Source organism: Manihot esculenta, chromosome 5 (assembly GCF_001659605.2).
Source record: "Manihot esculenta cultivar AM560-2 chromosome 5, M.esculenta_v8, whole genome shotgun sequence".
NCBI classification, from domain to species: Eukaryota; Viridiplantae; Streptophyta; class Magnoliopsida; order Malpighiales; family Euphorbiaceae; genus Manihot; species Manihot esculenta.
The window spans coordinates 3,120,441-3,244,172 of record NC_035165.2 but is presented as its reverse complement, the minus strand read 5'-3'; the positions used below and the strand labels follow the sequence as shown (position 1 = coordinate 3,244,172).

The 123,732-nt window shown below is 36.9% G+C and overlaps 18 protein-coding genes across 22 annotated transcripts; 11 read left to right on the top strand and 7 right to left on the bottom strand.

Annotated features, from left to right (window-relative positions):
* Window positions 1–3,424: 3,424 nt before the first annotated feature.
* Window positions 3,425–7,233, top strand: LOC110614644 (probable methyltransferase PMT15). The gene is made up of 6 exons (XM_021756250.2): window positions 3,425–4,400; window positions 4,857–5,067; window positions 5,247–5,544; window positions 6,132–6,524; window positions 6,616–6,693; window positions 6,782–7,233. Exons 1-6 carry the CDS (start codon window positions 3,759–3,761, stop codon window positions 6,996–6,998), a joined length of 1,839 nt encoding a protein of 612 aa, XP_021611942.1. The 5' UTR covers window positions 3,425–3,758; the 3' UTR covers window positions 6,999–7,233.
* Window positions 7,234–9,030: 1,797 nt separating this feature from the next.
* LOC122723643 (uncharacterized abhydrolase domain-containing protein DDB_G0269086-like) lies at window positions 9,031–13,793 on the top strand. The gene is made up of 6 exons (XM_043956481.1): window positions 9,031–9,347; window positions 10,810–10,925; window positions 11,525–12,252; window positions 12,492–12,986; window positions 13,242–13,455; window positions 13,504–13,793. Exons 1-6 carry the CDS (start codon window positions 9,031–9,033, stop codon window positions 13,791–13,793), a joined length of 2,160 nt encoding a protein of 719 aa, XP_043812416.1.
* Window positions 13,794–22,041: 8,248 nt separating this feature from the next.
* LOC110615861 (COP9 signalosome complex subunit 1) lies at window positions 22,042–25,937 on the top strand. Its single transcript, XM_021758039.2, has 6 exons — window positions 22,042–22,531; window positions 23,322–23,642; window positions 23,994–24,110; window positions 24,205–24,290; window positions 24,986–25,220; window positions 25,451–25,937. Exons 1-6 carry the CDS (start codon window positions 22,166–22,168, stop codon window positions 25,625–25,627), a joined length of 1,302 nt encoding a protein of 433 aa, XP_021613731.1. The 5' UTR covers window positions 22,042–22,165; the 3' UTR covers window positions 25,628–25,937.
* A 6,214-nt stretch (window positions 25,938–32,151) lies between these two features.
* LOC110615217 (homeobox-leucine zipper protein ANTHOCYANINLESS 2) lies at window positions 32,152–38,032 on the top strand. The gene is made up of 9 exons (XM_021756993.2): window positions 32,152–33,160; window positions 33,254–33,471; window positions 33,556–33,673; window positions 33,775–34,467; window positions 34,550–34,651; window positions 34,777–34,989; window positions 36,255–36,429; window positions 36,539–36,906; window positions 37,280–38,032. Exons 1-9 carry the CDS (start codon window positions 32,984–32,986, stop codon window positions 37,682–37,684), a joined length of 2,469 nt encoding a protein of 822 aa, XP_021612685.1. The 5' UTR covers window positions 32,152–32,983; the 3' UTR covers window positions 37,685–38,032.
* Window positions 38,033–42,126: 4,094 nt separating this feature from the next.
* Window positions 42,127–48,133, top strand: LOC110615733 (shaggy-related protein kinase epsilon). Of its 2 annotated transcripts, none has more exons than XM_021757786.2 (13): window positions 42,127–42,514; window positions 43,857–44,132; window positions 44,309–44,401; window positions 45,007–45,066; window positions 45,167–45,442; window positions 45,589–45,663; window positions 46,136–46,192; window positions 46,287–46,427; window positions 46,810–46,860; window positions 46,953–47,048; window positions 47,148–47,231; window positions 47,449–47,551; window positions 47,623–48,133. In XM_021757786.2, exons 1-13 carry the CDS (start codon window positions 42,452–42,454, stop codon window positions 47,691–47,693), a joined length of 1,446 nt encoding a protein of 481 aa, XP_021613478.1. In that variant the 5' UTR covers window positions 42,127–42,451; the 3' UTR covers window positions 47,694–48,133. The 2 variants fall into 2 exon arrangements, with proteins under 2 accessions (XP_021613478.1, XP_021613479.1); XM_021757787.2 differs by lacking the exon at window positions 42,127–42,514 and adding an exon at window positions 42,542–43,638.
* A 1,747-nt stretch (window positions 48,134–49,880) lies between these two features.
* Window positions 49,881–54,186, top strand: LOC110614662 (E3 ubiquitin-protein ligase At1g63170). The gene is made up of 5 exons (XM_043956866.1): window positions 49,881–50,505; window positions 50,959–51,078; window positions 51,166–51,298; window positions 53,325–53,489; window positions 53,796–54,186. The coding sequence occupies exons 1-5, from the start codon at window positions 49,970–49,972 to the stop codon at window positions 53,970–53,972; spliced, it is 1,131 nt and encodes a 376-aa protein (XP_043812801.1). The 5' UTR covers window positions 49,881–49,969; the 3' UTR covers window positions 53,973–54,186.
* A 3,426-nt stretch (window positions 54,187–57,612) lies between these two features.
* LOC110616170 (BON1-associated protein 2) lies at window positions 57,613–58,552 on the bottom strand. The gene has a single exon (XM_021758515.2). The coding sequence runs from the start codon at window positions 58,315–58,317 to the stop codon at window positions 57,772–57,774; it is 546 nt and encodes a 181-aa protein (XP_021614207.1). The 5' UTR covers window positions 58,318–58,552; the 3' UTR covers window positions 57,613–57,771.
* An 843-nt stretch (window positions 58,553–59,395) lies between these two features.
* On the top strand, window positions 59,396–63,206 carry LOC110616181 (cell division protein FtsY homolog, chloroplastic). The gene is made up of 12 exons (XM_021758527.2): window positions 59,396–59,733; window positions 59,826–59,930; window positions 60,010–60,083; window positions 60,207–60,265; window positions 60,549–60,586; window positions 60,907–61,027; window positions 61,137–61,205; window positions 61,295–61,377; window positions 61,772–61,840; window positions 62,335–62,397; window positions 62,473–62,623; window positions 62,836–63,206. Exons 1-11 carry the CDS (start codon window positions 59,440–59,442, stop codon window positions 62,584–62,586), a joined length of 1,089 nt encoding a protein of 362 aa, XP_021614219.1. The 5' UTR covers window positions 59,396–59,439; the 3' UTR covers window positions 62,587–62,623; window positions 62,836–63,206.
* Window positions 63,207–63,407: 201 nt separating this feature from the next.
* Window positions 63,408–64,397, bottom strand: LOC110615960. Its single transcript, XM_021758233.2, has 3 exons — window positions 64,071–64,397; window positions 63,801–63,947; window positions 63,408–63,704 (listed from the first exon to the last, which is right to left on the bottom strand). The coding sequence occupies exons 1-3, from the start codon at window positions 64,293–64,295 to the stop codon at window positions 63,561–63,563; spliced, it is 516 nt and encodes a 171-aa protein (XP_021613925.1). The 5' UTR covers window positions 64,296–64,397; the 3' UTR covers window positions 63,408–63,560.
* A 2,354-nt stretch (window positions 64,398–66,751) lies between these two features.
* LOC110615009 lies at window positions 66,752–68,060 on the bottom strand. The gene is made up of 3 exons (XM_021756713.2): window positions 67,559–68,060; window positions 67,300–67,446; window positions 66,752–67,142 (listed from the first exon to the last, which is right to left on the bottom strand). Exons 1-3 carry the CDS (start codon window positions 67,838–67,840, stop codon window positions 66,999–67,001), a joined length of 573 nt encoding a protein of 190 aa, XP_021612405.1. The 5' UTR covers window positions 67,841–68,060; the 3' UTR covers window positions 66,752–66,998.
* Window positions 68,061–68,194: 134 nt separating this feature from the next.
* LOC110615010 (acyl-coenzyme A thioesterase 13) lies at window positions 68,195–70,760 on the bottom strand. Its single transcript, XM_021756714.2, has 4 exons — window positions 70,291–70,760; window positions 68,879–70,204; window positions 68,580–68,726; window positions 68,195–68,500 (listed from the first exon to the last, which is right to left on the bottom strand). Exons 2-4 carry the CDS (start codon window positions 69,110–69,112, stop codon window positions 68,357–68,359), a joined length of 525 nt encoding a protein of 174 aa, XP_021612406.1. The 5' UTR covers window positions 69,113–70,204; window positions 70,291–70,760; the 3' UTR covers window positions 68,195–68,356.
* A 240-nt stretch (window positions 70,761–71,000) lies between these two features.
* Window positions 71,001–73,187, bottom strand: LOC110614892. The gene is made up of 4 exons (XM_021756580.2): window positions 72,830–73,187; window positions 72,583–72,729; window positions 72,293–72,455; window positions 71,001–71,277 (listed from the first exon to the last, which is right to left on the bottom strand). The coding sequence occupies exons 1-3, from the start codon at window positions 73,103–73,105 to the stop codon at window positions 72,312–72,314; spliced, it is 567 nt and encodes a 188-aa protein (XP_021612272.1). The 5' UTR covers window positions 73,106–73,187; the 3' UTR covers window positions 71,001–71,277; window positions 72,293–72,311.
* A 1,767-nt stretch (window positions 73,188–74,954) lies between these two features.
* On the bottom strand, window positions 74,955–78,451 carry LOC110615126 (transcription factor MYB3R-1). 2 transcript variants are annotated; one of them, XM_021756837.2, is made up of 8 exons: window positions 77,752–78,451; window positions 77,524–77,578; window positions 77,278–77,335; window positions 76,970–77,064; window positions 76,779–76,882; window positions 76,523–76,651; window positions 75,852–76,405; window positions 74,955–75,640 (listed from the first exon to the last, which is right to left on the bottom strand). In XM_021756837.2, the coding sequence occupies exons 1-8, from the start codon at window positions 77,865–77,867 to the stop codon at window positions 75,234–75,236; spliced, it is 1,518 nt and encodes a 505-aa protein (XP_021612529.1). In that variant the 5' UTR covers window positions 77,868–78,451; the 3' UTR covers window positions 74,955–75,233. The 2 variants fall into 2 exon arrangements, with proteins under 2 accessions (XP_021612529.1, XP_043812800.1); XM_043956865.1 differs by having other exon boundaries at window positions 77,524–77,567.
* A 990-nt stretch (window positions 78,452–79,441) lies between these two features.
* LOC110615686 (digalactosyldiacylglycerol synthase 2, chloroplastic) lies at window positions 79,442–83,603 on the bottom strand. Its single transcript, XM_021757698.2, has 5 exons — window positions 83,374–83,603; window positions 81,902–82,288; window positions 81,560–81,826; window positions 80,747–81,096; window positions 79,442–80,168 (listed from the first exon to the last, which is right to left on the bottom strand). The coding sequence occupies exons 2-5, from the start codon at window positions 82,181–82,183 to the stop codon at window positions 79,673–79,675; spliced, it is 1,395 nt and encodes a 464-aa protein (XP_021613390.1). The 5' UTR covers window positions 82,184–82,288; window positions 83,374–83,603; the 3' UTR covers window positions 79,442–79,672.
* A 565-nt stretch (window positions 83,604–84,168) lies between these two features.
* On the top strand, window positions 84,169–87,549 carry LOC110614616. Of its 3 annotated transcripts, none has more exons than XM_021756188.2 (3): window positions 84,169–84,290; window positions 84,451–84,706; window positions 87,197–87,549. In XM_021756188.2, exons 2-3 carry the CDS (start codon window positions 84,521–84,523, stop codon window positions 87,281–87,283), a joined length of 273 nt encoding a protein of 90 aa, XP_021611880.1. In that variant the 5' UTR covers window positions 84,169–84,290; window positions 84,451–84,520; the 3' UTR covers window positions 87,284–87,549. The 3 variants fall into 3 exon arrangements, with proteins under 3 accessions (XP_021611880.1, XP_021611883.1, XP_021611881.1); XM_021756191.2 differs by having other exon boundaries at window positions 84,251–84,267; XM_021756189.2 differs by lacking the exon at window positions 84,169–84,290 and having other exon boundaries at window positions 84,301–84,706.
* Window positions 87,550–90,273: 2,724 nt separating this feature from the next.
* LOC110614540 (NAD-dependent malic enzyme 59 kDa isoform, mitochondrial) lies at window positions 90,274–102,568 on the top strand. The gene is made up of 19 exons (XM_021756100.2): window positions 90,274–90,891; window positions 91,568–91,664; window positions 91,841–91,959; window positions 92,039–92,206; window positions 92,762–92,890; window positions 93,347–93,407; window positions 93,544–93,647; window positions 93,737–93,820; window positions 93,931–94,037; window positions 94,139–94,241; window positions 94,558–94,665; window positions 94,841–94,906; window positions 99,794–99,866; window positions 99,950–100,036; window positions 100,146–100,200; window positions 100,286–100,357; window positions 100,967–101,029; window positions 101,608–101,722; window positions 102,088–102,568. Exons 1-19 carry the CDS (start codon window positions 90,763–90,765, stop codon window positions 102,157–102,159), a joined length of 1,812 nt encoding a protein of 603 aa, XP_021611792.1. The 5' UTR covers window positions 90,274–90,762; the 3' UTR covers window positions 102,160–102,568.
* Window positions 102,569–110,200: 7,632 nt separating this feature from the next.
* LOC110615965 ((+)-neomenthol dehydrogenase) lies at window positions 110,201–111,843 on the top strand. Its single transcript, XM_021758239.2, has 5 exons — window positions 110,201–110,331; window positions 110,412–110,661; window positions 110,759–110,836; window positions 111,006–111,185; window positions 111,299–111,843. Exons 1-5 carry the CDS (start codon window positions 110,294–110,296, stop codon window positions 111,674–111,676), a joined length of 924 nt encoding a protein of 307 aa, XP_021613931.1. The 5' UTR covers window positions 110,201–110,293; the 3' UTR covers window positions 111,677–111,843.
* A 151-nt stretch (window positions 111,844–111,994) lies between these two features.
* LOC110615966 ((+)-neomenthol dehydrogenase) lies at window positions 111,995–113,765 on the top strand. The gene is made up of 5 exons (XM_021758241.2): window positions 111,995–112,491; window positions 112,569–112,815; window positions 112,882–112,959; window positions 113,034–113,210; window positions 113,289–113,765. Exons 1-5 carry the CDS (start codon window positions 112,472–112,474, stop codon window positions 113,664–113,666), a joined length of 900 nt encoding a protein of 299 aa, XP_021613933.1. The 5' UTR covers window positions 111,995–112,471; the 3' UTR covers window positions 113,667–113,765.
* The last annotated feature ends 9,967 nt before the right edge of the window (window positions 113,766–123,732 follow it).

The window sequence follows — 123,732 nt, the reverse complement described above, 5'->3', positions numbered from 1 at the left end:
ATAAATAAATTTTAAAATATATTAAATAAATTATTACTTTTAATTTAGATTTTTTTTTATATTCTGCTTTATTATTTTGTGTCTTTTATTATAAAAAGTGTTTTTGGAGTTCACGCAAAGTTGAAATTTTGAGATTTTGTTCGTAAATGTAAAAAGAAAAATTATATTAATAACAGAAAATGCATATAAATGGATGATTTTATAAAATTAGATAAAATTCAGCCATATATGAAAAACAAAAAGCTTCCATTAGATCATTATATTAATAACCTTCTCCTTTGATTATTGAAGGCATCGTTGAGGATATCAAGCTGAGGAAGCAGCGCATCACATTCGCATAGTACAGGTGTCTGACGGCCACTACTTTACGCTGTGCCACGTATCTCATCAAATCGTCATGGTATGGTACGCCTCCTACTCCACACTCCCATACCCAAATTTCTATCTTTTCTTTTTTCCTTTTTCTTTCCTCAAAACATCTATTTTAAGTAAAGTATATCGGACCTTTGTAGTTTTAAATTTAACTGGTAAGCAAACTACTCCTTCATAATTAACAACATTACAAAATTAAACTATATAACTATTGATGTAATTGAGATTTAAACTAATAATATGCTCATAATGAAATTATACTGCTATTAGTTAGAACCTATAAAGAAAATAAGTAAAGGTGATAATCAAAGGTGATAGTGGGTGTTTACGATAACTATTCCAACGCTCAAATCAGTATTTTTTCGAATGGAAAAAAATATAATAAATTACTTAAAACTTTTACATTTAATAATAGTATATCTTTATCTAAGCGGTTCTTCTCCCTTTATACTGTAGAAGATTATGATGAATATGATATTTTTCTGATGATTCGATGATAATTCGGTCGTCCGCATGATATGTGACATTCCTGACTATTTAGGTGAAAATCTCACTATCACAAATATAACAGAGATATATCAAACCGTATTTGATAACAATAACTTTGTGTCGATACCGATCTAATTGAGGGAGGAACGAGTTTTTTAGTGATAGCTCAGATACTAAAGTGTCCAAATCTTCCTTACTTAGAAATGGACTGTGTCTTCGACTCACCAAACTATTGTCACATGGACCTATATCGCAAAGGCATAGGCATACTACTGGAGATTGCATCTGGCTTAAATTTATTGGCATAAGCAAAAATTTATCGGTTCTTATCCCCTCATTAGTCTTTGATTTTTAAGATTCGAAAGTGACGTTTCGTCTTATTGATCCCGTAGTATAATTATCCCCTCATTAGTCTTTGATTTTTAAGATTCGAAAGTGACGTTTCGTCTTATTGATCCCGTAGTATAACTTGACTGTTTGTGTTGTTTTGTTTTTTCTTGGCCATAATGGCATACTCATCCATTTTAAAGACTTTTACCAACTACACCTTCGAATAAGAACTCATTTTCTCTTTTATACTTAACTGTTGTCATTTCTGGGAAAAACAGAGTGAAGAGTCTTTCTTCCCTTTTTTAAGGATAATTAGGTTTGCTTGAAAGATGTCATTGTCATTTATGAGGAGTAGCCTAAGATGAATTATAATATTTAATCCATTTCGTTCTCTATTATTTTTCAATTCAAAATATTTACCTCTTATCTTCAAAATTTCAATACTCCAAATAGTAAATTTTTAAAAGTTATTTACTCATTATTTAATTTAATTTTATACACCATCTTTATTATTAAAATTATATTTGATTTGAGGTTAAATAAAATTTATATACTATGAGATAATACTTAACTTTATTTAATTATGATTGGTTTTGATTAAAATTTATAATAAGTTAATACATCATGTTTTCATATTTATTGTACTAACTCCCCTATTACAACATTAACAATGAATTATATAATAAATAAGTTAAATTTTAACCTCTCAAACTTATTTTATTTTTCATTTTATTATATCAAATATAAATAATATTAATAGAGTAATAGTTAATTTTATCCTCAATATTGAACCAAACATCATGAGAACAAATTATTTTAAGAATTAATTATTATTCTATAAAAGAATAGACTATTAACTATTAAACTTATTTTATTAACATTATATCAAATATATCATAAGAATTGATTTTTTTTATTTATTTTATTTAGTTGAGAGTCTATTTATGTGATTAAAATTATATATTAAATTATTTAAATTTAGAGAAAATAAATTTTATTTTTTAGTAGTGAAAGTATTTTATGAATAATATTAGATTATTCAATATATTTCATGGACTATTTAAATTTCAAAAGTAAAATTTAAATTTAGAAAATATAAATTTAATTGGTAATATGTTTCATATTTAAATTTTAATTAATATAAACAATAAATAAAAATCATTATAATTTTATTATATTATTATTAACTTTTATAAAAAATTTTATTATATAATTATTTTATGTGTTTTATTTTGTTAAATCATTTATTTAAATTGGACTCCTAATTTTAATTTTTGTATTCACCACTAAACATTGCTCAAATATTCATATAAATATTTGATATAATTATTATTGTTATTAATTTTTTTTCATACTATTAGATATATCAAATTATAATAATTATTAAATTAAATATTTATTTCTTTAAACTATACTATCTAATATTGAAAATTTATTAAGGATAATTAATCTGAATTTGTGAATTTGTGTTAGACAGACAGATAAAATGTGCAAAATTAATTAATGTGTATGTATAGAGTATTAAAGGTAAGTTTCATGTTAATATGTTTTTTTACCTGTATATTAATATATTATATAATTGTTTAAAGCAAGCATTAAAATTCAAATATTAATTTTTTTTTTTATCAATAGATTAAATAAGCATTCACTAAGAGAAGAAGACGAGAAAGGATTCCAAGAATCTTAACATTTAAAAACATGTTGAAGTTCTTCAAATGGCTAGAGCAAATAAATACTGATGGATTGAAGCGCAACCGACGAAGTCGGTAAAGATTGATGGAGAAGATCAAGCATCTCAAAGGGGAGGCTCTCCATTCTCGCAAGACATGTATGGAAGATCGTCGAAAAAGAAACTAAAAAAACATCTGCATACAAAAAAACAACCACAAAAAACACACTAAAAATAAAACGAAAACCACAGATTTAAAGGAAAGTTCTCTCTAAATAAATTATTTAACAATGTAGCCTAAAGATGGAGAAGAACAACCCACATTTCTAAGTAGAGGAGAAGTAGTCCACCATCCTCTGTCCAAAAGAGTTAGACAATGACCGCACTAAGACGATAAAAAAAAGCTGTCTGAAATCGCAGATGAAAAGGGGAGAAAACGAAAGGTTTTTGTCTCTCTGGCAACCCTAAGGGAGAACTTATTTTCTCTGATGTTAAAGTTGATATCCTTTTGGGTGATTTTAGGATGCGGAATTTCTTATTATTATATCTTAACAACTCACACGATAGGTGTAAATTTATTCATACATACAGCAATCCCCAAGCCTGACATATCCGTTTTCTGTGGTAGTATTTTCCTCAACTTCGGACACGTATGAATATCCCCGCTGCTGACTTAACGTTCAACCAATTCAGGTTGGGAGGGCGTCGGCGCGTGCCCCAACACCAACAATCACCGTCCCAATATGCTTTCTTGACCTTGGAAACAACATACCATTAACGGTCCTTCAAAAGTTCACTCGTCATCGTTTCTCTTATATACATTCACACACATAGTACAGACAACACTCAACACCTCTCCCCTCTCCCCTTTCCTGCACAAGGTTTCTTTTCAGTTTCCATGGCAATTCCGACGTCGTTTCTCACTTCAACAACCAAGAAAACCAACCTCCACAAACTCACACTCACCACTATCCTCTGCTCTGTCTTTTACTTCATTGGTTTCTACCAAAACTTCCGTGGCAGTATCCCACCTTCCTCCGCCACCATAGATTCTTGTGCTCTATCAATTCGCAATACCACCCTCGACTTCTTACCTCACCACTCTGCCCCTCACACCCCAGTCACGGTGGCGCGTGTGCATCACCTCCATCCATGCGACCTTAAATTCTCTGAGTATACCCCATGCGAGGACGTTAAACGGTCCCTGAAATTCGACAGGGACAGAATGATATACAGAGAGAGACACTGCCCGGAAAAGAAGGAGCTTTTAAAGTGTCGTGTGCCGGCTCCATTTGGCTACAGGTTGCAGTTTAGATGGCCAGTGAGTAGAGAATTTGTGTGGTATGCTAATGTGCCTCATAAGGAATTGACGGTGGAGAAGAAAAATCAGAACTGGGTGCGGTTCGAGGGGGACCGGTTCAGGTTCCCTGGTGGTGGAACTATGTTTCCCCGCGGGGCTGATGCGTATATTGATGATATTGGCAAGTCAATCAATCTAACAGATGGGTCGATAAGGACCGCCATTGATACTGGTTGCGGGGTACGTAAGAGTTTTCCATTCTAACAAGTCTTAGTTTTACTTTTCATGGCTAAAACGGCTCGGTTCATTCGTTGAACCGGCTGGTTTATAGCCTGAAACCGGAGTTGTCTAGGAAGGCAACCGACGGGTACGTTGAATTTTGTCCGTTAAAATATGGAAAGTGGGCTGCTTCGAATTCCAAACGTTACTTTTTTTCCAGTTATAATATTTTACTACTTATATATATACACATATAACTTGGGTTGCCCAATTGGAATTAGTAGTAATCACATGTATTAATTCCAAAACCTGCAATGCAAGCAATATATTTTTATTTCTTTAAGTCAATTTTACTTTATAAAATATTTGAAAAATGTCATTATTGAAAATAGAATCAAATCAATTTACAAAAACCTCTGATGAGAAAAGTTGATAATTAATATATTAATGAACGAAATATTGGGTTAATTTTTGTAGGTTGCAAGCTTTGGAGCTTACCTTCTGTCAAGGAACATTGTGACAATGTCATTTGCACCGAGAGACACCCACGAAGGTCAGGTCCAATTTGCTCTGGAACGTGGAGTTCCTGCATTAATTGGAATCTTAGCTTCTATTAGACTGCCTTACCCTTCAAGAGCCTTTGACATGGCTCACTGCTCTCGCTGCCTCATTCCTTGGGGCCAATATGGTATTTCTCCAATCTTTAATGATATTGAATAACAGCATTTTTTCTCTCATGGGTTCTTCTAAGCTTTCTTTCATTTTTCCTGAGAAACAAACAATCTTTCCAGAATATATATGCAATACTTCAATTAAATGAATTAGTTTATATATAATGTATTTCACTTCTAACTTTTTCTTGAGCAGATGGGGAGTACTTAATTGAAGTTGATCGAGTTCTTCGTCCAGGTGGGTACTGGGTTCTGTCTGGGCCACCAGTTAATTGGGAAAAACATTGGAAAGGTTGGGGTAGATCACCGAAAGATCTTAAAGCAGAGGAGTCTACGATTGAGAAGATAGCCAAAAGCATATGCTGGAAAAAATTGGTGCAAAAGGGTGATCTCTCTATTTGGCAAAAACCCACTAATCACATCCATTGCATAGCCAAAAGGAAGGTGTACAAGCAGCCTCTCTTTTGCCGATCACAGGATCCTGACAAGGCATGGTAATGGTTTTTTTTTCTCCCCAATTTGAATTGTCACTTCCTGATTTTAGGTTTCTGTCATCACAAGCCTTTGAAATAAATGCTAGGGTACTCTGATTGAGTTAGGCATATGTCCTTTCCCATGAATGATTTTGGCACAATTTACAGTCGCATTGAGTATCTAGCTTTTAGTTGCTGACACTAGGGTTTAGTCAATACTTATCGGTGGAGGACTTCTTTTTAGCCCTCCACTTGAGCTCAATTGCTTAAGCAGATCAACTTTGCATTTCCAGGATTTTATTTTTCTGACGTATTAAATGACAGAAAAGCATTTTCTTATCACTGTTGAGTAATACTTTAGCTGTGATACCAGAACCAATTGAATACTAAAGGCAATGCCTGACTGGCCAATTGAATTTCTTCTTAGTTTGGTTAACCTGTCCAACAACTTAAACACTTGCTTGATTTTTTTTTTTTTTTTCTTACTTCCTTTTCCTTTTCTAATTCATACTTCACATGGTTGTTGAAATAAGGAAATAATAATAATATAAAAGAACTCTTGTGCTTTCCCTGGTTAGTTGAAAGCTGCTAACTTTTTCTTCTTTTAGGTACACCAAAATGGAGAACTGTTTAACTCCACTGCCAGAGGTATCAGACATCATAGAGATAGCAGGAGGGCAACTAGCAAAATGGCCTGAGAGATTGACTGCAATCCCTCCAAGGATAAGCAGAGGAAATTTGAATGGTATTACTGCAGAAATTTTCACTGAAAATACAAAGATATGGAAGAAAAGATTAGCATATTACAAGGAAGTCCACCATCAGTTAGGTGAGCATGGGCGGTATCGTAACTTGCTTGATATGAACGCTTATTTGGGAGGCTTTGCCGCCGCACTAGTGGATGATCCTGTATGGGTTATGAACGTTGTTCCTGTGGAAGCAGATATCAATACTTTGGGGGTCATCTATGAACGTGGGTTGATCGGAACTTATCAAAATTGGTATGCTTTTAATCTCCCTCATAGTAGGACACAATATGCAAGTGGGTCAATCAAGGGCACATGTCAAAAGCTCATCTCTCTTAATTTGTAGGTGTGAAGCCATGTCAACTTATCCAAGGACTTATGACTTGATTCATGCTGATTCAATTTTCAGCCTCTACCAGGGCAGGTAATGCTAATGGGAGTTTCTTGTTTGCTGCATATCTTAGTGACATTGCCATGTTATCTGCCTAAATGACTAAAACCTTGCATTGCAGATGTGAAATGGAAGACATTCTGTTAGAAATGGATAGGATTTTAAGGCCAGATGGTAGTGTAATAATTCGAGATGATGTAGACATCTTGCTAAAAGTCAAGAGCATTGTGGATGGGATGCAATGGAATGCCACAATTGCAGACCATGAAAGGAGTGCTCATGAGAGGGAGAAGGTTCTTTGTGCAGTGAAGCAGTATTGGACAGCGCCAGGCCCTTAACAAAATTAACCACAATCTAAAACAACTTCATAGCGATGGCCTTTCTCAGTTGCATTGCCTTTCAATGCTTATAATTCCTCGTCAGACATTTTTCAGTGGTTCTTGAATCCGCTTTCAGATCAGATGATTGTATCAAAATGCCACAGATGATGAAATTGCCCTGTTCGACTATTGTTGATTCTCAATTTCTTTTGTAAAAATCATTTTATTAAAGAAAATATTAATTATAACAGAATATTATCCATATTAGAATATTATTTAAAATTCAATACTTTATTATTAAATTAATTTAGATGTGGGATTTAATTCCTTTGAAAGAGGCTATATCTAGTAGAAATATTACAGCTTGATGAAAATAAATACTTTTCCATCCATTGGCTTGATTTTAATACAATAACTTTGAATAAATACTATTTATTACTGGATTTGGTTAAATTTTACATTATGTTTGTTGTGCATTTTATTTTACAATGTTAAAAAAAGTAAAATACATTGTTTTTTTTACCTCATATTTTGAAGAGTAAATCACTATTTAGTTAATAAATTATTTTAAAATTAATATATGTCTTTATTTTTTCAAAGTAAATATTAATTCAAAATATTTTGATTTTAACAAATTTTAGTTTCTCTATCTAATCCAAATATTCTGATTTTAACAAATTTTAGTTACTCTTAAGTTCTCATTAGCTGCATGAGAATTACCAAATTACCCTTGAAAAAAAATAGATTGAGGGATTTCATAATTTAAAATTGAGGGAGTAAATCACTATTGTGCCACCTAATTGCTTAAAAGTGGGGATGTCACAAATACTAAGAGTTAATTTAAATTTTTTTAAAAATAAATAATTAATAATAAATTGTATTCAAAATAAAAAAATATTGAATAGAATTGTAATAGTATAAATTTTTATGGTAATAGTTGATAATCTGAGATCTAATAGGATAGGGTTTTACAAGGGTTTTTGTATTGAAAAATAAACTTAAAACTTTCTGGGGAGGGGGTTCCCCCTTTTATCCATTTCGCTATGCTTGTTGGTGACGTGTAAAGGCCTTTTCATGATTGGGACACGCGTCTCTGACATACAGATTCGGGCGTACGAGGGTATCAGCCGCCTGCTCCATGCGTAACAACCTCTGATTCTCCTCGTGCGTACGCTTGAACGGATCTGCTAGGTTGTCTGGATATGGCTCTGGAAACTGGGCTGGGCCGAGAGTCGGGCCGGACGCTGGACCTGAGTGGAGAGGGCCTATTAGTCGCGGACTGGGCTGATTCTGAGTGAAGAAGCTGGGTTGAGCCCGGCCTTGAAGGTTAAAAAACCTGGGCTTGTTGTACATATCAGGTGTGTGGGCCTCCACGTTATGGGCCTTCGGCTGTGGTCAAGCCCCCGATCTGGGGTAGAGAAATCCAGCGGTCATCAATTGCCCCTTCACCTTCTCGGTAGTTATTGCTTCCACTGCCGAGGGGGTGAATATCGAGAACCATTATGACCGCGCCTGTTCGTGTTCAGATGCCTTAATAACATCCTTTCATCTTTCCGTCGTCGTGCAGTTTTCGAATCCTAAATTGATGATCTGCTCTTTCCCCTTTCTGGTTTTTCTTCATTCTTCGTGTCCTTTTCTGTCTTTGCTTTCTTGTCATCATTATCTGGGCATGTCCTTTCTTTCCTTTTCCAAGACTATCTCTTTAAAATCCTGACACTGTTAGCTCAGAGTCTAGCATAACTCTGCCCCGTGCCGAGGTCTCAGACTCTGGTATATATCAACGCTGATTTTTCTTCATTCTCAAATCCTTTGTTGGAACAAGAGGTTCTTCCTTTCTGCTTCTTTGTCTGCTTCTTTCCTCTAGCGAGATTGTTTTGTTTTATCTGCAAAGGATTCATTTGATGCTTTCGTCAAACGGAATGAGGTGAGCTTGAGTTTTTATTGCTTTGTTGCCCCAGGGGTTTGTTTCAGTCTTGCTTTTATCATCTTGATGGAGAATTGTTTCTGACCTGTCTTCGTTTTGAAATTTTTTGCAGTACCTGAGATAAGAATGGGTCAGTTCGAGATTCTTGGGAATTTGATGTTACCTCTAAGGAGTCTGGACAGTGCTTTGGAGATCCTTCTGGTAGGGCGGCCGATGGGTGGGACTATTCGGCAAGCTGCTGAGACTGCTTTACCCAGGTCGTCTGGCCGGCCTCCTCCTCAGTTTGCTGTCCGAGCTCCAAAGAGGTTCTGGGCTGGTGAGAGGTCTGCTCCTTCTTCCGAGAAGAGAAAAGAAATTTCCTTAATGCCCCCGTCGTCTTCTTTTGATATAAATGGAAGTGGAGAGAATGATCAACTCATTGTTCCCTTTAATGTGAAGTACCAGTATTATGCAAGACTTTGGTGTGAAGTACCAGTATTATGCGAGACTGAGATCTGCTGCACTCAGTCAAGCTTCTGGCGATGCCTTTGAATGTATGCTCTGCGATCCCCTTAGAGCCGTCACTAGAAAGCCCGTGTTTTCATGGTACATTCGGACAAGCTCGGATATTATATCCTGTCCGTATGTATCGTGAATCACGTCTGGGCAATCAGGGTGTCGACCTATTATAGGGGAACAGTGAGAAATACTTATGGGAATCAACTTGTTCAGTTCCCCTATAATAGCGAGACAGATCTTGGCCTTTTCTGAAAAACTCACATTCCGAGCTGCGAGAAGTCCTCCGAACTGAAGACTAGAATAATAGGGTAGGTGATAATCGTAGATGATGAAGTATCCGGATATGTAAATCCTTTAAGGGTGGTCTTCCATTCTGTAATGTAGGCCTTTGTAACGTGCTGTAATGTACTTTTCCTTTAATGAAATGCTTGTTTTTCACACTTGAGCTTGTTCTTTTCTTTGTCATGGATGAAGTATTGATACTGTTTTCTTCATAGCCTTAGCCGATCAAACTTTATTTTTTCCGATCTGACCGTATTTCGTGAACTCTTGCTTTTGATCGATGGGCCGAGCTCCGGGCCTACTTAACCAACTGGGCGGTTGGTTTGCTTTTCCGAGCTTGACTAACCGACCTGTGAGCTCGGTCTGTACTTGATGGATTGAGCTTTGAGCCTCCTTTAGTCGACCGAGCTCTAAAGCTATGTTTTCCAAGCTGGACTAATCCGACCTGTGAGCTCGGCCTTTTAATCCTCGAGTTAATTTCTGAGTTTTCAGTTCTGTATGACCCCGAGGTGCTCTTGTCTTTTTCCGACCTCACAGCCTCTGTTCGATAAATCAAATCTTATAACTTTTTAAGTGATAAGCAAGTCTGACCTTTATCATGTTCCCATTATCATGCTCCCTTTTGCTTGTACTTTTTGAGTCTTTTCTTGACTTGCCCCTCTGTTTCCCTGGTATTTACCATGGAGGTGGTGAATTTTTGCAGGTTGAGTTACTGTGACTGACGAGTTGGGCTTGTAGATGGCAAATGGGCTTATGTAGATGAGCTGTCACTGTGGACTTAGCCCTTGTGGAGAAGCCCAGCGATCATCCTTTTGCCCCTTTACCTTCTCACTGGTTATTATATAACCGTTGAGAGGGTAAACTTTGAGAGTAATTAATGATCGCGCCGCTTCCAAGACAAAACTGTTCAGATCAACGTTTCATCTCATTACTGCCTTTCATTTCTAATTCCTTCTGTCTTCTGAAGAAACTAGCTCTTTTCTGCTTTCTGTCTCCCTGCAACTCCTTCTGCTTTTCTCACCTTATTGCATTTTCAGGTACGCTTCCTTGTTCTTCCATGGCCCTTTCAGAGCTTCCTGATGTTGTTGACATTGAGTCGCATATTACTCCTTCCAACATAACTAGGTACATTTCCCGGAGGCTCTTAGATACTCCTCTGTATCTGATTCGAGCACCTTTTCCAAATGAAAGGATAGTTCTTCCTTACCCACCCCCTTCGGGTTTGGTGGATCCCCAAGAGGGTTGTCGTATAGTGTTTTTCTTGAAGCAGAGAGAATTCGGTCTACCGTTTCCTTTCACCCCTTTCTTTATTGAGGTTTTTGAACATTTCGGGGTGACTCCTCGGATGTTATCCCCAAATTCCATTTTGTTCATGTCCTGTTTTGAGTCTATCTGCCTGGGTTGGGGTTTTACACCCACGGCCTGTCTGTTCGTTACTTTTTTCCGCCTGGTTAAGGCGGTTCAAAACTTCTATTACTTTTCTCCCCGTAGGGGGTTATCTGTTCTCACAGGCTACAAGGATTCTATAAAGGGATGGGTAGAGAATTTCCTTGTGGCGGAGCTGAAATTAGAGTCCGCCAGAACGTGGGAGGTGGATCTAAGTTGGGGGGAGATCTTTCCGGGGTGCAACGAGTTGCCCCAATTGAGTCTTATTGAGCAGGTGGGGCTGCTTCGACTGACTTCTGTTGAGAAGAAGTATGACGTCGAGAAGTGTATGTTCGTGTCCAATCTTAGGGATATCCGGGACACGGGTATAGTGCCTTGTCCAATTATTCTATTTCTTCTTTGCCCGTAATAGCAGGAGATATGCTGACTCTTTGTACTTTCGTGTTTTTTGTAGCTTCTGAAGTAAAAATGGATGATATCAAGTTTCCCAAGAACTTTGTCCTGTCTCGGGACAATATGCATGCGATTTTTGACGCTTTTGGGGATGGGCGTTCAGTGACTGAAATTGCTGCGGAGATGGTTCAATCTGCTTCCTCCAAGAAGGTTAGCCGACCTCCTGTCAAAGCTTCTTCTAGAGCTTTGAAGCCGAGCTCCCGCAGCACCAAGCCGTCTAGCCGCGGTGGGTCGAGCTCAACTCTTAGGCCTGCTGAAGGGTCTAGGTCTGCCCCAGCTTCCTCGGAGGGCGTGGGAGGAACCTCTCTTCCTATTGTGGAGCAGACCCCTACCGTTGAACAAGTAGAGCAGGGTATTGCCCATTCTCCTGGAGGGGTGTCAGGGGAAAAATCTGAGTTCCCTGTTACTAAAGACAAGGAGGCCTCTGGGACAGGAATGGAGATCATCCTCCTAGATGACCAAGTCTCAGATGTTTCTGCTCAAAATGCCCCTGCCTCTGTGAGGATTGGATCTGAGGGCGCTCTACCGAAGACCGGGGATAAACGCCCAGCCCTATCCGAAACATCTGCTCCATCTCCAGCTCGGAAGAAATCCAAGGCTGCCACAGGACCTTCTCCAGCTCTTCCTCCCCTTGGGAAAAAGAAAGGTGTTCCTGCTGTGCCTTCATTGTCTCCTTCCGGCAACGTTCTAAGTGCGTCGGACATTACCTCCGAGTCTCCGGCCAGTGCTGTCGCCGAACTGCTCAGGGAGCGGATGTTCGACGGAATTACAGAGGCTTCGGATCCTCGTCTTCTTGCCCTGACTGGTCTTTTAGCCAGTTCTACCAAGGAGCAAGTGTCCTTCCGATCTCGCTCTCGTGAGGAGCTTGGATCTTCAATTAGAGAAATGCTTCTAATGGTAAGTTGTTTTTTCACCTCGATTTAGGTTTTGCTTCTTTTCTTTTTCTGACAGTTGTTCCTCCATTTTAGGCGACGGGCCTCTTTATGGAGGTGGATGCTCGTGATGGCTCCCTCCAGGAGTCTGTAGACCGCCGAATTGAGGAGGCGCGTCTGGAAGAGAACTTTTCTGCAACCAGTGACGCAAGGGGTAATCTGGTAGCTGCTCGAGAGCAAATCCAGTCCCTCCAGGTGGAGCTGCGTTCGGCGCTAGAGGCCCTTAAAAAGGCTGATGAGAAGACGGCTGAGACAGCAGGGTATACCAAGTCTTTAGAAGCAGAGCTGTCTCAGACTCGTGAGGTTCTCAGAGTGTCTGATGAGAGGGCAGCTGCTTTGGAGGTTCGCTGCGAAGGGGTTTTAAAGCAGCTGTCTTCTATGACAGAGGCCCTTAGCGAAAGGGATGAGGCCGTGAGGCAAAAAGCTGAGGTCCAGCAACAATATGGGGTCTTAAAGGCTGATTTTGAAGAGCTTCAAGCTCAACTGGAGGAAGCGAAGGCTCAGAAGGAAGCAGCCCTAGCTCGGGTGGAGGTCCTTGAGCAGGAGTTGAGCACGAGCTCTGATCGTATCAGAGATCTGGCTTCATCGGCTGAGGAGTTCAACCTTCGCCATCAGCAGCTCAACCATGAAGTCAGGACCTTGGAGCATAAGTGTTCAGCCCTGCTTAAGGTAGTAAAGCATTTTGAAGACAGATCTCAGATGGTGCGTGAGCAGTGCATAGCGGAATATCAGGAGTCGGATGAGCTGAAAAGGAAGATCGAGTAGGCCTGTGAGGCTCACCTCCAGGACTACAAGGACTCTTCCGAGCTTAAGGAATTTGTGGCTGAGGCCTGTGAAGCACATCTTAATGAGTATAAAGCTTCTGGTGAAATGGGAGCGGCTGTTCTTAAGAAAGCCTTCCGCATGTATGTGACCGGCTATAATCGTGATTTAAGAGAAGCCAGACACGCTCCTGATACTCCTTTGGCCGAGCTTCGCAAGTACGAAGCGAACTCAGATGGCGAGCCAGTGTTGTATGGGGAGGATGATTTCCCTATGCCCTGAGGAGATTGCCGGAGGAATATACGCCGGCCAGCTGAGTCTTCTTCGGAAGAGTCCGAGCTAGAGGGGGAGGACGTGGAAGTCCTTGAGTCAGGGAAGGATGACCCTAACTCTGAGAAGGAGGATCTCCACCTTGAGTCAGAGATAGCTCCTGTTGTAAACGTTGAGGGCTCTGATCCAAGGGGTTCCGAGCTTCCTTCAGATGTGACTGCAAGTGTAAATAATGTAGGCGAGGGTGTGCTTACTGATGTAAGTCCTTTAAGGACTATTTATCCCCCCACCTTGTCAGAAGGATAATTTGTAATAGCTATTTGTAATAAAATATCAGTTTTCTTTTTCCTCAAAATACTCTAATATCTTTTTTCTCATATTTGTACACTATGTATTTTCATTCATAAGCTCTGAATTGCTCTTGGGTTGTAAGTTTAGCTAATAGTCTGAGAAATCAAATCTCATACCTTTTAATAGTGACTAGCAGGTCTGCTTTTTGCTTTTAGCCCCTTCTTCTTGGTTGTAAATTTGGATGCTTGTTCCGGATAAACTGATCTGGGCTTTGCGTATAGCCCCCTTTTATTTATGCTTCTGAAGATTTCTTCATTTATAAGCCCTTTTAGAGAGGGAGCTCGGCCTTTTTCTTTTGGCCTTCATATCTTTGAGCTTTTGAGGATATAAGGCTGTCCGAGCTGGGAAGCCGGCCTTTTGTTTTATAGCCATACTTTTATCGTTAGCATCTGTTTTGAGGTCGGCGCTTCTTTAGCAATCGTGCTCCTTTTTTGGTAGCTCTGGGCTCCTTTCTTTTTTGAGGTCGGAACTGTGTTTTTATGAGTGTGCCTGCATGGAAAGTTTTCATTTTAGGAGGCTTTTAAGCCCGACCATTTTTGTTTTCAGGAGATCTTACGAGATCCTGGCTATTTTTGTTCCGGGGTGACCTCAGGGCCCTTCCGGCAGTTTTTTATTTTCCCGGGAGTTCTGGGGGATCCCGGTCTTCTTTGTTTACCTGGGAGTTCTAGGGGATCCCGGTCTTCATGCTCCGGGAGGCATTTTTATGATCCTCACCGGCCGTTCCGGGGTGACCTTGGGGCCCCGCCGGCTGTTTTTTGTTTTGTTTTGTTTCCCCGGGAGTTCTAGGGGATCCCAGTCTTCTTTGTTTACCCGGGAGTTCTAGGGGATCCCGGTCTTCATGCTCCGGGAGGCATCTTTATGATCCTCACCGGTCGTTCCGGGGTGACCTCGGGGCCCCGCCGGCTGTTTTTTGTTTTGTTTTGTTTTCCCGGGAGTTCTAGGGGATCCCGGTCTTCTTTGTTTACCCGGGAGTTCTAGGGGATCCCGGTCTTCATGCTCCGGGAGGCATCCTTATGATCCTCACCGGCCGTTCCGGGGTGACCTCGGGGCCCCGCCGGCTGTTTTTTGTTTTGTTTTATTTTCCCGGGAGTTCTAGGGGATCCCGGTCTTCTTTGTTTACCCGGGAGTTCTAGGGGATCCCGGTCTTCATGCTCCGGGAGGCATCTTTATGATCCTCACCGGCCGTTCCGGGGTGACCTCGGGGCCCCGCCGGCTGTTTTTCGTTTCTTCTTGAGGTTTTTGCACAAGATTCAGGCTCATTGGCCTTACTGTCGCTTCGTCGTCTCAGCTGGTTTTGTGCCTAACTGAGGTCTTGTTTCAGGGGATCTTTCTGAGCCCTGTTCTTCTTTTTGTTTTTACGTAGAGGAATGTTATTCTTTTTCGTGGAGGAATGTTATTTATAAAGACAATTCATATGTGTATAAATAACTTCCATTTACTCATGTTTGTCAAAATACAATGTTTTTCTTTACAAATTTTTCAAGGGAAGTACCTTTTTAGGTGCTGGATGTTCCAAGCATGAGGCTCGGGGTTTCCTTGCATATCCTCAATTCTGTATACCCCTGGCTTGACCACTTTTGTCACCTTGAAAGGACCTTCCCAGGTCGGTGCTAACTTGCCTGCGGCCGCTCTTTTTCCTGTAGCTTCCAGGTTTCTTAAGGTCAGGTCTCCCACTTTTAAGCTTCTTTCTCTGACCTTTTGGTTGTAATATCTCGCTGCTCGTTGTTGATAAGCGGCAGTTCGGACTTGGGCTTCCTCCCTGACTTCCTCAAGAGCATCCAGGTTGCTTCTTAACTTATCCTCATTGGTATTTTCACTAACGAATTGAACTCGATGAGTGGGGATCTGCAATTCAACTGGGACTACGGCTTCTGTGCCATAAGCAAGGGCAAACGGTGTTTCTTTAGTGGGCGCTCTGGGAGTGGTTCGGAGTGCCCATAGTATGCTATTGAGTTCTTCTGCCCAATTCTCCTTTGCGCCATCCAGCCGTTTCTTTAATCCTTGAAGGATGGCTCTATTAGTCACTTCTGTTTGGCCATTAGTCTGAGGATGAGCCACGGAGGAGAACTTATGCTATATGCCCATGTTCGTCGTGAAGGCTTTGAAAATGCTGCAGTCAAATTGTCTGCCGTTGTCTGAGATAAGTACTCTAGGTATGCCAAATCTGCAGATGATATGCCCCCATACGAAATCTATCATCTTGCGAGCTGTGATTATGGCTATTGCTTCTGCCTCTGGCCATTTCGAGAAGTATTCCACAGCCACCACGACAAATTTCCTTTGCCCCGTAGTCTTGGGGAAAGGTCCCAGGATGTCGATTCCCCATTGTGAGAAGGGCCATGGACTGGATATGCTTGCTTGAGGAGTGGCGGGGGTTCTGATGGCATTAGCAAATCGCTAACATACGTCGCACCTCCAGACAAACTCTTCTGCTTCTTTTTTAACAGTGGGCCAGTAGTATTCTTGCCTGAATATTTTGTTGGCTAATGTCCCTGCTCCCTCGTGAGCCCCACATAGGCCTCTATGTATTTCCTCCATTACCTTTACAGCTTCTTCCGGACTCACGCACCGGAGCCATGGGCTGGACTTCCCTTTTCTGTATAAGGTTCCCCTTATTGCTTGGTAGTTGGCAGCGCGAGCTGCTATCTTTCTGGCTTCATCTTTATCTTCGGGGAGCTTGCCCTCCTCCAGGTATCTCAGGTATGGGGTCATCCAAGTTGAGCTCTGTTCCACCTGCAGTACCGTGTTTGTCTTTTTAAAAGCAGGTGTGCGGACATGCTGTATATATACCTCATCGGGGAGCTGTTCTAACTCCTCTTTGGTCAATCGACTAAGCAGGTCTGCTTCCTCATTTTCATCCCGAGGTATTCTTTGAAATCTGACGATAACTCCCCGACCCGTGAGCTCGGCTTCTATAGTTTTTACTTTACCAAGGTAGTTCTGCATGATGGGGTCCCTAGCCTGATATACTCCCGTAACCTGGTTGATCACCAACTGAGAGTCGCTATTCACCTCGAGGTCGGTTACCCCTACCTCCGAAGCTACCAACATTCCATTTACCAGGGCTTCATATTCGGCCATATTGTTAGAAGCCGTGAATTCTAGACGCAAGGCATAACATACTTTAAAACCTTCTGGCCCTTTAAGCATTATCCCAGCGTCACTACCCTCGGCACCTGATGCTCCGTCTACATACAGCTTCCAGCTAAATTCTTGGGGGGGCTCTCTCTCTTCCTCTGTTCTTGATAACTCTGAGGATGATCCTCCTTTCTCCTCATTGAATGCGCATTCTGCTATGAAGTCAGCCAGAGCTTGGGATTTTATAGCTGTTCGAGGTCGGTACTCTAGACAGTAAGGGCTAATCTCTACAGACCATGCCAACATCCGCCCTGAGGTTTCCGGCCTACGTAGAATTTTCTTTAAGGGTTGGTCTGTCATCACGACTCCTTGGTGGCCTTCTAGATAAACTCTGAATTTCCGGACTGCTAGCAATAAGGCGTAAGCCAATTTTTCAATGTTCGAATATTTGACCTCAGTGTCTCTGAGTACCTTGCTAACGTAGAAAACAGGTTTCTGTTCTTCTTCTTCCACCCTTACTAGCACTGCACTGATTGTTTGTTCTGAGGCCGCCAGATATATCAGAAGTTCTTCTCCTTTTATGGGACTGCTGAGCACGTGAGGCGAGCTAAGATATTTCTTAAGCTCTATGAAGGCCTTTTGGCAATCTTCTGTCCATTCGAAATTCGGTACTTTTCTCAACTTTTTGAAGAATGGCAAGCACTTCTCTGCCGACCTCGACATGAATCGGTTAAGCGCTACTACTCTCCCGGTTAGTCTCTGAACATCTCTTACACAGGTTGGTTCTGGCATATTCAATATGGCTTCCACTTTCTCCGGATTAGGCTCAATGCCTTTACCACTCACCATGTACCCCAAGAATTTTCCTCCCCTAATGAAGAAAGCACATTTTGCTGGGTTCAACTTCATTCTGTATTGATCTAACACCCCAAATATTTCTCTCAAATCTGCTATGTGTTGTTGGAAATTTGAACTTTTGACCACCATATCGTCCACATACACTTCCAGATTTCGACCGATCTGGTTTTTGAAGATTTTATTCATCAACCTCTGATAAGTTGCCCCGGCATTTCTCAATCCAAAGGGCATAGCTCTATAACAGTAAGTTCCATCTTCAGTTATAAATGAGGTCTTTTCCTCATCCGACCTTTCCATTGGGATTTGGTGATAACCCGACATAGCATCCAAAGAAGACATATAATCAAAACCGGCCGTTGAGTCGACCATTTTATTAATATCGGGGAGAGGGTAACAATCTTTAGGGCAGGCTTTATTTAGGTCGGTAAAATCTATACACATCCTGTATTTGCCATTGGCTTTTTTGACTAACACCGGATTTGCCAACCATTGTGGGTACATGACTTCCCTAATAAAGCCTGCCTCTTCTAGCTTCTGCACTTCCTCCCGGGTGGCCTGCTGCTTCTCTCTTCCCACTACTCTCTTCTTTTGCTTTACTGGTCTGGCCTCGGGGAGGACATTCAATTGGTGTGTCATTACTTTGGGGTCAATTCCTGGCATGTCTGAGGGCTTCCATGCGAAGGTCGGCGCGTGACTTCGGATCAGGGCCATGACTTCACCTTTTTGTTCTTTGGTGAGGCTGGCATTAAGGCTGAAGACCTTGTTTGCATCTGCTTCTGACAAGGGGAAAATTTCCAACTCTCCAACTGGCTCCGTCCGGGCTTCTTTTGTTTCATCTCTGACCTCCAGAACTTCCGAGTCGAGTGCTTCTCCAGTTGAGCTCGGCTCTGTTACTGTGGCCAAGTATACCAACCTTGCTTCCTCCTGGCTGCCCCGGACCATTCCCACTCCTTCTTCCGTTGGGAACTTGAGTGCCAAATACCTGATGCTAGTGACAGCTTCAAAGTCGAACAACGCCGGTCTCCCCAAAATCGCATTGTAGCTCAGTGGGAGCTTGACCACCAAAAACACCTCATAATGGGTGCGAGCTCGGGGTGCCTCTCCCAAGGTAAGCGCTAGCTTCACCTTTCCTTCTACAAGTACTGGTGCTCCTCCGATCCCCTTGATTGGCGACTGGTCCCGAACCAGCTGTTCTTCTGGGATTCTCATCTGCTGGAAAACCCGATAGGGCAGCAAGTTGACCTTACTCCCGTCATCTACCAGAACCTTCTTTACTCGAAAATTATTAATGACAGCCTCGATGACGAGCGCATCATCATGGGGCATCTGGATGCCTTGTGCATCTTCTAGAGAGAAAGCGATAGTCATGGGAGAGTGCTCAACGATCTGCAGGACTTCACTATTGCTGGTCTCCCCTTCCCGGGTTCTCTTCTTTCCTCGACGGCTCATCCGTCCTCCTGTTCCTCCAACAATCATGTTGATGGTCCCGCTGGACCCATCATTCACTGGTCCAGCCCCTATTCTCCTAGGCGTCTGAGTTGTCGGACCAGGCTGAGGCCTCTGTCCCTCTGGTTTTTTTACAAAATTTTTGAGATGCCCCCTTTTGATCAGCCTCTCAATCTCCGCGATTAACTGAAAACAGTTATTCGTATCGTGCCCATGGCTCCGGTGATACTGTCAATACTTATCCGGATTTCTTTGATCTGCTTCCGACTTCATGGGTTTGGGCCACTGGAGGAACTCCTTATCCTGGACTGCCATGAGCACTTCGGCTCTGGAAGCGTTGAGGGGGGTTGGTTTCTCGGGAACCCAAGGAGGGAGCACTCTTGGTTCAAGGGCCTGAGGAGGGGGAGGAGGCCTTTGATCCCTTCTCTCCCAGGCTTGCTTGTATGGCTCAGGCCTCTTTCCGTGTTTCTTCTCGTGTCTCTCTGGCCTCCTCTCCTCCGGGACTTTTTCCTTTCCTGCCATCCCTTTAGCAAATCTACTTGTCACTAAGGCGTCATCCTGCCTTATATACTTCTCCGCCCTCTTCATCAACTCGGCCAATGAGGTCGGAGGTTTTCTGCTCAAAGAACCAAAGAACTCGGCAGAGGTTGTCCCCTTTTGCATGGCCTCTACCGCCCTTCCTTCATCCAGCTCGGGAATCTGCAGGGCCTCCGTATTGAAGCGAGCAACATACTCCCTGAGTGATTCACCTTCTTTCTGTTTCACTATTTCCAGATAGCTCGTCTTCCTATCTGCTGGCACCCCGGCTATGAACCGACTGATGAAGCGGGTGGCAAGATCTCCAAAACTTTTAATGCTTCCGGCCTCTAGGCTGTTGAACCACGCCCGCGCTGGTCCCGAGAGCGTTGTTGGAAACACCTTACACATTAAGGCATCTGACAGGGTTTGCAATTCCATGAAGGTCTTATAGTTCATGACATGCTCTCTCGGGTTACCAGCTCCATTATAGGCCGCCATCGGTGGCATCATAAACTTCTTGGGAACGGTCTCCTGCTGTACTATCTTTGAGAAAGGGGAAGAAGTGGGCAAAGAGGTTTGGCTCTGGTCTTTCATACCTAGCTCAGCTAAGAGCTGCTCCTTCAATCTTTTCAATTTTTGGTCCATTTTCTCGTCTGCCGAACCGGATCTTCCCTCCAAGCTGCATTCCTCTTCTTCTGTTGCAGTTCCCGTTGTTTCTGCAGAATAGTTGTCCGCCCCTTCATTTTCTATCATCTCTCTTGCCCTCCTCCCATGGATTCGGGCCTCCGGTTCTTCCTCTTCCCCGATATCACGGCTGTTAGTTTGGGGGCGGTCAAAGGTAGGTCGGGGTTCATTGGTTCTGGGTTCCTCCACCACTGGGAGTGCATTCACTGGGGTGCTAAGGCCCCTCTGTTGCATTATCTGCCCCAACCAGTGAGCAGTAGTCTGTAGCTGGAGAGCCATAGTTTGAATGTCCTGGTTAGACAGGGCCATGGTGGGAGTATTCCCTGCCAAGCTTGGCGAGGGGTTGAGAGGAATAGGTGTTTGGTTATTCAACGTTGTAGGGCTAGAAAAGGAGAACTGCTGCCCATCTTGGGCAAAGCTCAGGTCGTTTGGAATGTTAAGGTTACTTTCTTGGTGGTTTGCCATCGTGGATCTCAGTGGGTTTTGAAAGTGAAAACTCCGGTGATGAAAAGATCTCCGTCGTTTCCCACAGACGGCGCCAATTGATGATCTGAGATCCAATAGGATAGGGTTTTACAAGGGTTTTTGTATTGAAAAATAAACTTAAAACTTTATGGGGAGGGGGTTCCCCCTTTTATTCATTTCGCTATGCTTGTTGGTGACGTGTAAAGGCCTTTTCATGATTGGGACACGCGTCTCTGACATACAGATTCGGGCGTACGAGGGTATCAGCCGCCTGCTCCATGCGTAACAACCTCTGATTCTCCTCGTGCGTACGCTTGAACGGATCTGCTAGGTTGTCTGGATATGGCTCTGGAAACTGGGCTGGGCCGAGAGTCGGGCCGGACGCTGGACCTGAGTGAAGAGGGCCTATTAGTCGCGGACTGGGCTGATTCTGAGTGAAGAAGCTGGGTTGAGCCCGGCCTTGAAGGTTAAAATGGCTGGGCTTGTTGTACATATCAGGTGTGTGGGCCTCCACGTTATGGGCCTTCGGCTGTGGTCAAGCCCCCGATCTGGGGTAGAGAAATCCAGCGGTCATCAATAGTAATATTAAAAAATGAATAAATATTTTCAAACAGTTAAAAATAAAATTAATAGAATATTATTATATGTATTATTATTAATATTTTTCGAGTAGATTATACATGTCCATCATATATGATAAATGCAGTATTATTATATATATTATTATTATTATTATTTTTTGAATAAATTATACATGCTATTAATTTTTTAGCGGAGGTCGTTGATATATTTTTAATATTCGGTGTCAGTATTTACGGTAAATTTAATTTAATTTTTTTTATATTTTTAAACAATTTAATTTAATATTTATTGAATTGATTTTCACTAGATATTTTTTTTATATATACATTCCTTTAAACTCAGTAGACTTTGGTAGTGTAATTTCTGTTGAAATGATAGACTTTGGTAATGCAATTTCTGTTGAATGGTAAAAGAAAAAGGTTAGATTGTAGGCAATTGTTTTTAAATCAATTAAATGCAATATTATTATAATAAAAAAAACAATAAATAGTATTAAAAATTCAGCGTAATTTACTTTTTTTTTTTTTTTTATGATAAATCTCAATTGCTATAAGATACTACAAAACGGCGTCGATGTTGTTCGGGAGCAACTTTAATCAGCGTCTGCAGTCAAGCGGCAGGTAAAGCAAGCAAAAGAAAAGATCACTAAGCGGGCTACGAGACAAAGCCATATCCCCAGTTTCTCTGTCATTCAGATGGAAGCTGACGACGAGATTTATGCGAACGGCGGCGACGGTCCTAGCCGTAATAGACCGATTATCAGTGGAGAGCAGCTCGACATCGAAGCATATGCCGGTTTGTACACCGGGAGGACCAAAATCACGCGCCTCCTGTTCATATCCGACCACTGCGACAACCCTCAGATGCAGTTGGAGGCTTTGCGAATGGCATATGACGAGATCAAGAAGGGAGAGAACACGCAGCTGTTTCGTGAAGTAGTGCAGAAAATTGATGGGAGACTTGGGCCTAATTACGGCATGGATAGCGCATGGTGCGAGACGGTCGACCGCAGAGCCGAGCAGAGAAAGGAGAGGCTCGAGAACGAACTCAATGCTTACAGGGTAAAGCCCTATATGCCTGCTTGTCGGGAGTTGTTCTTGGAATTAGGGTTTTCCTAGGGTGTCATGAATATTTGTTGATCGCTTGGTCTATTTTCTCCCACAGCACATTAATGCTTTGAGTTATAACTTTCAAGCAGCGACTTCTTTGCGATGATAATCAATTTAGTGGTGTCCTCTTGCATCTCTTGTGGGTGTTGTTCAGTGATTTTCTTACATATATTTGAATTTTTCTTCTTCTGTTGTTGGTTCAAATTTATAGTTTGAGGTTGAATATGTACTCTATGGCTATTTATTGGAGTGACTTGGGACTTGGCAAAAGTAACATGATTATGTAGATAACGTTGTGCTATGGTAAAATTGGAGAATAACTTTACACTTTTGCATCACTTTTTTTTAGTTTATATGTTTCTAGATGGAGATTTTTTTGCCAGTAGAATGCTGTTTTCTCAAGAATTTTCTATTGGGTTGCTCAATTCAATTTCTCATTGTAAATGAGATCCCTATTTGAGCTTTATATGTTATTGTTGGGTTTTTTATGACCATATGTCGTGCTTGATTGGCAACGTAATGCACTCCATTCATTACTTTTTTCATTAAATACTCTTCGTGGATGCAATAGTTACAAAAGTAATACATGTTTCTCTGTAAGATTGTTGATTCACCTGTTAGTGTTTTTCCAGATTTGTGCTACGTGATCAACTTGTGTTACAATTCTCTCTCTCTTTCTTTTATCTGATCTAACAATCACTTATCTGATTGTGAATTTTATGCTTATTTGCTTTTTATGCAGACAAATTTGATCAAGGAAAGCATAAGAATGGGATACAATGATTTTGGAGATTTCTATTATGCTCATGGTGCTCTTGGGGATGCTTTTAAAAGTTATGTCCGTACCCGTGATTATTGTACGACATCAAAACATATCATTCATATGTGCATGAGTGCAATTCTTGTCAGCATCGAGATGGGTCAATTTACTCATGTCACTAGCTATGTCAGCAAAGCAGAGCAAACACCTGAGGCTCTTGACCCTACTACAATAGCAAAACTTCGTTGTGCTGCTGGATTAGCTCATTTGGAGGCCAAGAAGTACAAGCTTGCTGCTCGGAAGGTTTGTCAGCTGATGCACATTGCTGATTCTTATATTCATATTTGTTTTGTGCTAAACTTGTGGAAGCTTAACATTACTTTATTACAATTACCTGGCACCCCATTACTTGTAATGTGTGAATTTCTAACCAAAAATGTATAACTATTGTTATGAGATAAGTTTACCATGGACCTTTGTTATTGAGCAGCAAGATTGCCTTAGGCATGATTGTTTTTAAATCTAATTATCCTAATTGCCTTCCTGTGCTTGCAATTGAATGTTTGCATAGAATTTCTATTTTCTGCACTCTCAGCATGAATCTCTTTTTCTTGTATGACACATAAATTGACATATTGTATTGTGTGACTACAGTTCCTGGAAGTGACTCCTGAATTGGGAAATTCTTACACTGAAGTTATTGCACCTCAAGATGTAGCAACATATGGAGGACTTTGTGCACTTGCAAGTTTTGAGAGGACAGAGCTGAAGGTACTTCCATCATCATCATTTTTTGTCATCTCTATTTCTATGATGTGTGATGGAAACCAGATGCAGCTTTTTATTTAATATTTTTAATTGGCAGAACAAAGTTATAGACAATCTCAACTTCCGAAATTTCTTGGAGTTGGTACCTGAAGTGAGAGAGCTTATTCATGATTTCTACTCAAGGTAAATCATTTTGGTAGTACAAGTGATATCTTTATTGTTAATTTGCTATCCTATGCTTTGATCTTGTGATATATCTATGCGAGATGGCAGAGACATTTATGTATTAAAAACTTGCAAAATTTTATCTCCCTCTAAATAGTATATAGAGGAAAATGACTCATAACTAACTCCAACAATGTTATTATTAAGAGTGAAATTTAGTGGTCCTATAAAGGCTTACGCTGGGTTAGAAGTTAGCAGATGTGGGATGTTGGATGCTGGGGAATACTTTTGAGAAAGCAATCAAATGGTTGATCATCATTGATTTCACAGTGCGCGCCTTCCAGCCTGTAGCATCATCAAGGAAATTCTATCATTTTCAGTTGAAAACTCTGTTTGACATTCTTCTCTTCTCTCTCTCTCTCTCTCTCTCTCTCTCTCTCTCTCTCTCTCTCTCTCTCTCTCTCAAGTTGAAGAAAATAAACCTTATCTTCTTCTTTTACTTCCACTTGTCCGGATGCATTGGGCTTCCTGGCTCTAAATTGTGGATATTGTCAGCCTTCCCTAGTTCTCTTTTTTATTTTATTTAGGAAAAAATATAATTGAGCTTGTATAAATTAAAGTATGTTTAATTATAAGCTTCTGGAAACTATTATGCTGAAGCATTGAAGTCGTGATTTGTGACAGAAGTTTCTCCTCACTGTTTTCTGTTACAGCCATTATGCTTCATGTCTGGATTACCTGGGAAATCTCAAAGCAAACCTATTGCTCGATGTCCATTTGCATGATCATGTTGAGACATTATATGATCAAATCCGTAACAAAGCCCTCATTCAATATACACACCCATTTGTTTCTGTTGATTTGAATATGATGGCAAATGCTTTCAAAACAAGTGTTGCAGGGCTAGAGAAAGAACTTGAAGCCCTGATTACTGACAATCAAATACAGGTCTTGTTCCAACTGTTTTTCTCCATCTTCTTTTTCTATGAATTAATTGGTTATATTTGTTTGTGAAAAAATGTTAGAAATTTCAATCATGACTACAAGCAAGAAAATATTCCAAACTATTTGGCAGCTAGGCTTTCCTGGCCTTTATTGCCGTGGATTGTTTTCTACTGCGGAGGATTGTATTGTTTATGATACTATTTTGGTCTCATTTATCAATCATACCTGTGCAGGCACGGATTGATTCACACAACAAAATTCTATATGCACGACATGCAGATCAAAGGAATGCCACTTTTCAACGAGTTCTACAAACCGGCAGTGAATTTGATCGAGATGTTCGAGCAATGCTGCTGAGGGCAAATCTCATCAAACATGAATACAATCTTAGGGCTTCTAGGAAACTTTGAATTTCTAATTCATCTGTGAGCTGTGAACAATGAAGCATGGCCCACATTGTTCAATTAGGTTTCTCGAGCTGTCAAGACAATTCAATTAATCTTTTGAAGCTTGAACCTTTTAATTCAATTGGGATGGTGAAAAGCGCGGCCAGCATTTGTTATTTAGGTTTCCTAAGCTGTCGACGGCAGTAGAGTGCATTCTGAGGATTGCGGGGTGGGAATACAGCAAATGCCGTTGTTTGACGGTGGTTGTTTTGTATATACTTGGGATTTATTTCACAAGTTGCAAATTACCAATTTTTATTTTCTTCTTTGGTCATATTCTTTCATGCCATGCCATGCCACGTATGCCTACTAATTGGTCATGGAAAGTCTGTTATTTTGTCTTGGTTGGATAATAGAAGCGGTGGCGTTTATCTGCTGCAACCCTCTTAGGGTGGTCAAGCTCCTTGAGGAAATCATGACCGAATGGAGAAAATGCAACCAAACCTAAATATAATGGAAAATTTATTAATATGTTTTTATTTAAAAATCATTAATTAAAATATTTTTATATTTAAGATGACCGATGGTTTCAGTGAAATGATTAAAAAATTTAATTTCACAAAACAAAATATTTTAATCAAGTAATTTTTAAAATAATTTAGGTGTTGGATGATATCTTTATAATATAAAAACTGATATTTATGTTTACTCAATTATGTTTTAAATGAAAGTTTTTTTTTATTTGATATGATTTATTTTATAAGAAAAAATTTAAATAAATTCTTAAATTATACTATTTTAATATTTTTGTTGTTTTTTAGTTGTTTTAAAATTATTACTTTTTTATTTTATAATTTTTATTTATTTATTTATCTCAAAACTATCATTCACTTTTTTTAAAATTATAATAATATATAAATTGCTATTATAAATTTATTATTATAAATTTATTTAATTTTTTAAAAAAAATAAAATATTTTTTAATATTTAATAAAATTTAATATGTTTAAGATAAATATAATTAAAAAGTCAATAAAAAATTATATTTTTTCATGTGTAAAAAAAAATAAATATTATAAAATGAAAGAAATATTTATTTTTTATTTATATTATAATAATATATAAATTCATTATTATAATTCTATTTTATTTTATTTTAAAAATAATCTTTCTTTTAATATTATTTTTAAATGAATATTTAAAAATATTTAATAAAAATTAATATCTTTAAATTAAATATATTTAAAAAAACTATTTTTAGAATTATTTTTATTTTTTATTAATATAAAATATTTTCTGTAATATGATTGACTACGTAAAAGCAATTCATTTTGAGATAAAATATAATTAATTCACGGGATAAAGAAATAATTACTTTATTTAAAATAAAATGATCATAGAAATCAAATCACCTTAAATATTTTATTTTTATCATAAGAATCTTTAAGAAAAAGCTCAAAACAGACTAAGGTTTAGAATAATGGCCAAGCAGAAGCCCATCTTTGAAACATAACCCAACTGAAGCCTAAACCCGAAACGATGAGAACCCCAGATCTAAATCTAAGGTTGCCAAAGCCCTTAAAAACCCTATATGTAAATTCTCACAATTTCATCGTTCAATTGCAGATTGCTATTGTGATCATCAGTTTTACATAGTTTCAAAATTATAATATTTATGAATTTTTATATACTATATATGAATGGGATAGGTCAAATTAGGGTGGGGACGAATTGCCATCCCTAGAGCAATGTTGGTGAAACAATGCAGTGTTCAAACGTTAGGAAAATGTTTGAAATGAAAGGCCTTGTAGTCCAGAATTCACACGGCGTTTGAAGTGGAGGCTTCTGTTCTTTTCACAATTGGACCTAACTCAAACTCTTTCGTTGTTACAAGTTTGACTAGCGTTACAGTGTACCAGACAGAATTCTCAATTCCAACTCGTAATCATAATTTATTACAAAACATAATCAAAATAATGAAGGATGACAATGGGATGCATTATTGCTGGACATTAAAATAAGAGGTAAAAAGCTTGGCCATGTCAATCTAATAAACAACATGATTTGATAAAATATCATCGCAGATGAGAAAGTTGGCAAATGAATGCAAGTCTTATAATTTTGTCAGCTACAGATTCCACTCCTCGATCACATATGACGAAACTGGACCCGCCAACTGAGAGGGACAATCTGAAGAATCTATGAGGGACTCCTAAGAACCAGCAGCTACTTCATTGTGCATACTTCATGATCATTTGTTTCTCGAGAAAGTACACTTTCCATCCAAAAGAAAAAAGCTCTGACTGAATTAGGATTACTTCAGATACAAGTACGTCTGTCAAAATTAAATTCTTCTCTTTTTTTTAATCAGTATAAACCATCTTTTCTTATTTACCTAGCTTCATGATATATTAAAACCTGTTAAAACTGCAGAGTGAGGTGGGGATTTCTTCATCGGGGCCCATCTCCGACGTCATAAAAATTTCAAGGTGATCTCCAGTTGAAGTTGCTAGAAACAAGAATATAAATTATATATATATATATATATGATGTTGGTCAAAATAGAGAGAGTCAGGACGTAAAATATTGAAACAGCCTTGAAGAAGATAAGCCTAGGAAGGAAAGTGGAGGCGGCTGGCGGTGAAACTTTAAATGTAAACGGAGGAAGAAGGTGGGATGGGCTGGAAAAAATTGGCAAGAACGATATAAATGCAACAGCAAAGAAAAAGGTGGTGGTGGGCCAAACTCTACCTGTTGAAAATAGTGCAGAAAATGATAAAAATGGCTCCATCTCTCTTCCTCTACCTGAGTCATAGAATTAATTAAGCCTTGGCATGCATGGACAGCAAAATTAAAACAATTACGGGGTCTTGTTCAGATTACAACCTAATGAGAGTGAAAGGTCATGTGGGTTGTGGGCCTGTTGAATGAAACATAACCCCTTACCCACCTCCATTGAATCTCTCCATCTGCAATTTTTCACACTTAGGACTTGTTTTTTAGCTTCCATTTTCAAACTTTTAAAGCTAGAACTCCCTTCTTTATCACTTTTTGTGCTTTGCTTACACATCTATATCCCACTTTCTTGGTATTTTCTCACATTCTGAAACATGCCTTTCCTTTGTCTACCATCCTCCGGATGATTTAGGAAAAAAAAAATCATCTGTCTTCTGCTCATGGACAGCAGACTAAGCAAAGCCTTTTTTAACCTACCCTACCCAGATCATTTTCTATGATCATGAGCTAAACTGACCAGTTGGGTATCTACCTAGGAAGCGAATCGGAAGATTATTTATTGCTGATATGAAATCTGCATCTAGAATAATAAATCTCCACTGCAGAGTCAGAGATAGAGTTCGTGTTTCTGCACAGAGAATAGCAAACCCTATATCGTTTTATTTTAAAATATGATGAAAAAAATTACATCAATCTAGCTGGCTACTCCATTTTTCTCCATAAATGGTCATAGTTTCGTAGTTTGTAATCGTTAAAGATGATGGAAGTGTAGAGGAAGAAACAGGCAAATGCATTAATGGAAGAGTAGTAATTTGGATAGAGTTGCAGTTTTGAATTATGACAAGCATCAGCATGCAATTTGTTGGGTAGAGTTTGTACTGTATGGGCATTAATAATAATTCAAGTTTCTCTTCAATTCTATGATCAATTTTTTTTTTTAATTTATTATATTCACCTTATAATTTTAACAACTGAAATCTAATTGCCTTTGAAAATAAATTAATTAAGTTTTGGCTAAATTGCTTTTTAAATAAATTATTTATTTATAATTGGTCACTCATTTTGTAGAAAATATAAAAAGAAAAAAGAATTTCATATGTGAGTTTTTGGATAAGAAACAATAAAGTAATAAAAGGGAAAATGTGTAATTGTAAAAATAAATCCAAACTTTTCGTGTCTTTGATAATTTAATCTAAATATTTAGTAATTAATTAAAAAAATTTACTCTTTAATTTCTGAATATTATTACTAATAATAAATCAGACTCAATCATTTAAAAAATATATTAAAATATTTCTCTTCTTTTCGAACGGAATAATTATTTTGTTTTTTTTATTAAAAATATATGAAGAATGAATAAGAAAATTTTTAAAATTTAATTTTTTTCTCAATAAATCCTTTTATTTAGTATTTAAGTATTTTCATTATTAATAAACACTTTTAAAAGTTTATTAAAATATTTATTTTTTTTCCTTAATAAAATAATTTTTTTTTTCTTCCTTCTCCTCATCTACCTCGAAGAAAAAGGCCAAACTACTTAAAACACAGTTAAATTTAACTCTAAGTGAAATCAAAAGAATTTGGGGAAAAGCATATGGAGGCTCAGATTCGCCTTTTATCAAACAAGAAAAGGAACACAATGGCTATGGCCGTAACAAAGAAGATCTATATGAAGACGGGCAAAGCCATCTTCACAGAAATGCTTGAATATCGCACTGCCAAACATTTAAAACGTTTTCTAAAGTCTAATTTTCTCACTCAGAGAAAAAATCATCACAACCTCTTTCAATTCGATTTTGTAAATAAATCAAAACAGCAGAAGACGATGATAAATAAACAAATAAATAAACATATGGAGCGTGATGATTTGAAATTTAGAAAAATAGGGTTTTACAGGGGTGTTGTGAACTTGGGAAAAATTTAGCCGTAGAGGAGAGTGTTTCCTCCCTTTTATCCTTTTCTCCCCCGCAATATGGCCTCTCCGCTATAGGATTACCTACCCTTAGTGTAGATTCGTACATGCAGGTAACCCCGGACTATCTCTTTGTCATACAAGCATTTAATTCTCTTCGTGTGAGCGGACATGATTGCGAAATGACTAGACCCGTAGTCTTTTCTTTTTAATCATTTTAAAATTAATTATTTATTTTAAAATTAAAATTCAATTGTTATTTATGTAATAATTTTACCTTCTCATATCATCAGATATTGCCATCATTTCTTGTTCATGCTCCCACTAGATATCTTAATCATTTTCTATAATTACTGATGATAATCGATTAATTTTTTAATAAATATAAAATATTACATTTATTTAAATTCATTATATGTAAATAATTTATTACTAATATTATTATATAAAATAAGTAATACAAAAATATTACAATATTACCTCCGTCAGAAAAGCTGTTAACCAAATTAACTGCCATTACCTTGAAGGGATAAATAAGTAAATTGCGTTTTCAGCTAAATACATCTTAATCATGCGGTTCATAAAACGTTTTTCCGTTTAGTTACTTTGTACAGTCAGCGAATTAACGCCGTCAGCGACATATAAGCCTTTCTATCTGGACGGTATGCTTTGTACTTTACCTGTCATTCACATTAAGTAAAGCTTTGTTAGATGATAAATTAATGGAGAGAGAAATTTATATATTAGAATAATTAGACAAGATAAAAAAAGATAAATTATTAAAATTTAAACATATTTTATTGTATATATAAAACCACAGAAATGAATCAAAATAATTTTTAAATTTATTTTTTAATTATATATAATTTAATTTTTTTATAATTTATTGAGATAAAACAGAAATTATAAAAATCACAGAAAAAGACGTGAGCATCACTTTTTTTTTTAATTGTGATGTTCTGATCGTAAGTGATTCGGATATAATTATTAAGTTAGAATTAAATTTTTAAATATTATAATTTACTAATATTTTGAGTGATTCTATTTCGTCTCATATAAATAATATTTATTTCGTAAATTCACTAATTTTATATAATATAGAGTCACTTTAATATCAATTGAAATTGTGCGATTTAATACAGTTTAAACCAAATCAAATAACATTTGAATTTTAATTTAATTTAAAATAATTAATTTAAATTATTTACCAGTTTTACATTTACTATTATATAGCATTTAAATTTTTTATAATACCAATTTGTGGCGATTTAATCTGTAGCGAAAATCAACCGGTAGCTGAACATTATAATATAATTATTTTTTAAAATATTATATAAAAAATATTAAATAATATATATGTGGACAGGAGAGTAATAAAAAAAGAAATTAAAATATCTCAAATTCAACTAATTGCACATAATGTTAAATTAAGTTGTGAAAACAATTTGAAAGAAATTAAAAGTTGGTAGTAGTAAAAATTACACGTAATTGTAAAGTACAGCACATGAACTAATATCAATATGGGGTAAATGTAAGCTGCAATGAAATTTAAAATTATAGTTTAAGAGACTAATTTCCAATTGAGGCAAATTACTTATTGCCAAAAACATAAAAAGATGAAAACTTTAGGGAAGTAATTATGAGTCTGTTTAGGGTTGCTACAAAACCCTAAAAATAGAAGTGCAGTTGTTATTAGAGATCCAATGTGGTGTGGAGAGCAGAGAGGGGTCAGGACTCAGAAGAGAAGAAAAAAGAGTGGCTTATGAAGCAGCAGATCTGAAAAGCTTGAGTTAAAAGTGAGTTGTTTTTATCTGATGAAAAGGGGGTCAAAAAAGCCCTTTCATTTTTTCATTTCATTGTTAAATTCACAGACTTTGAGAGAAAAACAGAGTCAACCGATCCTTTTTGGAGCTATGTATTTGTGAGGCTTCGAAGAGTCCACCACACATTGCGTTTTATCTTCTCCTCACTCTCCCAACCTTTTCTTTCTATCTTCTCTCTCTCTCTCTCGCTTGCTTTTCCCTTTTCCCTTTTATGTTTCTTCTTCTGTCTCTCTGAGAATCTTTCTCTTTTTTCATCTTTTCTTGCTACTCTGCGTCTACTCTTTCCAAGCTCAGTACGTTGCAGGCTTTCAACCATGCAGCTAACCAGATATTATATTACTTTTTCCCAGAACTAGGGTGTTTCTCATTTTTCTTTTAACATCTCGCTTCTGTGATTTTCTTCCATTTCTCTCTATCTTCTTTTTTTTCTGCTATTTCTCTAGGCTATAGAGTGATAATCTTCTAGATAGAGAGAGAGGGATAGAGAACGAAGTGCTAAGCAGTAGTTAAGGATTTTGCTTGCCTTCTTTCTCTTTCTTTCTCTCTGAAACAAAGAAAAGGGGGGTTTCTGCAGAGAGGAAGTTGGAGACATTTGGACAATTTCCTTCTGTCTCCTCTACCTCTTTACCTTTCTTTTCCTTTTGCTTTTCTTACTTGTTTTCCATATTATTATAAACGTTCTCTTCTCAAGCATCGTGTCTCTAAGTTTTAGGCTATTATTTATTGATTTGAGATTTTGGGTTGGCTTCTTTCGGTGCTAATTTCATGGGTCTGATTGAGAAATGGAGCAAAACTTTTGACAATTGCCGTGTGAGAAAAGTGTTTGTAAATTTGTAGAGAATAAGAAGCAAATCTAGAGGGGATACTGGGAGAAGATATAGGGAAAAAAAACAGGCTTTAATCAAGTTCATGAGTTTTGGGGGTTTCCTAGAAAACGGTAGTCCTGGTGGTGGAGGTGCAAGAATCGTGGCAGATATACCATACAGCAGCAGCAACATGCCCACTGGTGCAATAGCTCAGCCACGCCTTATCTCGCCTTCTCTCACCAAAGCCATGTTCAACTCCCCTGGACTCTCTCTCGCTCTTGTACAGCCTCCTTTTCCTCTCTCTTTCTTTGTTTCTTTTAGATAGCCACTCATCTGTGTCATCTGTGTATTAATTTTTTTTTTTTTTTTTTAGCAACAACCGAACATAGATGGTCAAGGTGATATAGCTAGAATGGCCGAAAACTTTGAATCAAACGGTGGTAGGAGGAGCAGAGAAGAGGAACACGAGAGCAGATCTGGAAGTGATAATATGGATGGTGCTTCAGGTGATGATCAAGACGCAGCTGACAATCCTCCAAGGAAGAAGAGATATCACCGACACACTCCACAGCAAATTCAAGAACTGGAAGCGTACGATTTTGATCATGTGAATTATTGCACGGGATTTCAGTGATTTTTTTCACCATGATTTATTGCTTTTTTACTTTTTTTCAGTCTGTTCAAGGAGTGTCCTCACCCTGATGAGAAGCAAAGACTGGAGCTTAGCAAAAGGCTTTGCTTGGAGACCAGGCAAGTTAAGTTCTGGTTTCAAAATCGCCGAACTCAAATGAAGGTAACGATGTCAAAAAACAACGGCTGTTTTCCCTTTTGGGCTTTGCAGCGGCTTTAGTTTTTTGGCTTGACATGAAAATACTTCTGTTGGTTTTGCACCAGACCCAATTGGAACGACACGAGAACTCGTTACTCAGGCAAGAGAACGACAAACTTCGGGCAGAGAACATGTCCATCAGGGATGCAATGAGAAACCCAATTTGCTCCAACTGCGGCGGTCCTGCTATTATTGGTGATATTTCACTTGAAGAGCAGCATTTGAGGATTGAGAATGCGCGGTTAAAAGATGAGCTAGATCGTGTTTGTGCCCTTGCTGGCAAGTTCTTGGGTCGCCCCATTTCTTCATTGGCTGGTTCTATTGGCCCTCCGATGCCAAATTCAAGCTTGGAGCTTGGTGTTGGTACCAATGGTTTTAGTGGTCTAAGCACTGTGCCTGCAACATTACCTCTGGGGCCTGATTTTGCAGGTGGGATTTCAGGTGCTTTGCCTGTGATGACCCAAACTAGACCAGCAACAGCTGGCGTCACGGGCCTTGATAGATCATTTGAGAGATCTATGTTCCTGGAGCTGGCGTTGGCTGCCATGGATGAACTGGTTAAGATGGCACAGACTGATGAGCCTCTTTGGATCAGGAGCTTGGAGGGTGGTAGGGAAATATTGAACCATGAGGAGTATATGAGAACTTTTACTCCTTGCATTGGGATGAAACCTGGTGGGTTTGTTTCTGAGGCTTCCAGGGAGACTGGCATGGTAATCATCAACAGTTTGGCCCTTGTTGAGACTTTAATGGACTCGGTAAGCTGTGTAATTTTTCTATTTTGTTTGTTAGTTTAATTTCATATGAAATTAATTTTTTAAGTTTACTTCTCTTCTCTAGAATCGATGGGCAGAAATGTTTCCTTGCATGATTGCTAGGACATCTACCACTGATGTGATATCCAATGGAATGGGAGGAACAAGAAATGGCTCACTTCAGTTGGTAAGCCACTGTTTTAGTGCACCAACCACTTGTTTCTTTGTGTCTTGCAGCTGCTGAATGGTAATTAAACCTTTGTTTAGAACTAATTGCATTTTACATTCTAAAATGTTTGATCTTTTTTTCAGATGCTTGCTGAGCTCCAAGTTCTATCTCCTTTGGTCCCCGTCCGTGAGGTCAATTTTCTACGTTTTTGCAAGCAGCACGCAGAGGGTGTTTGGGCTGTTGTTGATGTGTCCATCGACACAATCCGAGAAACTTCCGGTGCACCAGCATTTGTGAACTGCAGGAGGCTTCCTTCTGGTTGTGTGGTTCAAGATATGCCTAATGGATACTCCAAGGTAATGATCACTAGTGTACATTCTTTTAGATCAGTAACTTAACTAGTTTGGGTCTGTTTGTTCACATTTATTGCAATTCTTCAGGTGGGTGTCCTTCCTCTTCAGACATTAATGAGTTTGTTGAATTATTGCAACGTTGGAGGTCTTGTAGAGAACATTTAATTGAACACAATAAGGTCATAAATCATGAACTTTTGCATTCCGAAGTCAACTTGGGGCTCATTCATCTAAGATTTTTTTTTTTTGTCTGTCTAGTGATTACTCACTGAATCCCCACACTGTCACAATCCAATTGTTTAGTCTCTCAAAGGAATCTGAAGCTTCTTAGGGTCTGATTATATTGACTTGGATGCTTCCTCTGGTCTCAAAATTATTGTTGAAGTTCCAAGTTTCAACAACTAGGGTTGCTTAAAATCATTTAATTATTGATAAAGTACATGAGCAAAACGAGAATACCACATTATTTTTATCAATAGAAGCCTCCATTACCCATGTTTTGGTGCCTTGAACTCATTGATTTCATATCCTTTTGCTAGTGAATCCCTGATTATCTTCAACTTTGGTTGAATAAAAAATACATTTGATGTTTCTATTCCAATCTTTGATGCTGTCTTGGCTATAACTATCATTACAATATATTTTCAGTAACATTATCTGGTTCCAGCCTTGTGATATATTATTTCTTTTTCTAACTCAGTACAGGCCCTTACAGTCAAACTCCAAGACTGGCTATTTTGTTTCCACATGAGTGTTCAAATTTTTTATTTAGATTATAGACAACACTACGCATCTCGATGTCACCCTCTACGTTGTACCTTGTTCTTTCAATTCTTGCTTTGATGCCAATCCTTTCATTGAGTCCAACCTGGAGCCTTTTTCGAGATTTGTCTCCATTTTTATGTTAAAAATTTGTTTTCTTGCTCTGACGTCTTAAAATAATATAACAAGATCACCGCAAAGAAGGTTCATAATAATAAACAATGAATCTCTCACTCAATTTTTTATATAGTTTATTTATATATTAATTATGATCTGAGTTTGACTTGCAGCTTCCTTCCATATTCCATGGAAGCGGCTTTTTCATACTTATATCATCTTTAAATTCTAATCATTAGCTGACAGAAAATAGGAGCTTAAACGTTTGGACTTAAATATAATGGAAAAGAAATCTTTCTTTCATCCGTAGCTATCAATAATCAATAATAATAATGGTTGCTTTCATTTCTCATTATTTTGACTTGGTTAGTCTACCTACTGAATTACAGGTTACATGGGTCGAGCATGCAGAATATGATGAAACTCAAATCCACCAACTATACCGTCCTTTGATAAGTTCTGGTATGGGTTTTGGCGCCCAGCGTTGGGTAGCCACCCTTCAACGCCAATGCGAGTGTCTGGCCATTCTCATGTCCTCAGCTGTGCCCACCAGAGATCACACAGGTTTAGCACGCCAAACTTCACGCAATTTAATGCAATTCGTTAATGGAGCTGGCTTAGTACGTAAATGGAGTTTTTCTTTTCTTTATTTGACAAGAAAGTGTTGATGCAGCGATCACCGCAAGTGGCAGACGAAGCATGCTGAAGCTGGCTCAGAGAATGACCGATAACTTCTGTGCTGGGGTTTGTGCGTCGACGGTCCATAAATGGAACAAGCTCAATGCAGGAAATGTGGATGAAGATGTTAGGGTTATGACCAGAAAGAGCGTGGATGATCCCGGCGAGCCACCGGGAATAGTATTAAGCGCTGCCACTTCTGTTTGGTTACCTGTTTCTCCGCAGAGATTGTTTGATTTTCTGCGTGATGAGCGGCTGAGGAGCGAGTGGGACATCTTATCCAACGGTGGACCCATGCAGGAGATGGCCCACATAGCCAAGGGCCAGGATCATGGCAACTGCGTCTCTCTCCTGCGTGCCAGTGTAAATCCCTTCTCTCTCTCTCTCTCTCTCTCTCTCTCTCTCTCTCTCTCTCTCAAGCATGACATGAAATCGCCCATGTATAGAATAATTTCTCACACTATTTTAGGGCACAGTTTTTTGTTTTGTAATCTTCATAAAAGCCGAATATAAAAACACCTGTCACCTTTCTCCTCTTTTCACTTTTCTTTCTTGTTTGATTATTATCAAAAAAGCTGTCGCAGGGTTTGACTCTCCAAACTGACAACACATCATTTTGGAAATATAATGGCATGTGTTGTAATTTGTACTCAAAGCTAGGGGCTGTTTTAATGTCACTTGTTTATCAACTTTTATTTATTTATTTCTTTCTTTTTGTAATTTTGCGTTTGGGCAGGCCATGAACGCGAACCAGAGCAGCATGCTGATCCTGCAGGAGACATGCATAGACGCCGCGGGGTCGCTTGTTGTATACGCTCCCGTTGACATTCCAGCCATGCACGTGGTGATGAACGGTGGAGATTCTGCTTACGTAGCCCTACTTCCATCGGGATTCGCTATTGTCCCTGACGGTCCTGGCTCGCGTGGGTCCCTTTCTACGCCAAATGGCCCAACTGGTAATAACGGTGGCGGTACTGGGGGCCAGCAGAGAGTGAGTGGGTCCCTTCTGACGGTGGCATTCCAAATCTTGGTGAATAGCCTCCCTACGGCTAAGCTCACAGTGGAGTCGGTGGAGACAGTGAACAACCTCATCTCTTGCACTGTCCAAAAGATCAAAGCAGCGCTTCAATGTGAAAGTTGAATGATAATCGACAATCGTAGTTGTCTCGGTTTCAATCTTCTAATTGTGTGATTGGTGGGTGGTTGTCGGTGGCCAATTGTGTGAAAAAAGAGAGCTTGGTGAGTTAGGGAGTGAGACTAAAAAGTGAGTTTGTGGGTGTTGAGTCAAGAACGAACCGCGCGTGGAGACTCCTTGCATGGTGTCAAAAAAAAGGGTCGGAATGTGTCGGTGACTCGTGTGCGTGCAGAGGCAAGGGTGGTGGTTCGGGTATTGACTCAGGTCGACCCCTGAATATTGGCTCAATTAGTAAAAAGAATGGTTCTACAAACAGGGACTTTTTATTAATCCAATCCCTTCTCTTTATTTTTATTGGGCTGATTGATGATTCTCTTTTTTTTTTTTTTTTATTTCTTAAACTGGTAAATATCTCTTCTGTTAGTGCTTTTAACTTGTGTCAATGCTTTGTATTAATCTAGTGTTTTGAGTTTGTACCAAAAATTACCATGCGAATCGCTACTCCATTTGCATTTTTGACCTTGAAGCTAAGCGGGGAATTGTCGGTTGTTGTTCACGCGCAACCAGGCACGTGAGAATGTGAAAAATAAGCATATAGTAGTGGTGGTGGTGGTGATTGTGGTGACGGAGGAATGGGCGGGACTAGTTGCTGCGTTGTTTCAGCAAGCATTAAATGAGCGGGCAGAAGTTGTTGGGGGAAAGCGTTTCCCTCATTTAATACAAAGAGTTTGGCCGTGTTTACGTCTACGTGTAGAAACCAATGAAACCATGACACGTTTAGGTTAGAGGATTTTAGGTGACAAAAAATGGAGTGAAACAGTGAAAATCTCTTCCATGGAAAGCAACGGTGTTGGAGAATGGAGGTCCTGTGGATTAATCTGGCGGTGCGAAGTGAAAAATAATACACAAAATAGAAGATCTTCATGCAACGTATCTTGCGCAGATCAAATCGCTGGGGCCTCAACCAACGATAATGCATGGGGATTTTCTTTACCTTTTTCTGAAAAAAAAAATTGAATATTGGATTGGATTGGATCATTGGAAAATGAAATAATAAAAGAAAATAAAAAGTGCTAAGAAATTGAAAGTGGATGGAGATAGGGGTGGAGAGAAGTAGAAGTAGGTGAGGACGAGGGCAATAAAGTCAAGAAAGCGAAAGGGCATCCAGAAGAGGGAATTGGGGGAAGAGTGGTCCCTTGATGAGAATGGGGATATCCCCATTCATGAGTCCAAAAAGTCATCCTCCGACACATCCCTCAACAGTGTCCGCTTCTCATCACCTGCATGTGGGTGGGTTCCCACTCCCTGCTTTGCTTTCATACCTAATCCTAATCCTAATCCTAATCCTACATTTTAGATCCTCTCCTACTCATCCCCTTTTCCACTATTACCACTCCTTGCCCCCTACTTCTAGGTATGGTCTCTCTCCCCCACACGTACAATCTAATACATGCACATAATTTTTTATATAGATAAATCATGTAAATAAATATCTCAGTGTCCTTTTTCTTGTGAACTTGAAAGTTGTTTGTGAATTGTTTTGTTTGTGAGAGTAACGTGTACCGACAATAACCGTGAAAACAATAAAATTTATCAAACATACCTTTTTGAGGTGTTGTTATGTTCATATTAATGAAATAAAAGAATTATATATTTAATAAAAATTGTGAAATCATAAATCTTATAACATATTTTTAAGATTTAGAATGTGAAAATATTTGGATTTAATTAATTGGAAAAGTTAAATACAAGGTGTGAATCATGGTTGATGTGGAAATTGAGGCTTACAAAGTTAAAAATGCCAAATGAACACCTTTTCCCTTGAATGATCTACCCTTTTCATTTATGCTTTAGGGACCCAACTATTGACTTGAGAAAAAAGACAATACCGTTCATAAGCCTCTATTTAGCTAGACCAAACCCAAACCCAAACCTTCTATCACCAATCAAATCACACGTAATAAATATCATGCTGCCCCATTACCAAAAAGTCCTCCATTTTATTTTATTTTTTTTTTTTTTTGCCTCTGCCTTTTCTTTCAAATCATATAGTATGAAGAATTATTAATTTAAAACTTTTTTTTATATATAATTTCTTAACATTGAGATAATTATAAATTACTATTAAATTATGTAATATTTGACTCAGCAGTCCAGCTAACTTTCCATGTTTAACTTAGAATTAGCTCAATTTGGGTTGCTTAATCTCTATATTTAGTTAGAAACTTACACGTATCCTGCCTAATGCAATGAATACCTCAGCTTCTTTCAGTTTGTGTTTTCATATCATTAATTTTTCTAATGATGGGACCATATAACCGTTTAGCGTTATTAAAAAAATTAATTTCGAATTAAATTTGGTATATTTAAATTATGAAAAATTTAAACAATTAAATTATTTCCAAATATATATTTTTTAATTATATTAAAAATAATCATTTGACAAAAAAAAAAAAAAATTGAACCATCGGCACACGATTCCCAAGTCATGCCTTGATTTCCCTTGGCTGTGGTCCTACTCATTCATTGCACTGAAACTGAAGCGGGTACCTCTCCACAGAATATTCACAAGAAATTAAATAAAGTTATTATTATTACACCCTCTATAATTTCTTTTATTTTATTTTTTTATACGTATTAAAAAATATATTTTTTATTAAAATATATTAGATTTTATTAAATATTAAGAAATATTTTTTTTAAATAAAATAAAATTAAATAGATACGATAAATGGAGATTGATCCCAAAAGTTCATAATTGATATATTCTCGCACCAAATAAAACTTGGCAAGAGAACAAAAAATCAGTTGCATGTGATTGATTGATGTTCTAATGTCAAAAGCAAGAAATTTATTTTCAAACCTTTCATGGATGTAAAACATTCCACGTTTCACTACATGTGAAACTTGGGTTGTTCAAAAATTTATCAAACACATGGGGTGCAATGGATCTTTTTTTCTAATATATATATATACCAAACTAAAATGGAATACTTCTATTTTTTTTATTTAGTATTAAATTCCATATCAATTGTCTGTTTTAGCGTTTGAATTTCATATGAATAATATAAATAGATAATATGCCTCTTATATGGAATATAGTCACTCTTCTCCTTATACTATTTTTGAGATACTAATTTTTTAGATAAGTTAGATATGACGTAAATTTAATATGGTATCCGGAGTTTGTCATCCGATATTAGATCTCCAAGGAGTGTGCTGAATTCCATTTCGATCGTGAATCATAAACACTATTCTTCTTATATTAAGTTTTGACTTATCCTTATATTAAGTTTTGAAATACTAGCTTTTCAGATGAATTAGACATGACCAAAATTTAACATGGTATCAGAATTTCCAATCCCATGTTGGAGGCTCTGCGTGAGGTGTATTGAATTTCATATTCGGTTGTAGAAATGAGTAATGTGGCCCGTGCTCCATAAACACCCTCTCCGAATTAGACTTGTTCTAAATTTAATATTGAGTTTTTACATTTTCTTTTCATGTTTTAATTGCATTAATAAGTATTTATATTTGTGATTAATTATGGCCTATGTGTATTAATTATATCACTAAATATAGCAAAGTTTATTATATGCAACTATTTTTTTATTTATGGATTTTTAATATTTACAATTTTTAAATTTCAAGTAATGTGACATATTATTATATTATAGTTTGTAGGATAATAAATTGTTATTTTTATAATTATAAGAACACTTAAAAATGAAAAAAAATCCATAATTACACGATGGCATTTAGAAATCTAACTCCACTAATTATACAAATATTCCTTACAATGAGTTTATTTTTTTTATCCATTGTGTTTTGTTGAATCAAAGTTATCAACTCAATTGTTTATAGATTCAAGCTGCTTTGAATTGCATTATTGTCAAATATATTAACCTATTTAATAATTATTTCAACACCCAAATCGATAAAATATAAAAAAAAAAACCCTACGACTTTAAATACTTGCCTGCCTTAAGAAGCCCAAAATGTCCATGTCTTGAATGTACATGGGCTGGTCTCGAGAAGAATAGGCAGAGATTAAGGTGTTATGAAAAAGGCCTAGTGGGCTTGGTCTAGCAGACGTGGCCCATCACTAATTCCTTAATCGGACCACAGCTTCTGCCCACAAACAATGAGCCACTCACCGAACCACTATGGGCGGTTCACACGCTACTCAACCCAAATTAGACCCTTTGAATAACGTAACCGCCAGAGCACCCGAATATTCGGCTCGCATCCATCTTTGTCTCAAAATCCCTTTTTCCTGTAAATACTGTTGTTGTTTCTTGGGCATTTTAGTAACAATACAATCGTCACTCCTAAAATATCCCCAATTAGTAACGTCTGATCACTGTTATTACCAATCAACGGCCAGAAATCCCCGTTTGACTGAAGTACAAACAAAATTGAAGCTTGGAATGATTGCTTTTGGTCTTTGGTCGAGCTTTGACCACGGAAAAATCAAAACCCGAAAAAGAGAAAACAAGGAATTTTTGTAGAGAGAGAACATAAAACGTTGAGAGCTCGTGTTTGCTTCAATTTTTTTTTTTAATTATTTTTTTTCCCCAGAAGTTACTTCTCTCTCTCTCTGGGTTGAACGCGGAGGAGAGAGAAGGTTGAGTTTCCTTCCTCTCTGATTGCGTAGCGATTTTTCTTTTTGAATTTTTTTGGGAAATTTTGATTTTTTTTTTTGTACTTATTTTTTGTTTGTTTGGAGATTGAAAGAGCGATCAGGGTTTTGTTTTAGCGGAGACAGAAACCATGAATGTGATGCGTCGATTAAAAAGCATTGCCTCTGGTCGCACTTCTATTTCCTCTGATCCTGTAAGTTCAAAGCTTTTGCTCTTTTTTTTTTTTTTTTTTTCCCTTTGGTTTTATTTATTTTTCCCGCAATATCTGTGGTAGCTGAGGAAATGGGATGAAAGGAAAATGGAAGGGTCGAGATTGAGCTAAGTTTATTTATTTATTTGTTCACTTTTTTCCCCTTTATGCTTTGTTTGGCCGATAGGGTTCTTGACCGGAAGCTGTATTACAAGTCTCTTGATTTTGTTCATCTGATGCGGATGCTATTTCTGATTTGTGGTGGATTATCAAATAAGTTTTAGCAATTTAATATTTTTTAATCGGCTTTGATAGACGAGGAATGGAGTCCCCCTACCCCCAAAAGTAAGGGGGGGGGGGCAATGAGTGTACCTCATATTTTTTGGTTTAACCTTTCTATTGGTTTTGATTTGTGTGGTTATTTCTTACGTCATTTTCATATTCTGAATGTGTTTATTTCAATCATTAAACAATTTGTATTGGTTGGCTCTGCAATTTTGGTATGCAACATTGTTGCTCAGGTGTAGCGTGTACTTGTATTATAATGAGTGATATTTATATGGGCTTTATTGTGCTTGTAGTTTTCAAAAAATGATGCAATATCTCTCTTTGATTGTTAGTTTACTTGATGTGGAAAACTATAGATTAGTGGTTGCGTTTTCTGAAGAGTATTGTTGTTGCAGTTGTTGACAGGTCAATTCACAATTATTGGCTCTTTCCTGAGAATGGTTAAATGTATCTTTATTATCTTTCTTTCATTATTAAAAAAAATAAAGCTGAAGGTATGAGTTGTGAGATAGAGTGATGCTATCTACAGAATGGAGAAAAGTGTTACATAACTCATTCATGTAAGGTGCTGTGTCATTTTGTGATGTTGACTGTGATGAGGATATTTAAGTGTGAATAGGGAAATACTTTTAATCTTATAAATCAGCCATGCCCATGTTTTCTAAGTGCCAAAATAGGATCATATTTAATTTTATAAATCATCCATGGCTCTTAAAAGCTTACTGAAGGAAGCATAGTGCAACTCTAGTTACATACTTGTCATGATGGGTTTCTGGAATCAGCGCATAGGCCAGCTTTTACTCCATCATTATTGGTCTTTCACTGAGGGAAGATTCAAAGTAATAATTTCATATGCATGTTTAAATAATCAAACTGACATGCCTGATCCTATAGACGCAGTAAATGGGCCAGATGTTTGTGTTTATTTATGTAGTGTTTTTGGATATCTTTCTGATTATTATGACTCCATTTTGTACTTAGATTTTAACATGGTGAAAGAACATCAGATGGACTGCACAGTGAAAAATGAATTTTTTTCCCTTTTCTTCTCCTTTAGGGTGGACATGGTTTGACAAAGAGGGTGAAGGTTGATCAAGAAGCAGAGCAGAAAATTGATGGGGAATTATGTTTAGATGAGAGAGGTGCCTCAGGTCTGGAGCAGCATATGGCTTCTACATCGCTGGAAAATGCTGCAAGCACATCCAATCCATCTTCGATGACCAGAACGGAAAAGTCAGGTTATGATCAGCTTCCCAAAGAAATGAATGAAGTTGGGATCAGAGATGACAAAGCGACCAATCATGATGATAAACCAACCAAGCATGTCGAGAAGGTATTTTTTCTTCCCTTTTAAGTCTAGATGCATTATCCCCTCAACATCCACAAGATTGGGGAGTTACATGCAGATGATTATTTATAGTCTTAGATTTGTTGTGGCGATGATAAGCTGTGCAGATAGTTTGGCTTGATATTTAATAGTTAATATATGTCTAATTGTGCACTATGTAGGATATGGAGCCTTCCATTGTGACTGGTAATGGAACAGAAACTGGTCATATAATTGCAACAACAGTGGGTGGTCAGAATGGACAGCCAAAACGGGTTAGTTAGTTATTCTATTTAACTATTGTTATGTTTCCTGATTTGCTGTTCCATTGTATTTTTTTTCCTTTGCCTTGTTCATAAATTACTATTTTAGTATTTTGTTGTGAATATTTTTGTTCTTGAGCTTCAGTTGCATGTCAGATATTTATTTTCATGGTTTATTGTGCACTTCAATCAGATACTAGGTATTTAAAATTCTGCATGTTTCTCTGTCTCCCTCTACACACAAACCTAAGCTCATTGGACATAGTATTGGAGTCTCTTTGATCAAAATGCACACAGCTTGAATCCTGTTATCCTCTAATTATTAATTAAATTTCAGCATTTTAGAGATACAATAGGAAGATTACTGTAGAGCCTTCGCTTGCAAACATAAGGTTGTAGGTTGACCCATTAATTAACATGTCAGGCTTTATCATTTTCATTCTGGTCCAAATGTAGATGATAAGATTCCATGAATGCATTAAAAGGTTGAAGGTTAAGATCCTTGAGGTCTTTGTCATATTATATTTACTTCACAACTTGAGGCCTTATTTTTGGTTTATATACTGTATGGGTTTTAGAGTCGATTCTGCTAAAACTATTGTTATTTTTTTCCCCAGACAATCTCATTTATGGCAGAGCGTGTTGTTGGCACAGGTTCATTTGGTGTTGTCTATCAGGTTTGTGGAATTAATCAGCACAAAGCACACATTTCGATCTATCTTTGGTCTTGTGATGCCTTCTACCCCCAAAATTTCACATTTTATGTATACGATATAGGCTAAGTGCTTGGAAACTGGTGAAGCTGTTGCAATAAAGAAGGTTCTGCAGGATAGGAGATACAAGAATAGAGAACTTCAAGTCATGCGCTTGCTTGACCATCCTAATGTTGTTGAACTGAAGCATTGTTTCTTTTCAACGACTGAGAAAGATGAACTTTATCTTAACCTTGTCCTGGAATATATACCTGAGACTGTCCACCGAGTGTCTAGGCACTATAGCAAGACAAACCACCAACACATGCCTATTTTGTATGTGCAACTATATACTTACCAGGTAAACTCTGCAAACGTGTTTGGTTTGTCTATTTTGGTTGGTTGTGAGATTCTTATGTTATGGTATGTGCTTTAGAATTGATTTTGCTAATATGGTTGTAGTTTTTGTGCAAATAAGGATTATGTTCTTTTTTTTTTTCTTGGTAGATTTGCCGTGGCCTAAGTTACTTGCATCATGTAGTTGGTGTTTGTCACCGTGACATTAAGCCACAAAATTTACTGGTAAGATTTACTTATAGTCTGTCTCTCATTATTTTAATACCTTGAAGAATTGATTTTGCACAAACATTTATTTTCCAATTAACTCTTCAAATATGTTGACTGCAGTTGTGGTTAAATGAACCTTATTGTGAGGGAGATTACAGTTGGTAAATTGTTATTTTAACAATTTACTTTAGCTAACTTGAAGGGGAAAACTTTTCCTGAAAGTGAAAAGGAGAAAAATAGGCAGCAGCTGACTAATAATTAGGCCTTTGAGCCGTTAGATGCAACTAGACTTGAAAATGATTTCCATGGGATAAGGGTGTGAAGGCAACTTTGCATATCCTCACTTTATGCCTTTTCCTAATGATTAATGTGATTTATCTTGTGCAAGTTTCTCTGATACCTGTAGCAGCAAGAGCCTGCTTGTGATTTTTATTCAAATATTTTGTTACAAAACATTAGTGGCTTGAAGTTGTGATGCATTCTGCAGGTCAATCCCCATACTCACCACCTAAAGATATGTGATTTTGGAAGTGCAAAGATGTTGGTGAGAATATTTTCAATCTTTATTTTTTGCACTTGCAGTTAAAGTATGCCACTGATTCGTAGAAAACTAATTCAAGTTATCATTCTGTCTTTAGGTGCCAGGTGAACCCAACATATCTTATATTTGCTCCCGATATTATAGGGCACCAGAGCTTATATTTGGGGCTACAGCATACACAACTGCAATTGATATGTGGTCTGCTGGTTGTGTCTTGGCTGAACTTCTCCTGGGTCAGGTGGGTCTCTTTCTTTCTTTTCTTATTGACATCTTCTTCTTCTTTCTTCTTCTTCTTCTTCACTTAGTAATGAGTTTGACTTGACATTTATATAAGTTATGTGAAATTTCTGCTTATTCCTTTCAATGCCATCTTGCATGCATGCAATTAGGTGCTGTATTTTGTAGCATTCAACATGGATAATTTCTTTCTTTCTTTTTTTTTTTAATTATCCTCAAGTTGTAATTCCCCTTTCTTGTTCACAAGGTGCTGAGAATAAAATAGTCTATTTCATAGTTCTCAATCACTTTCAGGGTATAAAATTTATTTATTGTTTATTTGTCCCTTTAAGATATTGGATTCATGACAACTTCTGATGTCCTTTTTCACCCTACTTTTGTAGCCATTGTTTCCTGGGGAAAGTGGTGTTGATCAGCTGGTGGAAATTATCAAGGTATTCTAGTATCTTTTCGTGTTCTAGTTATAATTGATTATACTTTTTGCAAGATTTTCACCTTCCCCCCCTGTTGCATTGTCTGAAATCAGGTTCTTGGAACACCAACCAGAGAAGAAATTAAGTGCATGAATCCAAATTACACTGAATTTAAGTTCCCTCAGATTAAAGCTCACCCATGGCACAAGGTTTGTCCACAATTTTGAGGATCATCTTCCCTTATCATTACAAAAACCTTCATGTAGTTTCTGAGATGATATTTGTCTTAGTAACATTATAATATTCAGGTATTTCACAAGCGAATGCCCCATGAAGCAGTGGATCTTGTGTCGAGGCTACTGCAGTATTCACCTAATCTACGTTGCAGTGCTGTGAGTAAATTATATTACTTTAAAATCAGTTGGCTTTATGAAGGGTTGAATATTTTCATATTTATGTGCTACTTTCTCTGTTGAATTACCCCCTCCCCCCACCTTCCCTTCTTTTGTAGTATTCCATGTTTTATTTCTCATACAATTTATGTTTATTTTTGAAATTTGCATGTGTTGGGAAATTTAGTAAACCTAGTTTGTATTTCCTGGCTTTCAGCTGGAGGCATGTGCTCACCCTTTCTTTGATGATTTGAGAAACCCCAATGCATGTTTGCCCAATGGACGAGCACTACCTCCTTTGTTCGATTTTACAGCTCAAGGTATGTTAATTTCCAATCTTTTCTTTTTGCCAAGAATTTTCTCTTTTTGATTTCATGCAAAACGCCTGCAGAGTTGGCTGGTGCATCTGCTGAACTGCGAGAACGTCTAATTCCGGAGCATGCAAGAAAAGAAGATTGCTGAACCTGGAGAGATCAGATCTGTAGGCAATTCAACTCAATTTTTGGATACTCAAAACCCTAAGGCAGCCCATCCTTCCTGCTGCATTATTTGAGGCTCAACCATATTACAATACTGTTATGGTTGGTTAAGGTAGACATTAGGAGAGTTTTGGCAAATTAATGGCCAGTGGGTATCCTGTCTGGGAGACTGATGGAGATGCACATTCGGATTCAGTCAACAAGGGAGGGTACCCGGGGAATGGGGTTCCGAGTTTCAAGATTTAATTTTTATGTCCAATGTAGGAGTGAATGTAAAATGGGTTGTTATCAGGTTTGTCATATATAGTGTACGGGCATTCATTAAGAATATCAATTTAATGGATCATTTAGATGAATTAGGATGTCGCTGTACATCTTACCCGGTTCCTTCATTTGATATAACAAATTCAGATTATGGGGTTTTATGCTCTTTCTTTGATTACAGTTTGTATCCAAACTTGACCCTAGTGTTGTTGATAGTGCTCCATCTTTAATTTAAAGCGGTTGACATGCTAGCATTTGGAGGAAAATGGGAATGCATTTGACGGCATATAGACAGCAAATGTTTAAATTTTAGCCAATTCACCGCCGTCGGTGCTTATAGTTTAATTTTAAATATAAAACTCCCATAATATTAATCACGCCAATTGGTTAACAGCTTATGTTGACATTGGTAAATATTTTCATCTGCATATCTTATGCAAATTGAGGTCTGATTACTCTCCTCTCTGATGTTAAGAGTTTTGGTTCTAATGGGCTTTAATCTGATAGAATGCCGGTCTGAAGTAAAGCAAATGAATCAGACTCTAATCACAGATTTTTAATGGTCTTCCTTTTGTGATATTTTTAAAAAGCTCGAGATGATTTTCAGTTTAGAAACAAAACCCTTGATCGCTCTTTAACTTAAGACTCATACAACTTGGTGATAAGACTAACTTTGATGGAGCTGTGGACCAAGGAAATAATAAAGGTTTTGCAGCAGTGGTAGCCCGTACCTCGGCGAATAACTTCCAGTCCAGCAAATGCTCTTGGAGGCTGACTCTAGTGTAGATTTTGCACATCCAAGATTCTCTTCCTCCCGCCGCTCTCTTCTACATTAAATTATTCCTTCAATTCGCGTACACATTTAAATAAAATTTTCAAAATTCATTAATAAAAAAATAAGAATAGATTAACATAATTAAAATAATAACAAAAGCAACTCAATTGGAAACAAATCTACATTCAAATGATTAAATAGTATCACCCCTACTGGACCCTTGTAACCAACATGCCTCACCTCCACCCACGTCAATGAAGAGTGAAAATGGTATCTGACCTCTCAAACTTTGGGATTGACTCATTGATTTGGGGCTGCTTGTTTGAATCTCTACCTAAGCCATCTTTAGATGACAGAGAAATTTCCCTGTGGTTGTCGCGCCGGGGCTTGGTATTTTACATCTTGAGGTTGTGAACAATGACGGCCGCTTCGAAGGCCACAATTCATTCCATTGGTGCGATTTGTCTCCAGAGCTTCAGCATTCTCGATGCAACATATTTGTTTTATTCTCCTCCTTCCATGTTCTTCACTTTTGTTTCATTTGCAGCTACAACATTTCAAGTATATAGAGCACGAAGAAATTGAGAGATGGAGAGTATCTTGGCTGTTGAAGCTTCAAGCTGCGTTGAGATCCAGGGTTTCGAATGATGGATTTTGCGTTAACTCTGAACCATTGGCATGAGAATTCTTCATTTTTTGATCTCTTGTAGAAAAGAAATAAAGAAAGGAAAGGGGAGAGAGAGAGAAATTATTTTTTTAATTTAAAAAATGATGACATGTCAGTTTATTACCTGGCTATTAAATTTTACTTATATTGATTAAATTAATATATTAATAAATTTTAAGTTATGAATTAAAATTAAGAGATACGCTGTTTAACAAAGAAATTGGACTAAATTTAGCCTACCAAGTACTGTAGAAGGTGTTTTTTGTTTTTCGTTGTATACAAAAAAGTTAGCCCAGCGAAAAAGCTTCAAACACGTGCTTCTCTGAGGAAGCGAGTACCTTTTAATGAAACAATGCCAGCTCAGCAAACCTCCCTGTATCTAAAACAGTAAACTGCCTCCCACTCATCATAGGAAATTCCAAAAGTAGCAAAATCCTTCTCAAATTTAACCTTTTTATAGAAGTATTTAATATGTTTCTGTTCCAAATAGTAATTTTCAAAAAAAAAAAAAATCTAACTCTTCGAATTGGAATCTTTCAAAAAAAAAAAAAAAATGCACGCCTCAACTTCCTCAGTCTCTTCTCCGGCGCCTCACTCTCTTGACACCTCCCCATTCCTCACCCGCTCGATTGCCGACCATATCCTCCGTAGCCGACGTTTCCTACGCCGCCCGCCGCAGCCCTTCCGTGGTGCGGCTGCTCGGCTCCTTGGCCGATCCAGCAGCCGCCGCATGACGTTGCAGGAGCCCTCTGTAAGTATGCGCGTAAATGCAGAGAGCGACTGGGCCTTCTCCAAGCCGATTATTGTGCTAGATGTGTTGTGGAATTTGGCCTTCGTGGTGATTGCTGTTGTGTTGCTGGGGCTGAGCGTCAAGGAGGAGCCTGAGGTGCCGTTGAGGCTGTGGATAATTGGGTATGGTTTGCAGTGTGTGTTTCATATTGCCTGTGTGATCTTCCAGTATAGAAGGCGGCCTAGTGGAAGGAGTGTGGGATTTGGAGGGAATGGGGATTCCACTTCGGTACTGGGGAGTGATGGAGGAGATTCTGTGGGCTATGGTGCTGAACAGCGAGCCAGTGATGATGAAACTAGGTACGATTTGGCTAGCTTATTTTTTGACTTATGGATATGTTTGTTTCAATGGGAAATGTTTTTCTTTCAGCAAGATGTTTAACTGGATAGGTTTTGTTGTACTGTTCTCTGATCCTCTCTACTTTTGTTCTCTGTTGGGAACAAATGACATTCAACTCGTGATTTTTGGGGTGCTGGGGCGTGTACGTTTGTATGATTTTGTGGGCTGGGAGCGAAGGCATGTTTATGCGTTGTGTAAGCTTTGAGCATTATCCTAATGATTAAGATATTTCTATTAGCTGAAACTGAACTTAAGACTGTCCTGTTGGAAGTAGCGGGAACTCGTTGTTGCTGTAATGCTATGAATTGGATGATGCTACATTTGGTTAAGATTGAGGGATGAACTTTCTAGCCTGTACTCTTTTTGGTTTTTTATGAATTATAGATTCAGAACCCTAATTCTTTATGTTGCAGCACCGCGAAGCACCTGGAGTCTGCAAATACAATTTTTTCATTTATCTGGTGGATTGTCGGGTTCTACTGGGTTACTGCTGGTGGCCAAAATTTGCCTCGTGATTCGCCTCAGCTATACTGGTTTGTTTCCACAAAATTTTACTTCAATGTGTTCTAGGTTTATCAGGGTGTGATGTGTATTCAATTATTTACCATTTTGTTTTGCAGGCTTTGTATCTTCTTTCTTGCTTTTGATGTGATCTCTGTATTTATCTGTGCTGCTGTTGCATGTCTTATTGGATTTGCTCTCTGCTGCTGCCTTCCATGTATAGTTGGAATCTTATGTTCCATGACAGATCAGGTACTTTTCTCATGCTCCCTTGAGTTCATTGCAGCGGATTCTTTTCCACTTGCACAAAACATGCACGGATATGCGTGCAATTAAGCTTTTATTATTATCTTCTTTTATGCATAAGCCAATTCAAGTGGCATTATATGAGACAGTAAATGGAAAGACAGTAGGTGAAACTCTCAGCCGAAAAGTAAATGGAAAGGCAGTAGGCGACTCTCTCAGCTGAAGGCACATTGCTTTATGATAGAAACATTGTTCAATAACTGTTCTTTATGATCAGGCAGTCTAGAACTGAGGAAATTTGTCTTTGCAAGCACAATCTACTCACATTTGATGGGTCGAATTTTAGAAGGGGACCTAGATGCCTCTGCATCTATTAATTTTTTTTTCTTTTCTTACAGAAATTGAATTGGATAAACTTTGGAGCCTTAGAGACTTAACAATTTTTAACCCCAGCTCCATTTTTTTGAGATGCTCCATACCAAAACTCCCAACTGGTGAGCAGCTGTCCAACTACTCCCTGAAAGAAGTGAGCATGATTATCTTTTCTCTTGCTCATAAACCTTAACTTGTTGATGAAGAACCATCCAGCCCTCATGTCGTTAATACTTTGACGAAAGCTCCTATAATCTTAGTTCCTGCAGGTTTTATAACCCATCCCTCTCCCTATGGAACCAGTCTCTGAAACCAAACTGAAAGGCTGTAAGATGCAAGAGTTCAGGTTGAAGATTCAATCACCTGATTAAGTACTTACGATCAGATTATTAAGCTTGGTATTTTCTGCACGAATTGTCTCAGATTAAATCAAGTTGGTTCGTTCTTTGGAGGCAATATGTGTTGTCTTTTCAATACGTGTTGTCTTTTCCTGTCTTTCTTTGGACGATCGATAGTTATAGTTTGAGCATTCAAGTTTTATGGAACTTGTTGAACTTTTTAATTGAGAAATAATCATATTTAATTTTCTTGGATGAGTGTTAACTTTTAAGGTCAAATTCCATGAAAGATCTCATGGCCAGAAACACATTGAGGAAGTATTGCAGTTTCCTAACCATTGTAAGCTGATTGCTTGTTTAATTAAGGTCGTGTACTCATGTAGATATATCATAAATGGGGCATACTGGCATTCACCTGTTATTTAGTAACTCGAGCTCTTGGAAAGCCCTTGGCATATAGCTTAGGTTGTGGTAAGCCAATGACCTTTAATCTTCGTGCATGCTGATTTGATGATTTGTTTGTTTGAGATCCTCTGATATTTTAGGCCATCATACCAGCTTACATTGATGATTTGTTTGTTTGAGATCCTCTGATATTTTAGGCCATCATACCAGCTTACATTGATGATTTGTTTGTTTGAGATCCTCTGATATTTTAGGCCATCATACCAGCTTACATACTTGCACATTACCATTATTTAAAACTTTTTCTCCATGTTATGTAACAGCCCGGCCTTCCTCCGAGACCGGCACTGCTACCACCCACAGCCCGTGACCTCCTTCGGGCCCCGCCACTGTGAGCAGCTCTTAACATCCCCTCACCCTCACGGGATCCGGGCAGGATTTGTCCCTCGGGAGAGCACCTACGGCCCATCTTACCCCAAGTGGATTTGGCCCAAATTTCCCTTTGGAAATTAGGTCGCCTCCCCCACTGCTCGAACCCTTGACCTCCCACTTTAAGGGAATAGTCTGGCGAGAGTGAGTACCAATTGTTCCAATTGGAACAATTGGTACTCACTCTCGCCAGACTATTCCCTTAAAGTGGGAGGTCAAGGGTTCGAGCAGTGGGGGAGGCGACCTAATTTCCAAAGGGAAATTTGGGCCAAATCCACTTGGGGTAAGATGGGCCGTAGGTGCTCTCCCGAGGGACAAATCCTGCCCGGATCCCGTGAGGGTGAGGGGATGTTAAGAGCTGCTCACAGGGCCGGTCACGGAGGATGGCCGGGCTGTGAGTGGTAACAGTGCCGTGCGAAAAGGGCCGGGCTGTTACAATGTTCTTACTAGTTTTTGTCTATTTTGCATCACCTTTGACTGAAAAACAGGAAGGAGCAACAACAGACGAGATTGATCAATTGCCAAAGTATAGATTCCGCAGGATACTGGATTTTGAGAAAATTGATGGTGAGATTCAAGTATCTACTGGAGGGACAATGACTGAATGTGAATTTGACATGCCCACTGAACTTCTTCTTTCCCATGAGGATGCTGTAAGTACTCTAAATCTCATCACTTCTTAAAAAATGTACCACTCTTGAATAGTGACTGCTTTATGATTGGACCACGGAGCCTTACCCCAAATGTATACATTGGGGCTTCTTTTGATTCATTATTTCTCTATTAGCAAAAGTATGGTGTTATTGAATCAAAATTTCAACCCATATGCTTTTCAAATGCTATTCTAAATATGGCTAAATCTATTATTTGACAACACCTTGAAGTTGGACTGTTGGAGCTCCTATATTTGTTACTTTTCATCCACTAATTTCTAATGTTTATAATATTGCAAATTGCAGAACTGCTGCATTTGCCTTTCTGCATACGAAGATGGAACTGAGCTACGTGACCTTCCTTGTCATCACCATTTCCATAGAGCATGCATAGATAAGTGGCTTTACATAAATGCAATCTGTCCTCTTTGCAAGTTCAACATTCTAAGGGCAACCAATCAAATTGGTAATGAAGAAGTATAGAAACTAGGTTTTCCCCAAAATTTGGCATATAGCTTCTTCCCCGCCTGTTTTATCATGGGGACATGGAGACAGCACGCGACAGCTCGCAAGCTGGTGCCATTAACAAGAGTAATCACCTCAATGTGTAACCATATGTAACTTTCTCTTGGTCATTGTGCCAAATGTATATGAAATATTTACTTTTACTCATTAAAGAAACAGATTGAATGCGTAATTGTTAGTAATGGGTTGCTTTTGCAACTTAGTCCTTAGAGTTATGATTATAAAAAAAGTGGACATTATCCTAACACTGGATCATGGGTGCCAGTTGAACAAGCTTCTAAATAAATATTCATATCTTCTGCATAATGCCGTTGAACATGTCGGAAACAAATTCCCCATACGCACAGAAAAAGAAGCGTCTGATTATTATTATTATTTTAAAAAAATCACCTTATGGGCCAAGCCGATATTACATGAAGTCGTCAACTTCTTTTGAGTTCTAATGGTAAGCTTCTTGGTTCTCACATGTACGTTCGCAGCAACCACAGCGAAGCAACATGGTAGAGATTTCATGTCTTTTTTTTTTTTTTTTTAATTGCCTCTTTCTTCTCTTTTTTGTTATGAGAGACTTGAAATTCTTGAGGCTAAGACCCAGTATTCCCTTATACTCAACAATTTTGTCATCAAATACCAACATAAATCAGCTACCTACTAGACTTGCATTTAAAACTGTGGATTCATATAGATTCGAAATAAATAAATAAATAAATAAAGGCTGTGAATTCATTGATCAAACTCACGTGCATGGAAAGCCCACGGCTAAAAGCTTTATATGTTCAAGCCTTCTTCGCTTGCCTTCTCGTTAAATATTTTGCGATGATAAATTACTCTACTCTTCTATTGACTCCTTCCATGCATGTTGTCATATTTATACATAATTAAATCATTTTGGAATTATTTATAAATTGACATTTTTAAAAGAGAATTTTCAACTCTAAATCGTCAACCATATTTCAACTTTGGCATAAATTACTGTTTTTTGATTTCATTGAAAGTTGAATGTTTTTATGTCAATTTAAAATGTGTGGCAATCCAAACCTTAACTTCCTAGGTACTGTCATATAGAACAATGAAAATCCTTGTTTTTTCCAACACATAAAGTAAAACACAAGAAACCATTCCAATTTCCATGCAGAAACAGAAACACGCTCTAAGATCTTATACGACATTGTGTTTAATATTATGAAAACAAAACAAAACAATTACAGAAAAATGATTAGATTTTATTGGCACCCAAAACTGGAATACCAGTCTCAAAGCCAAAATCCTTGCCTCAATCGGAATCGCTGACACCGACTTTGACGTCATATAACAATGGGTATTGGAAGACAAATATTCTGGAACTTTCACCTTCACTGAAATGTTAATAATTCCGTTTCTCTCACCTTTGGCATCCCTTAACCTACAACTCAACATCCGTCGTCGGCGTTCTGGACGTCCCAATAGTTGTATCCCCGGAACTGTCATGCAATGAACTTCTAACGTTATAAAGCATTCATGCAACGGCATATCCATTACGAGCTTTTGGTTCCGAAAAAGATAAGCTCCTCTTTCTGTATCAACCTTTGTAGCGCGATAACTAAGTTATTTAGTAATTTTGTATGAGTGACTATATAAATTCATAATTTCTCTTAAATAATCGATATGGGACACTAGATAGCTCCTCAGGTATATATATATATATATATATATATAAAGAAATTATGAGCTAATTAGTTAATTAGTGAGTAATTGACAAAGAAGCATATCAGATGTTTCGTTTCAAAGGTAGCTTCTTTTTTGTACCCATGGGTTAGGTTAAGTTGTGGGATTTACTTTTCCTATTGATATTAATTAAGATAAAGAAAGAAAAAAAAAGTATAGCCCTAAATTGAGATGGAACATGAATGGAGTCATCGAGGAAGTTGGCCTACATTCCTGCACTAACCTAAAGGAACGGTAAGGTGTCTTTCCACGCAATTGCACTTGCAGCTGCTGCTGCCCAACATCATTGACCGTTGCAGCTCCTTTTTATTTATGTTTGGTAGCTCTTCCTAGTTCCGGCAGAGATCCATAAAAATATTTAAATTTTATTGTTTGTTTAAAATTTTACTATTTTGTATAAATAATTAGTTAAAAATAATGACTAACAAATAAATCAAATTTAATCTCATATCCAATTTTAATTTTATAATTTTAGAATGTGTTTCAAAGGATAGATTATTTATTCAATTAATATTTAAAAAAAAATATTTGATTAACTTCAATATCGGTTTTCCGACCTTATTGTTTATTTAAGCCGAACCTCATTCTTCAATATTGTTAGGGGTTGTTGCCTTGCTGTATACATAATTGTCTCTCTCTTTTTCTTTTTTTTTTTTTTTTTTTTTTTCCCAATTATAGAAGTCAGAAACTAGTGATCTGATTTTGGAACGAAATTGACGGCTATGATTACGATTCAATCTGATTTAAAAGGAAAATTGCAAACTAAAATCAGTACTTTTTTATTCGTAATAAATTAATTATTCATATTTTAAAAAAAATCCTTAAACTTTTATTTGATATACAATTTTTTTTAAAAAATTAAATTTTATCAATAAAATGAAATTTATTTCTATTCATAAAATAATTAATTTAAATATAATAAAATTCAATTAATCTCTTTTATATTAGATAAATTTAGAATAAAATTTAAATTAATTTAATTTATCCAACATGTTTATTATTTTTAAATTAAAAATAAATATTTATTATTATAAATAATAATCATTTTTATAATATTCATTGAAAAATCATTATTAATATTTTTGTGATATTTAATTTATATAAATTTTTACTATTATAAATATAAAAAATATTTTTTAAAATTAATAAAATAATATAATAAATTTTAATTTTAATTATAAATGTATTAAGTATTAATAGTCACTATTAAATTAAAATAATTTTTTAAAGAATAATTATTAATTAAAAATAAAAAATAAATTAAAATTTTAAAAAATAGAAAAAAATTTTCAATAGTTAATTAAATAATTGATGTAAATAACCTTAAGTAAAATTATTTCTTGCAAAATTTTAACTAGCAAGAATTATTTTTGATTTAAAATCAATTCTCACAAAAATTTAAAAGAATTAAACTTTTATACACAAAATTTAAAAAAAAAAAATTCTTTTAAATTCTCTTAAAAATTTAGCCTAAGAAATAAATGAATTTTATCTAATTAGAAGTGAAAATGTATATATGCAAAAAATTAATAATAATTTAAATTGTTTCCAGTTGTCATTTTTTAATTAGAAAATAAGCCGCTAAACAGTAAATTTCAATTTGAGTTAAGGGTTCCAAAGGAAATCTAAGCCTAATTCTTAAGGTTTTGATATTTTAATCATTATTTAAAAATTTGAATAGTCAAGTTTTGAATTTAGCTCAACTAAAACTTTGATTTGATTTTATAATTTAACTCAGACCGTGGTATACAGAGAAGAAAATAATATATATTAATTATTTATTTACTGTTTTAGCAGTCGACGAAAAGTTTAAATAGTGATTAGCTAAAAATTATAAAAATATTGCTTTTCATCCAAAACTTTTTTAATAATCCGTTATCTTAATCTCTAATATTTTGATTTTTTGATTAAATTAAAACATTAGTTTAAAAATTCTTAATGAACAAAGTTTAAATAAACTTATCACTAAAGATTAATGGATTTAGTTAAACTTCATTGTTGATCAGAGTTGGGATAACACTCAAATTCAAAAGCAGAAACCTATATTAATCAATTAAGCATGTGATGCACACCAAATTGGAATTCCTGTTACTACAGATTCACGACAATTCTTCTCACCACCAGCAGCGGGCATTCCCCAAGTTGGCTGCGACAACGATGATGACGAAGAACACGGGTAACAAGCATGAGCCGTGTCATGAGCGAGCCGCTTCACTTTCACAGAAATATTAATAATTCCGTTCTTTTCACCCCTCGCATCTCTCAGCCTATAACTCAAAAAATGCAAATAATCTACTGGAGTATATCCTCCCAAGAAATCAGAAACGGGAACCCTAGCTGTGCCAATCACTCTATTCGTCGAGCCAATTTTGCATTGCACTTCTAAGATAATAAAGCGAGCATGCATTGGCATGTCCATTTCGAGTTTTTGATTCCAGGAAGGATTGCTTCCCCCTTCGCGATCAGCGTTGGTTGATTTGTAATTGAGAGGATCGAATTTTAGCACAACGAAGGTATCTTTTTTCACGAATTTTCCATCCAGGCGTAGGTTTTCTGCGGATAAAACATTGATTTCCAGATTGTGGAATACAGAATCCATGACGATGAAAATGAAAGAAGGCCTAACGATATCGATTGGGAAACTTGAAGGTTTAATTTAATTTGTGGGGAAAATGGTGGAGAAGAGAGACGGTTATATAGCAAAGATGATGCAGAGAAGAAGAATGGCGGAAGGGAGGTAGAAAGAGATTTGCTGTTTCCTGTATGGAAGACCAGGTTAATTCTTGTTCAGCTTCGTTTAGCGTGAGGAGGAAAGTTCAGTTTTGGAAAGGCATGTATATTCTGCAATTTAACAATTTGCGGCAAGCATATAAATTAGTTGACCGACATTGAGTTTGAATATATCCATGTTGCTCTTCAAAAGTCAACCTTCCAATTCAATCCAAAGTAACTGCGGCCAAGACTTCCGGCGTACCGTTTCAAATGAATGATCCCTTTATCACGGGAGTATTTTTAAGGATATGGATTTCTTTTTTTCCCTCTGTTTCATCCCCCAATTTAGAAAGAAAATTATATTAAAATAAAAAAAAATTCTATAATTATTTATCTAATTATTATCGATCAAGGCGAAAGAAACTTCCTCGCCAAACATGTGAAACTTAACAAAACATTATAATTATCTAATTATTTTAATATATATTATCCATAAAATTATCTTATATCTAATATGTCAAGCGATTATAGTCAAATTTTTTAAGGGACGAGACCTAATTTTGAAAAAAGATATCAATTCAAAATTCATACGTCACACTCAAAATACAACATCGCGTCAAGCTAATTGTATGTATTAAAAAATGTGCTGCATTTTTTTTTTCTTTTGGTAGGACGGTGTTGGATTTCACACGTGTGCCGTCCACGAATTCACAAATTTTCATATGCTTTGGAGTGTATCTTGGTTTTATTTCTTAATTATTTAAAATTAATAAAATTTATAGTTTATTGAAAAAAATATTTGAATAATATGTAAACAATTTATTTATTTATTTTAAAATAAAACCACATTTCTTTAATTGTGGAGAGTGGAGACAATGAAATAGAAAACATTGGGCCTTACAGTTGAACGGAAGACGGGCCCAGGCCATTTACGATTAAAACGACATCGTGGAAAGGAAATATATCCAGAAGTCCAGGAACGTCTGTGTTGTGTGTTCAGAGCTGAGACATGGCTGCTTCAGCTCATCTCTTGCTCCTCGCGAAACCTTCTACTCCACATCTAGTCCCTGCGTTCCCTCGAACAGGTTCCAATCAGCACAAGAACGCTCGGTTCAAATGCCTGGCCAGCCAGAGCGGGTTCTTCACGCGACTTGGCAGATTGATAAAAGAGAAAGCCAAAAGCGACGTGGACAAACTCTTCTCAGGATTCTCCAAAACCAGAGACAACCTAGCCGTGATTGACGAACTCCTCCTCTACTGGAACCTATCCGAGACCGACCGAGTCCTCGACGAACTCGAAGAGGTTTTCACTTTGATAAGAGAAAATTAAAAAAGAAAAAAGAAGAGGAAAAATACGAAGATTATTGATAAATTTTTTTTTTTTTTAAATTGCAGATTCTGTTAGTATCTGATTTTGGGCCAAGAATCACGATTAAGATTGTGGAGAGCTTGAGGGAGGATATACTAGCTGGGAAGCTCAAATCAGGCAGCGAAATTAAGGTATACAATATGGATAATTACCTCATTATAAGAGCTTCATTTTTGAATTGTTGCATGCACTTGGATTATGCTTTTGTAGGATGCTTTGAAGAGGAGTGTACTTGATTTGTTAACCAAGAAAGGAAATAAGACTGATCTTCAGCTTGGATTCAGGTTATGGGTATTTCTTTATTCAAATTTCCTCCTTTTTGCTCTTATTTATTGCTAGTCCTTGTTTGCTAGTAAAATTAGGCTTTAATTTGTAGTTGGTAATATGGGTACATATAATGCTAGCAGGAAGCCCGCTGTTGTTTTGATTGTTGGCGTCAATGGAGGTGGGAAGACAACGTCTCTTGGTAAGAGATTGAGATATTAACAAGTCAAAAGCTGAGGTGTCCTCATATCAATATTCAGAAAGGATTTTTTTTTTAAGTGATTTGTCACATCATGCATTTTCATTATAGGGCTTAAAGACGTACCAGTTTTTTTATATTATGTTCTTAAAATTGATGTTAACAACGGTGACAGAACTTCATATTTCAAGAAATGTGGATCTTAGCCTTTTCAATTGACATCTTTAAGCTAGGAAAGGTTAAGGATTAGGGGAAAAAAAGAAAATCTCATCATCTGCTTTTGCAGGAAAGCTGGCATATAGGTTGAAGAATGACGGGGCAAAGGTGAATTTCCCCCCCCCCTGGCTTTTGCTGCAATGTGATAAATGTCTTAAAAAGTTTTCATAACAATAACTGTAATTTCCTTATGCATTTGATCAACCTAACTAATATAAGGAATCCTATATATTGTATAAACACTGAAGTTAGTATATGAAATTCAAATCCATTTATTGCAATTGATTATCCCTCGAAATGCAAACTTCAGTTATTTAGGTAAAGATTATTTGTTTTCCCATTCTGTTATTGAATATGTCCAAGAATATATGCCTCGTTTGCGTAATCCATCTTCATTTGCCCTTTTTTTTTTGGTGATCTTGTGCCAGATATTAATGGCAGCGGGTGATACATTTAGGGCTGCTGCCAGTGACCAGTTGGAGATATGGGCTGAAAGAACTGGATGTGATATTGTTGTGGCTAAAGAGGAGAAGGCCAAAGCATCATCAGGTAGATTGTGAAGATATCTAAGCAAATAATTCTTTTAGCCTCTACAAATATGTGAATAACTGACTTGGTATAACTACTAACATACGATCTTAAAGTGCTTTTCTGATAGTTCTTTCACAGGCTGTGAAAAGAGGGAAAGAAGAAGGCTTTGATGTTGTTTTGTGTGACACATCAGGACGTAAGCTTTGATGGTCAACCATCCCGTGCTTTATGCCTATATGTTTTTTCTAAGTTTTACTGGAGCAGAAATTTTATCTATTTTTTCAGGTCTTCACACGAACTACGGCCTGATGGAAGAGTTGATAGCGTGTAAGAAAGCTGTTGGCAAAGTTGTTCCTGGTGCACCTAATGTAAGCTCAATTATTTTAAACCTTTGAAATTGTTATGATCTTGGAAGCATGTAAAAGTTCCTATGACTTTTTGAACCTTCAACTTTGTTATGTTCCTTGAAATATTGAAACATCTCCTGTCCCATTAAATAGGTTTGAACAGATTTTAGAATATTATATTCCAATTTTTTCTTCTGCTTCCATTGTTGGATTTTATATTCTACAAGTTACTAATATGATTAAATTTTAGGTGTAATCTTAATCTTCCTATGGATTTGTTGTCTAGCAATTCTAGTTCCATTTTTCTTTTTGAGACAGGAAATATGGTTCTTATCTGCGAGTAGGAGAATGCATTTGAACAAGCTGAATATTTGGTTCTCTGTTTACTTTTCCGAGTATCTGATTTGATTTGCAGGAGATCCTTCTGGTGCTAGATGGGAACACTGGTTTAAATATGCTTCCACAAGCGAGAGAGTTCAATGAAGTAATATCTCCATCCTTTCCCTATCAAAAAGTTAGATTGCTACTCATATGAAGAACATTTTACCCACTGGCAGTTGTAATTATCTGTTATATAAGCTGGTGAGACTTGTGAATGTGCATGCTGGAAGTCACGTGATGAAAGTTGGTTATGGTTATTTAGTTGATGACAATCACATCCTTGCATGTTATTCTTAGATTTGCCTGCGTTATTGAGGTTGTCCAAAAAGAATAAACTAAACATTTTCAGCCTATCTGAAAAGATGGAAAGAGAGAGTTGTTATCTTAACATAATCAAAGACCAGCGAAACATGGTAGCAATCAACAATTTATTGCTCGCATAGAATGTCTTATTTGATGTTTACATCCTGTCAATTTACCTTCTATCCTTTCACTGATGTGAATTGATGTTTTCCTGCTTAGCTTCGTTTGATGCATTATTCATTCGGCAAGTGTAAAATATCCTGCATAATCTTTTGAGTTGCAACCTTATGACAGGTGGTTGGAATAACTGGTTTGATTTTGACTAAACTTGATGGTTCTGCAAGAGGTGGCTGTGTGGTATGCTCCAGTTCCAGTGATGTTTTCTTGTTTCATTATTTGTCATTTTAGTGGCACTGTAATTTGCTCTTGCAGGTCAGTGTTGTAGATGAGCTCGGCATCCCTGTAAAGTTTGTAGGTGTTGGAGAAGGTGTTGAAGACCTGCAACCCTTTGATGCAGAGGCGTTTGTTAACGCTGTATTTTCATGAGGTTTAAATTGTGGCAGAATACATGACTATGAATCAGGTAAAGTCCCGTGTGCAAATGTTGTTAATTTGTGGTGATCCGTACTGTTAAAGAATAGTGAGGTTGCTTTTTATTAAATGACTCCTAATCTTTTCCCCCCTCGTAGATCTGTTACAACATTAGATCTACCAATTTTGGGTTTTATTGGAAATTAGAACAAGTACAAGTGATCAAGTGATCATTCCTAGAGTGAATCTTCTTTTGTTTTGCAGAGCAATTAGTCTTGCTAGTTGCTGAAAGTTCTTGGCTACACGATCCTGCACGACTATGAGATGTGGAAGCTTAAAAGGCACTTTGTCATGAGGCCGACAACTGGCGTTGCACTTTGGTTTCAGTTGCATGTTAGATGCTGTTTAGATCCCATACGCCACTCTTATCCCATTTTCACCCGACAGATTACGCCCTTAAACTTGTAAACAAATGTTCCTTCTTCACTGTAATAGAAAGTTCTTTCAGATTTGATCCTGAAATGATACTCCTGAAATTTCGGATTATGGCATGCTTATGAAACTGAGCTTTTAACTTGTATTTGAGCTATTGTAAGAAATTCTTATAATTAGATGCTATTACTCAATTTCTAGAATTCTCTCCTTTAACTTTTTTATGGAGATTTACTATTTTTGAAAATACATTAATGATGACATGAATTAAACAAAAGATTTATTTAAAGGTAAAATTCGATTTTAGAAATTTTATTTATTTTTAATAAAAAAAATTAACAGAAGATAAAAAATATTTTAATAAATTTTTAAAAATAAAAAAAATTGATTTGTTAATAATTAGATTAAATAGTAATCCTCTAATTTCTTATTAAAATAGGAGGAGAATGAACAAATGGGCAATGGGAAGCATATAATACAATATTGATTTTACACAGAAAAACAAGGAAGCCATCTGATACATTGTCGATACATAGCTTTACCAAACGGCAGAAACTTCATAACTTGGCAATGGGCATGTGATATAAGGTAGCACGAGCAATGTAGAGAAGCTTCTTGCTTTTCTTGATTCTGAACTCAATTGCTACTACAGTTAAGTTTCTGCCACTCCTAACTACAGATCCATCAACTACCACAACCTCCTGAGTTGAAAGATAAATTCAGCAGCAAATTTTATCACTATTATTATTATTTACTCATAATTAAGACCAAAAACAAACAAACACTTGAAGACTCACAGTTAGTGGTGCAGCTGAGAGATAAGAAATGCCCAATTCACCAAGAAAGAGCTCCTTATCCTTGGCCACAACAGTTCTAGCACACGCAATCGCCACTCTCTCTGCTATAGCTCCAATGGCCCCTCCGTGTAATCCATCGTAAAAATTCTACAGCCAACAACATTAAAACAAGATCTTAGAGGTTGAAAATCCCACTTCCTTACCCAAAAGAAGAAAAAGTAAGAGAGAGAAACGAAATCCTAAACCCTATGAAGAGGGGTGTGAAGTTACGGCAACGGCGGGTAGGACGGAGAAGACACAGGAGACGTGGCCACGTCCGACATGGTCGGTCTTTAATAGAGAGCGAAAGAGATCAGAATACAAGTCCTTAACATGGTACTCGTCGGAGATACCCATGTCAATCAGAAAGCCTACGGCGGCATCCGCATAATGGGGAGGCAAGTCTTTGGAGACAGTTGGTGAGGAAGAAGAAGAGGAAGCGGAGATTTTGGCCATCCGTTTCAATCAGTGAACTCCCAGAATCCGGGCAGCTGTAATAAATTGTTGGACTCGCACTGCAGCAACTTTCCTCGATTAAAAAAATACTAAAGTTAGATTTTGGAATGTCTGATTATTTTATTTTAAAAACATTTTTGCTATTAAATTAGATCATCTAACTAATATAAACGATGATAATTACTGAGGTTTATTTCTTTCCAAGAAAATATCTTTCGGCAGTTAAAATATTTTATTGATAAAAGAAGAAAATTAAGTTGATTTTAATAAAAATACTATATTTTTAAACTATAAATGGATTTTATTGATAACATTATATATAAACTATTTATTATTTAATATTATAATAAAAAATATGAAAAATACTTTGAATACAAACAAATAAAGTCTAATTTTGAAATTTTCTATATATTTTTCATTAGTAAAGTATGAAAGTTCTCATCTTACGATACAATCAAAGTTCTATTACTAACAATTAATGGTAAAAACAAAAAGTACCAAAATGGAAAAAAGAATCTGGTAAACTTCCATTTGTTTAATATATATTTTAAGAACAGTTTTCTAAAAGAAGTAAATATTTTCTCTTATCTAATTGCAAGGCTGAAAAAAAACTATTTGTTGTGTTGGCAATATAAAAAATATTTCAAGGTAATGAGATGGTCGTAGTCCCGTATAAGGTGGGATACTTATTGTTAGCAAATCGAATTACTGCAACCATACTTGGACTTTGTAATTGATAGCAGCTGATTTTAATTCATACATGTTAGGGAGTTTACTTAGATTATACTTATATCACTTAAATCAATTATCCCTCAAATACTAATTGCTACTGACACCATTAATGATGGCACTACCGACTAGCTATTACAATGATAAGCATAAATGAGAGTTGAGTTGGCAATGAATTGAATCAATAGATAGTAATTATATTCATTTGAGCAAAATACGAAATCGATAATTTTATTATAAATTATTAAAATATTTTAAAATATTAAAAAGGAAAAAATTTAGAGTGCTATCTCTTTTATCTTTTTATAAATTTTAGAAATTTTTAAAAAGAATTTCTCACAAAAATTCTTTCACTCTTATAAAATACCTTTTTATATTTAAATTCTTATTTTTTAATATAATGATATTTATTTATCTAATTAATTAAATAAATAAAATACAACTATAATTTATAATTTTAATAAATAAGTTATATAAACTTTTAATAATTTTAATTAAATTTTTATTTAATTAATTAAATTAAAATTATAATTATTTCAAATTATAATTTTATTTCAATGTCAATTTATATACAATCAAGTGTTACTTAATATAATTTCTCATTTTATTTTCTCATATAATTTTTTATATGTATAACCCATTAATTTCTAAATATATTGGTAATAAATATAATTAATTAATTAATTCAAATATCAAAAATATTATCTAAAAATATTAAGACTATCCAAACATTCGAAATATCAAAAATTATTTTTTATATAATTTTTTATATGTATAACCTATTAAATTTTAAATATATTAACAATAAATATAATTAACTATTTAATTAATTTAAAAGTCAAGAATATTATACACTCAGAATATTAAAAGTTATTTTTTCATATAATTTTTTATTTGTGTAATCCATTGAATTTTAAATATATTAATAACAAATATAATCAACTGAATAATTAATTTAAAAGTAAAAAATATTATCTAGAAATATGTTACTATCCAAACACATTCGAAATATTAAAAGTAATTTAATTTAACCTTTTAGTGTATAATTTATCAATGTAATTAATATTTTTTATCGCAAATATTCTGATTTAACGTGTTTATAATATTAAATTATATTAGCTCTAATTTATTAACCATTCAATTTCAAATCTTATTTACTAATTTCATTCTACTTTGCAAAGATTTTATAATTAATGCTAATAAAGAACAAATGATACATTCTCTAATTTAATTTAGAGTGATGAATCATATTTTAATCACATAACTAGTTTCATATAATTTCTAATATATCCTATTCATCCCCATTTGTTACATATAAACCAAACAACCTGTAAAATAATCAAAACACAAAAGTCTCATATAAAATTATTTATTTATTTTAAGTTAAATGATCACTTACACAATCATCACTCGAATAATCCATAGACGTCACATATCACTTAAGTAAAATTATTTATGTCTCATATATCTCAACTTATAAGATCAGTTGCAAGAAAAAAAATAATATATACTAGGCTAAACAGTTCTAATCATTGTCCAATTGAGTATCAACCAAAATATTTAGAGAAATTATTTAAATGTAATACAAATCTCATAATTTTCTTTGCAAATTAGTATAGTCTTATGAACTTCATCTTTACTTAAAACTTCTACACATTAATATAGTCTTATAAACTTCATCTTTATTTAAGGCCTCTGCACAGTGGTATAGTCTTATAAGCTTTATATTTATTTAAGATTTAATTAACATTAATAATAAATAATAACTTTTATACAGTGTATTTAACCACTTAAAATACATAAAAAAAAAAAAAATCTAATTACAAGCTATCTGTGCACATATTAAACAAACTCGAATTAAGGCTTAGCAACAATAGCAGACAGCATCCCTAAAGCCGTGAAAATACAGTAATTATTAATTAATTCTCGTTGAATTATTGAAAAATCAGATATGTATCTCGATCCACACCAATTTCATAATTTGGCAGTAGGAATCTGATACAAAGTAGCTCGAGCTATGTAGGCCAGTTTCCCAGTTTTCTTGATTTTGAACTCCATTGCAACTACAATCAAATTTCTTCCACTCCTCACAATAGACCCTTCAACTACACAAACCTCCTGAGGATATTAAAAACTTTTTGTAGCATAATTGCAGAAAATTATCTTACAATCCTCAAAGCAAGCAAGTGTAATGATCTCAGGGCAAAAGAAATGGATTTTCAAATTGATGAACACCAAATTAGAGATGAAACAAATGAGAAACAGAGGAACTCACATTTAGTGGAGCAGCAGAGAGATAAGACATGCTTAATTCGCCAAGGAAGAGCTCCTTGTCCTCGGCCCATACTGTTCTAGCGCAAGCAATTGCCACCCTCTCTGCTATAGCTCCAATAGCTCCTCCGTGCAGTCCTTTGAAAATATTCTATAACCCAGGAACGGGAAACAAAGTCTTCCATCAATTCCATTTGATTGCAAAAAGGGACTGAAATTAACAGTTCAAACAAAAGGGAAAAAGAGAGAATTAGAAAATTCACGGTGAAAGCCGGTAGGACGGAGAAGAAGCAAGAGACACGGCCACTGTAGACGTGCTTGACCTTGAGAAGATGGCGAAAGAGATGGGAATAGAAATCCAACGACGTGGTATTTTCAGCGAGATGGTCCCAACATCCATTGCGGATGAAAAAGCTTTCAACCTCACGGACATACAGTGAAGGCAGTGCCTTGGATACTGTTGCTGCCATGGAAGAAGATGACGCTTTTTCACGTAGAGAGATGCCGGCTGCGGTGGCGGTTGAAGAATACTTCGCGTTTGACATTTCCAATCTGTTCCCACTGTTTCCCCCCGAATCTTCAGCAGCCTAGGATTTAACGGCAAGTGAAGCCCAATCTCTTGTGAAGGCTCTGTGTACTATTTCTAAGCTTCTTTAGATCAAGCCCATTATATAAACAGTCCCAATTTACAAGCACACGAGAGAAAAAGGCGTAAAGAATAATTAACCTAAGAACTATTAATATGAAAAGGTACGAAAGGGTAGGACAATTTTTAGGATCTGCCTCCCGGCAGCCGGCAGCTGGCCGCCGACCCCTCCTCAAGTTGTTATTGTCAGACGTTTATGTCGCCAAACGTCCACTGCCAATCGTTTAAGAAGTCTATACTAAAGTTGAACAACTTGGTTTAAATGCAAATGACATTTCACTTCTAATACAAAATGGTGGTATCTTATCAGCGTCAAGAATCGACAAGATTTCAGAATGCAGAAGCAAGCATTGTCCTTAATGAACTATATAGCCTACAGGCAAGACATTGGATACATATTTAGAATTATCTGATATCACAGTTTGGCGAAAGGCAGGTGATAGAAGGTAGCATTTGCAGTGTAGACCAACTTGCCATTTTTCTTGATTCTGAACTCCATTGCAACTACTGTTATATTTCTTCCACTCCTCTGTACACGCCCATCAACAATCACCGCCTCCTGAGGAAGATAAGTTTAAGTAGAATTATTTTTACATCACATTTGGATACATACTTCTCAATCAAAACAATAAACTCACATTTTGTGGTGCAGCTGAGAGATAAGAGATGACCAGTTCACCAAGAGAGATTTCCCTGTCCTCAGCTTCAACAGTTCTAACACAAGCAATAGCTACTCTCTCTGCTATAGCTGCAACGGCTCCTCCATGGAGCGAATTGAAATGATTCTACAACATATCAACGTAAAACAAATCCCTAATAATTCCATTTGGTTTTCAAGAAAACAGAGAGGAAATAACACTACGGAAAAAAAAAATTAAAATCATGATGAAACCAAAAAGAATTGAAGAACTGAGAAGAAGAAGATTAAAAAGATTACAGCGACAATGGGTAGGACGGAGAAGTCGCAAGAGATGCGACCGAATTGGACATGGTTGACCTTCAGGAGATCGCGAAGTAGATTGGAATAGAAATCCTTGGATCTGTTGCTTTCAGAAATAGATGCACAGATTCCAACTTTGGTTAGAAAGCTTTCTACTTTTTCAGCATATTCAGTTGTTGAAGATGATGTTTCTTCTAATCTCGAAGTGATGGAGTTGGAAGTTTTCGTCATCTTCCACACGGTTTCCTCTCGTCTTTTCCTTCTTTTTCCTAGTCAAATAGGCACGGTTGCCGGATTCATCCGGCAGGATTCAAACTGAAATAGGAGAAATTGTACTGTACAACTATTTTATTATAGTTATTGATCCACAATGACGAATATGATTTGGGTTAAGATTTAAAAAGAAAACAAACAAATAGAAAATAAATAAGAGAGAAGAAAGTTGAAAAAATTACAGAGATAATTAGACTTATTTAATTAAGGAGATTTAGAATATTAGGGCATGGACTAAGACAGAGAACAAAAGAAAAAACAAATGAGGAATGTCAATTTCTCTAAAACATATATATTTGTCTGAGGATAAACATTATCTAGGGCTTACAACAGAGTCTCACACATCAATTTCCTCTTAAAAACTTTCTAATTTCTCACTTTTTGATGTGGTTGGAAAAACTTACCATTTAACAATTTTGGCAGCTCAATATAACATTCATCGTCATATTCTTCTTTTCCTCTGTCATGCCATTTACACATTCACCGTTGATGGTGCCTTTCACTATCATGGTTGGTCTATATTTCTCTTCACATCATAACATGAGACTCATTCCTTCTTTCATCAATCTTAACAAATTTATTGTGATTGAATAATCCATATCCATTGACGAAGATCCAACGAATATTGTAGAACGAGAAAAGAACAATCGCAGAGGAAAGAAAGAACAAGAAAGGAACAATAGGGTACAAAGGGAATAGAAACAAAGAAAATGAAAGAATCGGATGGAAAGTTACGATAAAAGAAAAGCAAGGACTTGAAAGAATGTAGACGCAATTCCCCATTTTTTATCTAATTTTTTCAGTTCTTCACGCTGCTGATAGCATGTAAGAAAGTTGTTGGAAAAACTTGTTCCCGGTGAGAGCTCAACTATTTGAAACCTTCAACATTGTTATGATCCTTGAAGCATTTAAAAATCTCCTACGACTATTCGAGACCTTCAACAACATCGTAGACCAGCTTGCCAGCTTTCTTGATTCTGAACTCCCACTGCAAACTACAGTTACATTTCTTTCACTCCGCTGTACACGGCCATCAACATCAACCACCTCCTGGAAGGGATAAGTTTTAAGTAGAATTAGATCAAGATCGCATCGTCATTTAGACAAACACTTCTCAATCAAAACAAGAAACTCACATTTAGTTGTGCTGCTGAGAGATAAGAGGTCATCAGTTCACTAAGAGAGATTTTCTAATTCTCACGCTACAACAGTTGTACACACTCCATTGCTACTCTCTCGGCTGTAGCTGCAACAACCCCTCCTTGCAGACAATTAAACCAGATCAACGGAAACAAAGCCTGAGTAAACCCGTTTGGTTGGCAAGAAAACACGGGAAAATGGGAAATAACACCATGAGTTAAAATCAGTGACAGAGACGCCTTTCTTAATTCTTAGGTTCATCACTATGTTTGCGGATATGTTTTTCTAGCATTTTCTGCCGAAACTGAGGTTTCAGAAGCCTTCTCTGCGCGGTCAAAAGAAGTTGAGGGAGTCGACTTGAGCCTTGCTGTGCTCAATTTTCTGTCATCAACCCTTCTAGCTTCTTTTCTCTGTCGTTTCCTTAGCCAAAGACATCCCCTCCTTTCCACCATCTCACCAACAGCTAGAGACTTCATTTTTTTTTTTTTACACATCCAACATATTTATTAACTTACTAAATGTGAATTAAAATTTAAAATTATATTTTAATTGAATAATGATAAAATTTGTTGTTATGTAAAATTCAAATACTTGAATACAAGGAAAGTTGATTATCGGTTGCATGCAAAAGTGTAGTTTAAAAGTGCAAGGATAAGTGGCCCAAGAATCTCATCCTTTTAATATGGATATAATCCCTGGATGCCAATTTTGGTCAAATGACAAGCGAAATGTCGCTTGGCCAGGGACTTGCCCTTTTGAATATGCAACATCCAAGAAGACGCAGATTGGCAAGTGGTAATATTTAGTACATAAGTATCAAGAATATGCTATACTTTGCTTGGCTTTTATTCGCGTGTGAATGTTGCTGAAAAATTGAAATCTCTGTATCACAGGATGATTTTTCTTCATTGAATTATTCCCCGTCATACTTCACAAATTTGCAGCCATCTGGTTGAGTGAATTATTTCCCAGTCTTCCTGAATCTGGAATTGAACAGTGCAAACAAATGACAGTTAATTTTCTCTTCAGACCTCTGAACATGTAAGATGCAATCAACTGTAAGTTCTAAAGTATGACAACTGAGAAGTTCTTGTCAATTGAATGCAAGGAACTGTAACCTCAGTTTTGTATATAACAGCTCTTCTAATCAGTTAGCCCATTCATAATAATGTGGACGACTGAAACGTACCGAAAAATGCTAGTAAACCTATTGCCTTATCGTTCAAAACCTAAGAAAAGATCCATGAGTTTGCTATCAAATATTGAGATAAAGTCATAAAGATGGAACATTGCGATTACTCCTGCAGAGCTAAGACAACATTGCATAAAAGTAGAACACAACCATACTAGACACATGCTAGGTAGTAAGTTGTGCACGGTTAACCATACTGAAACTGAAAAAGGACAAATGTTGTAAGAACAGAATTGTACTGAAACAAACTTATTTAACCTAGTAATTGTGCATCACAAGAGGCTCCATCCCACAGTTTCAGTTTTTCCTTTCCCCCCTTTTCCCATCATAAAATACATGGTTTGTTGGGAATAAGAACCTGAGAATGGTGAAATTATCTTAAATAAATATTAGAGAGAAACTTTAAAATTACAATCACGAGGCAATCACTAATTTCTCTCCTTGTGTACAGAATAGAAACTATTTTTTCCCTTTCTTTCTTCATACCCTATACAAGAAAGTGATCTACCAGTCGCAAATGAATTGAGAATCATTAACATTTCTATAGGGAAAGGAAGTTCTAAAGTGATAGACGAAGCATCATTTTCATAGCTTGGCATGATTTATAAGTCAACAACACTTTTTCAAAATTTAATCTTCTACTGAGATATACTCTTCAGCACCATGAAGTAAAAGTTTGAAAAGCAATTCTTGGAGCTAAATGAGCACGAATCAGCAAGCTATGGCAATGAGCAATTTATTCTTACTGAAGTAATGAAAAATGTTTTGCAGTCATTATAGGCAGGCAATAGTATGTAATTACTAACCAGATTATCCACAGCGGTTTCATAGCTTGGCAATAGGCATATGATAGAAAGTAGCACGGGCAATGTAGACCAGTTTCCTAGATTTCTTGATTTTGAACTCCATGGCAACTACAGTTAAATTTCTTCCGCTCCTCACTACAGACCCATCAACTACCACAACTTCCTGAGAAGTTAAGTCGATGGTTTGAGTAAAGCAAATTAGATCAAAATCCTCGAGAATAACACAGTATCTAAGAGAAAGAAAGAGATACCATATCTCGATTCAATAGCAGAGAACCAGAGACACTCACATTTTTTGGTGCGGCAGAGAGATATGAAATGCTCAATTCAGCAAGGAAGATTTCTTTATCGTCTGCCACGACAGTTCTAGCACAAGCAATCGCCACTCTCTCAGCTATAGCTGCCACAGCGCCACCGTGAAGTCCATTGAAATAATTCTACAGACCCAAGAAGGGAAAAAAATAAAAACAAAAAAAAGCTTTGAAAGGGAAGCGATACAGAATTGTAGCATTTGAATAGGAGATAAAGGAATATTACAGTAACGGCAGGTAGGACAGAGAAGATGCAGGAAACGTGGCCCCGTTGGACAAGGTCAGCCTTGAGGAGAGGGCTAATGAGATTAGAAAAGAAATCCTTGCAATGGTAGTTTTGAGGGGAAGAGCTAGAGACTCCGGTAAAGGTGAAAAACTGTTTGATCTCCTCTGCTGAATCTGGAGGCAAGTCCTTGGAGATTATTGTTTCTGTCGAAGCTGATGAAGTTTCCTCCGACGGAAACGAAACGGCGGCAGTGGCGGAGCTGGGGGTTTTCGCCATCTGAGTTGGGAAGCAGTGTGTTTGGTAGGTAGGTTTGTGATGCGTGGCTGTTTACTGTTCACGTTAACTAATTAGTGTTGCTCCCCCGGAGTTTCTACGTTACTGATTTAAAATTTGGAACAAATTAAATTTTAAGAAAATTATAAATCAGATAGAGAAATTACTTTTATGTTGCTAAAATTTATTAAAATTAATATATATATTCTTGAATTTTTAAAATTTTAATTTTTGAATTTTTAACTTTGTTAAAATAGTATAAATATAAACTTTTTTAATATAATTTAAGAATTAAAAATATTATAAATTTAATAATATTTTAATTTTTTTAAAAATAATTAACAAAAATTAAACGAATAAACTTCTAATTTGAGATATTTAAAGTATAGGGACTAACACTCTAATAATAAAATATGATTAAAATTTAAAAATCATAAAAACCTTAAAAATTTCACTTTAGTCCCAAACAGAGTATAAACTTGTAAATTTTTAAAAAATAAGGACAAATTTTTTTAATTTTAAAATAATACAGCAATATATATGTTAATTTTAATATATTTCATTAACCTAAAAAATAACTTTTTTTAAATGATATTTATTATAACTTCATGCAAAATGATATTTATTTTTTAAAATAATTATTTTATGAAATATATGTCAAATTAATAAAAAATATTTTTTTAAAAAAAAATATATATAGTTTTGATCCCTTGAGCTAACACATCAGTGTGGAAGATTAAACAAATTAATATAAAACTAAATACATATTTAGTCTCAATTTTTATATAAAAATAATTGATATTTTTTTATTGTTAAATTTTGACTAATTTTTTTTATAAATTTAACTATTTAATTATTGAAAATTTGAACGACGGTGTTAAAAAGTTACTCTTCAATAAAGGTATCTTTTGGGTAAAGGTAGGAGAGCAATTTATAATAATATTATTATTTAAAAATATTATTTTATTATATTATTGAAAAAAATATATTATCATTTTTATAGTTAAAGTGTTACTTTTTTATATTTCTATTATTTATACAAATATATTATTATCTTTATATTTAAAGTGTTACTTTTTTATATTTTTTTATTTTTTAAAATGATCACTATTTTTAAAATTATTTTATAAATAATTAATTTAAAAATATGTATTATTTTTATAAATTTATAAAATAAAAACACAAATATTGTATATTTTAATTTAAAAACGTTATAACTTCAAAGAATTATTATTTTTTTGTTAATATTATAAATTTTTATATATTATAATTAATTTGAAAAATAAATTCAGTTTATAAAAATTTAAAGTAATTATAACTTTATTTAAATTAAAGTAACTATAGAAACGTGATTAATAATTGACATAACATTAATACAACTTTATTTATAAAATTGAGTTTTCTTTACTGTAGCTTATTTAAACAAGTATATATTTAAAATAAAATAATATTATACTTTTATCTTTAAAAAAAATTAAGTTCATTTTTGTCATAAATTTTAGGAAATTTTATCCAAAATTAAATTCATCATATTTATCCAAACATACTGATTTTCTTTTTTAAAAAAAAAAATTAAATATCAAATTAAATATCTTTGATTTAAAATTTTTATATAGAGATTAAAAATGATCCTTAATTATCTTTGATCTAAATTAAAATTTCTTATGAATATTTTTCAATAATAATAGCAAATATTATCATTAAATACCCTAAACATTCTTTCTTTTCCCATTTGGAGAACTATAATTTGAATTGGAAAAAAAAAAATCATAATCATATCATATTATATCATTGATTATAAGGAACAGAATATCTTCATTTTCATCTGAACTCCTGAACTTCTAACCATAAATATGTGAATCTACATTACTTATTATTCTATAATTCTAAATTCAATGGTACAACTGTCGTCCTGCTGTTAACACAGTGCTCCTTTCCACTAACACATAAAATCTATGTATCTGCAAGAATCACAAAGGAGAGTTCAGTTTCTTGTTACATGAAAATGGATGATTAGATATCCATCAACCGCAAAAGATTTCTGATCAACATGCAGCATAAGTTCCTGACAAAAAGGAAACTTTCTGAGCTGACTTTTAAATCTCAAGATGAGACAGCTTAGCCTCAGTTGTCAAGAATCTCCAAATCTTTTACCATCTGAATCACATCCTATATTAAATGCATATTCCAAGCGTTTTTCTACGGATTTCGTATCCCCAAAAGTTTCAGCTCGACTTGTAGAACTTCTTTTTCTTATTATTGATGGTGTGTTTTTGAAACTCCTAGCTGCGCTCCTCAATATCGATAATATTGATTCAGGACTACTCCGGTCATGAGAAATTCTTCCATTATGGCTTAATGGAGCACAAGAGGAAACTGGACTCAATGTTGTTGTCCTGGGGTAGCTTCCAGTACTTGGAGCACTTCCAGTTTGAAGCAGAACCTTATCTAGCTGAAGTGATTCAGAGCTCAATAAACCACAATTAAGTTCCACACTTTCAGGGTCTCCCGCACCTTTCTTTTTGTCATCAAGTTCGGCTGTCATCATAAACAAAAAGAAATAAGAAATGACTTGATGAGCGTCATGCTTTTCTATTCGTGATTGCCAAATAACCCACAGAATGTACATTACTCGTTTAGCTAATCCCTTGCAGTTACTTGGCAAATAGCATTATGGAAAACTTATTACTTACAATGTAATAGCACTAACCACTTGCAAATCAAAGGAAGAGCTTCCTCAGAAAATTACCTGTTTTGATATCATAGCCAGGAACAGTACTCGAAGCAATAGTCAAAGGCGCTGAAAGTGCTCCAGAATGCAAAGAATTTACTGTTTTTGATAGTTCAAGAGTTCTTTCACACGGAAGTTGAAGCCTTGCAACATCATCAGAAGAAGTGTTACATAATTTACTAGACCAGTTGGATAAATGGTTTGTATGCTCAATTTTGTTAGCATTATTGTCACTTCCTTTCCACTCTACACTAGTTAGAGTGAATGCGGGTGAAGGTTTAGCATCCAGGGTTCCAAAATATAATTCTTTTACTGCATATTTACAATTTCCTTTATCTGAAGCTGACAATTGAAATTCCCTTGTCTTCGAATTTCCAAGAGCCAAATCCAATGGACAAGCATGCATGCTTCTTTCAGGGTTCATCCTCTCATCAAAGCTTTGATTGTCCATCTCAGATTTCCTGATTTCTGCTCCTTTGTTATAACTGTGTATGTCAAATTTACGAGCAGAACATGATTCTATTTTCTTCTTTACTGAGCAGTTCCAGTGATTCTTTATTGCATTCTCAGTCCTGGTAATTTTAGATAATGTAAGGGACCGAATCTAATGGACAGAAACTTCCAGAAAGATAAAGAGATAGCATTGCCTTCATCTATAGGACATGCCCCGATTATTCTTGCTTTTGTACCTTCCATTAAGAAACTTCGCAATCTCAGCCCACTTATTTCCATATATTTTATGGGCGTCGATGAGTGTCAATTCCTCCTCTTTGGTCCAAGCTGTTCTTTTTATCTCTGGGTTCAAATGGTTGTGCCACCTGAACAAAACAAGCAATTATTAATATTAGCTTCAGATTTTATTTATTAGATCTTCTTTTTATTTTTATTTTTTGAAAAAGGGAAGTATATGCATAATATAATACAAAATAGCCAATGATTAAGTACCTTTCTCGGCATTGCTTCCCTATGCGGCCAGGAAGGTGTTTTGCTATTTCTGACCATTTCTTAATCCCCTGCTTTCCAACAAGGTCACGAATCAGGTCATCTTCCTGCAGATCCATGTGAGTGAAAATGCGAATCATAGTCATGTTACCATATACAAACCAATAAAACATAATAAACTTGTGGATTTGCACCTCCCGTTTCCATGGTCCCTTGACAAGGTCAGGGTTCAGAACCTTCTGCCAGCGATGCAGACATTGAACATCTGTTCTGTCAGGAACACATTCAGCTGCCCACAAAAGAAAAAAACATAACATATGCCACAGGGAACTTGCAAACCAGCACTAGGGATCTCAGCAAGAAAATTTAACCGCATTGGACAATTACAACCAGCACGCCTCACCAATCAGAAGGACAAAACAAATCCATAAATACCCATCATTAACCAGAATGAAAATAAAGAGAGCTAAACAAGCCTACCAGCAATAGTATGAAGACGTACCAATCTTCTTCCAGTTTCTGCAGTTGAACTTTTCTACTGCAGCAACTAAAATTTTATCCTATTAAGATGAAAAATGTGAATCAAATTTCTTACTAATAAGATAGAAATTACTCTCTTATATCCAAACATATAATAGATTTGACTCAAATGAGAAAGAAATCCACAAAATACAGTCCCTAAAATTGATTATTCATTAGAGCAACTGTTATGGCATTAATCAGCAGGGAATGGCCTATGGCTACCGACCTCCTCCTCTGTCCAGCCTCCTTTTGTTGATCGTCTGGTAGGACCTGTTGTCCTCCTAACACGAAAGAAAACACATTATTTCAACACATTTGGCATAACAGATTACATCATAACACAAAAACAGAGTGATTTTCTTACATATTGTAATAACATTTGGCAAAACAGATTACATCATAACGCAAAAACAGAGTGATTTATTATGAATCTACGTGTTATAAGAACACCGACCCTTTAACAGAGATTGGATCTGTGACGGCATTATTAGCTGAGGTATCATGGACTGAAGGACGTGCAGAAACTAAACCACCCTTTTCAGAATCGGAGAGAGCAGCTTCCTCTACCATGATCTCTCACTCCAAATTATTAAACCCAGGAAATATAAAAGAAACCCAAAAAGATTGTTCAACATTCAATAGGACGTCAATGAAGTCTTCGGTTAAACATTAAAACCCTAATCACATGCTTCGAAAATAAACCCCCAACCAGGAAGTGAACAATAAAAAATATTGGAAGACCATTAAACATGAATTTATGCTATAGTATAACGGTCAACCGGAACAATTGCAGTAAAAAACAATACAGACGAATGCAAAATCAATGGAAATCAAAAGAGAAATCTCTAGTTTCGAAGAAAGGTGTTCTTGTTTCAGGAAGAACACCGTAACGTCAGCACAAAACAAAAATGAGCCAAGGACATTGAAACAAAAGATAGAAAGCTAAACAGAGAAACTTGAGAGAGTTTGTAATTAAGAGATGAGATTAGGGAAGCGATTGATGTGAAATATGAGAAGATTAGGCTAGGGGGGAAAGAGAGAGAAAGTTTCGCGGGAAACAGAGGGAGAGTATAAGATCAGCGAGACGAGAGAGTCCAAACGGGGGAATGTTTTGTGTGCTAGTTTAACTTTGGACATTTTCCTTCTTGGTGGACTCTTTGAGCGGCTGATTTTTATTTTTTTTCCTAATTAATATTTATCTTTTCAACTAAAATTAAACCAAGCGATAGAGTTATCAACGATGACATTAACCAACAACAATAATTTTAAAATTTAATGTATAATAACTGAAAAAATAAATTATAAAAAATTACTTTTTAAACGCTACAATTATCTATTATTTAAATAGTTAATAACTGTTATAATATTTAGTATTGATAGAAAGAGCCTATATCTTAAAAAAGGGTGATGAAGACAATTAACCATTATCATCACTTTAAACATCTTTTGAAATGAAGGTTTAACTTTAGTATGACTTTTCAAGGAGTAATAGAATTATTTATATTTTTAAAAAAAAATGAATAGTAGTTATATTCTTTTAGGACCCATTTGTGTAAATAAGTGTTTATCATATTGGCTTATCGTTTCATATAAAATATTTTTAATGTAGGATACAATTTCTTCTTTTCAGCCAACTTCCAGCACAAACTTACATAATTGCACGATTAAGAACATGTCAAAGTATGTTTAATTATATGAATTGCACTTAAAATATAATACAATCATAAAAGGAAAATAAGAAGCAATTAACAACTAAATAGAACAACCGATACTTATTCTGCGGATGTTTTACCTTGCTTGAAATATGTAATCGTATAATTTAATTATAGTAGGATCTTAATAGAAACGATTGGGTGCCATTTTCTAAAGTTACGTTACAACCCTGTTATAAATACATCGACAAGTACAGAAACAGAAATTGGTGAAATCATTGCAATTTGGAGCTTTGGGTGGGGAAAATTAGAGAAAATGCTAAAAATAATCATTTTTTCAAGGGGTCGTCTGATACTCTCCCATAACATTGACAAGTCATTTTAGCACCATAGGAGATGTAAAACATGTCAGAAGACTTGCTGTAATTCCCAAATTTGCCATCACTAGGACGGTAACTCGACATAAACCAATTGAAGAAAGGTTTACACAGGTTAAGGCAAAGAAATATTATAGAAATATAATTAAGATCAACACCAAAGAGTTTGGGAACGAACATACATATTTCAACTCCCCCCAAGCCCAGCCTTCACTACTGGGAACACGCTTCATGTACAATTTCCCATGAAAATAGAAACAAGAGCCATATTTACATGTGTCCCTTTGCCCTTTGTTAATGCCTTCATATGATCATCCTCGTTGCTAGATCCCTTTCTTTTTGAGCCTCATTTTCCTGCAGGAATAGCCAGCCCAAGCTCCTGACGTTGCTCTTCATCTGGCTGCAGGCTCCCTGGAAATGCACCAAAAGCTCTTCTTGATGCTTCAAATCCAGAAGCCACATAATGTAGATATGCAGACGCATCCTCAATGTTTTTCCTTAGATTGAAAGATGTGGAAGCAAAGTTATTCGTGGTACTTTTTTCCAATTTCCTTGCAGATGCTTGGTCCAAATCAGCAACTCTCAGAAATCGTTCTGTGGCAGCCTCCCATGACAGTGCATGCCTCTGTGCATCAGTCAGCTCAGCAGGTTGTTCAGTCAAAGCCTTGCATGTGACTTTGACAAATTCATTGCTGTTATCATAAGTTCGGCAATTTGGAAACTGCTTGAAGAAGTCATTTGAGGGGTGATTGGCACATACAACAATTTTTCCCATCGCCAGTGCTTCAGCTGTCGTCGTGCAAACCACATCCGTGGTGCTCGGATTCAGGAACACTTTATAACTGAGGCAGGAAAAAGAAAATGAGTATTTGATGAACTCCAATTTAGAGAGGTCTCGTCTCAAATTGTAAAAAAATTAACAATTGATGACACTCCTGCCAAGGGAACTGAACCTCTTCTTCTCTTGGCAAATGGAGCATGAAATATCCTAACCCTTTTACACCTCCATCTAAAGAAATTAAAGGCATAGACAAAAAGGAGAGGCAGTTTTGGCTGCAAGAGGGGGGGGGGGGGGGTGGAAGGGGGAGAGGAGAGAGAGAAGCTTTCTCATAAAAGGATAGCAAGGAAATGCTTTCAAGTTGACAACTAGAATAATGAAAACTTTTGGAGTAGTTCTAGTTCTAGAGTTTAGAGGCACGGATCAAATTGGCACAATAAATTGATCTAGCCTCTTTTTTTTTTTTGAAAGTCATTCTTGCTATGATTGCATGAACCATCCATACAGTTGTTTTTGGATGAAAACTGGTTTACATTAGTTTATTCCTTGTAGACATGAGCTGAATTATTGCTATCTGGTTAAACACTTTATAATGAATAATCAAATCCATGCAATGAGAAGGATATATAGTAGGAAGCTTACTCATGGAATACAGGATCAGCATGATCGCGCCCAGGGTTCACTCTCACTACTAGTTCCAATTTTTTAGCAGCTTCCTTAACTTGATCAGAGTCTTCTCCATTGCCATATAAATCTACCTCAAGCCCAGCCAACTCCTTTTGGTGAGTGTGAAGAAGTTTAAGCAGCTCCTTGTAACCTTTGCTCCACACCATTTTTCCAATGTAGTAATTGCCTTTAGTGAAGGCTTGCTTCTCCCTTTGCTGTAGCTCCAACTTTTTCTTGCCAATTTCAATGAACTTGGGATTCACTCCATGAACATTGCAGATAATGGATTTCGGATAATCCTGGGTGGCAGCAGACAATCTAATTACCTGCACTTACATCCCAGATATAATCTGGTCAGCAAACAATTCATTAAAAATCATAGTTATTATTATTATTATTATCACACAAAGAAAGTTAGCCCTTTCAGCCTCTCTCTTTGATAGGCTCCTGATCACCACCTTTACATTAGATTTCTATGTCACAACCTCAATAACCTCTTAGCAAGTTAGTTGATAATGATCATAAATCAGAATACAATTTTTTCACCATTTGTAAAAAATTTGAAATTTAACAGTTAAACCCCAAAGGATTTGTTTCCCTGAGGCACATTTGTGACATACTTTTTCTAGAAGTTTCAAGATTCAAGTATTTATAAGTCATACGAAGTAATTCTCTTAAAAAACAAAAAAAATGCAAGTTGCTAAGTTAGATAATTGAAAGAAAAACAATATATTATAATCCAAATATACCCCATTGTTTCATGCAACTGAAAATCATGAAGAAACGTACCTTGTGGCAATATATGTCAACAACCCATTCATTAACATATTTAAGCATAAGTGCTTTTAATCGTCCATTTTTCTCTCTCTTCACATATTCCAAATAATTGGTGTGTACAATTCCTATCACAAGGCGAAATTTAGTTTTCCATCTCTTCCCATGATGAAACCATGTTAGATGCTCAGGCTCTTCAAGGATGGCAATGTCTGCCTCTTCATCAGGGATGACTTCAGAGATATCTCCTACACCAAGAATGCTTCCTTTATCTACAGCAAACTGCACCATGAATGAAATCAAGAATGACCATCAGAATATCACTATGACTCCAACTAATATACTGTGTATAATTACCTTTCCAGGATAAAAGCATATACTGAAATTAGAGGAAAATGGAATTCTATCCTCGAGCCACTGGTGGATATATGCTTCCTGATCCGAAGGTGAACTAAATGTGATGTTGCTGGGATATACTAGCTTTTGATGTTTCAAGGACAACCAAGGGATCACCAAAGTGACCTTTCTACCTCCATCCTTTGCTAGATACGCAGCACGAAACAAAGGGTTGACAGCAGTTCCAGTCAACCATGGAAGGCTTGCAGTGGTAAAAATTGCGATATGCTGTTTTTTATCCATTCAATCATCAGGTCTAATTTCTAAAGACAGACAACCTTTGTGTGCCCTTAGAATTCAGGTTCTATAATTTTCAGGTGTTTATGAGATGAGAAACTGATTCTTTAGCTGCATCAACAAAAATCACACAAGTATGAATGTAAGGTAGTATTGAATCAGTTTAATTTCTGTATATGAAAGGGAGGAGGAGAGAATGTGGGATGGTTGGACACGTGGAGTGTGAAGATAAAGGATATGGAACTGGACCAAAAGTCACATATATGAATATATAAACTAACTACAATCTCAATTGCTTCAATATTAGTAATGCCTAAGTTTAATTAATTCACAAACCCTGCCTACTGGATCTGTCAATGTCTATTACATAATGCGCACGAGTGTTAAATTTTGAGTTAGATCTAACTCACTCTAAAAGCTAACTAAAAGGGCTGGAGTGTCTAAGGCTCTCGTTATGCCTATTCCAAACCACACGTGATTCAACACACTCACTCACTACTACACTACACTGGACCTGGAGCGGTGGAGACACTCTGATGCATGTTAAATTTGAGCCGAGCGTGACTCACCCAAAAGTTAGCTAAAGTTAGCTAAGGGGAGGAGTGGCTAAGGCTAGGCACATTACCCATGTTCCAAACCAACGTAGGATTCAAGAGTGAGAAATTGAAAATATCAATTCTGTTAAAGGGGGCAACAATGAGAAAGTTCTAGTTCCTTTTTCCAGCAATTCTACCCCAGTTTCCCAAACTAAGAGCTTGGAAGGATTTATTTGCAAGAAAAGAATTCATTTAAAAAAATGATATATTTTTAAGTGAACTTTTTCAATTCAAATAAGAGAATTGATACAAAAATTGAATCCAACTTTTACGAAATTCCTGATTGCAAAAATGAACTAATTCTTATCAATTCATGAATCATGACAAAATAATCGAGCTATATTCAAGCATCACAAGTGAAATTGAACAACTCCATAGCGTTTAGCACAACATTTTCAATTTTCAAGCTAGAGTTTAACATCTATAACAGAGTCAACGGATAAAAAGCGGATTCGTTGTAAGAACTGGCAGATCAAAGAAAAACTTGAGAATTATAATTGCAGAATAAGAAAGGATACATTCCTCTTCTTTATATTCGTACAAACCAAAGTAAACATGAAATAGGGGAAGAATGAATAAAATTAACAATAACAACAGTACCTCTCTCTAATTTCTTCGACAATGATCCTCTGTGATCGAATACTCGAGTGTAATGATCTGGTCCAACATAATGGATACGTATTGAGAGAGAGAGAAGGAATAATCGCGTGAAAGCTAGCTAAGGCGTAGAATGATCTGTTCACGCCGTCTCGTTGAGCTTAGGTGGGAGGGAATATGCTCTTGTTCCCTCCCTGTTTTTCAACAGTGTGATGAAAAAGAAGGAAAAGGTGTTGCTCGCTTCCTTTCCCTAGCCGGTTGCATATAAAGTGGGCCCGCCTATCCATCTTCTTGGAATTAATCTGACGGCCTTACGCATAGTTTGGTGTGAAACAATATCGTCTAAAATAGCACACGGTAGACGTTCTCTTACTTGTTTGGTTTCACTTTTCAAGTATGGTTGGCAGCCATAGACTGGTAGTCTTTTTTTTCTTTTTTTCCCCGAATAGACTGGTAGTTTTGGCTAACCATAAATCCTAAAATTTCACATCAACGTCCGTAATGTCAACTCAAGTGTTTTCCAGTTGAGCCATAGAGTTAAACTGAAGTTACTGAACCGTTAATTCCAGCTTAATTTCGGTCTGATTTAAAAAAAAAAAAAAAAAAAATTCTAACATATTTCAATTTCAATCTCAAATTAGATTGATTTGGATTTGAGTTCAAACAGGACCGGAAACAGATATGGTTAGTCTACTCTACCAGGGAATTGAAAACCCAACCAAATACTAGGCCTTTTTCTGGGAACCCATTAAATCTCAAGAATCGGGCCCATAAATAGAAGTAAACATCGGCCATCTGCTTGCCACGTGCGAGGATTTGAAAAGACAAAATTGTCCTGTCACCTTGTCTCCATAAACGAAACCTCCATTGGTGGACGGCTGATCCTTTTCTAATCAGGTAATTCAGCCACCATCTCTCAGGTGCTTACAGGCTAATTTCTCTCCCATTACTCTGTACCCTTGACTTCCCGGCATTTTTTTTCCTCTACAAAGTTTTAGCTCTACTCAAATCAAGTGATTTAGGTTTATCTTTTTATTTTCTTGAATATATTGTGTATTGAGTATAAATTTTGTGATCCAGTTCTCGCATTTGAAGGAAAAAAGGAGTGGGAGAGAGAAAACGAAGAGTGAGCTAATAAAATCGATCGAACATGGGAGGAGGAGCAGAGCATGGTCACGGAGCTGAGGGCGCCCATGGGGACTTCAGGGCGAAGGTATGGAGCATGAGTGGTGGCCCATACTGCAGACCCAAGCATTGGCGTCGCAACACCGCCATCGCTATGGTCGGCGTCGTCCTCATCTGCATACCCATCGCCATGAAATCGGCCGAGCTTGAGGTATTTCTGCTCTCTTTTTCGCCAGTAATTATTTTCATTTTTGTCCAATTGCCGAGAAAATAGACGAGATTAACATTGTGAGCTTTCACTTTGAATGGAGGCCTGACGGATACAGTAAACGTTGCATTCTAATGAGACTATCACTTCAGTTAGTTTAATCGTTGATTAAATTTAGGACATTGGAAGGAATTTAATTAGTGGATCCAAAATGGGAGTCTTTGAATTATTTGAGCTCAATGCCGCGTAAATGGAGTTGTCTTACAATTGGGTTATTAATAATGGGTTTAATTGTAGTTTTAGCAAGTATAAACTGATAAAGCCTCGCTCTTGAAAAGTGTTAAACTAAACAACAGTTAGCTATATTAGTGTGTTCTACTTGCGTTCTTGTTTTCGACTGTCTTGTTGCCTGCACCAATATTGGGGTCTCAGCTTCGATATTAACATCTATTAAATTTGGGCCAGGCCTAACTCGGGAGGAGTGCCTATGGCCCATATAAGGGCACATTACCCTTTCCACACACAACGGACATGTGGGATTCAACACACCCCTCACGTCCAGAGAGAGGCTCTGATACCATATTAAACTTGGGCCATGCCTAACTCACCCAAAAGCTAGCTCAAATGGGAGGAGTGCCTGTGACCCGTATAAGAGGCACATTACCCCTTTCCACAACCAACGTGGGATTCAACAACATCCAAACAACCAATAGACATGCAGCTTCTTCAATATTGCTATGGTATACTCCGTCGCTGTAACAACCATCATAGCCTATGTTCTCATCTACCTATGTGCAAGCGCCAGTTTGCCTGATTGCTGACATGTACCATGAAATGTTGCTGCCTCCACCTTCAATGGCACAAATCTTTTTGTGTTTCTTGCTGATGAAGAATGCCCAAACTGACAGTAACTTGAGTGAGCTGATTATATTTCAACTTAACCAATTTCTTTGTCTCCTATTCAATGGTTTAAAGCCAAAGTAGCATGATATCCAAGGTTAGGCTTGTCATTCTTTCCTGATTTAACTACATCACATAAGTCTGTGGCTTAGGGAAGTTGCTTCTCAAAGTAAATAGCCCATGAATTTTGGAAAATCTACAAGCCATGTGCTTGATTATTGAAATGGTAGTTATTAAATGAGAAAGTTTTCCTCCTTCACGGAGGTTGCACTTCTGCCCTGTATATTCAAAACTTTAACAACCTTGGTCACTGGATAGCTTGATGCAATGTTATTAAGGCAAGAGGCGAAACTAAGGCGACAAAATACCCAATAGCCTTAAGCGAGAGGTGAGAGGGGGAATCGAGGGCCTTTTGAAGTGAGATGCTAAAGCTTATAGACACACACACATGTCATACTGTAACTAGTATGATAAGAGGAAGAGGAAAGAGAGAGAAAGAGGAGTGATGAAAAAAATTAAAAGAAAAAAATGGTTTGGATAATTCTTGATTTGCTGCACCAGGTGGTGAGAAGAGAAGAAGAGAAGAGAAGGAGAAGAAATAGAGGTAAGAAGAAGAAGAGGAGAGAAAGAAAGAGGAAGGATGATAAATATCCTATAAATTGTTCTCCAGCAGCTAGTGGCTTGAAATAGGGAGGATAGGTTAGGCTTGTTGTTTCTAAAATAAATAAAACAGAAAGAAAACAATATATAGGTTATTTCCGAGAGGTGGCACCTCACCTTGCCTGGCATCTTTTGGGCCTGAAGTGCTGATCTCTCCATTCCTTGTTGTTTCTGAAATGGAATGGTGGGTTCTTTTCTGGATTCTGCTGAGAGAGTGTCATAAGAATTAAAATGATCTCTTGCCACCACATGGTATGAATATTGGTTTATAATTGATTTCAAATTGCTGTGATGAAGGGGTGGAGTTACCACACATGAGCACATTATGGTGTCAAGTACAATCTGGAATATTGTTGCATTTTTACACAATTACATGTGGAGTCGGCTAGACATATCAAAGCCCTACATTCTTAGAATATCTTATTAGCTGCATGCTTTAGTGTTTAGATCAATGTCCATCGTGGCCATGTGAACATTAGATAACTTTTAGGATTAGCTAGATTCTGGAGTAGTTAATAAGCAGAGGAGGGAACTGGATGTGAACTTGTGGGCACCTCTGTAAATTAAAATCTTAGTATAAAATTGGTTTTCTGTCTAGCAAGTGTTCTTGTTATCTTGTTATATTCAGATTTATTTATGGATTAGACATATACATTTTCTAGTCATCAACATAATAACATGATTCATTATTCTTTTATTGTATGTAAAAAGGGCTTTAGGGCTTTAGTTTCTTTTTTCTTCCCTTTTTTTTTTTTTTGGGGGGGGGGGGGGGAGGGTTTGGGTTGTTGGGGTTGGGAAGGTTTGTCTGAGTTGATGGAAGACTAGTTCATTTTTAATTTGTATTCACCTTGCTACAATCTGTATGTGCATGCATCATTGTATTGCTATTGAGATGTTGATGGTAAACAGCTAAAAAAAATATTATTCTTGCAGCAACGGCCACATCATCCGGTTCGCCCAATTCCATCACAGCTTTGGTGCAAGAACTTCGGTACTAAAGATTACAACGAAGTGAAGTGAGAGTAGAAGTTGAATTGCTATGACTTGTGTGTCAAAGCAAGGCTCATCTTTTAGTTATAATGCTAGAATAAGCTCTAAGTCTACAACTTAAAGTAGTGGGGTATCGCCTTTGATTATATTGTCAATAAGTTGTTGTTTGCTCTGTTTCTTGTATTGCTGAATTGATATTCCAATTTGATATTGATGCTGTTTTCATCCTGGGATTACTGTACTTGAATTCGTGGCATACAGAATCAATAATTCAACAATGATAACTTAAACGAGTAGACTATTACCTAGGGGTGAGCCTACACCTCACCTCATCTACACTTTCAATTTGAACATTATTATGATTGTTGTTGTTTTGATTTTTTTTTTTTCCTAAGAAGAAATTTTATTGTTTTAGTCTGAGATCAGATTGGCTGAGTCTATTTTTTATCAATTAGTTTTACAAGTATTTTTATTTCTTTTAATTAGTGATAAAATATAATAATTTTGTATCAATATAATTTTTAATTTTTTAATTTATGTGTACGTTATTATTTTTATTTCTAGTAATAATTAATTTTAATATAGGGAATATAAGATCCTAATTTTTAAGATTTTAATTTATAATTGAGCTATTAATTAATTATAAATATTTTAATTAATAAATATTATAATCATAATGTTTTTTTTTTAAGTAAAATTTCTGATTGTATTAATAAAATTTTATCAAATAAAAATGGATATCATTCTAAACAGAAAGACGATTATATTTTATATTTTATAGATTCTCTAATTAAAATATGAGAAGTTAGATTATATTTTATAGATTCTCTAATTAAAGTATGAGAAGTTAGAGTAGTATTACGATGAGGAGAGATGATTATATTTGATAGATTTTCTAACTAAAGTATGAGAAACTAGAGTAACATCACGACGAACCGTTCTAGAGTCTGACAAAAATTTATGATCATTTAAAATCAAATTCCTATATAAGATAATTTAGTAAAAATGCTTTTTCTTTCTTATCTCTCGAGCATAAATCATTAAAATCTCCCGAATAAAGTCACGGAAGATAGTTTCTACGAGATAAAATTCGAATAAGGTTCCAAGACTGACATGGTTGTTACGATTTCGGAAACTCATAATAACTAATAAACCTTCGTTAAAGATTACCTTCCGAAACAACCGAATCAATAAAATTTGAAGAAAAACCAATCACAGAAATAGATCTATAACTCTTCTACATTAATAAAAAATCTCCAACCAATTCTTGTCTATTGACTGAGAAACAACCATCAAAATGTAAAAAATTACGAAAAAATTTCATACGAGAACTAAGAGTTTTTATTTCTATCAAAAATAAAATATCCGGCTTGTAACTAAGAACAAATCTTTCAATATAATAATTGTCTGAGTATTGCCGCTATAAATCTATCAAAGAGGTATGCATATTCTGAAAATTGATTAGATTGTATATGAAAAATATCGATGCTATACAAAAATCATACGTAACGATCGAAATATTTCTGAAATTCTTAATAGGGATAATAACATCTTTTTTGATTGATAGTCAATTGACGGAAAAAGAAAAAAAAAAGTTAGATTTAAGAAAAAGGAATAAACGAGACTATCAAGTAACAAATGGATCATGTTTAAAAATTAATTAATTATTAAATTATAAACATAAGGTTTGTAATTTAATCAAATTGGATGGTGGCGGAGTCTCCTATTAACCCACTAAAAAAATGTGTGGGCCGCTGCAAGCAGAAAAACAAAAAGCGAAACGCAGATGATGACCCTTTAAATTGACGAAAAGCAATGGAGATTGAGCGAACGGCTTCGGTTTGCAGCAACTAGGAAAAAAAGAGCAAAAGGTAAGGCCATAAAAAAGAAAGCATCAAGTGTTTTCGATTCTGGAGACCATGGCATTGGCGTGTCAGGGGTAAGTTCCTAAATTCACTTGCTTTCTATTGGAATCATATTCTCTTCAGCTCAGAATTTTACTACTGCCAGTCAATTCTCTCTGGGCATCAAGTTCTCCTTGAAAAACCTATATGACAATACTAACTATTATAATAGCTATTAATTATTTTAATAGTTGATAATTATTTAAATAATAAAAAATAATTTTTTATAATTTTTTTAATCACTAAATATTAATATTTTAATTAAATTAAAATATTAAATAATATTTTCAAAATTATTATGGAATAGAATTTTAGAAAATAAAATTGTTGTAATTAGAATAAAGTATGTGCTTTGTAATTGGAAGTATAAAGGGATATGAGATAGAATAGAAGGAACTCTAGAATACTTTTTTAACATGTTCAGAATAAAAATCTAATAATGCAATGAATTAATAGGCAATCTCTAAGGAGTAAAGACAAAGAATATATCATAAATAAATTAACCCCCATCTCACGTTTTCTGAGGGATTCACATAGCCTCCCCCAATTGCACCTTTGGAATTTGTTATTTTATTCTTCAAATCTATCAATCTCTCCTTTGAATGCCATTTATATGTTTAATATTTTTAAGTTAAATAAATAACGAATTTCTATTTAAATTAAAAAGTTAAATAAAATCTTTTTTCTTAATTATAAATTAATTTTATTCAATTCAACGAAATAAGAAATGAACTTTAATTTCAATTTATTTAAAAACTGAGAAAAAGATATCAAACTCAACCCTTCAGTTCTGATTTTTATTTAATTTGAACCCTTTAACATTGATAATTTTTTAATTTAATCCAATCAAATTCATATCCCATTTCGAACTTAATTCCAATGACAACAATATGAAAGATTTGGACCTCAAACTTAATTCGGCTCTTCAGCCTTTATTCCACAGCATGACATTCCAACTACCATTATAAAAATTAAAAGTAAAAGTAATCATTTTATTCTCTTTCCATTAAAAATGTTGAGAGAGACACAAAAATTAAAATACATATGATATTCAACTTTACTTCATAAATTTACTTAAATATAATATTTTATAAATCTTAGCACACGGGTATGAGGAAGTGTTCATTTATTTGCCCTTCGAAGCAACGATCATCCACGTGGCGACTCGTTTCTCAGGCAACTCTACCAATTCGTATTCTTTATTCTCATACCTCGTTGCCCGTAATTTCTCCGGGCAACGGATGCCACGCCCTCTCCCCGGCTCTTCTCTTGCAAGCCTCAGTCCTGCAACACCCCGTGGGTACTTCGGGCAGCTCCTGTCAAGTCTCAACAGCTTCAACTGTTTCTACCTTCACACAAACAGCACCCTGGAGCAGCCAAGGGAAACTTTAAAAATAACAACAATAAATAAATAAAATAAAGAGAGCTACCTATAAATAGAAGCGGGGGTGGACTCGTTGTTACACATTAATCACTTGGCTCTCTGATCTCCGTTTGCGGGAGAGTCTACGTGGTTTAATATGCTGTGAAGTGGATTTTCTGGATTGATTTTTTTTATTTGTTTGGAGTTTTCGTTTGGTGAGATCTTCGATTTTAGAGCACGAAATGTGGAAACTTGCGCGAGTTGCGGCTTCCAGTTTCCGCCGATCACGGTGGTTCTCGACGGCGATACCTGGTCCATGTATTGTTCACAAGCGTGGCGCTGATATTCTCCATGATCCTTGGTTCAATAAGGTTTGCATTGTTACGTCAGTTCTTTTGATGTTTAGCTTATGAGTTTAGTACTGTTTCAAAGTGGTTGTTCCTTTGCTTCCGGTTTGCTTCTTGTTCTTATGCTGGCCAAATAATTGGTTTAACATTGTTCGTACAGATGCTACAAAGACAAGAGGAGTTCAATTGATGATTATTGTCGTATTCTGTGTGGTCTGAGAGACATTTCTATGCCAGTTGTTTACAAGTTTTCTGAATTGGATATTCTGTTGAGTGTAATATTATATAGGATGATAGAATTGTAATAGAGATTGCTCTACTATTGTTATATATCTATCATAAGACTTTGGAATTAAACGGCAATTGATTTGAAATCTTGGCTGGTAATTCGAGTTCTAAACGGCAACATATATTTCATATTGTTGATTTTAAAAATTTTCTCTGTTTTGTGCATAGGGATAATTACCCACAATAATATAACTTGTGCTTTAAATGTTTCAAGTGTCTGCATTGATCACTGACTTTGACGATTGTATTGGAGAAGCTTGTTTTTGGACTAGTTGTGTGTGCTACATGTATCGTTTGAGCTACATCTTATTTTGACCTGGCAAAATGATACCCATTCACGCAGAAAGATGCACGTTTATATGTGCTAATCTTGCCAAGCCTTCTTTCTTCTCTCTCTCTTTCTCTCTTTCAGGATACTGGGTTTCCTTTGACTGAAAGAGATCGACTGGGGCTGCGAGGCCTCCTTCCACCTCGTGTTATATCGTTTGAGCAGCAATATGCTCGTTTTAGTAAGTTGCTTTCTACCTTCTTGAAGCTATTATTTACTTCTTGCTCAAATATTGTGCTAATCACACTTGTCAAATCTTTTTTTTTTTCTGCATCATATTTTTTGCCTTTATATTTTTATTTTATATACGTGCTTTTAGTCATTTGGCATATTCTGCATGTTAACTTGAATTTTTAGTGGAGTCATATGGATCGCTGGAAAAGAATACTCAGGGACAACCAGATGGTGTTGTATCCTTAGCAAAATGGAGGATCTTGAATAGACTTCATGATAGGAATGAGACATTATACTATCGAGTAAGTTCTGTGGAAAATTGAAGCCTGAATATATTATCAGTATTGTACACTAGAGTGACTCAGGTACTTTCCTTGCCAGGTCCTTATTGACAACATCGAGGATTTTGCTCCTATAATATACACTCCAACTGTAGGATTGGTATGCCAAAATTATTCAGGCCTATTTAGACGTCCTCGTGGAATGTATTTTAGTGCAAAGGATAAAGGAGAGATGATGTCAATGATTTATAACTGGCCAGCTCAACAGGTGTGCTATGAACCAATACTGAGTGGTGTAGAGCAAATGCCATTTCCCTTTTGTTTATCTCTCGTTCTCCCTTGTTGAAATTTATAAGCACTTTTACTCTTTAATATTATGTTTTGGTACTCTATTCATTTCACACGATTTGTCTTGAGTGATAGAAACAGTGTTCTGTTAGAGAAGTTGACACATTCCCTTAGCATATAAAATCTGCCTGAGGATCAGCAAATTCAAGAATTTGATATATAGGCTTGCCTAAATTCCAAAAAAATAAAAAGCACTAAAGAATTGAATTGAATAGAATCATCTTTTCCCAATTGTCCATTGTCTTTTTCATCATGGATTAAAATGCTAAATTTATATGTTTTACTTTGAGTCAAGTTTCCCAAGGTCACCATGTTTTCCTCATTGGAGGATTTTGTTTTTCCATACATTTTGAGCGACCTGTGGATGGTGTGCCATGCTATTAATTAGGAACAACGCTATCCACAGTGTAGTAAAGATGGTGACCTACTCACACTTGTGATACAATGGGCTTATTTTTTTTTCTTTATGTTGCAGGTGGACATGATAGTCCTAACAGATGGAAGTCGTATTCTTGGCCTGGGGGACCTTGGTGTTCAAGGAATAGGTATACCCATTGGAAAGCTTGATATGTACGTTGCTGCTGCTGGTTTCAACCCCCAGAGAGTATGTAACCCTCTCTCTCTCTCTCTCTCTCTCCTTTGTATGTGTATTTATGCATGAAATATTCATGCTATTCACCTTTCATATGTATTAGTGTATACACAGCTGACACAAGAGATGCACTATGCCTATAAAATAATGTGCCATTAGCTATGATGTGTAAGGACAGTTCCCTGCAGTTTCTTATTTAGCTATATCTAAAATTGTACAAGCAGAGTTTTTCGATAATTTCTTCTTATGTGTCATACTTGAATAAATAAGTATTGCAAGTGAGTTCCCTGAAAATATGGCCATAAAACTCTGAAGATTTGTATGGTAGTAAAACTCGGAAAAATTGGAGTCTATTTCAACTTTGAAGCTCTTTTTTAACTCTTCAACTTTTCTCTTTTTTACATATTCTTCATTTACCTACTGATTAGGTGATCACTTCTATTATTCACCTATATCTATGTGTATCAGGTGCTACCAGTTATGCTGGATGTTGGTACAAACAATCAAAAGCTACTTGAGGATCGTCTTTGTGAGTAAAACTTTACATGCTGGTTTATTGTTTAATTTTTTTTTCTTGTTTCCTTGGAGAATAAGTAGATAAACTAAGAGCTAGGAAACTGTTTCTTCCTGATGAATTATTGTTTTCGTATGACTCTGTTTGACAGATTTAGGACTTCGACAGCCTAGGCTGGAAGGGGAAGAGTATCTATCTATTGTTGATGAGTTCATGGAAGCTGTTTTCTCACGTTGGCCCAAGGCCGTTGTACAGGTTTATTTATTTTAAAAGAAGCATTTGCTTTTGTGTTTGTATATAGTTTTTGTCATGCCATAACTTGGTGGTTTGGATAATCTTATCAGTTTGAGGATTTTCAAATGAAGTGGGCATTTGAAACGCTGCAAAGATATCGTAAAAGATTTTGCATGTTTAATGATGATATACAGGTGAGTACAGCTGTGTTATATTGCTAGATTGCATGTATTGTAATGCATTTGGCCACAATCTATAATGAGTGCCTCTGCAGTTATGGCCGATGTGACTTTGTGACTTACAGGGAACTGCTGGTGTTGCACTTGCGGGATTGCTAGGGACTGTGAGAGCCCAAGGTCGACCGTTGTCTGACTTTGTGAACCAAAAGATAGTTGTAGTGGGTGCTGGGAGGTACTTGCAAAAGATCAATTCTGATGATGTGAATTATGGGCTGGCATATAAATTCTGTTATTTGCATATGCTAATTTGTTCATTTCTTTTAACCCTTACAGTGCAGGGCTTGGTGTCCTGAATATGGCTATACAGGCTGTTTCAAGGATGTCTGGGGATAATGAAGGAACTGTAAAGAATCAATTTTTCCTACTTGATAAAGATGTAAGGTTCTATGCTTTTGACTTCCTAACATGGAGCAGGTGCCTTATCCTTGATAATATATGAATAACATATCTGAGGAATTTCTAGATGATCAACTTAACCAGTGATGTTCTTTAACCTGTATTCATACTAACTGTATTATAGGTAAGTGGTTGCTTGTGGGAACCTATGTTATCATCTTGTACCTCATTTCATATGCATGTCATGAGATTGTCTTCTGTTATCATTTATTTTCTCTTTGTGCATTTTACTTTTCTGAAATATTTTTTTATTGTTGTTATAATGATTATTTATATTATTATTTTCTCTAATGAAGGGTCTCATCACTAAAGAGAGGAGAAATATTGATCCGGCAGCAGCCCCATTTGCTAAAGACTTGAAAGATGTTGAGGGGCTTAGGGAGGGAGCTAGCCTTGTTGAAGTGGTAAGACTTCTAGGGCCCTTTACTCACCCTAATGCTTACAAGAACAATATTTTCTGGCCCAAAAAGACATTAGTTTGAACCACTTGACTTTAGAGTCGTATTTTTTATTTGTGAATCTGCATGCTCATTTTATAGTTGTAAGTGTTCTGCTTGCTGAGAGCTAATTGATATTCAGGTTAAAAAGTTAAAGCCCCATGTGCTTCTTGGTTTGTCTGGAGTTGGTGGTATTTTCAATGAGGAGGTAAAACCCTTATTCATGCTTTGTGATTTCATTTCTTCTCAAGTAGTTATTCGGTGAAAGTGGCTAAAAGAAAAAAAAATGTTGCTACAAATAGTTGTGATTCTGCACTATTTCTTGAGCTCCACTTATCTAATTTTTTGAATGTACATGTTGCTATGATGTTTGAGCAATATTAGTTGCCATACCATAATGTTACCTTAGAGCCTATTGTTATTGTTGTTGAGGGAAAAAATTCCTCGAATATTTTATTTAGATGGTATTAAAAATTAATAAGTTAAAATTTGATATTGAAGATTTTTGGAAGAATATTGAGTATTCTTGTATTTCACTCTCTTGATTTATACAATATGTCTACATGGCTATTTATACACAAAGAATCATATCTAAATAGGAAGCAAATAATCAAATAATAATTACAGAGATAATTAAGGATCCTAATCAAATCAAATCCCTAGAATCAATTAGGATTAGCAAATAAGTCAACACTCCCCCTCAAGTTGGTGCAAAGATGTCACACATGCCCAACTTGCAAATCAGATTATGATAGATCTTGTTGTTAAGCCCTTTAGTAAACACATCCGCAAGTTGCTCAGTAGAAGTCACATGAACTAGGCTCAAGACACCGTCTGTTAATTTTTCTTTAATGAAGTGCCGATCAATTTCAATGTGCTTCGTTCGGTCATGTTGGACTGGGTTTTGTGCTATACTTATAGCAGCTTTATTGTCACAATACAAGGTTATCTTGTCTCTCTCGGACAATCTCAACTCTTCCAATAACTTCTGCAACCATAAGAGTTCACACACTCCTTGGGCCATTGCTCTGTATTCTGCTTCCGCACTTGACCGAGCAACAGCACTTTGTTTTTTGCTCCTCCAAGTGACAAGGTTTCCCCCCACAACTGTGCAGTAGCCAGATGTGGATCTCCTGTCATCGAGAGATCCTGCCCAATCTGCATCTGTAAAACTTTCAATTCGGAGATGACCATGTTTGGAATAAAGAAGCCCTTTCCCTGGCGCAGACTTTAGGTATCTCAAGATGCGAAGTACAGCTTGCATATGAGTCTCGCGAGGGTCATGCATGAATTGGCTGACTAAGCTAACAGCATAGGCTATATCCGGTCGAGTGTGTGAGAGATAAATCAACCTTCCTACCAATCTCTGATATCTTCCAATATCCACGGACTCACCAGTTCCTGCTTTCAGCTTGTGGTTACTTTCAATGGGAGATTCTGCTGGCTTACACCCCATCATACCAGTTTCTTTCAAAAGATCCAGAATATACTTTCTTTGAGAGATGAAAATTCCTTTTTCTGATCTGGCCACCTCGATACCTAGAAAATATTGCAGTTTTCCCAGATCTTTGATTTCAAATTCCTGAGCTAACAACCTCTTTAGTTGAGCCATTTCCTCTTTGTCATCACCTGTCACCACTATATCATCAACATACACAATAAGAAGGGTGATCTTACCCTTATGATGTTTGATAAACAGAGTGTGATCAGCATTGCTTTGTTGGTAACCGAAGGACATCATGGCTCTGCTAAACCTGTCAAACCAAGCTCTGGGAGATTGTTTTAGCCCATACAAAGCCTTTTTTAACTTGCACACCTTTCCTTGTGTCTTCTCATCAGCGAACCCAGGAGGAATTTCCATGAATACTTCTTCCTCTAAATCTCCATGGAGGAAAGCATTCTTCACATCAAACTGTTGCAAGTCCCAGTCCAAGTTGGCCGCGCAAGATAACAGAACTCTGATTGAATTCATTTTTGCAACTGGGGCAAATGTCTCTTGATAATCCACTCCATAGGTTTGGGTGAAACCTTTAGCAACCAATCTGGCCTTAAATCGTTCAATTGTGCCATCAGCTTTATGTTTCACTGTGAATACCCATTTACAGCCAACGAGTTTCTTCTCAGGTGGAAGAGTGACAAGCTCCCAAGTTTCATTTTTAGCCAATGCTTTCATCTCTTCAATCATTGCTTTCTTCCATTTAGGATCTGCAAGAGCTTTCTTCCAATCCTGTGGAATAGACACAGAGGAAATAGACAAGGCAAAGGCTCTATAGGAAGGTGATAAAGATTCATAAGAAACAAAGTTAGAAATAGGGTGTTTAGTGCAAGATCTGACCCCTTTTCTTTGTGCAATAGGTTTATCTAAGTCATTGAAACATTCAAGAGTTGTGGGTAACTCACCAGAAGAAAGAGTTGTGGGTAACTCACCAGAAGAAGATTCATGACTAGGTAACTCACCAGGAGAAGATTCTTGACTCTGAGTAGACTGCATAATGGCTTCTTCTGCCTTGTCTCTCCTTGAATACCTTCTCAAATCTGGCTTGTCCAAACGACCAGTTCTCTCTCCCTGATTGGACATCTCCCCCTGTCTACTAGAACTCAAACTTTCTGGTTGAACCATATCACTCAAAATCACAGAATTCGGGATCACCTCTTTTTGCTCATTATTCTCCCCCTGAAGAGGTGAGGGGTTGGTACTGAAGTAGGGTTCAGTTTCTCGGAAGGTAACATCCATACTAACGAAGTATTTCCTAGAGGGAGGATGATAACACTTGTATCCTTTCTGTGTTGGAGAATATCCAACAAACACACATTTAAGGGCCTTGGGATCCAGTTTTCCTGCCGTCCTAGTATGGACAAAGCAAACACACCCAAATACTTTTGGTGGAACAACGTATGAATTCTTCCCTTGTAAAACCGCTAAAGGACTCATAAAGTCAAGGTTCTTGAGAGGCATTCTATTGATAAGATAAGCAGATGCAAGAATTGCATCTCCCCAATATGCTTTGGGTAGATTCATGGTGAACATAAGAGATCGAGCTACCTCCAATAGATGCCTATTTTTCCTCTCAGCAACGCCATTTTGAGCACTAGTATAAGGACAACTAGTCTGGTGTATTATCCCATTATTCTCCAAATAAGCAGAAAAGCTACTATCCATGTATTCTCTTCCATTGTCAGTTCTCAAAATTTTCACCTTAGTATTAAATTGAGTACAAACCATCTTATGAAAGGATTGAAAACAAGAAAAGACATCACTTTTAGCTTTAATCAAATAGACCCAAGTCATTCGAGTACAACAATCAATAAAGGTGACAAACCATCGATTACCAGACAATGAGACAGTTTGAGTAGGCCCCCAAACATTAGAATGAATAGTCGCAAAAGGAATTTGACTTTTATTATGACTCAAAGGATAGGATGTTCTAGTGTGTTTAGCATACTCACAAGCATCACAAAATAGAGAATCAAACTGAGTTCTAGCAAACAAATTAGGATAAAGTTTTTCTAAGGCAAAGAATGATGGATGTCCTAACCGTCTGTGCCACTGTATTATTTCCTGATTGACATCTTTATTTTCTCCAAAACAGGCTTGAGATATCGAAGAACCTGGATCACCCTCCAACATATATAAGCCATCATGCAGTCTACCATTGCCAATCCTCTTTCCTGTGTGAAGATCCTGAATAACACAATGATCAGGAAAGAATTCAATTTTACAATTAAGGGCATTGGTGATAGCACTAACAGATAAAAGGTTGACAGGAAAGTGGGGAACATGGAGGACAGATGATAATTTAATATTGGATGTGCAAATAACAGAACCTGTTCCGGATATGGGAGTAAAAGAGCCATCAGCAATTTTGACACTATCTTTGGTTAGGGAAGGAAAATAATTGAGAAGGCCTTTAGACGAACCTGTCATGTGTCTATTCGCACCAGAATCGATAATCCATGGAATATTATGGAGAGATGAAGTATTACCTGACTTTACAACGTCAGATGTGGCACTAAAGAATGAGGAATCAGAGTTAGGAATCGAGATTCTTGTACCTTCTGCTATCGACACCCTTTTACCTTCTGCCATTGACACCCTTTTACCTTCTGTCATGGTAAGGGTTTATAAACGGTGACAGAATAGGAGGTATTCAAGGGTGTACACACAAGAGAGCCCAATCGATTCACCAAAAGGACCGGGTAGCAGCACGGGAAGGCCGGAAAGATGATCGGAATCGTCGCCGGAGTGATCGGAGCAGCAAAGCAGTGGCAGATGATGGGTCACGCGCCGGGAAGCGCCGGGTCACGCGCCGGGAAGAGGTGGCGCGTGAGCCTCACGCGCAAGCTTTTCCGGCGTCGGGGCTGGTCGATCGGCCGGCGGCAGTCCGGCGGTTCTTCTGGTGCCGGCGGTGAGAGAGTGAAGGGCTCCTAAATGGGTTAGTACCAAAAAAGTAAATTTAGGGTTTTGAAACCCTGAAGAGGAAAAATTGAATTTGAACCCAAAAAATCAGGAAAAAGGCTCTGATACCATGAAGATTTTTGGAAGAATATTGAGTATTCTTGTATTTCACTCTCTTGATTTATACAATATGTCTACATGGCTATTTATACACAAAGAATCATATCTAAATAGGAAGCAAATAATCAAATAATAATTACAGAGATAATTAAGGATCCTAATCAAATCAAATCCCTAGAATCAATTAGGATTAGCAAATAAGTCAACAGATATGTTTGAATCATGAAATATCCAGACAACTAAATGACTTTTTCCAATATTAATATGGTGTTTTCCAAAAAAAGCTTTTTTTTTGGCTTCCCAAATACAATCCTAAACAAAGCCATGTAATGCTTTTAGGCTTATTGTTTTCTTGAAAGTGGAGAACTTTAGTTGTTGAGAAATAAATGCAAATGCATGGAAGTTACTAAATTTGGTGCTAAGACGGAAGCATGGGTGCATCAGTCTGATTAGTTTTTGAAACTAATTTTGATTGCCATTAACTACTTGTTTTCTAGACATTTTGATTTAATTTAAGTTCGTACTTTTACATTTACCTGATTTTGTTTGATAAATTTTTTTTCTTGGAATATGAATCAGGTGCTCAAGGCCATGCGAGAATCTGATTCAACTAAACCTGCAATTTTTGCTATGTCAAACCCCACAATGAATGGTTTGTTTTGGTGAATCCTGCAAGATTCCGTAATTTACAACAGCATCTTGTTTTTGAAATTGTCTTTGTATTCTCTTGAACAGCTGAATGCACTGCTGCTGATGCTTTCAAACATGCGGGAGAAAACATTGTTTTTGCAAGTGGGAGCCCGTTCAAAAATGTTGATCTTGGTATTATATCTTGGTGATGTTTATGTTGTTTGGAAATACATTGACACCATATGATGAAAGCAGTTATCAGGATTCTTTATTGAGAAAATTGTCATACATGTGTTTGCAGGGAATGGGAAAGTAGGGCATGTGAATCAAGCAAATAATATGTATCTGTTTCCTGGGTTTGTATTCCCCTAAACATTTATTTTTGAACTCAATCATTTATGCTTAAACTGACATTTATGCATATTTTGTTGCCGTTGTCAGGATTGGTTTGGGAACTCTTCTCTCAGGTGCCCGTTTTATAACAGATGAGATGTTGCAAGCAGCTGCAGAATGGTATGCAATTTATAACTTGCTGCTTGCTTTCTTGATCTAATGAACCATTATTGTATTTTTAATTGAGAGAATTATAATCGTATCTCAAGAAAGCTTAGGAAAATGTTGGAATTAGTGACCTCTGATTCATCATGATTCCTGCCTTGGAATTTCGTATTATTCATGAAATTCTACCATGGGATATATTTTTCTTGTGGGCCCTTTTTCTTCTATGTTGTTAATATACTCCCTAGTCCCTACAGGTTTGGATGTGCCAATCTTCTATTGATTAGATGTGAATATTATGGTTTCAATCCTCTATCCTTGTGCATTACTGTATTGTATCTTGATTAATTATGCAAATTGTTTTTTTGGAACTGAGGGCAACTTAGATGGACTGTAGCAGTTTGTGTTCCATCATGTTTCTCAAACACGTCTTATATTGAAAATATCTCCTAGCTATCTAAAACAAGCATCTTGCTCGTGGACAAAATTTTTTATAGTGCTCACTATTGTATCTCTCTAGTGAAAAGGATTGGTTCCCAGATATGCTTTCTGTTTTTTAATAAGAACACAAGGCCTGAAGACTTTATTCAGCCATGAATTGCTGACATGATATTATTTTTACAGCCTTGCATCTTACATCACAGATGAGGAAATCCAGAAGGGCAAATTATATCCATCCGTTAGTAGGTAATACTTCCAGCTCTGTGCATACTACCTTTACCTCCAAAACCATTCCCTTTCTATGATACTGGTACTACTATGGCAACTACCATTGCTATCATTACAGCACCACTAATTCTACCTTCACCACCAAAGACACAGGCACCGTTGATCCTACCAAAATGTAATAAAATATGATGAAGAAAGCTGCAAAATTTCATGAAACATTTGGCTTCTGGTCATAATTTTGAGTTGTTGTTCTTTTTTTTTTTCATCTTTTATGTGTCCACAAATCATTTAATTATGAATTTCATTTCAAATGAGGTCATTTACATTTTTGGTAAAATTTCTATTAAGCCACCAAAGTCGGGCAACCCAATTGATGGGATTTAATGATAATTGTTTATCATAGTATCCCTTCTCATGACTTCCAGGCATATAAGGAGGTAATGAAACATTTAATAAGTCATGGTGGGCAGAAGGAAAATGGATGTTGGCATATTTTATCTTGCTTTGGTTGGAAGTTCATCGTGAAATGTCAATCTATCTCTCTCTCTGTGGGTGTTTTTTCTTGTAGATTGAATCCATATTTTTGCATATTGCAGTATTCGATGCATTACGGCTGAGGTTGGTGCTGCTGTTCTGCGAGCAGCTGTTGCAGAAGGTTTGGCAGAAGGACACGGTGATGTGGGCCCCAGAGAGCTCAATAACATGTCCAAGGTATGTTACCTTCTTTGTGGAAAGGAAAATGCAGCAGCTTCCTTTTAAATGAAAAAAAAAATGGGAAATAACATTAAATATTCCCAAGTGAGCATTAATTTTTGAATGATTGACGGGTCTCTGAATGACCTTAAGAGCATTAAATATAGTAGCATGACTGTAAAATCTTTTTCTCTTTTTTTTTTTTTTTTATCTTTGCTAATTATGAGTACTTAGAACTTAAAGTGTAAAAAGAATGGCACATGGATATTAACTAGTGTTTTGAACATAATATAAATGGTTGTTTATGAGCGTTTCTCGTGTAGCTGCTGTGAAAACAATGTCTCATCTTATTATTATTTTGTTAATCTTGATTGTGGATGCAGGAGGAGACGGTGGAATACGTCTCACGCAGTATGTGGTTCCCAGTTTACAGCCCCCTTGTTCATGAGAAATAAGGCTTCATTGACCTTTCATTTTCTTTCATTTGGAGGGCATTTTTCTGTAAGCTGGGCGTTGAAGCTCTGCAGCCATCTTTAATATTCTTTTTGATGTTATCCTGAATTCATAATTTGCTAATATAAAGTAGATTGGCAAGTAATGAAAACAGGAATAGCCCACCCAATTTCTAAAATAGTTCATCTGCTTGAACTATGATCCAGTTACAACATCAATTCATTTATATTTTCAATTATTTTCTGGAGATATTGTCAAAATTAACTGTTTCTTCAAATTTTGCTTATGAAGAAAAAAAAAAAAAAAAAAGAAGAAGAAGATTGCTAGCTACCGCATGTTTTGTTGCCTTGTCGATTTATTATATAATGGTGTATGTAATAAAATTAACGGATGAAAGTTTGGGGACGAAAAGTAAAGAATTTGAGGCGTTCGTTTACTAAATAAATATTTAAATTTAGGGTAAACTGCAATTTAGTCCCTCTAATTTAGTGAAATGTAACCTTTCATCCCTCTATTTTAAAAAACCTTCAATTTAGTCACTGTGATTTTTAAAAACTATGTCATTAATTCCTCCCGTTAGATTTTCAGTTAAATTACCGTTAGTTTTAGTTAAAAAGATTAAAATATCCATTCTCTCTCCTTCCTCTTCTTTTTCTCCTTCCCGATCTCCTCCTTCTTCTTCTTCTTCTTCTTCTCTTCTTTTCTTCTTCTTCTTCTCTTTTCCGATCTCCTTCTTCTTCTTCCCAATCTCCTTCTTCTCCTTCTTCTTCTTCTTCTTCTTCTTCCCGATCTCCTTCTTCCCGACCTCCTCCTCCTCCTCCTCCTCCTCCTCCTTCTGTGTTTGATTTCATGCAAGCAGCTGTGCAAATAAGCTAATGAAAGCAGCAACTTCAAGAGCAGCATTGGCATTCCGGATGGCAGCATTGAGTTTCTTCATTTTGATGTAAAAAGTAGCTGTAAAATATCATGTATACCCAAAACTAAACAATCAAAACAAGCAAGCACACACCAATCCCAAGCTAAGAAAACTATCACCATCTCCTCTTCTTCCTCTTCAGGCTTTGTGGACATTCCTTATCCTCAATTTTCTTGTCGCTCTCCTCCACGACATAACTCTTCTACAATGCCCCAAAGTACACTAGATATTGACACGTGGAGAATTAAAAACACAAGCAGAAAACAATCGATTGGAAGAAGAGGGTTTTGCAATGGGGTTCGCTTGGTGGTGGACCTGAATGCCGAAGTGGTCATTTGGGAGGAAGTAGGTAAGGTCAGGAGTGAAGAAGCTGTTATGGGTATTTTAGTCTTTTAATTAAAATTAATGGTAATTTGATTGAAAATCTAACGGAAGGGACTAATGACATAGTTTTTAAAAATCACAGTGACTAAATTGAAGGTTTTTTTAAAACAGAGGGACGAAAAATTATATTTCACTAAACTAGAAAGACTAAATTGCAGTTTATCCTTAAATTTAATATGATACTCGTATTCTTTTCTTGAAAGTTAAAAAAAAAAAAGAAAAAAGGAACAGACGATATGAAGAGACTTTAAAAGAAGGTGTAAGAATAACAACGAAGAAGACGGTGCAACTCTAGAGAAGTGGATCAGTTTAGTTCAAGACTAGGCAGGACTTTGATTCCGACAACCAACTCAAGTGTGAAGCAGCCTTCGTTCTTTGCGTTCTTTCGCTCTAGTTTGCGAAGTTATTTTGCTGGCGGACAGGATTTAAGCTCTTTGAGACCTTTCTCAGTCCGGGTTCTTCGACCTGGAGAGCCCAATTATTTGTGAAGCCCATGATTCTGGTGACTCAACAAGGGTGTCTTGGCAGCAAGAAAGAGAGAGAATTAAGAGAGAAATGAGAAAAAGAGGAAAAAAAAAAAAACAGAGAAAGAGAAGGATATAGACAGAAGATAACTATATATATATATCTCGAAAATTTGTTTTATAATATTAAAAAAACGTTGCAGGGCATTGCTTATTAATAATGTTTTTATTGTAGATATGTATATTAAGCCATTAACTTATAATAGTGTTTACAAAGTGGCATATAATTGGGAAAAAAAATTACATCATTAACTAAATCACATTTAAAAAAAAAAGGCTACAAAAATTAATGATAATAATGAAACATAGTAAAATGGACAAATAAGAAAAGGATTTAAAAAAGTACCACTTGTCATGTTTAGGCAAACTTATTTAGATATTGTTACATATATAGATTTCCTAATTTAAAACTTATCCTTAACGTTCAAAGTTCGTTGTTATATTTATTGTTTATTGTTAACAATAAGATTCAAAAACTACATCTGAAAAGCTTAGACAAATAGCAAAACCAATAGCTAATCAAAGCGCAAGACCTTTGGCTTACCAGGGAGAAAGCCTAAGATGAAAGGAAAGCACAATCATCAAACCATTACGAGCGATAAGACCAGCACCAGCTACGCAACTTATCTGATCAAAAAATGCATCCACATTTATCTTTATGGTCCGCAACACTAACAGATGGAAGTTGGAACCATATCCATAAAAAGACAAAGTTGAAGCCACCAATCAGACAGTAGAGGGTTTAGGCATGAAACTGAAGATGACAGTAACATTTTTGCTGCTGCAAATATCAGAAAATTATGTCCTTTCTTTTTTGATTTATTATCTTTGCTTTACTTGTAAATTTAGTATGGTATGGTGAAGTATGGCCTAAGTGTTGTTTAGGTGAAAATATACTAGCTAAGTATGGGAAAGTTATTGTTGCTACAGTATTTTAACATGTGATTAGCAGTCTTTTACATTTGCTTAAATATCTGTAATGTTACAGTAATGAATTAGATTTTTTTATCTTTACTTCTTTATCCTAAAATTAACAAATGGTATCAGAGCTCTCTTGTTCTTAGAGGGATAGTGGAATTGAGAGAAAACAAGTGAGAAAACCCCACCAAAAAACCTGTTTTAAACAGAAAATGGCTTCAAGCAATGCTGGAGCACTTTCACCACCAGTCTTCAATGGTGACAACTATCAACTTTGGGCTGTGAGAATGAAAGCCTTGTTGAAAGGCTTAGATTTATGGGAAGCAGTAGAAACAGGAGCTGATCCTCTTCCATTGAGGACCAATCCCACAGTCACACAAATGAAGCACCACGCTGAAGAAGTGGCAAAGAAATTCAAAGCACTCTCTTATATACATTTAGTTGTGTCTGAGTCAATATTCACATGCATTATGGCATGTGAAATAGGAAAAGAAGCTTGGGACAGACTTAAAGAGGAGTTTCAAGGTAGTGAAAAAACAAGACAAATGCAGGTCTTGAACCTAAGAAGAGAGTTTGAAGCTTTGAAGATGAAAGAAACAGAGAATGTGAAGGAATTCTCTAACAAAGTTTTGAGGGTTGTGAACCAGATCAGGGTCCTTGGTGAAGATCTTCCAAACAATATAGTTATAGAGAAGGTTCTTGTAAGTCTTCCTGAGAAGTTTGAAGCCAAAATTTCATCCCTTGAAGACTCAAAGGATCTTTCACAAATTTCACTAGCAGAGCTTGTTAATGCACTACAAGCAACACAACAAAGAAGGAATTTGAGGCAGGAAGACAATACTGAGGCAGCTCTTGTTATGAAAAGCAAAGAGAAAGTTCAGTTCAACTCAAAAGGAAAAAAGTTTAATGATATAAGGAATAAAAAAGAAGGTGACAGCAGCAAGAATGCAGAAAGGAAAGGGAAGTTTCCTCCATGTCCAAATTGCAAACAAACTAATCATTTGGAGAAATTTTGATGGTACAAACCTGGTGTTCAATGCAGGTCTTGCAAAAAATTTGGACACATTGAAAAAGTTTGCAAGTCCAAGCCAAGTCAAGAAGAATATCAAGCTCAAACTGTAGAAAGTCCAGAGCAAGATGAGGCAAAGCTCTTTGTTGCAACTTGTTGTGCAGCCGGAACCAGCAGTGATTCCTGGCTCATTGACAGTAGTTGCACTCATCATATGACATCTGAGATTGCGACGTTCAAGAAGCTTGACAAGTCCTACAATTCTACAGTAAAGATAGGAAGTGGAGAATTTCTGAAAGTCAAGGGCAAAGGTGAAATCTCAGTTAAAACTCCAACAGGTACAAAACTAATTTCTGAAGTCTTGTATGTACCTGATATAAATCAGAATTTACTGAGTGTTGGTCAGATGCTTAAGAAATAATATTCCTTATTGTTCAAAAATAAGACATGCACAATCATGAATCCTGCTGGAAATGAATTGATGCGAGTTAAAATGAAAGATAGAAGCTTTTCCTTAAGGTGGAATAAGTTAAATGCACATGCATTCTCTAGTTCTGTTGATGAGTCTACACTTTGGCATAGAAGATTTGGACACTTTAACTTTCATGCACTTAAACACATGTATGATAAGTGTTTAGTTTAAAACATGCCTGTTGTGCTTTCCACAATTGAAGTGTGTGATGTGTGTCAATTTGGAAAGCAAACCAGAATTCCTTTTCCTATTAATCAATCATGGAGGGCAATAGAGAAGTTGTAACTTGTTCACAGTGATGTTTGTGGTCCCATGAGTTCTCCTTCACTCAATGGGAGCAAGTACTTTGTCCTTTTTATTGATGATTTTTCCAGGTTTTGTTAGGTGTATTTCTTGCAATAAAAATCAGAAGTGCTACGGATGTTTCAAAAGTTCAAAGCTGCAGCTGAGAATCAATGCAACTCAAAAATCAAAATACTCAGAACTGATAATGGAACTGAGTATACTAACAAGAATTTCAGTAAGGTTTGTGAAGAGGTAGGAATTCAGCATCAATTTACAACTAGTTACACTTCACAGTAGAATGGAGTAAGTGAGAGAAAAAACAGAACTGTTATTGAGATGGCTAGATGCTTAATGTTTGAGAAAAAATTACCAAAAAAATTCTGGGCTGAGGCAGTAAATACATCAGTCTATCTATTGAATAGACTACCAACGAAGGCTTTAAAAGAACAAACTCCTTTTGAAGCCTGGTTTGGAGTTAAACCTTGCATTGAACATTTAAAAGTCTTTGGGAGCATATGCTATGCTCATATTCCAGCTGTGAAAAGAGATAAGTTGGATCATAAGTCTCAGGTTGGGATTTTTCTAGGCTATGGCAGCAATGTAAAAGGATATAGGGTGTTCAACATGGAGACAAAGAGTGTAATAGTTTGTAGAGATCTGAAAGTGGATGAAAAAGCTTACTGGGATTGGGAAAAGGCATAAGTGGAACTTATGAACAATAATCAAATTCAGAGAGTTGATTCTCTTAATTAAGAACCAGCTTATGAACAAGAAGATGTAGATTATGGAAGTGACACAGATTCAGATTTTGCAGTCAGAGGTACCAGGTCTCTAGAAGAAATTTATGAGAGGTCTAATATAGCCTTGTTGGAGCCAACAAGTCTAGAAGAGGCAATGCAATCTCCAAATTGGATGAATACAATGCAAGGGAAGCTGAAAATGATTAATAAAAATGAAACGTGAAACTTGGTTGACAGACCAAGAAACAAGAAGGTAATTGGTGTAAAGTGGGTTTATAGAACCAAACTCAATTTAGATAGTTCTATAAATAAGCACAAAGCAAGATTAGTTGTGAAAGGCTATTCACAACAGTTTGGAGTGGATTACACAAATACCTTTACTCCAGTAGCAAGGTATGATACAATAAGGCTTCTCATTGCCTTGGCTACTGAAAAATGTTGGAAGATTTATCAGCTTGATGTGAAATCTGCATTTTTAAATAGTCATCTACAAGAGGAGATTTTTGTAGAGCAACCACCTGGTTTCATTAAGAAGGGACAAGAAGATAAAGTTTTCTTCCTCAAGAAAGCTTTATATGGGTTGAAACAGGCCCCTAGAGCCTGGTACAACAAAATGGATTATCATTTGTTGAAATTGGGTTTTACAAGAAGTCCTAGTGAAGCTACTTTGTATGTTAAAGCTAAGAATGAAGATTTGCTAATTGTTTCCTTGTATGTGGGTGACCTTTTGATCACATGAAGTAGCAATGAGTTGGCACAACAATTCAAGAATGAAATGCAGTCTGTATTTGAGATGATTGATCTTGGAGAAATGACCTTCTTCCTTGGATTGGAGGTTCATCAAACAAGTCATGGAACCTTCATTTGTCAAGAAAAATATGCAAATGAAGTACTTAAGAAGTTTGGGATAGAAAATTGTAGTAGTATCAACACTCCTTTGGCCCAAAATGAGAAATTGAGCAAGGAAGATGATTCAGAAAAAATAGATTCAGGAATTTACAGAAGTGTAATTGGATGTCTATTGTATTTAGCAGCTTCCGGACCTGATATTATGTCTGTGACCAGCCTATTATCTAGGTTCATGCATAATCCTAGCCAAAGGCACTTCAAGGCTGCAAAAGAGTTCTCAAGTATGTGAAGGGAACCAGTAATTTGGGCATTTGGTTCAAGGCTGGTCAAGAAGTGAAGCTTATTGGGTATACAGACAATGATTGGAGAGGCTCAGTTGATGACATGAAGAGCACCTTAGGATTCATGTTCTCTATTGGTTCAGGAGCTGTTAGCTATAGTTCAAGAACGCAGGAAGTGGTAGCTCAGTCTACAGCAGAAGCAGAATACATTTCTGCTGCTGCTGTTGTGAATCAGGCCATTTGGCTTAGAAAGATTATGAAAGATTTGAAGCAGGAATAAAGGGAAGCTACTGTGATCTTCTATGATAATCAGTCAGCTATAGCACTGGCAAAAAATCCAGTTTTTAATGGTAGAACTAAACATATCAAGATCAAATTTCATTTTATTAGAGAAGCAGAGAAAGAAGAAAAAGTGAAGCTCATTCACTGTGATTCTGAAGTACAAGTTGCTGATCTCTTAACCAAAGGATTGCCTAAAATCAGATTTGAAACATTGAGGAAGAGCCTTGGTGTTTCCAGCAAAAATGTCAAGGAAGAGTGAAGATGGTAGTGACATTTTTGCTGTTGCAAATATCAGAAAATTATATCATTTCTTTTTTGGTTTATTATCTTTGTTTTACTTGTAATCTTAATATGGTATGGTGAAGTATGATCTAAGTGTTGTTTAGGTGAAAGTATACTAGTTAAGTATGGAAAAGTCACTGCTGCTACAGTATTTTAATATGTGACTAGTAATTTTTTACATTTGTTTAAATATTTGTAATGTTACAGTAATGAATTAGATTTTTTCTCTTCACTTCTTTGTCCTAGAACTAACAGAAACACAACATTGAGCCAAGTTCACTTGATACCTTAACTGTCAAAATTACTCTTACCACATGATACTAAAGAAAGAAGCAACTGCTAACATTACATCACACGGTCTAAAATAAGAGATCCGGTACGTGCCTTCAATAACAGAGACAATTTTATCACTTAATGTAGCAGACGTGCCCTTCCCAGCCCAATGAACCACCTGAATTAGCAGCTGAGTAGTTGAAATTATCTTCTTTTTTTTTTATCTCATTATCCTTTTTATTAATTTACAACAAATTAATCATTTGAAATTAATACGTATTAGCAGCAGAGTATTTGAAAATATCTTGTTGATCTCTTCTTTAATGTTTGTTGGACAGGAAGAAGACAAACAAAGGGTATTGGGATTTGGCAAATTTTCTGCCACGGCCGCCACCATGCTATGCCCACCTGATCAAAGCCATCGCTGGTCCAAACCCCGTGGCTTCCACAACTTCCTTATAAAATCGAAAAATTGGGAAAAGTTAAAATTTCAATAGGAATAATTATTGTCGTATCGTATAGCTGGCCCTAATTAATTAAATACTCCTATAATTAAATTATATTAAAATATTAAAATATTTTTATTTTATTAATTAAAAAAATATTCATTAATTTTTATTTATTTATTTTTATAATTGAATTTATTTTAAATAATTTTAATCAATTTATTTTTAATTTTAACTAATAAAATAACAGTAAAATAAATAAAAATTAACATATATTTTTTTAATTAACAAAATAAAAAATATAAAAGTATTTATTATATAGATATTTTAATTAATTAAAGAGTAAACTAAGTGATACCATAATAATTTATCCTATTTCAATAATATGCTGTCGCATCATATTTTAGATAAGATTTTCACGGGTCTTATGTATTGCTAGCTTCCCGATTATGGCAGTTTCCATCGATAACAAATCATGGCACAAGTGTCTACCACTGCAGCTACTGCAAAGAGGTACAATTCGTCTTTCATGGCTTTCTTTCAGCTCTTTTTATACACTAAAACTGCTTCTTCCCCTCTCCTTCCTCTTTCAGGTATGCAGTTGTTACTGGGGCGAACAAGGGTATAGGTTTTGAAATATGTAGGCAGTTGGCTTCTAATGGGATTGTAGTTGTGTTGACAGCCAGAGATGAGAACCGGGGCATGGAAGCTGTTGCAAAGCTTAAGCATTCTGGTTTCTCTGATGAACTTGTGATTTTCCACCAGCTTGATGTGGTAGATCCTGACAGCGTTGCTTCTCTAGCAGATTTTGTCAAAACCCAGTTTGGAAAGCTTGATATTTTGGTATTCCTTTTAATATTTTTTTTCCAAGAACATCCTATGTTGTCTTTCCTTTACTCGTTTATGGCCATCAATTGAGAAAATTTGAAACCTTCTGCAGGTGAACAATGCTGGGATTTCTGGAGTTGCACTAGAATCTGATGCTTTTCAAAGAGCTTTCGAGCTGAGCGGTGGTTGGGTAAAGTTTTTATAAATCATCTTGTTTCTATAATCACACCCTTATATGCTCTTGAGTACCTCACTGAGTTTCCATCCTCGTTCCAGAAAAAATATCAGTAAGCATGTAGGGATTAGGCATTTAGTTCACTCTTAGAATATGGAAATATTCATTATGCCTACTGATGCAGCCAGATGGAAAACAAGTCCCTTGGAAAGAAATACAATCACAGAGTTTTGAATTGGCAGAAGAATGCCTGAAAACAAACTACTATGGTGCAAGGACTATGGTTGAAGCACTTGCTCCTCTTCTGCTGCTATCTGACTCTGCAAGGATTGTGAATGTTTCTTCAATGTTGGGATGGTTGCAGGTACCAAACCCCCCCCCCCCCCCCCCCCTTTTCAAATAAAATGATATTTTCTTGAATCTTCTGTTCTAAAAATATGGAATTCATTTATCATAGAAAATTATGGTTTGGTGTAGAATATACCCAGTGAATGGGCAAAAGGATTGTTGAATGATGTTGAAAGCCTTACTGAAGACACAGTGGATGCGGTTGTGAACCAGTTTCTGAAAGATTTCAAAGATGGGTTGCTAGAAACCAAAGGCTGGCCTACTCATATCTCTGCCTATTCTGTTGCAAAGGCAGCCATGAATGCCTACACGAGGATTCTGGCCAAAAGGTATCCAAGTTTTCGTGTCAATTCTGTCTGTCCTGGATTTTGCAAGACTGACATAACTATCAATGTTGGCCTCTTCACTGCAACTGAAGGAGCTGAACATGTTGTGAGAGTAGCTCTGCTGAGTAAGGATGGGCCTTCTGGCTTTTTTTTCAATGGGAAAGATCTGGTATGTTTTTGAATGAAAATGAATAAATGTAACTGAAGTTGAGTATTGAATTTCTAAATTTTCATGTATTTTATGTTTCAAGTATGAGATATCCGAAATAAACCATTTGTTCATAGAAATTATCCCTGCATATGAACAAAGCAGGTCCTCTCTATAAGATACTCTGTTCTTTCTTTTCATTGAAGCATATCAGAGTTTTATGGTATATTTGGATAAAAGTGAAGAGAGGCTACATTTTATAGAGCCGGCCATGGTCGGAATTGGAGCCGGCCTGGTGGCCCCCACTAACTGCTCATTTGTTTCTACAAAATCATTAATTTACTTGATTAATTAAAAAACCTTGGTGAATGAAAGGGGGGAGTTTGTTAATCTGCAAAGACTGGAAACTTGACATACAAATCTGACAATAAAATCAATTATTATATTTATCTCCATTTCTTGGAAACTTCACCAAGTCTCCGTCTACAACGATGGGTTTACTTCAGCAATTGAAAGTGATTCAGGAAATATCGTCAATGGCATTGGATTTGGATTTTGGAGGTTATATCATGGACACTAGCCTGGAAACTGTCTGGAACTTCTCGGATTATTCAGAATCTTAAATTCTAACAACGAAAAACAAAGAAACAAACAATTTTGGTGATCTATCTGCAGATAACAGTAATTTTATGCGTTATTTTCCAAGTTTGTTTAGGACAAGCTCCTTGGACTTGAGCCGAAGCTAATGTACAGAACTGTGCCAAGTACCCGGTAATATAAAAAGAGGTCCTAGTGTCCTGGTGCTCATATCTCGATTTCTTATCATCTATGGCAGAATCAACTAGAAGGTAGCAATCAGTTGCTTCCACTGTGATTTCCAGAACTTTCCATCACTCTCTTCTGATATTGTTGTCGTTTTTGTCAGGTATGCAGTTGTTACAGGGGCAAACAAAGGGCTTGGATGGGGAATAGTAAAACTCTTGGCATCAAATGGAATCATGGTGGTGTTAACAGCCAGAGACGAAAACAGAGGTCTTGAAGCTGTTGAAAAACTCAAAGGATTTGGCCTCTCTAATCATGTAGTTTTCCATCAGCTTGATGTTACAGACCCTGCTAGCATTGCATCTCTGGCAGAATTCATCAAAACCCGATTTGGAAAACTTGATATATTGGTATATCTTCATCTTGATCGGATTGTTTTCTCTTAAAGTTATTGTTATTGATGGTGAACAATGCAGGTGAACAATGCAGGAGTTGGAGGAACAACTATAGACTCCAAGTCACTAGAAACTCAGAATGTTTCTTCTGCGACCGAGGTAAGTTCTCATAGGATTTAGCCAAAGGATTTGAAGTAAAACTAGTTAACTCAAGTTGTTTGTCATTTATGCAGGAAGATATTCTGAAGGTTTGGAGTAAAGCATTGATTCAGAACTATGAACTAGCAGAAGAATGCTTGAACATAAACTACTACGGCGCGAAAAGTACAGCTGAAGCTCTTATCTCCCTGCTCCAGCTATCCGACTCTCCAAGGATTGTGAACGTTTCTTCCACCATGGGAACATTAAAGGTACAAAAACTCACAAAATTAGCTAGAAACAAGAAGTTAGCTGAAGTAGTACATGATAATTGTTATTTATCTTTTCAGTTTATACCCAATGAATGGGCTAAAGGATTGCTAAGCAATGCTGATGAGCTTTCAGAGGAGAGAATACATGAGGTGTTGAGCACATTCCTGAGAGATTTCAAGGAGGATTCTTTAGAAACCAAAGGATGGCCTACTTTTCTGTCAGCCTATACAGTCTCAAAAGCAGCCCTGAATGCTCACACAAGGATTCTAGCCAAGAATTACCCCAATTTCTCCATCAACTGCGTGTGTCCTGGCTATGTGAAAACAGATATGACTTGCAATAGGGGCATGTTTTCTATTGAAGAAGGAGCTGCATATCCTGTGAGGTTGGCTCTGCTGCCTCATGGCGGACCTTCTGGTCTCTTCTTGCTTCTGGATCAACCACATCCTTTCTGATATTATTATTTGTACTCGTTATTATTTTTGTATGTTTACAAATAAAATACTTTTAAATTTTAAAAAATTTTAAATAAAATATTTAAGAAATTTTTTTTTTTTTAAAAAGCAACTTCAATCAGACATACTCTTTGTGCATAAGATTATGGTTGAAATCTATGAGTTGTCACCACAATCAATAGGTCATGCGATAATAATTGGACCGGTGGAAAGTGCGGTCCCACCACAGAAAAGGGAGATCCGGATGCTCTGACACACGGATTATCATTAAGACTCGCCTCTAATAGATCGAGTCTTGGTATATAGTTACCGTTATCAGACACATTCCCGTTTCACCAGGGATCGCGAAATTACCAATGTATTAGCTGACAATGTCCATTATCGAAATAGCCAGCTACATCATCACTGGATTTCCAGAAAACACTATATTTATCTCCGTCTTCTTGCAGTATAAAAGGGAAAGGACCTCACAGGCAAAAATACGCTATTTCTAAGATCACTCGAGCTCTCAGTAATTTATTTTATTCTCTCCGTCCTTCAAAATATTGACTTTAGCGTCGGAGTGACAGTCATGGGCACCTATCACTACTTCACATTTCCTCTCTTGCAAGTTCTAGCTAATCATATCATAGTGTTGTTTCGACCACATCATTAATTTAATCTCAGCTACATCATTTGGTTCCGCTGCTGAGAGATCCACTAAACCTTATTTTTTTGGATCAAGACCAGTTCCCTATCATCTTCCTTCACTCAAGATGGCCGGAAGCCCTACAGCTGCTGACAATATCTCTACTAACAAAGGAGTCATTGTTTCCTCCGTCTTAGATAACCGGGAGAACATAACTCCAGTGATCAACGAAGTAGACCTTAATAATTTAAACAATAAGTAGGTACTCCAGTATATCCAAAGGTCGCAAGCCATTCTCGGGCAGTATAAGGCTCCAGAAGAGGTGTCTAAGATAGACCCTGGAAGAAGGGACAAAACCTCTGTAGACACTCCAAGGGCCCAGACGGAAGTGGCCAAATTGGGGCATAAAGATAAGTCTGAATGTAAAGATGAATTAAAGGGACTCCTAAAGGAGTGGATTGGAAACTAGTATGGGCCATACAAAGATACCAAAGAGAGAGGACTTCAGTTTAGATGGTGTTTCACCTCTTTTGAAAGAAATACTAGCGAAAACCTTTTCTGCCAAGTTCAAGTTGCGCATTTTAGAAAAATATAACGGAACGACAGACCCTCAAAGTCATCTAGCCATTTTTAGGACGACATGTAGCTTCAAGATGTAAATGATTTTGTATTTTAGTCCACTTTATCATTATATTCTTGATGTTTATTTACACCATTTTTGCCTAATTTTGTGGTTTTAATCATGTTTTGCAGATATTAGGTGTAAAGAGACAATCTGGTGAAAATGCTCTTAAAACTGCCAAAAAGTGCCAAATATGGAAAGTGCCAAAAAAGGAAAGTTTTCAAATAAGGAAAGTGCAGAAGCAAAAGCAAATAAGGAAAGCTCAGTCAGAAGATTATTTAAAATTCAAATCGTAGATCTTTCTTTCCTTATTCAAAGATGTGCACACACTGCAGCAGTCATATATTCCTATTTAGGCAGCAAGATTTCATGGAGATGCACTTGCCTCTTCTGCGTTCAGCATTCAAAATTCAAACGAAGGTTCCACCTAAAAAGGAAAGACTAGATAGATTCACTTTCCATTCTGCATTCAATGATCGCGCGCCACCTTCCTTCTGCAGTCCATTCCGCGCGCCACTTTCCATCTGAAGAGCAAGCGCACGCCTCTTTCCTTCTGAATAATTTTGGAACGCGAATCTTTCCTTTTCAGACACAACTTGGGCAGCAAGGACCTCTTGGGCAGCAAGGGCAACATGTAAGGACCTAGGGCAACACTTTCAACTATAAAAAGACACATAAGGAGCCTCCCCACAATTTTTACACACCACCTTGGACACACCTATGGGATTGCAAGTGATACCATCTCTTCTTCTTCCTTTCTTTATTTTTTGGTTTTGGTTCAGCCATGAGTGGTTGAAACCTTTTATTCTAGTTGAAGATTGGTTGAAACTTTGGTTGTTTTATGGATTGTGAGATCTGAACACACATTGTTTGTCTTTTGGTTATTCAACATTCATACAGTTCATGCTTGATTCTATTATTGGTTTGTTATTTTGATCAAATTGGCCACTTGATTATTGATTGCAATGTAATATATTGTTAGTTTGGATAATTTTAAGTCCGTAATTGCTTGGATTATTCAAACATAAGAACACTTGGTGTGAAAACTAAGGAAATTGTATGATCTAGCAACATTTTATGCGTTTGAGTAGCTAGGATTGGATCTCTCTCTTTCTTCATGCAGTTAACAATTGTTTGATGCCTAAGGCCCAAGGACGTTCCTTGACAATTTGTTAATTAGTAATTAATTAGAGGATGTTTCCTCATTGGTTTAATCATAAGGAGAGACATGGTGGTGAGAAGCGTTTTCTATCTCCATAACTAATCTATTGAATCAATCAAAACAACATAAGTTTCAATGATCAATCCCAACAACTGAGTGGATCCAATTTTTCAATTAGATCTTTCTTATTATTGATTTCTCTTTATTTTTATTATTTGCTTTTAGTTTATTTTGCTTTCAGTTTATTTCGCTTTCAGTTTATTTTGCTTTCCGTTTATTTCTCTTTCAGTTTATTTCGCTTTCAGTTTGTTTTGCTTTCCGTTTATCTCGTTTCAGTTTATTTCTCTTTCACTTTATTTTTGTTTCAGTTAATTCTTTTGGTCTTGATAAGGAAAATAGGTAAGTTCTCAGTTCCCTGTGGATTCAATCATTTCACTACTATTTACAGTTGTAAAATTGTTGATAACCAGAAAGGTTATTTTTGACCGGTTTCGACAACCGCGAGTCAACAACTTATAACCATAAGGGAGGCATTCGCCATACCTCATGGTCGAGGCATCAACTCCACTCTAGAAATTCACCAAATTTCTTATTTCATGACCCCAAAATGGATCAGCGACTAGGCATCATAAACAAGCGTTAGCCACATGAGCAAACCTTTTTCCTCAAGATAATACTATATGCAGAAAAAATAAATGCCAAACAAAGGGAACATTCTCATTAAATATATATATGAGAAGATTACAAAAGGACGGGGTCATCAGCCTCATCTACTCGAGTCTCCATTACATTGATAGTTTCAATAGGAGAAACCCAATCAGAGGGTACATCTTCATCACGCCCATCCTCAAGGGGAGTATTCTCAACACGCTCCCTTCCACCCTCATTTTCTTTCTAAGGGAGGATGTCATCTATCCAAGAGAAATCCTCAAAAGGAAAATGTTTCATCAGCTCCTTCTTCATGGAATCCTGACCTTGGACAAACATCTCCCCGCCCTGGGCTACTGTCTCCTGGAGTTCCACCTCGAGCTCGGCTACCCTATTGGAGGCAGCCCAGGCCTCCTCCACTTGAGCTTGCAGCTCCAAGACCTGGTGTTGCAATAAGGCAACTTGATCCTTGGCAGATTTAGCCTGACTCTCAAGGACCAATTTAGAAGCACAGGCCGCGTCAAGATCACCCAGGGAAAAGCTCCCTGTGCATCTCATTTGTACCAAATTCTCACCTTAAGATTCTAAAATGCTCCTTGGCCATGTAGGTGCAAAGGGTACCCTCCAGCGTAGAATGAATAACATTAATAAACAACTCGTCCGTCTCAATCTCATTCAAGTGACGACGATCTGCAGGCCGCAGGGCATTCTTGATCAACAGTAGACCTAGGAAAAGGTCATAAAGGAGAAAAGGTGTCATGTTTAGCGCTAAGGCTAAACATTGAATGCCGGCAGACTAGAAAGACTCGACGTTCATAAGAGTAGAGGAAGAAAGGGCATCAGTAGGGAGCACATAGGCTGAAGCAGGAACAGAGGCACTCGGGACCAAAGATTCAGGTTGAAGGGATATCAGTTTCTCGGCCATAGGTTAGGAAGGGGAAGGAAAAAGTACAATCACTTCCTCCGAGGAGCGAGCATGCTTAGTGGGGGGGATTGGCAACCTCAGCAGCAACAACCTCACCCTTTCGAGTAGCACGCGCCGCCTCGGTGAATCTGCTTGATCCAGCCATATCTGCAAATAAAAGGAAAAGTAAGTAAGATAGTCAGTTTAGAAAATAAAAAGGATGAAAAGGGAAGTACCCTGATCCAGAGGTAGGGTACACTTTCGGACAGACTGGGCGAGTGAGGAGCACAGATTCGGCTCAAATGTAATACCCGGCTAGACTCCGGTATCGGAATTCCTACCGTCTGGTGGAATCTCGGATGTCGGAAGCCTCTAGTAGGGTAGAAACATGTTTTCTTAAAATGTTTTAATGTATTTCATGATTTTAAGTAAAAAGGAATTGAGTTTTTGCATGAAAACAACCTTAGAGGAAAACCCAGGTTCGGCCGCTGAACCTCAAGTTCGGCCGCCGAACATGGCATGCATGCGGAGGCACGTTCGGCCCCCGAACGTGGCCTGACCAGCCACTATAAAAGGGTCCCTTAGCCGAAAACGGGCGAGCTTTTCTCCCCATTTTCGGCCAAGGTGAGCTCTCCGCCGTCCCTCACCAATCTTTGAGTTCTTCCTTCAAATCTTTCACGATTTTCACAAGTTTTCATCTTGTTTTGAAGATTTTCAAGTTTTGAGCAAGTTTTGAGCTTGGAGACCCAAGGAAGTTGAAAATCTCCCATCTCCAAGATTAGGTCGTCTCTCTCTCGATCTTCAAGAGGTAAGAGCCGATCTTAAGCTCATTGCATGTTTTAAGTAAGTTTTATGAAGATCTATGGGGTAGAAGGCATGTTTAGCTTATGGTTAGGTATATGAGTTTATGATGTGTTTTTGAACAATGTGGCTTGCAAATGCATGATTGATGTGTTGTAGATGGGGTTTTAGATAGTTTGAAGCCCCTAGGAGCTTGTATGCTTGTGTATGTGTGTTGTAGAATAGGTTTATGCATGTTTGGATGGAATGGGAGGCGTATATGCATAAAAGAGCTGAGTTTCTGCCACTAAGGGAGAAACCAGGTTCGGCAGCCGAAGGAACTTTCGGCCGCCAAACATGCTTGTGGAAGCAGCCTTCGGCTGCCGAAGCTTGCCCCCGAAAGGAGACTTTCGTCTCTGTCTGGGAGTTTCGGCCGCCGAAAGTGCCGCCGAACATGCATGAGTTTTGCCTCTGTCTGGGAGTTTCGGCCGCCGAAGGTACCGCCGAACCTGCCTGACTTTCGGCTCTAGAGGGACTTTCGGCAGCCGAAGTTGCCGCCGAAAGTGCCCTATCCAGCCTTCCTTTGCATGTTCTTGCATGGATGTTTTGAGGTGTTTTAGAGGGTTTTTGGAGGATGTTTTCAGAGTCATGTTATAGTATGTTGGTCCCTCATTTGAGTCCACCTGTGTAGGTTCGGACCCGAGGAACCGAGGACCTCAGCAGTGAGTCAGCTGCTTCAGTCAGTGTCAGAGCTAGCCAGAGGTGAGTAGAATAACTCTTTATGTTTCAAGTAAATAAATCAGTTTTGAGCATGTTCATGCATCACGGATGCCATGTGATATTTTAGGTTGTTTGCATTAGAAATCACGAATATGTCGCATTGCATAATATGTTGTTGATGTGGATGAATGTTGAATGATCCATTAGCCCTCATATGTTATGACGTGATGATATGATATGGAAGTCCAAGTGTGGCCTGCACTACGCCCCTGGCACTATGTAAGAGAAAGACCGGATGTGGCCTGCACTATGCCCCGGCACCATTGGTTATGTATGTTACGTTATGTATAAGAGAAAGACCAGGTGTGGCCTGCACTACGCCCCTGGCATGATTGGAATATGTAGAGGGCTAAATGGTGACAAGTTCATCCTTGATATGATTAGTTGTGATGTGATGCATTTCATGATAGCATGTGTTTTAAATACTTTATTATTCTGCTCACTGGGCTCTAGTAGCTCACCCCTCTCCCAAATTCCCCAAGTTTGCAGGTACAGGGTAGACCAGGAGGTCAGCAAGAGTATTGAAGTCATTTGTATGTAATAGATAGAATGTGGACATGATAAAATGTAAAGTTATGAATAGTTATGTAATGTAATGATATTGAGGATTAGAGGTTGTGCTTGACCTATGTGTAAGGTATCCCTTTTAATGCATGATCCTAGATCTTTTATGATGTTTATGTAAACCAACTCAAGATATGTTGTATCGCCCATTGGGGCATTGATGAGATCCCACAGAGGGATCATGGTTATGATTATGATATTGTATAGTGCATGCACAGGTTGAGTTTGGTGTATGAATGTAAGGAAAAGTTTTAATTTTTATGTATGTTGTTGATCATGTATGGGATTAAACAGGTTTACAGGTTGCATGTCAGGCTTGCTACGGGTCCCGGCGGCCTTAAGCCGACCTGGATCCTAGCGCCGGTAGCGGTCCGATTTTCGGGTCGTTACTGAGTGGTATCAGAGCCCTAGGTTCATATGGTCGGACCTAGAGTGTCGGGCTCATAGATGTTATAGAAGGTCAAGCACAATAGGAAAGATCATGTCCACTAGGATAGGATGTGGAGTCCTGTCTTGTATAATGATGTGAAATGCCATGATTATATACATGTGCATTAATGCTATGATATGAATGATATGTATGTGATGCGGGTTCATGTGTGCCCACATGAACCATATGATGCTAACGTTTATGTGATGTGTACTGTTTTTCAGAAAACAGGATGAGAGGAACTCGTCGATCTGCACGATTGACTAGAGTGCCACCTGAGGATGAGGGCACGAGCTCCCGTCCTCCTACATTGCCTAGGGCAATGTCTAGTAGGTCTAACAGAGAAAGAGCAGTAAGAGACCTTAGAAGGTCTCTGGATCTGGGTAGAAGCAGATCAGTGAGGGGAACAGTTCAGGGAGGAATGTCAGAAGACATGGGGGATGATATGGATGTAGAGCAGAGGAGGGATGGCAGTCCCGGAGTTAGCATGTCAGAAGAGGGAATGGGAGAGTCCCAAGGAGGCACTCAGGCCTCGGGATTTGTTCAGCCACCCCACTACCCACACTTCTCACAAAATCCCGGGTATTCGATGGGAGGTACATCGGATTACTCTAGCTTCACCCCTTATTCCACACAGATGCCATACCCACCCTACTACCCACCATATTCACAATACCCAATGTATCCACCCCCACCTTACTATCCAAATCCAGCAAACCCTACCTCAAAAAATGTTGCACCTCCTCCACCATCAGCAGAACCCACAGTTCCAGCAACCCATATGCCTAAGCCTAGCTCATCTGGTGGGAGCAAGGTCAAGATGACCGACTATATAAAGCTGGGTGCTCCCTAGTTTGAAACCGGAGATGACCCGTTTGTGTACCTTGAGAGGGTCAAAACAATTACAGATGAGATAGGGGCAGATGACAGTAGAGCCATTCAGATGGCTGGGTTCACATTAAAATGCAAAAAGGCCCGTGAGTGGTTTAAGAACTATGTGAGCCCGAGGTTGGACAGCCTATCGTGGGAGGAGTTTGCAAATGAATTTGCAGGATGGGCTTTTCCTGACAGTTCAAGAGAATTGAAGATGATTGAGTTTGAACAGTTAAGGCAGACAAAGGAAATGAGTGTAGAGGAGTACACCGACAGGTTCTTGGAGCTGTTGCCGTTTGCAGGGCAAACTCTTGACACAGACCAGAAGAAGTCAAGAAGGTATATCATGAAACTTCACTCCAGGTATTCCTTCTTGATCCAGTCCGCAGATAGGGAGAGCTTCCATGCCATAGTGGATATGGCTAGGAGGATGGAGGCTAGTGCTATCATCGAAGGAAAAGTCAAGCAGTCAGTGGCACAGCCTTCTGGTTCTAAGACCCCAGGCTCTTCTTCGCTGAGTGCAGCAGCTTCAGGTAGTAAAAAGTGGGACAGAGGCCCTAGGAAGTCGAAGAAGAACAAGTTTTGGAACAAGGTTAAGTCCAGTCTGGGATTTGGAGGTGGCTCAAGCTCTGGTGCGGATAATGCAGTTTGTGCAAGGTGTGGTAAGTCACACAGGGGAGTATGTCGGTTTGGGACGACAGCCTGTTACAGATGTGGTCAGGAGGGGCATATGTCTCGAGAATGTCCAAGAGCAGCCCCGGTGGCACAGTCCCAGCAGACAGCTTCAGGTAGTGTAGCGCAACCAGCAGCTCCAGCCACGACTCAGGCCAGTGGCAGAGGTAGAGGGAGAGGGGCAGCCTCTTCTTCAGCGGGTTTCAGAGGTGAAGGTCCATCAGCTCCAGCACGGATCTTCACAATGACACAGCAGGAGGCAGATGCATCTAACACCGTGGTGGCAGGTAACTTAGTCATTAGTTGTTCAGATGTGTATGCCTTGATGGACCCTGGTGCATCTCATTCTTTTATTGCTCCGAGAGCCGTTGAGAGGTTGGGGTTGATGATCTCTGGGTTAGAGTGTCCTCTCTGGGTCAGTGGACCCAAGTGTGATCCATCAGTGGTAGAGTCAGTCTGCCAGTGTAGTCCTGTGTTTGTTGAGGGAAGATGCTTGTCCGCTGACCTTATAGTTCTAGACTTGACAGATTTCGATGTCATTCTAGGGATGGACTGGTTATCTACCCATGGTGCTACCTTGGACTGCAGGGACAAGGTAGTCAGGTTCAGAGGTCAGGATAGGTCAGAGGTAGTCTTCAGAGGAGACAGGAGGGGTACACCTAGAGATCTGATATCAGCTCTTCAGGCTCGTAGGTTGCTTAGGAAGGGATGTCAGGGGTATTTGGCTCATGTGAGAGAGCTTAGCAGTCAGGTTAGAGAGCCCGCCTCAGTGCCGGTGGTCAGAGAGTTTTTGGATGTGTTCCCAGACGAACTGCCAGGTTTACCACCTGCTAGAGAGATAGAGTTCGAGATAAAACTGATGTCTGGAACCCGACCGATCTCTATCCCTCCTTACAGGATGGCACCAGCAGAGTTGAAGGAATTGAAAGAACAGTTGCAAGAGCTGGTAGACAAGGGCTTCATCCGACCGAGTACCTCACCCTGGGGTGCTCCAGTCTTGTTTGTCAGAAAGAAGGATGGATCCCTTAGACTTTGTATCGACTACAGGCAGTTGAACAAAGTCACTACCAAGAATAGGTACCCTTTGCCAAGGATCGATGATCTATTCGACCAGCTAGCAGGAGCGGGTTGTTTCTCCAAAATAGATCTGAGGTCCGGGTATCATCAGCTGAGGATCAGAGAGGAAGATGTGCCAAAGACAGCTTTCAGGACCAGATATGGGATTTTTGAGTTCCTTGTAATGCCGTTCGGGTTAACCAACGCCCCTGCAGCGTTCATAGATCTCATGAACAGAGTGTTTAGCCAGTACTTGGATCACTTCGTTATTGTCTTCATAGATGATATCTTGGTGTATTCCAGGAATGCAGAGGAGCATGCCCATCATCTGAGGATGGTTCTACAGACCTTGAGGGAGCATGGCTTGTATGCCAAGTTCTCCAAGTGTGAGTTCTGGCTGAGGAGCATTTCATTCTTGGGGCATGTTGTGACAGAAAATGGGATAGAGGTGGACCCCAAGAAGGTAGAAGCTGTGGCTAACTGGCCTAGACCTACTTCAGTGACAGAGATTAGAAGTTTCTTGGGTTTGGCAGGTTACTACAGGAGGTTCGTTTAGGACTTCTCAAAGATTGCAGCTCCTCTGACCAGACTAACCAGGAAGAATCAGAAGTTTGTGTGGACCGACCAGTGCGAAGAGAGTTTTGAAGAGCTTAAGAAGAGGTTAACGTCAGCACCAGTGTTAGCTTTGCCAGCTAACAATGAGGATTTCACAGTTTTCTGTGATGCGTCCCGTGTGGGACTAGGTTGTGTGTTAATGCAGAATGAAAGGGTGATCGCTTATGCTTCTAGACAGCTGAAGAAGCATGAGCTGAATTACCCCACACATGACCTGGAGATGGCAGCAGTAATGTTTGCACTCAAGATGTGGAGGCACTACCTCTATGGGGTTAAATGTGAGATCTTCACGGATCATAAGAGCCTACAGTACATCCTGAGTCAAAGAGATT

Excerpts from the sequence above, each read along its gene's own strand:
- LOC110615010 (XM_021756714.2), bottom strand. The coding sequence starts at position 69,112 with ATGACGAAAACTTCCAACTCCATCACTTCGAGATTAGAAGAAACATCA. Across the intron at positions 68,727-68,878 it reads CCGTCCTACCCATTGTCGCT|AATCATTTCAATTCGCTCCA; the intron begins GTAATCTTTTTA and ends GATATGTTGTAG. Across the intron at positions 68,501-68,579 it reads TCTCAGCTGCACCACAAAAT|GAGGCGGTGATTGTTGATGG; the intron begins GTGAGTTTATTG and ends TATCTTCCTCAG.
- LOC110615217 (XM_021756993.2), top strand. The coding sequence starts at position 32,984 with ATGAGTTTTGGGGGTTTCCTAGAAAACGGTAGTCCTGGTGGTGGAGGT. Across the intron at positions 34,652-34,776 it reads GAAATGGCTCACTTCAGTTG|ATGCTTGCTGAGCTCCAAGT; the intron begins GTAAGCCACTGT and ends TCTTTTTTTCAG. Across the intron at positions 34,990-36,254 it reads TGCCTAATGGATACTCCAAG|GTTACATGGGTCGAGCATGC; the intron begins GTAATGATCACT and ends ACTGAATTACAG.
- LOC110615966 (XM_021758241.2), top strand. The coding sequence starts at position 112,472 with ATGGCAGAATCAACTAGAAG. Across the intron at positions 112,492-112,568 it reads ATGGCAGAATCAACTAGAAG|GTATGCAGTTGTTACAGGGG; the intron begins GTAGCAATCAGT and ends CGTTTTTGTCAG. Across the intron at positions 113,211-113,288 it reads CCACCATGGGAACATTAAAG|TTTATACCCAATGAATGGGC; the intron begins GTACAAAAACTC and ends TTATCTTTTCAG.
- LOC110615009 (XM_021756713.2), bottom strand. The coding sequence starts at position 67,840 with ATGTCAAACGCGAAGTATTCTTCAACCGCCACCGCAGCCGGCATCTCT. Across the intron at positions 67,447-67,558 it reads CCGTCCTACCGGCTTTCACC|AATATTTTCAAAGGACTGCA; the intron begins GTGAATTTTCTA and ends CCTGGGTTATAG. Across the intron at positions 67,143-67,299 it reads TCTCTGCTGCTCCACTAAAT|GAGGTTTGTGTAGTTGAAGG; the intron begins GTGAGTTCCTCT and ends TAATATCCTCAG.
- LOC110615733 (XM_021757787.2), top strand. The coding sequence starts at position 43,561 with ATGATGGGTTTCTGGAATCAGCGCATAGGCCAGCTTTTACTCCATCAT. Across the intron at positions 45,443-45,588 it reads TGCAACTATATACTTACCAG|ATTTGCCGTGGCCTAAGTTA; the intron begins GTAAACTCTGCA and ends TTTTCTTGGTAG. Across the intron at positions 47,232-47,448 it reads CTAATCTACGTTGCAGTGCT|CTGGAGGCATGTGCTCACCC; the intron begins GTGAGTAAATTA and ends CCTGGCTTTCAG.
- LOC110614644 (XM_021756250.2), top strand. The coding sequence starts at position 3,759 with ATGGCAATTCCGACGTCGTTTCTCACTTCAACAACCAAGAAAACCAAC. Across the intron at positions 6,525-6,615 it reads ATCGGAACTTATCAAAATTG|GTGTGAAGCCATGTCAACTT; the intron begins GTATGCTTTTAA and ends CTTAATTTGTAG. Across the intron at positions 6,694-6,781 it reads TTCAGCCTCTACCAGGGCAG|ATGTGAAATGGAAGACATTC; the intron begins GTAATGCTAATG and ends CTTGCATTGCAG.
- LOC110614662 (XM_043956866.1), top strand. The coding sequence starts at position 49,970 with ATGCACGCCTCAACTTCCTCAGTCTCTTCTCCGGCGCCTCACTCTCTT. Across the intron at positions 50,506-50,958 it reads GCCAGTGATGATGAAACTAG|CACCGCGAAGCACCTGGAGT; the intron begins GTACGATTTGGC and ends TTTATGTTGCAG. Across the intron at positions 51,299-53,324 it reads TATGTTCCATGACAGATCAG|GAAGGAGCAACAACAGACGA; the intron begins GTACTTTTCTCA and ends ACTGAAAAACAG.
- LOC110614540 (XM_021756100.2), top strand. The coding sequence starts at position 90,763 with ATGTGGAAACTTGCGCGAGTTGCGGCTTCCAGTTTCCGCCGATCACGG. Across the intron at positions 92,891-93,346 it reads CTGGTTTCAACCCCCAGAGA|GTGCTACCAGTTATGCTGGA; the intron begins GTATGTAACCCT and ends TATGTGTATCAG. Across the intron at positions 100,037-100,145 it reads GTTCAAAAATGTTGATCTTG|GGAATGGGAAAGTAGGGCAT; the intron begins GTATTATATCTT and ends ATGTGTTTGCAG.
- LOC110615126 (XM_021756837.2), bottom strand. The coding sequence starts at position 77,867 with ATGGTAGAGGAAGCTGCTCTCTCCGATTCTGAAAAGGGTGGTTTAGTT. Across the intron at positions 77,336-77,523 it reads GAGGCTGGACAGAGGAGGAG|GATAAAATTTTAGTTGCTGC; the intron begins GTCGGTAGCCAT and ends TCATCTTAATAG. Across the intron at positions 76,406-76,522 it reads GCGAAGTTTCTTAATGGAAG|GACTGAGAATGCAATAAAGA; the intron begins GTACAAAAGCAA and ends TAAAATTACCAG.
- LOC110615960 (XM_021758233.2), bottom strand. The coding sequence starts at position 64,295 with ATGGCCAAAATCTCCGCTTCCTCTTCTTCTTCCTCACCAACTGTCTCC. Across the intron at positions 63,948-64,070 it reads CCGTCCTACCCGCCGTTGCC|AATTTTTACGATGGATTACA; the intron begins GTAACTTCACAC and ends TGTTGGCTGTAG. Across the intron at positions 63,705-63,800 it reads TCTCAGCTGCACCACTAACT|GAGGTTGTGGTAGTTGATGG; the intron begins GTGAGTCTTCAA and ends CTTTCAACTCAG.
- LOC110616181 (XM_021758527.2), top strand. The coding sequence starts at position 59,440 with ATGGCTGCTTCAGCTCATCTCTTGCTCCTCGCGAAACCTTCTACTCCA. Across the intron at positions 61,378-61,771 it reads TTGTTCCTGGTGCACCTAAT|GAGATCCTTCTGGTGCTAGA; the intron begins GTAAGCTCAATT and ends TTTGATTTGCAG. Across the intron at positions 62,398-62,472 it reads CTGCAAGAGGTGGCTGTGTG|GTCAGTGTTGTAGATGAGCT; the intron begins GTATGCTCCAGT and ends TTGCTCTTGCAG.
- LOC110616170 (XM_021758515.2), bottom strand. The coding sequence starts at position 58,317 with ATGGATTCTGTATTCCACAATCTGGAAATCAATGTTTTATCCGCAGAA.
- LOC122723643 (XM_043956481.1), top strand. The coding sequence starts at position 9,031 with ATGGGTCAGTTCGAGATTCTTGGGAATTTGATGTTACCTCTAAGGAGT. Across the intron at positions 9,348-10,809 it reads CCCTTTAATGTGAAGTACCA|GTACATTTCCCGGAGGCTCT; the intron begins GTATTATGCAAG and ends CAACATAACTAG. Across the intron at positions 10,926-11,524 it reads TTTGGTGGATCCCCAAGAGG|CTTCTGAAGTAAAAATGGAT; the intron begins GTTGTCGTATAG and ends TGTTTTTTGTAG.
- LOC110614892 (XM_021756580.2), bottom strand. The coding sequence starts at position 73,105 with ATGGCGAAAACCCCCAGCTCCGCCACTGCCGCCGTTTCGTTTCCGTCG. Across the intron at positions 72,730-72,829 it reads CTGTCCTACCTGCCGTTACT|AATTATTTCAATGGACTTCA; the intron begins GTAATATTCCTT and ends TTGGGTCTGTAG. Across the intron at positions 72,456-72,582 it reads TCTCTGCCGCACCAAAAAAT|GAAGTTGTGGTAGTTGATGG; the intron begins GTGAGTGTCTCT and ends TTAACTTCTCAG.
- LOC110615686 (XM_021757698.2), bottom strand. The coding sequence starts at position 82,183 with ATGGATAAAAAACAGCATATCGCAATTTTTACCACTGCAAGCCTTCCA. Across the intron at positions 81,097-81,559 it reads TTGACATATATTGCCACAAG|GTAATTAGATTGTCTGCTGC; the intron begins GTACGTTTCTTC and ends ATGTAAGTGCAG. Across the intron at positions 80,169-80,746 it reads GCTGATCCTGTATTCCATGA|TTATAAAGTGTTCCTGAATC; the intron begins GTAAGCTTCCTA and ends TTCCTGCCTCAG.
- LOC110615861 (XM_021758039.2), top strand. The coding sequence starts at position 22,166 with ATGGAAGCTGACGACGAGATTTATGCGAACGGCGGCGACGGTCCTAGC. Across the intron at positions 23,643-23,993 it reads ACAAGCTTGCTGCTCGGAAG|TTCCTGGAAGTGACTCCTGA; the intron begins GTTTGTCAGCTG and ends GTGTGACTACAG. Across the intron at positions 24,291-24,985 it reads ATTCATGATTTCTACTCAAG|CCATTATGCTTCATGTCTGG; the intron begins GTAAATCATTTT and ends TTTCTGTTACAG.
- LOC110615965 (XM_021758239.2), top strand. The coding sequence starts at position 110,294 with ATGGCACAAGTGTCTACCACTGCAGCTACTGCAAAGAG. Across the intron at positions 110,332-110,411 it reads ACTGCAGCTACTGCAAAGAG|GTATGCAGTTGTTACTGGGG; the intron begins GTACAATTCGTC and ends TTCCTCTTTCAG. Across the intron at positions 111,186-111,298 it reads CAATGTTGGGATGGTTGCAG|AATATACCCAGTGAATGGGC; the intron begins GTACCAAACCCC and ends GGTTTGGTGTAG.
- LOC110614616 (XM_021756188.2), top strand. The coding sequence starts at position 84,521 with ATGGGAGGAGGAGCAGAGCATGGTCACGGAGCTGAGGGCGCCCATGGG. Across the intron at positions 84,707-87,196 it reads TGAAATCGGCCGAGCTTGAG|CAACGGCCACATCATCCGGT; the intron begins GTATTTCTGCTC and ends TTATTCTTGCAG.